This window comes from Argiope bruennichi, chromosome 8 (assembly GCF_947563725.1).
Source record: "Argiope bruennichi chromosome 8, qqArgBrue1.1, whole genome shotgun sequence".
Classification (NCBI taxonomy): Eukaryota; Metazoa; Arthropoda; class Arachnida; order Araneae; family Araneidae; genus Argiope; species Argiope bruennichi.
The window spans coordinates 15,465,348-15,601,891 of record NC_079158.1 but is presented as its reverse complement, the minus strand read 5'-3'; the positions used below and the strand labels follow the sequence as shown (position 1 = coordinate 15,601,891).

Sequence of the window (136,544 nt, the reverse complement as noted above, 5' to 3'; positions counted from 1 at the left end):
TTACGAAATCATTTCCTTACCAGAACTTAGTTCGGATCATAATCCTGTACTTTTAAACTTTTTTATTAAATATGCACTACTTAATACTACTGGAAAAATTTTAATTGATTTTAATTTAACTAATTTTAGCCTATTTAAATACAAACTTAAAAACACACCGAACTAAATTTAACCAATATGGATTCACCTGAACAATTAGATGATGCCATTTTAAAATTTGAACAAATACATAATTAACCAAATCAAGATCTCTGCTTCTATTTCCACCCCTATCAACCAAATTTATGTTGGTCCATCGATTCAAAAATTAAATAAGGAGCGTAAATGTGGCAGAAAGGTAATCTAAAGAACCAGAAAATATCGAATACTTGACAAAGAAATAGTTAATTTAAATAACAAAATTGAACAAAACAGTTGCATTGACAAAATTACTAACGTTCACACATAGAACAGCACCTTATGGGAATTAGACCATTTAAAAAGAAATTTAAAAATACTCTTCTACTTTTAGGCCAACGGATAATGAAAAAGCCGAATGTATAGCTAACAGTCTAAAATCCCAATTCCAACCAGACCAAAATAATAAAATAATCACCAATAAAATTGCTGCTAAACTTAAAAATTCCTTTAAATCGCCTAATGAAACTAAGGATTCCTAATGAAATCATAAAACCTAATAAAGCCCCTGGAATAGACGTTATAAATAATAAGATGCTTAAAAATTTACAATAGAATGTTATTTTTATCTAAATGTACTAATTTATAAAATATTGATTTTATGCCTATTTCTTACACGATGGAAAATAGCAACAATAGTTTACATATTAAAATCGGGCAAAGATCCATCAGACTCAACTACTTATAGACCCATATCCTTATTCCCTTCTATCAATAAAACAGCTGAACATGTAATTTTTAAAAGATTAAATAATCACCTCGAAATTTACAATATACTTATATCCAAACAATTTGAGTACCTTTCAACAACACACCAACTTTATAGAGTAAAAGAATTCGTCGAAGATGTTTTCCAAAATAAACAAAAAGCTGTCGTAGTACTTTTATATATTCAAGAAGCCTTTGATAGAGTCTCGCAAGATTGTTACAAATTAATAAAATACGATACTCCTATTTATTTAGCTCAATTAATTATATCTTATATGAATAATCGTAACTTTTAAGTTAAAAAGGAATTTTCCATCCATAAAAATATATCGGCTGATATAGCCCAAGGATAAAAAATCGGGCCCATACTGTTTTCCATCTTCATTAATGATATCTCCAAATAATTCAACCCTTCTCTGTCTATTCACTGATGATGCAACAATTTTATCAGAAATAAATATCCTAAATATATTCAAATTGCTCTGCATCAGCAGTTAAAATCGCTTGAAGGCTGGTTCGAAAAATGGAAAATTTCAATTAGTGTAACTAAAGCCGAAGCTATTAATTTTCTTAAATCACCCATAAGCCTCAACTCCCCCAGATTTAAAATTAATGATCTCCCCTAAAATCCAACATTGCTGCCTTATTGCGACAGGGGAATGTTCCTGGGTGGAATGGACGAAGTACGTCGGGTGAGTATTCTCCTGGTAGGGTCACCCAAAGCGTGAAGGCCATTCCATTATACTCAGCTAAATGCAATGTAGGCATGAGGCAAAATCAGACTTCAGCCTTTGGTGCCTCTAGGTCCTTGACCTCTTGAAGCTGCATTTTAAGCCCTTTTATCATGACTCATCGATTAGGAGACAATGAGCACACTGCCAGGCTGTGCTACATTGTTTGAAGGCGTTCGGGCTCATGGACTTAGTTTGATGTTATTGTCGACCAGGTGGAATAAACCACAACACAACAAAATTAATGATAAAATTATCTCGTAGTCTCAGAATTGTAAATATTTTGGCGTAATTTTAAACAGAAGATTCGCCTGGAAACCCCACTTCAATTACACCAAAAACAAGTTCTATGATCTAACTCGAAAATTCTTCCCCCTAATGCCGAGGAGCTCAAAAATGAATAAGCGAAACAAATTATTCATACAGCTTATTTGTGTCCATTACTTACATATGCTTGCCTTATGTGAGGCTAAGCTACCAAAAGTAACCTTAAAATAACTGAAAAACAAAATTCAAGCATCAAAAATATCTGTAATGCTTCTTCCAACTTTTCTAATCCTGAAATATATATAAAGTAATTGAATTCCTTCTGATAAAAAGTTCATCAAAAAATAACTGCTAACTTTTATAATATTTTAGATACACGCGAAAACAAAGCTATAAATCTTATCCCAAAACACGACCCCAATTTTCACTTTAAAAGACCTCTAACCCTTTCATCTTTATGTGTCAACCCTTATAATTAACTTAATATTAAAACTTGCCATTAACGCCATCTAGTGCTCAATAAATTCCTTAAAAGCTATTTAATAGCAAACATCCTTGAAAACTTAGCTGGCTTTCCTACATGGCAGTTCGCCACCACATCCTCTCCACTGACAACTTCCAATTAGAAAGCTACTTATAATTGTTAATGTGAAACCAGCCAATCGTGCCTCTGCCTATCTTGACAACTTGGAAGAATTTTTACTCCTTCAGGATTCCCATTCAGAACATGGTACTCTAATAACAACAATAGTACCGTAGTCCCCTGATACAGGAACGGAAGCTCCGACAAACTTACTATGAACCTGAATATAAACGAATTGAATCTAATTTTCAGTTTTGATCATGTTAAATATTAATAAATATATTTTATAACATTTTATCTTTGTTTAAACAACAGCATTACCAAACCTCCTTTTATACATTTAAAAAAAATGAGCAAAATGTGAGCAGTATTAAAAAGAAAAGAAAAAAAAGAACAGGAATGAATTGCCTTCCCCAAACTTTCTCGCATACTGTATAGTAAAGATGTTATCCTCTTTAGAGCTCGTTCTGCCTTTCAGATTTTGATGACGATATATATGTAATATGGAACAAGGGAAAAAGATTTTTGCAATCAAAAATAGTTGAAATTTTGACCAGGGGGAATTGTAGCACCTAAAAAAGAACAAGAAATGTGTTAAAATCATTACAATTTATTCAGTTACAGAATGTGCTCAACGTGTGTTCCATTGCCATCAATTACGTATTGAAAGCGCATCATAGTGTGTTCAATGGTAGCGCGAAGAAACTCTCGAGGGATTTCAGCAACATGGCTGTAATGCATGTTTTCAACTCAGGTAAAGTTTTAATTCCTCCTGCATAAATACGGTTTTTTAGGAATCCCACAACCAGAAATCAGAGCAATTTAAGTCGGGTGAATGAGGAGGTCAGGTAACCCGAAAAATTCTGGGTATTACACGATTCTCGCCATAGTTAGCACGAAGCAATTTTTTGACTTGGCGATGTAGGGCATTGCTCCATTTTGCATGAAGACAATGGTCTGGAAACATTGTTGTTAATATAAAGCAGGAATGACATGTTGCCAAAGAAGTTCACTGTACCGTGCACTCGTGGCAGAGCACGTTTTAAGACTTTGAAGAGTAAGGGTTTCATAGAAAAACGGTCTGAGGATAAAATCAGCAGTAAATCTACACCATGCAGTTACGTAATCAAAACGCAATGGTTGTTGGTTCTGGACATTAGGAGGTGCAGACATATGCGACAATTTTGATATTCACTGCTCCATCTAAAGAAAAGTGCATTTCATCTGACATTTGATTGTGCCAAGGCCACGCGTCATCAACTTCCATTCTCGCCAAAAAGCAGCAAGCAAATTCATAGTGAGTTTGAAAGTCTTGAGGTTGCAGCATCTACACCACGCAGATGCTGATACCATTTTAAAATGGTATCAGCATTTAAATGTGTGCATCCACGCATGTGCTGATACCATTTTACAATATGTCGCAGAATTTTTCGTACTGTCGATCACAGAATTGCCAACTCACATGCTCTTGCTGAAGAATAGCTGTAACTGGAGGCTCTTTCAATCACCTTCTTCTACAGTTTCATTCGCAACCGGTTTCCGTTCTCTTCCAAGCAGCACATCCTATACTCCAGTCTCTCCACATTTCATAATCATCTTCTTTAAACCATTCTTCGACATGGGTCCTTTTCACAATTCCTCTAAACGATGATATTCATGCTGTGCAGCTAAGCTATTGCTGCCGTTTTGATCAAACTGTTTTACCAGAAAAACTCGATTTTTTCTTCTGTAAGGGCATATTTAACAATGAAAAATGCACTCAGAATTATTTTTGGGTGCTGATGTTAGATCAGAATTAGATGTTAAATCTGTGTATCGAATTTTATTTATCTAGCTCTCTTTGTTAGATCAAAGCGTTTTTGAGTTATCTTGTTACAGATATATGAGCATTTTTCAAAAATGTGTTTTTTGAACTCAGGAAGGTGAAAAACACGGGGTTTTTGTCAAAATCTCGAATTCGAATTTTTTGACAATTTACTACACTTTCTCTATACTCTGTATACGAGAAAGTAGAGATGCATAATCCACGATTTTTTGAATAACAAATAATATTGCTATTGTTATTTTTAAATATGCGTTCCAAATATCTGTTATTTCAATCATATTATTAATTAAAAATTATTACTTAATATTAAATATAAAATATATTAATTGTAATTAATACTTAATTTACTAATTTAAGTAACGTGTGATTCAATTAATTTATCTGTTTCAGCTTACTTCTTAAATTTTATTTTTTTTCTCAAAACTATTTATTTAATTTATTTATTAGAGTGAACCATTTTCTGGAAAAGGTGAGTTAAAAATAAGTTATTTCTTTAAAATGTTTATTTTAGTCCTATATTCTACCAATAGATGGCGCCAGCAGTAAACAGAATACATGTAATCAAAGTCATGTATTCTGTTATGTCACGAGCAATTAAAAATGATCTGTATGGAATAGTGCATCATCAAATACGAATATCGGTCACTCCCGTAAAGTGGAGCGGTGACTTCGCACTTTCCTATGAAATCACGGCTCCGATAAATTTCAGTGATATGCAATTCAATGATACGATACGATAATTCCAATAACCGGTCCGTTCACTTTTCAATCCAATCACAGATTTCTTTCGAGAGCTTCCATTGGACAGATCGTATCGATTGTTACTTTCCAGTGAAGTCACCGCTCCGGCAAATTTCAGTGATATCGTATCGATTGTTACTTTCTATCATGATCCAAAATCTGTAATCGAAATATCATCAGTAAGATCGTATCAAGAATTTGAATCACACCCCTCTTTGAAAAGTATTGATCACTTGTATTTGTGACTTTTTGATATTGGTTACGTAATAACCGCTCTGAAAATATTCGTCATCCCTACCAGAAAGTAAAAAAATGCAAAGTGTCGACTGATAGATGCATTTACATTATTTTATGCAGATCATTATCCAATCTCTTAGTTAGATGACATGGAAGGTTTTTTTTATGTGGCAGTTATGTCATTTAAATTAATTTCAAAATCTTTCTCTTTAAATCTCTCTTTCTCTCAAAATCTTTCTTTCTAATTTAGTGTTACTTGAAAAATGAATAGTGTTGTGAGCCATGAGACCCGAAACATGTATCTTTGAAAGTTTAGCATAGTTCTGATCACTAATTACACTTGGTTTTTGAAAATTTTGACATATTTCCAAAAAATAAGCGTACATTATTATCATTTAAATTTCCAGGATTAACATCCTTCGTGTTATCTAAGATACCTACGCTTATTATTTTCGTTTTGAATAGAAATTTTTAATTGAATTCGATGCTTCTTCTACTGTTTGATTTACCAACAATTCAATAATTTCAATTACGCAATTTCCAGTTGAAAAATTTCTTTTGAATGTACCTGTAACAATTCAATTTTTATCTTTATAAGTATCGGGAAAAACCTTTTCAAGTTTGAGTTCTTTTATCTCGAATGTGAAAAAAGTCTTACAATCCTTGTTGTATTCATAAATGTGAAAAAATTAGCTTAAATTGCTTAAAACCAAAATACGATTGGAAATATTTAATATTTAGAAATTCAATTTGAAGGATCAAGTCTGTTAATTTGTTTGCTAAAGAGATATAGACATCAATAGATATTGTTATGGAATTTCACTGGGTTTGCCTTGTAGTGGGTGTATGGTGTGAAGACACAACCAGCAGGCCTCAGTAGAAAAGAACAACGACGTTTATTAAACACAAAGACACATACGACGAATACAAAGACGACAACCATATACTTCCGAAAAGTACACACAGGACAGCATTCTGCAACAGACAGTAGCCCACAAGTAGTAATCGACCACAGCACACAAAGCGGCCAGACAGAATCCAGCAGGAGAGGGGATCCTCGGAGCTTCGCACTCTCCAACGGCTGAACTTCTTACTGTCTCCTTGCCTTAGCTGCCGACTCACTATTTATCACAACTGGCTACTACACACGACACGACGCTGCTTCCACAGTAGATAATAGGATTTGGCACGCAGCAATTCAGCACTCGCTCCATACTTCGTTATCATCTCGAAGACTCGTTACTTATCTACAATCCCAACTACGCTTCAATTTACCACACCTTACAGCTTCATACTGTCTTCTTTATAGTTCCGGGGAGTCGGGCCGAGAGCCTTCTGGGCCAATCAGGAGTATCTGGGCGTATCTCAGTTCCTTTTGGATGGATCGTGAAAATTCTCGAAGTTTCCAGCATTATCCATTTTGTCGCTAAAGTCGCCAAGTTTGTCGCCAAACTCTGAGGTCACTGACACGGTACCCTATCAGCACCTACAGTGCTGATAGTACGATGGTCTTTCTTACGATGACATTATTCGTGTTGGGAAGCAAAATTACAGATTTGTAACAGTATTTTGCTGTTTTAGTTCAAATTTCTTGAGACTTAATTACATTTACATGCTTGTAAAACAATTCATTATCAGCAAATATTGTTACAAATTTGTAATACTGCTTTCCTAAGCAGTTAGTTTCTTAGCAAGGAGGAAAGTTTTACAGAGAGTTCCAACAGATGTTGAATGAACACTAGGTCAGTGACTTCAGACTTTGCGACAAAGATGGAAAAACCCAAATATTAAATAATTTTGATGATTGCTCCATTTGGTGTTCCAGTGTTTGTTCTTGAACATTTGATGCTCTGCCATTGAAACTAAAAAACACGACAATTTTAGAGAGAGTTAATCGGCCACAATTTGTCGATACTGCTTCGTTCAGTGGTGGCAGGGTGGTCGTCCGTACACAAAAAGAAGTTGGAGAGAGAATAGTTGAATGAAGTTTCTCTTTAGAGTATTGATTCTCAACTAGTTTTCTCTAAGCACTTTGTGCCGTTACGACTGTTTAATAAGATTAACTGTTTGTTATTATTTTGCGTGCACTTCATCTGTATTTTGTTAACGGTGTTTCAAGTTGACATGCAGAATAAAGTATCGTTTTCTTTTACCGAGCCCGTTGGACTTTTTATTGTACCTCAGTTTCCGAAATAACGTGAGTGACAAAATACGGTGAATCATTTTTTTATAAATTGATAAGAATGTACAGCTAATTTTCAAAAAAGTATATATATTTTTTTGAATTTCTCGACTTATTTAGATGCCTGATACATAACGTCTCCAAACGTTTTGTCTGTGTTTCTGAGATTTATAATAATAATTCGGTCTACTTTTTGTTAAATATTTATGGTTAACCTAATTTCGTTTTGTACATATCAATGCCTATAAAACAATTTTTGGTCCATTTATTTAGCAATTATAGTAAGCTAAACTTTAGGAGTGATACATTTCCAAAGCAAAATCAAAGCATCAGCATGACAACCGTCACGGTGATATGGACACCTCAGCTTTTAAGCTTTCGTTTTTTGCCCATTTAATTAGGGCAGGGCGCTTCTGCTAAATTATTCTGATTTTTTTTCCTTCATGAATATTATATCCGGCACGTAATTCATGCGAGCACGACCTGGTTTTGTTTCCGCGATAAATTAACGATATTTAATGAAACGAGTATTAAGTAACTGTTGAGCAAAAATTCATCAGAAAACGTGACAAAGCGTTTTTAGTGATTCAGCAGATCACTTTTCATTTTCTATTTTTGTTTCTAGAAATATTAGAAAACACCACACTTGAAATCGTTTGAAATTGCATTGCTTGCATTTCTCAACTATGAATCAATCATAGATCTTTACTAGTTTCCTTTTAATCTAGATTCTCGAAACTGAAATATTTCTTACATTTTTTTCGCGAGTTCTGTAATTTTATTATACTTCAAAATAATCAAATGCTACTCGAAGAAAATTATTTGTAACTAAACTTTGGCTAAAGCAGTTGGCCAATCGTCATTATATTCGTCAATTACTTTGCAGTCTCAATGGAGATTGCTCTCCAGCGAAAAAATTAAATCAAGAGTTTCGATATGGGATGAAAACCTGGGACTGGAATTGGATTGAAGAGTAGGAAGGGAATATTGAGCACATATTGGATGCATGGGAAGTCCGCGCGCCAGAAATAATTTGTCCCTCAATCTGTTTAAACACTTGGCTGAACAACAGATATATCAAGCTTTGAATGCTCAAGCTTAAAATAAAAATAAATATAATCTATTATTACTTGAGGGAAAACAATAGTTTAAAAGAAATAGCAACTAAAATTAATAATCATATCTTAGTTAAATTCAAAAAGTTATTAGCAGGCATTATAAAATAGTGAAAAATATAAACTGTTTTCTAACTGTCATGTATACTGCACGTTTAAAAATGTACTTTCTTTGGAGCCAAATTCGTCAATGGTTGACCTTCTGTCGATCTATATTTTCATAAGCATGTAAAAGCGATCATTCTAAAACGCAGTGACTTAAATATTTGGAATTTGGTACGTGTTTTTGTAATTATAATTGTAAATCTGTAGCAAATTTTGATTTCAGTTGATTGGAAAAAAATTTCTAAGACAGAAATTCAATTTTCGAGTACTATTAACCACATGCCAGATATTAATCGTCAAAAAAGTTGACACGGATGACACGAAAGCTTCAGTCCAAATGCTAGATCACCAGTATTTCGAAACTAGTATTCGTAAACTATCTTACTCAAGATCCACTACAGGGAAATTACTGTCACTGGTTTATTGGATTTCGTGTTCAATGCATAAATGGCATATAAATGTAGTGTTTTCAAAACTTCTACTAAGACATCTTCTGCGGAAGCTCATCTTCAGTTTTTCTTTTTATGTATCATCTACTTGATTTAATTCAAAAGTTTCCTTAAGGAAGTTTATTCTCAAAACTTCTCGCTATATACGCTGATTAGAAATCAACAAAGATCACTGTCATATTATCTTTTTCCACAAATCTTAGCAGTATATATAAAAGTCTCTTTTCCCCAGGGTTTCTATAGGAAGAAAGGGAAGATTTTACACCTCTAGAAGAAATTTCGTGCTACTGGATCATTAAATCATCATCATCTCACGGTACAGCACTCACCTTATAATGCAATAATTAATTTTGAAAAAAATCCAAAAGTAAAATTTTGTGGTTATTTTTCAAGCAATTTTAAAAATTACTTGAACTTGGAGATGGATTTTCATAGCATAATTGCTACCAATTGAACATAACATAATTTTCAATGTATGCAACAATAACATAATTTCTTTAAGAATTCGGTTTTATTTTCAGCAAAGAAAGAGAGTACTTAATGTTTTCCTTTTGAAAGATTAACTATGCAGTTGCAATAATGAAGTAGCTGTCGTTTTTGTTGTTTTACCAATGCTTAAAAGATTGTCGTTGTTAACATTCAAGCCTTAAAATATTAAATCGGTTTTAATTTAAATAAATAAAGTGAGTACTTAATGTTTTCCTTTTGAAAAATTAACTGTGCAGTTGCATTAATGAAGTAAGACTATCGATTATGTAGTTTTTCCAATGCTTAAACGATTGTTGTTGTTGACATTCAAGCACTTAAAATATTGTTTCATTAAAATGTCAGAATTTCGAGACTAGTTTATAGAATGTAAATGACAACTATCGAATATTCCAGCAAAAATTCGCTATACGTTTTGCAGTATAAATCTTTCTAAATTACTTCAACGTTCTTGATTGCGTGTATGAAAAATGTGCGCGCCATTGACCCAACTTTAATTTCTGAGTTAGAAAATTCCCCAAAAGAATCAAATGCATACATTGTTACTTTCAAAGCCATCGATCACCTAAAGCAAACACGAGAACAAAAGATGTTCTCAAAAGTTTTGAGTGGAATTTAACTTAAAGCATCACGAGAATGAAAGGCAAATCGGCTATCGTACTGTCAATAATAAACTGTAGAGAATTTTCAATTGAAAACGCGTGAGACGAAATAGCTGAATGTTTTTCAGTAGGAAACAATAAACAAAAAAGAGCCAAGAAAAGATTCATTTCGTGTATTTTTAGTATTAGTAAGTCAAAAAATAATTCATATTAGGAATAAAAGCTATAAACTAGCTAGCATTAGTTTGATGACAAAATATTTTAGCGGTTAAAAAAAATTTCGCGCATCTTCATTAGATTATAAGCTAAATCGATTTCCATTGAGTTCCATTTTAAATAACCCGTTCTGATGTAGGCATGGCTGACCCAAAAGACTGCCAGCTGAGAGATCACAACGAGTAGGAAGATAAGAGGCCAAATGAATAACAATATTTTCAACTACCGTGCATACAATTGCATTTTTCGGGCAGAGGGACTAGTTAATAGCCCATTGATTATTATAATATTGTTGCGAAATTTCCGGGGTTCGTTTGGATAGTGGGAGTTATATAGTGGTGGAGAACACTCAATCAGCAGGTGGCAGTAAAAAATGAAACAACGACGTTTATTTACACGAAGACACACAGGACAACACAAAGACGACAACTATATACAGCACACAATTATCTTCAGCTGAGACGTGCAGACAACAGCACACAACAGACTCTAATGCAGACCGTAGCGCACAACTTAATTCAGCACTCACTTGACTCCGTCGCTGCTCCGCTAATATCTGGAAGGCCAGTTCTTTCTGTCGATTCCGACTACTCTGCCCTAGAAGCTGCGGCCGCTTCTTTTTATAGCTCTCAGGAGGCGGGGCTAGACGCCTCTCAACCAATCAGGAACGTTCGAGGCGTATCTCCGTTCCTACTGGACGGATCGGGAAAATTCTCAATGTTTCGGGTATAATCTACTTTGGTGCCAAAGTCTCCAAATTCATCGCTAAGTCGCCAAATGGTCGCCAAGTTTGTAGCCAAACTCCGGGACCCTCCGACGCGACACCGGACTCCGTCCAGTACCGATGACTGTAAAACATTCTTTCCGATGGTGGAACCAACTATGCTGGGAAGCAGCATTACAGATTCGTAACAATATCCTTATCATTGTGGAGGTTAGTCGAGATGCTCTTAACGCGGGTCTATTATGCATGATTCGAATTATTATCCATGGTGGGCCGTTCACCACATGACTAATTAAGTGTGTAAAATGTTTCTTTATGGTTGACCAAGGAAATCTGCATCTCACTCAAAAGAAAATTTCATCTATAGTATGTGACGATTCAAGTTGAGGGTACGGTGAAAGTAACGAGGTAAGTCATTCCTTTTATTTAAATGAAATAAATGTTTATATTTAAAGATTAGAGGGAACGGTAATCCTAAACTTTTCTTGCCTAGTTTCTAATAAAAGTGTCATTTCTTTCCCCTAGGACCTTGGACATGGACATGAACACCATGTGCTCAAAGTTTTATTTTCAGATATCCATGAATGAGTGTTTTATGGTTCGCAATATAGTAATAACAAACTGACAATTTTGACCCCCGGAAGGCACATGGAAAAACTTGAATGACCGGACGGCCGCGACAGCAAAACTGGCGGGAACTGTGGTTAAATCCTAAGAACCATCACTGGCCACGGTATAACTCTTCCCTTAGGAAGTACGTCCCGTCATCGATGGGAGGAGCCAGATCCCCCATCTATTTGTGTACCAGTGTGGCGAGATCCAACCACCATACCAAAAGCATCTCATCCTCATTTCGAGGTGCCCCCTCGGCACCCACTCCTGTTGTTGTTTCTTATGGCACTTACCATGGACAAGCCCGCTGTTATGAAGACAGTGATTTAAACCGGCGGGGAAACGACTCTTGCTTTTTTTCAGTAGCGCCAACTAGGGCTAAGAGTACGACTTTGCTACTCACATATCACTCATTCGTTTGCACAACCCCTTTTTACAGGAGGGTACATTCACACATCTCACAGATAGAACAACCATGCCCAAACCGGGACTCGAACCCAGGACGCCCAGATCACGGGGAAGACGCGCTACCCCTATGCCAGGACGCCGGCACCCACTTCATTATCGCATTATAGTAAAGAAAACGAGTAAGAGTTTTGGACACCTTTCTTTTGAAAGATTTATACGAAAATTTGGTACAAAATTTTAATAATAAAATCACTTACAAAATATCATTTGTCTAAGCATTTTCGGTTTCAAAATACAGTTTTACATGCATTCAAATGCACAGAATGAAGACGGTCAAACCTGCTAATTTAAAAATCGATATGGTCTAAGTTTTACATTTTAAAATTAACTGAGTACCAGATTTTATCATCTATTTAGTTGTTTATATTTTGAAGTTATCGTGCTTGGCAGACAAACAAATTTCCTGTGATTAGATGTTATCGAAAATTTCTCATAAATCTACAAATTTGGTCTACAAAGACCACATATCAAACATCTAAATCTACAAAGACCACATATCAAATTCCATTAATCTAGCTCAAACAGCTTTTGAGTTATCTTGTTCACAAACAGACTAACAGACAAAGCAACAGACAAACATAATTCCAAGAACATATTTTCCTGTCTCAGGAAGATCTGGAACAGGAAAATGCGTGAAATTCTCGAATTCGATTTTTTTTCTCATTGCAAAAAACTAATAATTGCCCAGAATTAAGTTTTAAACATCAGATATTTAGTGCTACGAAACAATATTCAAAATGAAAGCTGTTTGTATTTATGGAACTTTTCCCCTAATTTGAGACAGACAAAAACGCCATTCACCTACGAGTTGATTGCTCATAGTTTTGTATATATTATGAACTTGAATTGCCATTGACTACAACGAAACAATTTCAACTGATATTCGATTCTGAATAAAGACTTGGTACCCAAACTACACAAAATATACTTTATTTTTACGATGTTGAATGCTATTCGTTGTTTTGGAATATCAGACTTTTCAAAATTCTAAGTGATTAAACATTCTAAATTTTTTTGAAAAATTATTCAGATTTTTTAATAAAAATTATTTGCAAAAGCAAAAATAACTAAGCTTTTTGTTCCGCAAAAAGAAATTTTTTTGAAATTTGTTTACCACAATAATACTTATAAGTAAATCACTAACTTTCTTCTAATGGTTTAATTTAAATTTAATTTAAATCAGCTCGCAAATATTTTTTTGAACATGAATTTTTTTTAAAAAAAATTTGGTTAAGTCTTGAAAAGACAAATTCGGCAATCAAATGAAACAAGGAAGAAATTTATGAAACGAAAAAATATTAAATGAGAGTTTTGAGATTTATTAAGAGAATCCTAATAACAAATGATTTAGAATTATGAAGAAATTATGGTGCGACAACTTAGAAGAATTATCATCTCCTTCCCAATTTTAAAGATTTATAAAATCTTAAATTGATTTTTTTTTGACGATTTCATCTTGACTCAGGAAAGAATAACATTTTTGGGCTTAAGAAAGTCTTTTTTTTTTTTTTAATCTAATGAAGTTATTTATGAAAACAAATTCATCAGGAAAATGAATCCAAGAAAATAGCGAAAGAGTTATTTATATTAGAAGAATGATAAATGCAGCATTTGAACATGAACAATAGTCTTGAAGTAATAATGCATAGTTATCTCTGAGTATTCTCTAAAACAATAGATATTTATTACAAAAATTATCACATACATATGTGAAAATGTACACGTACTGAGCTATCTTAAAAAGTATACTCAAGCTCGCAATATCTCTTTGTAAGCATGCTGAGATTTTGAAACAATTTTTTTTTTTCTTTCTGAAAATGCAAGCTGAATTCGTTTTTTATCTTTTTTTCGATAACTTTAACGTTTCGAAAGAACATTCATGCAAATCTTTCTCCCTTTTTAATGTTTGGAAACCGAATTCACGTGATGCATCCGTTATTGTTAAGGTTGCCAAATCATATACCAAAATATTTAAAGACAAATGACTTATCTTTGAGTTAGATAGATGAAATTTGGTGTAGAAACTGAAGGCCAAATTTGTTGGTTTCTATCAAATTTTGGATCATGACCATTTCTTTTTGTATCGTATACCATCAGATATTTTGATATTTCATAATCTTTGTAATCATAACCTTTATTAACCGTTTTATTTAAACCTTTGTTAAATATTTGCAAAAAGAAATAATGTAGATATAAAAAAAACACAATAAATACAAAATTATTGAGTTTTTTTAAAAATATCTTTATTATATTAAGGGAAAAAAATTAGCATCTGCTTTTTTCTATCTAAGATTCCAAAACCATTTTAAAGTAATAAAATTCCAACGCTTCCTTTTTTGATACCATATTTTAAATGATATTAAAGATTAAAAGATAACAATCCTGAGTTTTGTTTATACTTTATCTATTTCTCTACAATATATAACATAAAAAAAAACATTGAAAAACTATCCTAAAAAAGACGATTCCTTAGGAAAAAAGTATCCTGGTACTATGAACATTTGCTAAAAATTTTTTAAAAAAAATCGACATAAAAAAAATTGTTTTATTTCTCTAATATTCTTCTAATAAGATGGATTCACGATTGGTTTAATAAATTTCGCCCAATATTTCTTTGTTTATGGTTTTTATTATATTTTGTGAATCGTCCCTCAAACTTAGTTTATTCGGTTGGCGAGTAATTCTCTACCGACCTACACTTAGTGCAATTGAACAGACGGTATTCACCGTAAGAGGTCGCGGATTACCTGTCGTTCTTTTGTTGCACGTTTTCCGACCGGCGTGTTTCATTTCGGACTAGACATGCGAGCGTATCAGTATGGAACTCTTCGATCTGTAATGCACAGCTTTCTCCGCTGCTTTGATATACTCTTTAACGTTCAAATGTAATTGAATGAAGACAAGAGAAACAAGTTTCTTTTTTAAAAAAACAAAATAAGAAGAAGAAGTGAATTAAAGCGAATTTTTTAAAAATAATAATAACAAAGAAAAAAAGGGGCGAAAGGGGAAAAAAGCGAGAGGCAGTCTGTTAATGAGTTTCACAATTGTTCGAGATGTCATTCTTTTTCACAAACATTTTAAGTAGACAAACGATAAATTTACTGGTGCCATCTTTCACATTCGTTTTAAATTTAAAAACCAGAAGCAATCAATTCAAAACTGCATTCGTACTTGATCTCAGAATTGAAAGTTAATGAGAAGAAACAGTAACATTCCAAAACTATTTCATTAGCGAACTTGACTTTGTTTAAGAACTGGATTTTCCTTAAATAATTAAGAATGCTGATTCCAAAAGATCAACAAATGCTGTGCCTTCGAGGGAGGCCAGTGACAGCAGACGATTTTCCTCCCAACCATTCCAATACGGTGCAAAGTAAGTAAAAATTACGTCATTGTTTTGATTATTTTTCCTTAATTTGTGTTTTCTGCTGCAAGTTTAATTTTATTTTCGTTTTCAAATTAAAAACAGAAATAAATCATGATTTTCAATTATTGTTAAATTATAGAAACATTCTAACTTTCCATGGTAGGTTATAGATATTCCGCCTAATGTTTGTTTTGGTATATAATAGTTTGTATACATAACCATTTTCAGAGAAATTACAAATATATTTTTTCTAAAGTAATATAAATTAGTTTATTACTTCTTTTTTTTTTCGTTCGGAACGTTGGTTGATTATAATTGATATTAATTAGGTACTTAGAAGAAAAAGCAGAATTAAAGCATTGCAAAAACCGTTGATTGTTAAAATGTGATTTGTTAACGAGTTTATCTGTACTGTCATCAGAATTTAATGAAACAAATCTTGATTTCTGTTTTAATAAGCCGAACACATTCTTCTAGAAAAGAATTTAAAACTTTCTTACAAAAATAATATTAATAAAGCAGATTTATGAAAAATGAAAGTTTAAAAATACATCTTTATTGCTAATTATTTCATAATTTTTCCGAAGTTGGATTCAGCATAAATTTTTCTAAAAAGGCTGCCTTTTTTGAATTTCTGTAAAATAAGATTATCTTAATAAAAACTTTAAAATTTAAATTAAAGTCGCCATATTTGGACATTGTCAACAGAATTTTTTCAATTTTTATAAAATTAGTTCTTGAGCAAAATATCCACATGATGTTTTCTACCTTAAATTAAAATACCATAAAATGTGAATGCACGTGGCATTATTTGTAGAAAAATTAAATAAAAGAAAATTTAATACATAATAATAAACTTTTCCTGAAAATATTTATAAAAATATTAATATAGTCATATGTCTGAATGACACTAATATATAATAAACTTCTTTAAAGAGGTATAAATTAATTGTATGTGGACTTGTACATTTTATTATTGCAAATTAGTACATAAAAGTCATTTTCCGGCTTTAATCTTGAATTGTCAATTGTTTCTCATTCAAACTCAAAAAATATTCATAATATTTTATTTAAAAAAAATTTAAATATTTTTTAGTCATATTTAATTTTCTCTAAAAAGTTGTAACTTTATAAACATATATTTAATTAGCCTTTATGAAGATAAATCTATACGAGCGAAGATAGCTGTCATTAAACTCATAGAAATAGAAAAAAGCGTTAATGAAGGTAGCAATTTTTTTTATTATTTTGAAAATATACAATGCATAGTGCTTGCTCCTCGACGAAAAAAAGCAAAGCATGCATTTTATAATTTTTCCACCTGCGCGCTAAATGTCATCGAGTGTGAAGGCCAGCAGAACGCTGCTTTTCAGTTCATTTACATTATGGTAAGATTAATTTTTTAAGTGACCGAACAAATCTTTACAAAAAGGGAAAAAATATTTCTTGATAGTAATGTAATTGGAAGCACTTGATTTACATATGATTGAATTATCAAAACAACCGTTGCAATTATACGGGAAAACAAATGATGATTTTCATTTAATATCTCTATTTATGTTTTTTACATTTTTACAAGACATTACTTTATCGTGTGTATTTTTATACGCGTGAAATACTGCGTGGATTTCAAAATCAAATTGGAAAGGTGCATTTATGTGTAGCAAATAATTAATATACATTATTATTATTAATTATCAATTAGGTGTATTTTTATTATTAATTTGTAAAAAAATGTCAGTTGAGAACCAGTGGGTGTGTTTTTCGCAAAACTTACTTACATACTTTCGAATAAATATGTTATTTCCTTTTATCTCTGAACCATAATTAAGGCCGTAAACCCCACGGATGCTCGGTTTTTTATTTTCAGAGTACGGTACGCAAGCTTTTAGTACATAAGAAGTACAGTGAAAGAAACCGCGTGTGCATTTTGGGGTCTTTTTTTCTTCAAAAGACTTAAATCAAAATTTGATAATGAACTACATTTTTAGAAAAACGATCATATATCAAACTTTACTTATTCCTTGCGTTTTTTTTTTTTTTTTTTTTAGCTATTTCGTTTACATGGATGTGAATATACAAACTGATAGATAGTCAACCTATTGACTCATTCGCTACAAAATTTGATGCAAATCTGTACATTAACTGCGTATAAAATTCCATCCTTTTTTTCTTTTTTTTTTTGAGATTTTTGTGTTCACTTGTATTCGGACATTCAGACGGTCAAACTTCCTTCGCATGGATTCTGTTCAAAAATTGCTAGAAACCTATAAATTTGATGTAAAAACCACATAACAAATTTCAATTTTTAGCTCAAATGAGATGTTTAGCTCTTGAGATATCTTTTCACATACAGATAAACATAATTCCAGAACTGTGTTTTTCTAAATGAGAGATCTCAGGAATTTCGAAATTTGTCAAATTCCCGAGTTCAAACTTTTTGGAAATTACAATACTTTCTCTTTGTATACTTCGTATTAAGAACAGTTGTGCTGCATCCAAATGTATGATTTTATAAATTCCTTTCATGGCTATGTGATGCGCATAAAATGTACGGCATCGATTTCATTTTTGAATAAATTATTCAAATTGCATGTCTTCTTATATAGCATTGCACAGCAAGGTGAGACAGTATTGGCTAAATTCCATACGATACCAGCTATTATTTTCGCTTTGCAATTGTGACGTCAACCGAATAATTCTATTCTCTCATTTATGATTTCAATGGCATAATTTTTTTTATTGTAAAGATAATCTCACTAAAATGAATCATGGCCTATAATTCAAATATTGGAAATACTGGTTCTCTAAATAGGATTCAAAAGGCTAAAAGAAAATTTATTGCTTTCATTAAAATTTATGAAACGTTTAATTTTAGGATAGTTTATTTCATTAATAAAGGCAAATTTTCACTAAGAGTTTCTAACTTATGGCTACGTATTTTTGGATATTTATCAGTGTCGAATTTTTATTAAAGTAAGTTCATTATGTGCTGACCATCTGAATATTTCACTGAGTAACTGCAATTATACTATTATTGAAATATTAACTATCCTACGTTTGTAGACAATGAAGCGAATGATTTACGGAGATATGATTTAATTTTAATTTTCTAATTTCTAAATTAAAACGTTCGTTAAAAATATCTGTTTAAATCGTCGATTTTTTAAAGCTTTTTGAATGAGTGTGACGGAAGTATTCTAAAAAAAATACATGCTTTGGAATTTGGTTGATTCGAAGCTGACAAGCTACAATAAAATTTCGATTTACCGAAAAATTTGAATCGAGGAAAACTAGAACTAAAAATGAACGCAACAAGAGAAAATGAAAATTTTTAGATTAAAAATGGGGGTAAATATTTAATTTTGATGTTAAACAGTTATTATGAATAGTTTATGATTAATAAATACACAGAAAATAATGTTAGTGAAAGAAATCATAATAATATTAAGAAATGAGATCATGAGAATATTAACATTAAATCATAATATAATTGAAATAATTTAATGATTTAAAAGGTAGTTTTAATAAAAAAAATTATTTTTATTTAAGAGAAACTATGCAAAATTTTGAATGCTTCAATTTTTTATTAAAATATTAAAATAAGCAATAATATTTTATGAGTTAAAAGTTTTATTAAAATTAAGAATTTTTTTTTGGGGGGGGGTCTATATAATGCTTTGAAATAAGAAATACTGGTGAAATCTTCAAGAAAGTAATAGTCTTAAAAATCGTTCTTACACAAGATAGGGACATGTATAACAAAAATAAATAAACAAAAAAATTATTAATAAAGCAGCTTTTAAGTTAGTTTTAATTTCGAATGAAATGAAATAAATCCGAATTATAGACGATGCTTTAACATCATTTAAAAGAAAATTCAAGGGATCAAAGAAAATTCTTTACTTTAGAAAGAGTAATCAGAGTTCATTGCACAGATAAATATTTAAAATAAAGTGAAATAGTTCAGAAACAAAAATAAAAAATAATTAAATTTTTTTTCAAAATGCAAGTGCAGTAAAAGATGGCATTGTTAGAATCTATTATATTTTTGTTCTGATGAATAACAATTTAGTTAAATTAGTAAATTAACTGTTAATTAAGAATTAAAAAAATCTTAATGCAGTAATGAATGAAAATTTGGCTAAAAAGTTTATCTTTAAATTAATCAAATTAAGAAAAGTATATTAAAAAAACAGCAAAAGATAAGGAAGCAGAAATTATATATTTTGCTTTTACTTTTAATATTTTCCCTCTGAAATTAATTTCATCACTTATTAGAGTCACTCTACATAGGTCATATTCTGAATATGGTAAAGGCTAAAATGAATTCTGTAGAAACTTCCTGTTCAAATTTGGTATGATCCCGGATAATCCGAGAAATCTGCTTTCTTCAATATCCCTTATTCAATGTGTAATGTGATGTATTTTCTGATATAATAATAATAAAAAAATAATTAAATTCAAATTCGGTACTATCTCAGATAATCTAGAAATTCTGCACATTTTAATATCGCGTATTTAGTAAATAACATCATGTTTAACAAAAATATGATATTACATACTAAATATAAAAAACAGGAAAATTCGTGCATTTGATGCAAATGTGGTACTATTCCAGATAATTTGTTCTCATTAGTATCTGGTGTCTGGTATGTAACATAATATAGTTTCCTGATATAATGAAAGACGAGGGCAACTGAATCATTTGATTCAAATCTGATTCTATCCCGGATAATCTACGAAGTCTTTCCTCTTTAACATCTTGCATTTAGTGTGGCAATAAAATAAGACTCTAAGCACACACGCATTTTTCTGTTCCCATAAGGTTAAAGTACGTTTTATCACATTCTATTTTTACAAGCAGGCGATGAAGTCATTCATTTCACCAAGTCGAAAAAGTGTTAATTTACACTCTACAAAAAAAAATATAGGGATAAGCGAGTGTTTGTATCGTTTTTTTCCATCATTCGCATTCAAATCGCAAAGCCTAAAAAATAGCGCTTTCGCGTGATAAAAAAGATTCCAAAAAACGTCAATCGCCCATTACTTAAATTGTTATGATGCCGAATAAGAGTGAGACTTTTTAACGGAAAAGAAATGGACAACCTCATAAAATCTTAATGGAATTGTTAGCTCAAATTCGTGTTGGTTATTTGAGAGGCGCGATTTTGACAACAGGTTTTATTTATTTATTTGCTTTTTGAAGATTATTTGAAAGATTCTTTACTTAATTGCAAATAGAATGTTTTTACTTAGTCGTATTCAAATATAAAGAAAATGTTATAATCATCAAAAATTGTGAATATCAAATTCATCAAAAATTATTATAATCATCAAAAATCATCATTCTACAATTTTGTTAGTTTGTTTGGTTTTAGACCAGATTTATGCATCTTGGGCTAACTTTCATTTCATGCATGTTTAACTTATTTTTTTAATTTAATCTGGAGAAATGACGCTTTCTAATATTTCTTTTGTATTTTTTATTACCCGCCTTAGAATTTATGTTTTTTACTATCTTATTTATTTCACAACCCGGAATATATTTTTTAATTGATCTATTTTCAGTCAAAGGCAGCTGCGTAGTCTGCTTAATTAAAAATTTGCTTCTGGTAAAATTATATCATTTTAACTGTATCATAAAATTAATTACTTCGCAATTAGAATAACAATTTTTTGCTTGGATTAGATATTATACTAATTTGCTTGGATTAGATGTTTCTTGGATCCACCTCGCAATTAGTGTAGCATCTAAATTGCGTAGATTTCCCATCTTTTAGTATATAATAACTGTAACTTTAACTTAAGTTGTTGTCAGAGGAATTCTTTAGTTCAAATTTCATTCCCGAAATTCGGAACTCTTATCTGAGCTATTAAAAAGCCATCATTTCTTTTTTTTACTCTCTTATTTTTTGCGAGGAAAATGTGTCGTATTTCTTTTTGTCGATCATAACTTGGAATCGCTGATAATATTACCTGAATACTGCTTTTGATTTAAATTTATTCAAGTTAAAGATAGACGATAGTTTTGTCTTTTATGAATGAATGCAATTTATTATAAGATTCTACATTATAATATCTCTTTATGTTATATTATACTATTTAAATATATTTACCTGTTAATTTTTTTTCCTTGTATGCATTTATGTGGTTAAAATTGGAAGCTATGACAATTATTAACATCTATTGCTTTCTAACACTTCCTGCATTTAACATATCTTACAGCTCTGACTAAATTATAATACGATGCTGATAGAATGATGCGCATACAAAGGACATTTCGCATATCTTTAATTGCCGCTCATTTTTACTTTCTTGTATACGTAATATAGAAAAAGTGTAGTAATCGTCAAAAAATTCGAACTCGATATTTTGTCGAATCTCCAAGTTTCAAACCTCCTTGAATTCAAAACACATATTTTTGGAAAATGTCCGTCTGCCCGCTTGTCTGTTTTAGACAAAGATAATTCAAAAACTCTTTGATCTTGACGGTTGAAATTTGGCACACACTCTTTACACCACATTTGCAGATTTCTATCAAATTTTTAATGAAATCGGTTCAGAGGAAGTCCGTCTGACCGACTGTTCGAATATAAGTAAACACGATAATTACAAAACAAAGAATGTTAGATAAGATTCGGTACACAAATTCAACATCTATTGTGTAGACACTTCCTAAATTTTGTGGCAAATCCAAAGGCGGATTGAGTGTCTGTACTTTCAGAAACATGTAAATGAAATAACTCAAAAGCGCAAGAACTTAAACATATCAAATTTGGTATTTTGGTATGGGATTTTTGTGAATATAAGTGTAATTTTGGTCAAATTTTTGTTTCAATCGGGTGAGAAAAACGCATCCAAAACATAAATCGGTTTTTTGGATGCTATTAACTACATGCCAGGGATTCATCGTGAAATAACTCGCCACGGCTGACATTACAGATTCAGTAAAAATGCTACATTCATGTCAAAGTTTTTAATATTTCATAACTATTGTACGCCAATGCTATGCAAGGAGTTCTCGGAACAATATTTTATTACACTTCCGCTGGTTAAATCTTTATTGCATCATTCGTTTATGCACATCGAGAAAACAGATACTATTGGAACTCCAATGGCAAATATTTTTTTTTTCTCCAATGCAGAAATTATGTTTTGTAGAAAATATCTTCTTATCTCGGTATGGTATATTTTTTATCTACAGTCTATTCAGTTTTGAATGCGTTCTGTTTCCTTTTCAATGAAGTTATTTGCAGTCGCTAAAACTATAAATTAGAAAAAAAAAGTTATTTTAGTTAAATTTGCAGAAGACTGAGCTCTTAACAATTAAAAGTGACTTCTTTCTCATATTACCGAAATGCTAGTTGTGAAAAAAAAAATTCCACGCAAGAGTGTAACAAAAGATTGTAGATTCCATTGCTTGGCAACTAAATATCGATCTTCGGAGTAGCCGAGTGTGAAATGGGGGCAAACACTTCCCTCTCTTTTTGATTCCTGTCGTCTGAAAAGGTTGGTCACCTGTAAAAGGGGAGGAGGAGAGAAAGATGAAACGGGTCAACTGTTTGGTTAGCATTCTTCGCACGAGGGCTTAAATTATGACATAAATTCCGCCGGGATGTCATTATCATTTGGACAGAACTTTTCTGTTGTCTTTAGTTGAATGAAAATGATGGGTTAATTTATATTTCACCTTTTTTTTTTTTTTTTTTGCTTGTTTTATTTATCAAGATTATTCATAGAACGGGAAATAAATAAGGGGTTTACTATTAAACGAATTTAAAAAGTACCAAAAAGTAAACATTTTACCCAATTTTTTAATGAAACTCCACCGTGGAAGATTTAGTATTTTGAGCCCAACACGAGATTCTTCTTTTTATAACCTGATCAATTTAATTTCGTATTTTAACACATTTTAAACTTAATTAATATACTGACGATTTATTTTAGTTTAACATTTTGTCAGCGATTTTATGAGAAGACATACATTTTATTTATTTATTCACTTTCAATACAGACGTGGATGCTATATCGCATGCATGTTTGATGCAATGTTATTTAAACCGACACTCAGTATTTATGAATTTTAATAACTAAATCAATATAATAAAACAAATAGGAACCTGATTATTTATTCTTATTAAAGTTTTAATATTATTCTAATCTTTTATAATTTACAGAATTTTTGTTTTTTACAAGCGTATTTATTTTACTGCTAGCCTATTAAGATATTTTTAATCAATCTACTGCAGCTCCCCCTCCCCTTCTTCCATGTCGGTCGAAAATCCGTCATTAGTTTTCAATGATATTGTAAAAATGCATTACACCAATAGGTGAAAAGCATTCCCATCATAGAGTTTAGTTGAATTAATTTTAGCTTTCACTGGTTTTGAATTTGAACTTAATATTGAATAAGTTTCGAAAAGTGTTATCTAAGGAATTGTTATGCATTAAAAGATGCTGATTAAATAGTAAAATTATTATTATATATGCATACATTATTTGCTAATTTATATTTGTATTTCTTTTAAAAAATATGTAATTTCTTATTTCTATGTATTTTATGCATTAAATGCATACAACATATATTTTATTTTAAATTAAACTATTTTTTTATGTTTAATACTTTATCTCTTTGATGATTGAAATTTTTTTTCAGAATGATTTTGGTGCATTTCTGGCATACTGTTTTTGAATTTCATCTGGTTTGAATATAGCATTATGCTATTCCCATAAATTTCAGAATCGGAAATATAAACTGAAAGTTAAAAAAAAATTATTAATAAATATAAATTTAGCTTTACTTTCTTTGAAGAACTGAATTATTTTTTAATAAAATGTTCTTTAAATTATACATATTAAATTTCCTTTGTCTTTTAGTGTGTTAATATTAATTTTGTTTTAATATAAATTTATCATTACTAGAAATTAGTATTAACAATGCCTATTTGTTTTTACGATGGCTTCTAACAATTTTGAATCGAATTTGATTTATGAATGTTACTTTTTTCTGTTTATTTATACGTTATTGTGTATGGAATAGTGGTGGATCTCCAACCAGGCAAGCTAGGTAAATGCCTATGTTTGCTAAGCAGAGAGGGAACTGCAAAGTCGTATAAAATGCTATTTTCCTAGTTCCTAAATTAATATAACAACAGATAAAAATAAGTTTCAAATAAGTAAACAAATGAGTTCCTTATTTGTCATACAAAAAACATATACAAATTCTATGAGTTGTGTTGTTGTAGCGTGACAAGGGCAATAAAAAATAAGGGGGAAAGGGAGAGAGATGGACAATTAGATTGGGCCAAAAGCATGCAGAACAGTCCTGGCCACATCTTCAGCTTTCTCGGAATAAAGAATATCCCTGGTGCAGTCAATGTCTATTTTGAAGAGGGCTGAAATAATAGAAAGACAGCTAAACATATGCTCCGGATCCAGCTGCACGTCTGGACAGTGTCTGCATCTTCCATAGAGTCTGGAGCCATTGAGCATGCTCCTCATGCCCCTTAGGTGTCCTGTTCTGAGTCTTGCAATTGTGGTTGTGATGTCTCTTTTATAATTTAGATTTGTCATGGGAAATTTCTTGCGATTGGTACAGAGCCTCTGTCTTGTCACGACATTTGCATCCAGAGCAGTAGTAGATAGAAGGGTGGGATCCAAAATTCTGTGAGTAATAAAACATAATCATAATATTGATACTTTATCAAATATAATTAGTGAAATTCTTGTATGTTTCATTACATTATTTTAAAATAAAACTGAATAATGTGAATATTATTAATAACAGTGTAAATATTTTTATTAATTAATAATATTGTAGAATAACATTCCGGGCAATATGAAGACATAATAGGTAAATAAATTATTATAAAATTAATAAAATAAAAATTATCAATGTAAAAGAAATCATTAAAGTGTTAAAAATGCGCTAAAATAGGAAATTAATTTGACTAGTTATTAAAAGAGAAGCTTTATCATGTAAATTGCCTAGAATCGGGAAATACTTAAACTTGCCACTGCCATGGGATGCTGTAACTCTAAAACAGAACATGGCGGTAAATCAAATATGGAATGAGCTCTTGAAATTTATTTTCTTAATATAAAACTCGTCTATTGTGTAAGTGCATCAGAAAGTCGAAAAAATAATTCTTATTTTGATATTGACGTGGAGCGTTCATAAATAGCTAAACTGAATTGTATCATAATATTTATGTGTGTGTTCTTTGAATTTTCTTTCAGTTTACACATTCGGATATTAAGTGATATGAATAGTTTTTAAAATCTTTGTCGAGATGTAGAGGTGTTTTCATTAAACATCTAAAATGTAATTTTTATTTTAAAGCATAATTTTTATTATCTCGTATATGAAGCATACAAAGATGAAGTTCAGTAATGGACAACAAAATTCGAATTTGCGATTTTGTCGAATCCTATGACTCAAAAAATACTTTGAATTGGACGGATGAAATTTAGTATGTGGTCTCAATCACCAGGTTTCTTCAAATTTTGAACAAAATGCAGGCAGAGGAAGTTTGTCGATCTATCTGTCCATCCGAGTGCTCAAAAACAAGATAATTTTAAATTGCAAAGAGCTACATGACAGTTAGTATCTAAACATAATAGTTAGCATCAGTATAGACCTGTGTGGCGAATTGAATTGAGCGAGGATAGAACCTGGGACCTTGTGGTTCGCAGCCCAGTAACATGAACCACAATACAAAAGCAATTGCTCGGGTAGCGTAGCTGTTAACTGGTTTATAAGCTATTCACTACAGATTCTCCCTCCAGTGAGTCGGAGGTGAGACGAAAGATATACTGGTGAGTGGTGATGTATTTATTAGCTGTTGTGTCTAATGCACATGCACCCATTTGAGCATTTGAAAAGCGCCAAGCGTTATGGCGAGCGCGTGTGTGTGGGTGAGTGGTTGCTCTTGCTGCGTCAAGTGAGTCTGACGATTTTGGGTTGTTGTGGGTAGATGGCGCCACAACAGCTGTACGAAGGTTGAAGGATCACGTCCGGGTCACTAATGTGGCGGTTTGTAATGAGCGAGGATAGAACCTGGGACCTTGTGGTTCACAGCCCAGTAACATGACTACAATACAAAACAATTGCTCGTGTAGCGTACCTGTTAACTGGCTTATAAGCTATTCACCACACCTGTATGATATTTTGAGCTCCTTTTTTTAAGAAGTTGACTGACCTTTACATTCGCTTACATGTAAACCTATAATTTAAAAATGCAAAGACTTAGATAAATAAAATTTGGTATGTAATCTCATTGTTAATTTTCAGTTCTGTGTCAAATTTCGGCTTCAATCGATTTTAGAAAAGGCACCCATAATACCTTTTCGTTTGTTTGTTTGTTTTACTGTACAAAGCACTGTAACTTTTTCTCAAGTACAAAATCCTCATGTGAGGGACTCTAAAAATAAAAATCGGAGAGCTCACTTTATTCAAATTCTACTCTTTATGCGACAGAGGGAAAAACGCTTTTTTTTAAAAAGAATATGCGAGAAAATTTCAGAGAAATAACCGCATTATCTTAGCATGCTCGATATAATTAAATTCTATTTAAAGTTCCTGCTCTTTATAATCTATTTTAAACCATAAAATCAAATATTGAAACATTACAGGCCTTTACTTTTGATGCATTATATTATAACTATTGGCTTTCAGTTATTCTCAAAAATCTGTTTTAAAATGTTCCCTTTTTATGCTTAGGGTATCGCATCCTTGGTAAAAAAGGAGAGGGAAGTTTTGCCGAAGTGATGGCCTGCCAGAATCTGACAGACGGACAACTATACGCTTGCAAAACTCTCAAAAGGCACTTTGTAAGGTATGTATGCATAATTATATATTTCTGTTAAAAGGATTACATTCTATTTTAATTTTCCGAAGACATATTGCAATATCAAGAATATTATCTAGAATTGATAAAATTTAAAGTTTTTAACCAACTTTATATTTCGAATTCAACGAAAGAATTTAAATTCTTCGTTACTTATAAAAAGAAGTTTTTTTAAAAAAAATCCGTCTGGGATGTCCAGACGAATTTAGAGCAACTACAACTCAGAAACACAAGTTGCAAGAGGAGCTTATGCACCTTAAGGCCCGAATGTTAAAATATATGGTATAAATTTTTAAAATTTAATATTGGTGACATTTTGGAGATTTTTCATACATATTTGTTTATGATGTCCTTTCTAAATATCATAGGAAAAAAATCGATGAAGTATCAAATAAAATAAGCAATTCCCACTCTTTTTAAATATTTTATGAACAACTAACAAGATTTACAGAATTTTGGGATTTTTTTTTCTATATTTTTCCAGAATTTGGGAATATTTTTTCTATATTTTTCCAGAAAATAATATTAATTAAATCTAAATTTTTGACATCCGAATTCTACTTTCGTTATCTTTCTCAATTTTTTCCGAGGTAACAACTAGAATATTTCTCCTTAATCCCAAAAAAGAGCGGTTAAAATACCTTATTTTATTAACATTCAATCAATTATCTTCCAAATGAATTTAGAGGTTTCCTTCCCCAATTTGCTGTAAAAAGCAGGGGGAACTATTGATGGATTTCGATAGGTTTAGCATTTCACACATCCTGACTTGGCAAGGAGCCAAATGAGAATTGATGCTCTAAAAATCAAGTCATGGGCATCGTCATGCGAGTGCTGATAATAAATTTATATTTCTGACCTACTCATTTGCAATAAATTATTCAGATTTATTTTACTCTGTTCCTGCTGATATGACCGCTCTATAATTTATAACTTAAAGCTGTGCTTCTGTCTTATCTGTGTTTTTTCTTATCGTTTAAAAAAATATTGAGTGGCATTATTAAAGCAAATTACTGTATAAATCTCCTCTGCGTAAACGCTATGTTGTTTTCAAATTTTCTCAAATTCAGATTTTACGGAGATAATCTGTTCACGTCTTTGGAAAAGGAGTCGTCTTCAAGTTACAGTTGTAACGGTTTGGTATGAGCGAGGATAGAACCTGGGACCTTGTGGTTCGCAGCCGAGTAACATGTCCACAATACAAAAGCAATTGCTCGTGAAGCGTAGCTGTTAACTGGCTTATAAGCTATTCACCACAGACTCTCCCACCAGTGAGTCGAACGATATGGCTGTTGAGTGGTGATGTATTCATTAGCTGTTGATTCTAATGCACCTGTACCCATTTGAGTAGCGCCAAGCTTATGGCTAGCGTGCGTGGTTGCTGCTGCTGTTGCGTCTAGTGAGTCTGACGGCTTTGTGTTGCTGTGAGTAGATAGAACCACAACAGCTATACGAAGGTTAAAGGTTCATTGTCCGAGGTCAACAATGTGGCGAATTGAAATGGGCGAAAATAAAACCTGGGACCTTGTGGTTCGCAGCCCAGTAACATGACTACAATACAAAAGTAGTTGCTCGTGTCGCTTAGCTGTTAACTGGCTTATAAGCTCTTCACCTCATAGTATTAGTATAAGATAGATAAGTACGAGTTTTTATTCCAATAGTCGTTATCCGATATACAACAGATAAAGCAACTTCCTGCAGTTCAAGTTTATATTGTCAAAATTTCTCAATCATAGTGGTATATTTATATTTTTGAAACCTTAGTTTAGTGAACAAATTTAATGAGAAATCAAAATTGATATAACTGAGCAAGATCTAATGCTATTAAATTTGCCAATCTTTTTTACTAAGTAAAGAATTGAAAAGTGGTTTACTTCGTTTACCTATAAAACTCGTTTTCTAACAAATATTTTTTGGTGGTCCGGAAAATATAAGTAGTTTTGTGATTTCAAATAGTAATGAAGAATATTTCAAGAGCCATTAAAAACTGAATATTTCGAGGGTTCTCAAGCTTTTAAATATTGCGATCCGCTTTTTAGAAACTGAATCTGCAAAGACTCAGTTCACCGTCGGAGCAGTGAATTTTTCAGGGACGAATAATACACGCTTTTTTCGAAAAGTGTCTTATAGGTCAAAAAACAATTTTTTGAAGGGGAAAAAAAGTCCTTTATTATTTAATATATTTTTCCAAAAACTATTTCTAATAAGGTCTGTGTGAAGAATTCATTTGCTGTTGAAGATAAGGAATAAAATTCAAGTCAGTTCGAGTTATTTTCAGACAAGGATTTACTACTGCAGTGTGTTAGTGCACAGCTAATACTATAAATTGTATATACACAGCTAATACTAGATTGGAGCAACAAGTGATATATCATCTGTATGTTAGAAAGACATATTGGTTCTTCTTGTGTTTCGACACGAGTGGCTTATTTGCGCATTGCATTATTTTTTTCTTATGATGCTATGTGACTTGATGCAAAATAAAAGCCCAATTCACATTGTTACAAATTGTGCAAAGACATATAAATTCAAGATCTTGTCCGATACATCAAAAATTGATGCATAACCATTGATTTGGGAAGTTTTGAAATTTCTAGTTTAAAATAGATATAATATTGAATATAAATGAAAGAAAGTACTCAGAAATGTATCTAAAATTATTTTATGAGATTACATTTTCCAGAAAAATGTACGCATCTGATTAATACTCGAGTAAAACAACAGCAACCTTTAGAATATTTCATCTATGTAATCTAAAATAACATCCAAGGGGAATTGTATCCTAATGATAGACGCGGAAATCACAACTCTGCTAAGAGTTCTTTTATTTTTAGTAGTTTCGGGGCTTTTCTTTTACGATACTGTTTTGTTCTGTGCTACCCCATTACTCTAATGGATTTCATCTCCCAAAAGAATAACACGTGCTTTTGGTTTCAAAGTAAGGCAGTAGGAGTATATTTTATCTCGGGAAAATTTACGCCATTGTTTCGTTAAGTCCGCCTTCGGCTCGTTAGTTTTTTCTGTGAAAATAACTCAAAGAGTTGAACTTCTGTATTATTTAGATTAGCTTTTTCATTTTGATTTAGAGCACTTATCTATTTCTGAGAGAAGTTGTTTCCCTTTGTGTTAACGCATTATGGCATATATATTTTGAGATAAAGGCTTTAGGAATAAAGATGAAACTGTTTAGTTTATTTTTCGAAAAATCGTTTTGGATAAAGGTCTCGCAAAGCCATCTGACGAATTGAAAGATAAAATTACTCAGATAAGAACTCAGAATATGAACTTCGTATTGTTAAAAATGAAAGTTTTGCGCGAGAATAAAGTAAAATAAAATCTCAAAAATGTTGTCTCTTGAATTATAATATTTTTATTTTATTTTTAAACCCTATTTCTGTTTATGTTTTGATAATGTTTAAGCCGTTCACAATGCGTTGTGCCATTGACAGAGGAGTATAAGGAATTTCACATTTTATGCTTTTTACTTTTTTATATACGAAATATACAAAAAGAAAGTATAACTGTCAAAGAACTCTACTCTGAGATTTTGCCATGCCTACATGATTCAGACTTCTCCAAATTCGAAAACACACTTTTTTTTAAAAAATTACGTTTCCGCCTGTGATCACGATGACTAAAAAACATTTTGAACTAGAAAGATGATTTTGACTTTGCAATAAATTTTTAAATTTCTATCAAATTTTGAACAAAAGTTTGTCTGCCTGTACGAAAACAAGTAAACACGATAACAACAGAACGTAAAGATCCAGATAGACAAAATTCGGTACACAGTGCTATCATCTGAAGTGTACATTGGTTTTAAATTTTGAATCGTCGAGAGTTTGACCATTTGTTGGCTACATACTCGCGTGGATGTAAACACGACAACTCATAAAATGCAACAATTTAGATAAATGGAATTTGGTATAGGATCTTGTTACTAAAATTTAACTCTGCATCGAATTTTGTTTCCCACAATGCATACTCAGCTTAATTCCCGGTAATACGAAGGACAAAACTCTTGACTCGGAAATCTGAAAATAAAAATCTGAACATTTGGGAGTTCCTGAACTTGCTGAATGTTCAGAATTTTTATGTTGGGAGAAGGGGGGGGGGGCATCTACATTAAGGAGTGTGCGTGAAAACTTTAGGGATTTAGGGAGATCACGTACTTCATTATACTAATAAGACCTTTTTTGGGAGGGGGGGGGAGGGAGATAGCCTGATCTTTAAAAAGCACCTTGGTAGAAAGTGTTGTAACAAATTTTCAAATTATGATAAAAATATTATGTTTCTTCGGTCACTACAATCGTGTAAACGAAATATTGCTGTATAGTGCTTTATCCTAATAAGAAAGATATATTTCTTCTTGAGAAAGTTTCAAAGCAAGTATATGTAATGACATCTATCAATTTAAATCCTAATTAATTTCATAATTTTTACCTTAAATTTATCTATTTTGACTTCATTCTAAACTATTCTTTTATTTCCTGATCCGACTCCCACTTTTTATTTAATTATAGCTAACACGCGCTTAACAAAATTGCTTATTCCGTCGTTTCCACGCCAGGAACGAAGCTATAAAAATCCTTGCCATCTTTTTAAAAAAGATTTCTAAGATTCCTCTAACTAAATCGACATGTGACAAAGAAATCCCTATCAGAATCTCATAGTAAAATCTTTGAAGGGAAAATTTTAATGTCTTTGCTTGTATACCGCGATGTAAACAGACGTCCATTTATCATCATCACTTTCTGTATAAATTATGACCCCCGTGGTGAAATAAATCGAAGTTAAAATTCCAATAGTTTCTTCTTTTCGGAAAGTGTGAAATTATGCTTATATGTAAGTTCATTTGATAGCTAAAAAGAAAAACCTTTGCGGTAGAATTATAAATTCTTAAAATTTTATAGAAAACCATTTGAAGAGAAATAGACAGCAAATCCAAATTCTAGTTTTACGCTGGTTTGTTATCTGGAGTACGAGAAGGGGTGATTAAAATACTAATAAAACATTTATGTTTTTAATTACATTGCATTCACAAAATCTTGTTTAATTCCTGTTTAAATTATCACACAGTTGGTGAAAGGTAACGTGAAGATAGTTTATTTGACATATCTTAAGGAATTGAATTTTTCGTGGAATTCAGCATCGGATTGTACTTTATTCGGTTGATTGTGGTGCATAGATAGACCTATAAGAGGGATGCATTTCATTAAGTTTTGAGAATGCAGCAATGGATATAAGAATTTTGAGCGATTCAATTTATTGATATAAATTACCAGATCTTCTTAAAAATACTCAGAGCAATTCCCGTTAATTTTATTACTACATCGTTGTGAAAAATGAGGGCGTTAATAATTGAGAGTTCATTAAATCGCACTAGAAGATTTTATGAAAAATAAAGGCAGAGGGTGAAAAGAATGAGATGTTTAGTTATAATATTAGTTATAAAGGGGAGATAGACCTAATTCTCCAAATCTTTTATTATCATACTGATATTAGATATTGTATATGAGAATATTGTATATAAGAATAAATGAAATATACATTCCAAATTTCGTCTACAATTTTGAAAGATTTTTGCATGAATTTATTTTTAGAAATATGCTTACAATAAATTTTCGGGTGGTATAAAGTGAAAAAAAATTTGCTTCTGAATTTAAATGAGAATCAATTTGCCCATATGGTCACGGCAACCAAAGAAATATATAAACAAATACAAGTTCACTAACATCACTAGAAAACACGTGTCCTGTAATCGGAAAGAGAATTAACTTAGAAATTCGCTTTTTTCCTTTGAAAATAGCTGATTTAATATGCAACACCATGATTCCTTACTATGCATTAGCAAAATATTCTATTTTTTTTCCTAACCTTAACCTTCCGCTGTAAAGTTTTAGTGCTTTATTTTAGACTGAGCTTACAAACGTGACTTTCATGTTTACAACAATCCACATCATTATTGGCAAGCAGTGGTGTTATCAGCATTATGTACTACCAAGAAAAGACTTCATAAAATTGAAAAATGCTTTTAACGAAACTGAGCAATTCGTGTTTTTGGACAAAGAATTTAAATTTCTGCGATCATTTTCAAAGTTCAATTCTTTTACACTTAATTGTAAGTATTGATAGTAATGAAATTGGAGTTTCTTTAGATTCAAATTATGCTTAGGTAATGGAGCAAAAATGTTTAATACCTGAAATTTTTTGAAAAATTAAATAAAAAAATTCACGCAATCAACCTCTCCGAATAGAGATTGGATACAGGAGGGGCTTTTCACATACCTTTCAGTCTAGTTACATTAATGTTCGTTCTGAAAGAACATAGGAGTTATTTTGGGACGGATTTCATAATTTTGAACTAAGGACAGACTACGAGGACGACATCCAGAACTGATACCTCCTTCTTAAATTTCTGCAAAGGAACTCCGGCTATGATGGATGAATGAAAGGACACTCTGTCTGTAACGTTAAATACAACGTACAGCAAGCCGATAGATCTGTCAGTGGAATCAGGTCTCAAATCTGGTATCCTCTAGCCCCGAATCCGATATTTTACAACTAAGCCATCAGTCATTTAATTATTTAGACAAAACACGAAAAGTCTTTTTAAAATTATTACAAAAAAATCTTGCATCTTTTACATTCTATCTGAAGGTGTTAGTGCCATTGTTTTGCTATTTTACCTTCTTGGAGATGCTTTTGAAAGATGAAATTATGTATCGTTACTTCTATAATACTGGATATTTCATAAATGTCTGTAAAATTCGGAGGCTGATTTCAAAGAAGTAATAACATTACTGCACTGAAATAACTCTTTTTGGCAATTCAAAAACATCATTTTAAGAACCAGCCCATTTTAAATGAAGCAAATTAAAAAAATCATTAGTTGTAAATTTTATCATAAGCTGCACAAATAAAACAGAATATTTTTCAAAATTTAATTATATATTTAAGAAATATCAGAAGAAAATTGATTTAAAAAAAACATTGAAGAATTTTTGTTTCGTATTGGTGGTTGAGATAGTAGCTAAATATATTTACTCGCTGATTATATCGGGAAATTAATACCGAAAGTAAAACTCAGGAGATATATGAAAATGCGGCATGTTAATTCTAGCTTGGTATCTATTGCTTTTTCATATATGAGATATTTCAGCTAAGTGGAAATTCAGCGCATGAATATCTCAGTATAGTTGAAAAAATTTGACCCCATTCGTAAAGATTCACAACGACACACACGAATTTTAATCAGTTACCTTTAGGACTTATTTCGTAGATTGAGCATTTGCAGTCGGTTTATCTAATTTTGATACCAGAATCTATGGAAGAAGAAAAATGTTATTCTTTCAGTTTCTTAATCATGTACCTTGATAATCAGATTTTTTTTAATTGAATGATGCTTACTTTCAATAATAAACCCTTCTTATAAAGGTTTTGAAACAATTAAAGAGGCGAAGTAAAATATGGATGAATATTTTCTTAAAAATTAATTAAAAAACTTTTTAACATTAAAAATTTTTGTATATAATAAAAAAAATCAGGTGAAAATTTAAAAAAAAAAAATGATAAACGATGTAAGTTCCAACCAAATAGAAACTCCCTTTTTAAATATTAGAATACCATATGAGCGATGCTTTTTATTGCGATAAACTTAAAAAAGGTTTGGTAGTCTAAATAATTTAAAAGAACAAATTTAAAAAATCGCAAATGTGCATAGTTTTTTTTTTTTTTTTTTTTTTTTTTCAATTTTCTAACATTATCGATTTTTTCACTTGAAATGTGATTTTATCAATTTTAGACATTAACGTACACTTGCTTTTGCAAATTTTCTCATTTTTTCATAAATATAATTTAGGCAATAGTAATGATAAAATTTCTTATCTTAAATATGCATTTCATCTAATTATTACTGAGTTACTTTCGTCGCAATTATAGATTTTGTTTTGATATATTAATTTTATTAAAACAAAATTTTTAATACATGAGTTAAAAGTCTAAAAGCATTCTAAAAAATTATTATGAAAGTTTTTCTTATTTTAACAATTTTGCTTTCGATTTTCTAGAATTGACTGAACTTCATGAAAGCACAGATTAGTTCATAAAGTTTATGTGACATCACATGCAGATAGGAAAAACAACTGCTCGTACCATAAAATGGCGTAGCAAAGTTAATTGGTCTTCGTGAGATAATATAATTTTTATTTTGTCCCGGTGGTCATCAGTGGTTAAACAAGTGTAAATGTTGCCAGGGACATGGCATTATTCTTTCTTCTTTTCATGATGTTTTATGTTGCAAAGAAACAAAACATTGTTTTATCACCATGGAGCTCTTTAAGACTTATCCCTAGGGCATCTTTTCCCTTCTGTTGGCTATCCCACTGGTGCCATCTAAAATTTTAAGCATACTGTCTAATGATGTGATGCAAAATCGCGTCTATTCTCTCTGCATTTTCAAGAATTCAGAGCTGAATTGTCGAAACACGTTTGATATATATCACATGAACGTTGAACTTTGGTACTTTGTAAGAATCCTAGTTGGTGTCACCGTCTGAATATCTCTAGAAAACAGCAAACAGCTCTCTCTCGTTTTTTGAGTGGACACACCTAATCCCTCACCTTCCAACACGGACAGAGGATCTTTGCTGAATGTCCTTGGTGCAAGGCAGATCTGGCCTTCCCCAATCATATTCTTAAATTTTACAATTTTTGGTATTTTAAGGGATCCGTTATTGTTTTTGGACTTTTTTAGATCTTTGGTTTCATTGAGATGATATAGCGCAGCTATACCACCTGGGATCAGAAACAACAATAACATGAACGTTAATTGACTTCATTAAATGTTAAGATGTTTTATTTTTTTCCCCTCTGAAAGAAACTTTATTTTCATGATCTTTCTAAATGAATTTCAGTATTAACATCTTTGAAATGAGGCTGCAAAAATTTATTTATCAATAATGTTTACATCAATCTACATCATTATTGGCATTAAAAATAATTTAACAGTAATTGGAGGAAGGAGACATCAGAAAATAATTTATAAAAGATTTGCAGTAAAAGACAGTAAAAACAATTTATCAATAATTGGAGGAAGAAGATATCAGGAAATAATTTATAAAAGATTGGCGATTTATAAAAGATTTATAAAGATTTCATAATAATATTGACTGCTATAATATAATATTATTACAGTTTCAATATATATTTTTTTGCCTTAAAATTTATTTCTATCCGAAATGCATTGCTTTTGTTTTAAAAATAAATTGTATTTGGAATTTCATTTATGTTCTATATACATTCTCTGTTCCTTTTTTTAGTGTTGAGCAGGCTCTTGGGCTCACCGAAGTCAGGGCTCTGAGAAGACTGCGTCCTCACGTGAATGTGGTCCAATTACATGATATCATATTGTGAGTTTTATGCCTTTTTTATCCTTTTAACTGGAATTTTTACGCTTAAAAATAATTACAATCAATTGTTTTGTAATTCTGTATTTGTAACTATTGCTTCTTACATATCCAAAATGACTGAACGATCTCTTTTGTAAGAAATGCAGATCGATTTTTTCGCATTAAAATTATTTTGATAGTTAACGTTGAGGTGAATGAGATGATGTATAATGCGAACCACTTTAAAATTCACAACAAATGTATTTATTTCATGTCAACATGAGGAATTATATTGAAGGTTGTTGCCAATATTTGCATTTATATATGCATAGATACAAATTACGGTTACAACTAAGATATAGGGTTATAGCTAATATATGAGTATGAAAAAAATACAGTTGGAAGGCTGGTGAATGATCAGTGATATTCGAATCCGAGATTTTCCACGTGAGGTTCGAATCCATATATCCCCTAATTAATAGATATTCGGATTCAAAATCATCGAAGAATACTTAAAATATGTGTCCACATTTTTCACATAACCAAAGTTTTGAAAAGTTAAGCACTGAAATAAAGTTACCTTTGAAATGCTCTGTATAACAAAAAGTTGAAAGTAAAAAATAGCAAATACATTTTTAAAAAGAATTGATACTTTTGCAATCACATAATATCTAAACACTCCAAATGAATTGAAGTGAGATGTCACAGATATTATTACCGATGTTACTTCAAGCCATTGCAATAGTTTGATTGTTGAGAAAATTCAAATTATTTTATTGAATAAGGACTTGCAGACGGAGCGAAATCGATATGATTTCGAAAGGTCAGGATTGCCGACACTGTTGGAAATATCGACAGTTTGAAAGACTCATTTAAAGATAAAAAACGCAAAGTAAGATTCTATGCATGCAATATTTTTTTAACAGGAACCAATATGGATAAACAAATATTCTAGCAAGTTTGTTTTATACATCTAAGGAAAAAAAGTAATAGAGTGGCAATAAATTTTTTAAAGAATAAACAGACAAAATGCAAGAACTTTAAAATGCGAAAATTTTCTTAAGTAATTTCTATTGTTAAGAAACTTCAGTAGGTTGGCATTTATTTGTTTACGAACCGCATTTTCATTTGGCTGTACGCTATACGTTTTGTACTAAACTCGAAATAATTTCTTTAATAAAGAAGCTTTAAAAAATTAACTGAATCTCAACACACTATGATAAAAAAAAGTGTAAACTTTCTTAAAGCAAAGCGTAAGAGTTTTGAACACACTGGTGTGGTCTGGAAGTTTTAGGAGGAGGTGCCACCTCAGGGGTCATCCTTGTCGTCTGACAGCAGCTCAAAATTACGAGGTCCGTCCTAAAATAGCCCTAGTGTTGCTTTAAAACGGAACGTTAATATAACTACATTGAATGCAGAAATGGTGAGATGCAAAAATATCCACAATATATGAAATCTTATATGTAGCAATAAATATCTTTTTAATATGATAATATTTTTGATCTGGCGTATTTTTCTCAAAGTGTATGATTCAAAAATTGTGCAGGATTCAACATAATAGATAATAAATAGAAAATATTTCTTCAAAACAGATCATTGGACCTCGAGCCACCGAGTCAACCACTTGACTGTTTAATTTTCTTTACTATCTAAAAAGATGACACCTTCTATTACGGGAATATTTTCTTATTTTCATTCAAATGGAAATCCATTGAATACTTGACTTATCTATGTATTCGAAGTAATTTTAATATTGAATTATAATCGTTATAAATGGTTTATTTTTTGCTTACAGCTATCAAAATACGATAAATCGATGCACATATGGCATTCGGGCAAAACAGTTAAGCGGTTAAGCGAGTAGTTACTTCTTGAAATTGTAGGCTTAATCCTGTTACTTACGTGTTATTGCTCAATAGAAATTTTTTCCAAATGTTAATTTGATTTGTAATTAATTATCAAACAAAATTTAAAGGCTTTTTTTAGTTCCTCGCATACGATGTAGGCAAGGAGAAAGTATTATAATCGTCACAATATTCAAATTTAAGATTTTGATAAACCTTCATGTTTCAGACCTTTTTTCAGTCACAAAAACACATTTTTTGAATTATGCCTATTTACCTGTGAATCCGATAATTCTAACCCACTTTGAAATAGACAGATGAAATTTGGTATATGATTTTTACTAAAAATTTATAGATTTTTATCAAATTTTCTGAAAAATCCACTCAAAGGAATCTGCCTGTCTGGCCGGTTGTCCAGATGTAAATTAACACTATAACTACAAAACTAACAGAGCTAGCTATATGAAATTTGGTTCACAGATTAAGTATCTAAATGAATATAAAATTTGGAACCAAATCCATTTAAAAAACGACCATCTGTCGATCTGTATTTTTACGAATACACAAACGTTGTAACCTAAACACCCAGTGACTTAAATGTATAAGATTTGGTATATGATTTTATGTCTACAATTGTAATTTTGTGTAAAATTTCAATTCTAATCGTCTAAAAAAAAGAGATCTTAAATACATACTTAGTTACTGGGATCTTATGTGTGATCCACATCCCAGTAATGAATCGTCAAAAAAATTAAACAATATAGCATTCTTGTGAGCTCTTTCGTAACTATTGTTCTCCAATGGCATAGTTTATTAATACACAAGTACATTTATTAGAGTGTCTGAGGAGAGGTGCCAGCTCAGGTGACGTCCTCGTCATCTGACTTCGGTTCAAAATTACGAGGTCCGTCCCAAAATAGCCCTAGTGTTGCTTTAAAACGGGACGTTAATGTAACTAAACTAAACTAATTTGTCAGATATTTACAATGCACCAAATGTGTGTAAATAAAATATATTGTAACTGTTATGCCATTATTAAAGTCGTAATACAAAAAAATAAACGCACTTTCTTTGGATATCAACTTCAACACAGAACTTTTTTCCCTGTAAATTATATGATATGAACATAAAACAGAATACCAAACCTTAAACCTTATCGCGATACAATTTTTCGGGTTAGCAGTTCGAAATGTCAAGAAATGTACTTATTTTTCACTTTTGAATAAACTATAAGATGTTGTAAGCTAATACTTATATTTCATTTTTTTTAATTCTCAGCACGATAGTTGTCGTATTTAACATAAACGGCTTTTAAATTCATGACTCAAATGACTGTAATGTCGTCTTTTTTATAATAATATTCTGAAAAAATTTATTCCATAAAATATGGAAAGTACCCTTTAAAAAAACATGATGTATCGGTCACGTTAAGTTCTGTCTCATACGCGTCAGCATAAGCAGGTCATATACTGGAATCTAAACCGGGCTGAAGTTCCATTTGTCATAGTATACTTTTCCACTAAATTAATAGTATGTCACAAAAAAATAAAATAAAACGTGTGCCTTACAAACTAGAATTATGCAACACTTAACTGTAATATTTTCAGCTAACTTTAAATACTAAAAAAAAAACAAGGCAAAAAAAAAGTTCAAGAATAATCAATTCCGATATTTTTTGGCGGCGGGAGGGGGGAGGATTTTTGTTCTAAAGAGGAAATTAAAGAATGGTCATGAATGATTTGTGAAAACGTTTCATTTTTAACTATATGCAGTGATAATTTTAAAAGCAATTTCCGTTACAATTGTGTTTTAGGGACTTGAAATGACTTAAGTATGGATGATTACAGTCCAAGTAGAAAATTAAATTTACCGAGAAATAAAAATCCTATAATTTCAAATGATACAGAAAGTTAATGAAATTTACTTGTATACATATGTGTTTGTATATTTCTTTACAATTATTTTTATACTTCACTTGATAGTTCCAAAAATTCAGCACTTTGCTTTACAAATAATTGTTTTTCAAGAGAATTATTGATTTGCTAAAGTAATTTCCCATTTAGAAACTATGTAAAGACTAACTTCGAACAAACCGCGGTGAAGTTGATGCGCCTTTTATGAGTTTCTGTGAATATTTCTTTCTTCAACAGGATTTCTCAGTTGATGTACCTCAAATTCACAATACACCCTCAAAGGTAGATTTAACGTGCATTTGGCTCCAGACGCACTGCGCCTTCAATACTTGAATCAGAAATATTGCTCCAAGATCACCACGACACTTCTTTAATTTTTAAAACCTCGCATTTTTCTTTTCCTCGCATTTTCATATCTAATTAGCTAATGTGATGTCCATAGTGATTTTCCATTTAATTCTTCAAGTATTCTTCTAAATTAGTATCTAAAGTATTCATACTCATAAATGCTGAAGGTGAGGAACTAGAAACAGGTTAGTTTAATTTAATAGAAGTAATGCGAATAGAATTTTTGGTTTTAATTAGAAATCGAACACTATTTTGAGATGAATGCTATTTTTGGATGCAATCTTGAGAACGGTCAAATGACGAAATCTATTCCTGTAATGATATTTCCCCGTCCAAACATCACGTGAGCTGAAATTGCAAGCAAAAAGAGAATGATTATCTTTTGTCTTAAATATATAAAGAAAATTTGCTCAATAAAAAATTGAGAATGATCATGAATTTAGCTATGATAAATCTGAAAATTTAGTATTTCAGAAATTTAGGAAATTGGAAATCCAATTATATTCGGAAAATAACAATTCCTAATGTAAATTATTTGTAAAATTACCATGAAATCAGCATAATTTAAGTTATTGTAATTTAGAAAATTCTAATTAAGTTTACTGCTGAATTTTTTGTTGTTCATTGGATGAGTCTTCTAAATTGAAAATAAAATATAGTGCATTGAATATTAACGAAATTTTATTGTAGGAAAAAGCTGCCTTTTTTAAGCAGAATTTACGAAGCTAGTTAATGTTTCGATAAAAATTTATGATTTTAAAAAACGAAACATTTTTTAATAAACAAATCTGTGCAAATACACATATTAATACTTTTGTGGATTGAATTTTTGTGGCCTAATACATGAAAATTCCAATAATAATAATTATAATACTTTTTATTTCTCTCTACATATTCACAATTGGCGGGTGTTGTATCCCTAAAAGTTTCTCGTTTACTCTCAATAAAGATGTTATCCTCTCCTCTCCTCGCGTAAAATTATAGATCTTGGGTATAAAGCCGTGAATGCGAAAAGCGCATAAATTTTTATTTTCAGAGTCCCACACATGAGAACGGTGTGCTTCATAGAAAAGAAAACCGGTAATTGTCTTACTTTTATGGCACTGGCGTTAAATGGTTAAAAAGTATCGATTTTTGGCGTTAATATATTCTTAGCTGAATTTTTGGCGATTAATCCTTAGTATGCGGTTAATACACTACTACCAAAAAATCGGGTGTTTGAAACCAAAATAGAACTACAAATGTAATCTCGAGATCATATATCAAATTTCATTTATTTGAGTCTCTACATTTTAAAATAATCGCGTTTACATACTTGAGAAAACACAGACTGACAGAAGGTCAGTTCCTAAACGGATTTTTTCTAAATTTGATACATATCTATATTTTAGTTGATCAATCTGTGTACCAAATTTTATCTATTTAGCCTACTTACATTTTCTAATTATTGTGTTTATTTATACTTGGACAACTAGACAGGCAGATTTCTTTTAAATGAATTTTGTCCAAAATTTCATAAATTCACTGAGTTATTGTAAAATCAATATAACTAGTTTAATCAGCCCGGTTCAGATTGCTTTTCTGTTATCGCGTTTGCAGACAGATGAAAATAATTCCAAAAAGAATCAGAGAATCAGAGAAAAGAATCAGAAAAGAATTTACAGAATCAGAGAGCTATAAAACGCAGAGATTCGTCAAACCTCTCGAGTGATTTTTTTTAATACTTAGAATACTTTTTTTAATACATTTCTTGTATGAGAAAGGTAAAAAAAATTCACCATTAAACGTCGTTTCAAAATAGAAAAACGCCAGATATTTCCTTAGTGAAATTATTTTATAACTGCAATAAAAAATACTTTCAAAAAATATTTTTTACGTGTTTTTGAATGTTAGATTCTAGAAAAATAGAAAATTCGTTACAGAAGATTTAACCTCAAAGCACCGTTCTAATGTATTGGAATTTCATAAATTTAAGAAAACTGCGATATTATTCGCATGAATTTATTAAAAAACATTATAGATTTTATGTAATATTTTATTCCATATACAATCTATTCAAAAACGAATAAACTATTTTTTTTAATTCAGGATTTCCTTCTAAACTGGAAAATAATCTCCTTAATACGAAAGTAAAACTAAAAGATTAATTAAAACCCAATACTGACTTTTTGGGACAGATTTGTTCTTTCCATTTCCATCATTCTCCTTGCATTTCCCGCCATTTTTTTTTTTAATTTCACCATCAATATCTTTCTTAATTCAATTCTATACACGTGAATATAATTCCGGACTTTGAAGAGCTGTTTTTCTATTAGTTAGCGGTTTAGTTGATTTGAGAAAAGCCTCGAAATGTTTTGATCTATTAATAGCTAGCTCTTTTTGGAAACTAAAAATCCAAAATATAGTTATTGAAGAAGGGATGCTGGCAAATATCTGAATGTAATAAAAGTGTAAAAATTCATATACTCCTTTCGCATCGGATCTACTTCCATGGCTCCTATTCCTGTCAGGAAAAAGCAAAGGGAAAGATTTCACCAAGACAGTGGGAAAATGATATAAGGAATTGGAATATCAGCAAGATAATAGATCCCTACTGAATGTTTAAAAGAAATTATTCCCTTTAAGTTCGTCAGAAAAAAGACAGGAAAAAAGTTTTGAGAACGATAAAATTCTTGCAATTTTTTTTCACAAATTCATTTATCGCTTAAGTCATGACAAATTTAAGATAAGAATGTTAGCTATATATTTATGAGATGACAAAATAAATAAAAAAAATTTCAAAATATTTTGATTTATTTAATTAAATTGTGAAAATACATCATTATAAAAAAAAGCTAATTAATCTTTGGTATCCGTACGATAAAAAATTTCAGAAAGTATATTTTTTGTAAACCTGTGTAATTGATATGAGAATGTCTTTAAAAAATGGAGCCATAAATGTGTTTTAATTTATCGCGATAATTTTTGCGATAATGAAATAAAAATGATATGAATTCTAAATTTTTAAAATCTATTTTTAAATATTTCTTTGTCGGAGAGAATGAAATTTCAACATCCTTTTCATTTCTCCTCCTTCCGATTTCTGTGAACCGATAACGTTTAGGTTGAGAAGCTAACGATTCCAAGATATAAATCTCGCTTCTTATCTGTTTATGAATATTTTATGGCAAAGAGATGGATCAGACAAGTAAATAAAATATCACTCACTTTTCAACCATTTGTGCAAAGTTTTCTCTCGTTTTCTTGGAAAAGGGAGATTTATAGAAAATGGCAAGGCTGTGAATTGATCATGCATATTTTATGTGTAAGTAGCTGTTGCATTCCAAGAATATGCCAACATGTTTTATTAGTGTGTCCATCCATTCCAAGGAATTGTTAACCATTTTCTTCTCGTGATCTCCTTGACTTTGATTATTCACAGGTTTTAACTTTGAGATTATTAATATTTCACAAGTCATCAAATACAAAGAATAAATGTGTAAATCAACGGAGCATTTAAACTATATTCTTAATTTTCACTTTTAAGAAATCAGATTTAAAAAATCTGCTTGAAAAGATACTGATTAGAAGTGACATAAAAAGTTTAAATATTTGTTTTTCCAATTAATTAATAACATTAATAAATTTGAATTTTTAATCAGAAAAATGCTGACTTAGAAATATTTAAATACAAGCTTTAATAATGATGATAAGTGATGAATTCGTGATGAGAAACTTTGAATTTTAATCATCTTGATTTTGAATCCATGTTTTACGTAAGGTTCCTGGATTTAATTTAAAAATGATTCATTGATTAGATCAGCGTTCCGTTTCAAAAAGGTATTTAGCGAATTTTAAAATTTATTCAGATGACATGGACGATAACCACGTTGGTAAAATTTAAGGGAAGGAGGATAAGACAAGAGAAATAGTTTGCTACAACTGTTTTGAGAATTTTTATTTATGATATAATAACTGTTTAAGAACTTTTAAAACAACTTTTTAAGAGTTTTTTTTTTATCTAGACATATAAATACTTCTTTTAAGAAAGTGCCACCACAGATGGAGATTCACGGATTATGAATTCCTATTTTGTCTTTATTATTTTATCTATTTTAAATAAAGATTTTAAAAAAATATGAAAACATCTTTTAAATTATAATTTTTGTTACAATTGTTTTAATTTAATTATCTATAATATCTACTAATAATAAAGGAGTAGGCCGAATTGCTTCATTGAAGACTACCAAATTTGGGACAAATATACATTGAAATTTAAGAATGTGCGCTCAGATATATTTCCTACTTTATTTTAAAATTCAAAAAATTGCCTTTTTAATGAAACCAATTCAATTGTAGAATATTTAACAGAATTTTGAAATTTAAGGAAAATATATACATTTTAAATAAAATATATATATTGCATAATTTTTAAAATTACATTTCGTCATTAATATAAAATCCAAATATTTTTTTTTTTCATTGTTTCATCAAAAATTTAATCGTGTGATTTTCTTCTTTTGTAAAGATAGAAAGGAAGGATTTGTTTCTACATAGTTAACATGAAGAATAAGTAAGTGAAATTACAGTACAGCAAAAAACAAAGTACTATTAAAAGATAGAACATGCGGACATTTATACGCTTTTTTAGCAGCATTATGATGTCATATATTTAACTCTATTAGAAGTATTCATTTATGCAATAAATAGAACAAGTGAACGGTTATTAAGATAACATGATTTTAAAGTGTTCCGCAATTCAGTGTTTAAAATGCGTTTTGGGAGGAATCATACACATCAATTTACCCTTTATAGACTTAATTTAAGCACATCTAACATTTCTAGCGAACCAGCCATTTGATAAACAATTTAATGTTACAGTTATCAGTCAACAAATATTTCCTAACTTACTGTCAAATAATGAAAAAAATTCTGGATATCTGTAATATCTTGATCTAGACTAATCAAATAACGAAGCAGAATTTAGAGACAATTCTTTATTTTACAGCCCTATATATACAAAAGAACAACTTGTTCTAATCTTGGTTAAATAAGTAGTTATTTACACCTGTAGACCGACACAACAGTCGAAGTCGAAGCTTTATCTTGAAAACTCAGTTGCTCATCAATACGGAGAAACAACACCACAGGGAACTAACAGGCTGTTAGTCAACACGACCACTCCAGGGGTAGTTCTCGGACTCCGAACTCGTGGGCGTAGTCCAACAGTCCACCTGCAATTCGTTTCTTTTCCTCTCCCTAAAAAAAAAAAAAAATCTTTACATTTTATTTCGGTGACATTCTCCGCCTCTTTATTTACATTGGTCCTTTGAGCTCTCTTTCGGCCAATCGGGGTTCAGCAATATGCTCCCTCAGCGGCGCCAGTTGGTTGTGGGAAGGTCCTTTTAGTGATGCACCTTTCATAACTGACTACTCTGGAACACGGAGTTATCATAGTCCTTTCATAATGAGAAACATTTAACGTCCAGATGTTTGGATACCCCTTCCTCTTTGAAGGTACTATCAATATCTCTTGGACGAGGAATCCCCACATGTGGTCTTTCACTGTAGTCGCTAATGAACAAATGCGAGACCACCCAGGTGAAAAGATCCACCATCTGGCTATCTCGAGGAGTTAAGTAATTAACAGCGACGACACATCTGGCTGTAAATGTCTTATCAGTACTGCGAAACGGGGAATGTTACAATATCCCACTAAAATCAATTTGTATTATGTCACAGGTGCATTATAAAAATTGCCATATATGTAATCTATGACACTACACTTTATTTTATTATTAGTGATGGTATCAAGTTTGTTTTTCCTCAAGCAAGATGCGTATGGAATCCGTGAGGATTAAATCACGTGCTTCACATGAAAATCAATTTATTCAATTTCTCTGAAGTTCATCTTCAAATTGGAATCAAATTCGATTTTTCCTTTTTCATATGTGATTAATAATCAAGAGGAAATTGTAATTATATGTGCATGCTATTTTGTATCATGATTTAAGTACTAATGCAATAACTATTCATTTATGATGCAAATTTAATTTAAAAATCAAGAAATATACATAATTGTATGAGTAGGATAAATGTTCTTATTAACACAAGATACTGTACGATATCTCCACAATGTTTTTTTTTATATATATATTCAAAATACCGGCCAATATCTTGAAGATATTGTAAAAATGTGCACTTTGTGCTAACGCTCAAAATAGATAAGTGATTATCCTGTCTTCCATATGGATATCGTGGCAATCTTTTCAGCAATTTCATATCTTAAAAATGGTGTTTAAATAAAATAATCAAATTCCAGTGTAAATGATAAATAAATTTTTTAAATATCCCTAAATATGAAATTTTTAATCAATATGTTATGGCAGCAATAATAAAGGCCATTAAAATTTTTGATTCCTTAAAAAACCGTTTGGAGCAGCAGGGCCCGACTTAGCCTAATTGGGGCCTTGGGAAAAACTTCTTTGGGGGCCCCCCTCTGCTTCACTACTTTAGTAATGAAGAACCGAATTTTATGGGCATATTTAAATTTTTCACCTCATTATAGATATATAACAAAAAAATTGACTAGAACCTAAAATAGCTATAAATTGCCCCCCCCCCCACAAAGGGCCACACGAAATATCGTTAATAAATAAATAACGTAAGATAAACTTTCCATTCGATTTGGGGGGCCCTTCTGATGTGTATGCCCGGGGCAACTGCCCGTATGCCCCTGCCTTAGCATGGCTAAAACTCAATTAATGCTATTCTATGAATAAATAAAATATGGTTTCCGCTTGCTCATTAAATACAAATTTTCAAATTACCTATAGATGGGAAATGGTATCATCAAAGTCACACACACACACACAACTTGTCCTTAAAATTTACCATTTCTTTGTTAAAATGTTCGTTCAGTAAATTGCTTAATGTAGCATGGCTAAAACTCAGCCATCTCTGTATTCTATAATGCCAAGAGGATTATCTGAAGCTGAAAGAAGGTTATCAGAATGTTAGAGATAAATTTTCAAATGATGCATACATGCGAAACATTATGACCAAAATTTGACATACAAATGAGCCAATTCTTTGTTAAAATTTCGATTCTTCTAAATACCCATTTTTCGCACAAAATCACCCACCTAACTATTCTATGAATAAACAAGGCCGCTTTAAATAGCGAACTGAAGGATAAACTTGTCTAAAGCGTAATAGGACCTGTAGGGTTCTGTAAGTAATTCAAGTTCAGTGTACTTTCAGGGCTGAGTGGCTTCGTCACCTAGGTGATTTCATAGAATAAACACAGTGTCTGTCACCGGAAGTGTCTGTCCCTCGTTTAAGGCGACCTTGGCTAGAAGTGCTTCTATAAGTATCAATTGGAACATCCCATCGTCACGCGAAATAATAATAACTAACTTGCCTCTCTTTCTCGTTTTAAATTATTGGATAACCCGATGTCACGAAGAGCTCTCATGTCGGAGGAGCTTGAAAATAATTAGTGTTATCATTCGATTACCTGAAGAATTATTCAGTTGAATTTTTTTTGGTTGCTTTAAAGTGATGATATATATAGATTTAGTCCTGTCTAACGTAGATTTGAAGCAAACACTCGAAGCTAATCTCAGACATGTATATGTTGAAACGCTGAATAAATTTTGGATTAATATCTCTATATTATCTAAAGGCGGTTTTGTGTTCTAAATAGAAAATAAGTAGCATCAGAAAAGCAATCGATGGGTTTTTATATTTTTAAGAAAAAAATTTAAGTTTTGCAAACTGTATACAGTAAAAAAAAAAAAAAAAAAAAGAGTTTCAAACTTAAAATTTTGAGCAGATACCAAAATCTCATATATAATATTATATCGCATTCATTGCTTACTCGTATACTAAGCATAAAAGAAAAATAAAATATTATTCCCAAGAATCAAAACTAATGTGTAATATTACATCACATTTATTACTTGTTCCCACACAAGTATACAAAAAGGAAGTAAAAAAAAAAAATCGAAGATTTTGACAAATTTCCACGTTTTCTATCTCTCTGAATCCTACAAAGAAGTTTGCCTGCCTGTGAATACGATCATTCAAAAATAATTTGAGCTAGTCGAATGAAATTTGGTGTGTGTCTTTACACTAAATGTGCAGTTTTCTATCAAATTTTGAACGAAATGCATTCACAGGAAATCTGTTGGGCTGTATCAGTATAAATTAATATGCTAACTGTAAAGTGGAAAGAGTTAGTTACATAAAAGTTAATGCATAGATTTAAAACTTAAAGTGTAGAACTATATCAAATTTTGAATTAAGCCATTATAAGACTGAAAGCCTACCTGACTAATATGTGGCTTTGCATGCATGTAAGAGCTATAATTAAAAATCGCAAAGATTTAGATAAATGAAATTTGGTATTCAAATATTGTATTGGGATTTTTACGTACGGAACATTTTCTTAGTATTCATTGAAGCCCAGTATATCATCCGCAGATGGGTTAGGGAGAGATTGCTGCAGATTTGCTAAATGCTGCATCTGTTCCAAAGAATATTTGGCGAGCTGATACGAAGAGACAATATATTATTATATAAAATAAATTCTGTAGTTTAAAAATAAGAAAAAAATTTGAACTGTAGGTTTTGCATGTAATAAAATGCTACAAGTAAATTAAAAAGAAAATTTAATAAATAAGAATATTGGTAATTATAACACATAAATTAAAAAAAAGTAATTGCTGTAAAAGTTTTTATTCTAAAATAAGTAAAATTTCTTTCTTTTAAAGTACTAGCCTAAATATACACAGAAAATATACACTTTAATATCAATAAAACAGATTTTCATTGCATATCATTTGGGTGAAATCTTTAAATACTTGTATCTAATATCAGTAGACTCATTTTTTTTATGTTTGTACTTTCTAGTAAGCATATAATTAACAAATTAACAATCCAGGCCTATCTTACTGGCTGGATCTAAGCCATTTTCAGAGCTGAAACTGTATTTCTTTACGAGCAAATTATTAATTTAACTGCATTGTTATTTGTTTAACATATATGTAAATTCATATGTTGTATTATTTTATTTTGTCATTAAATTTTTAATTTTATCCATCTTTAACTACCCTTTCAGTTAGTTCAAATTTCATTTTTTGAAAATCATTGAACTTACAAAATAGTTTATAGAATGAAATATATATACTAATATATGTTAGATTTTAAAAATATTCTTTTTCAATGAAATATATGTATGAAAGTTTGAAAGTCGGAATAGTGAAATCCACATCTCTATTATTGAGAAATTTTAACAGAAACTCTACATTACGTGACTGTTACTCTTCCTCGATAGTTTCACAATAAAACGGTGATATTTTAGAAAATGAGTTATGTCGGTCAGAGACCTATTTGGACCAACGCCAGCAAAATGTAAAAAAATAATGTGAATTTATTTCATAATTTTTTGCAAGTTTTGTTCTATATATAGAGAGTAATTTTCGGAAAGTTTTATCGTAATAAATTCGTTCCTTTTGGAAACTTTTGACAAAAAAATATTTTTGTCAAAAACTGACAAGATTCTGAAATTATTATTTATCTCATTCCAAAAATATTCCTTCCATCTCATAGAAAATTTGACAATATACTACATAATGATAGCTTTTTGAATCAAAGATGGGTTAATCAATATTAATGTTATAAATATTAAAAAGTAATTAAAAATAATTTTTGATCATTTTTTAATTCACTAAAAAACAATGACTGCTTAAGTATAATTTTATAAAAATTTTCCTGGCTAAAAATTTAACTTGAAATTAGTTGGAAATAGTTTAATTTAATCACATTAAATTAAAAAAATAACAGTGTAAGTTACGGAAATATGCACAGCTGCGAATTGAAGAGTCAAATGATTTATTATAAAGTTTAAAGAATAAGGATTGTTTAATTCTTTTAATTAAACGGTTTTTCTTCCTATTTACAACATTATTAATAGTTAAATATATTTATAATCTAATAATGATTTTAGCATAGGATTTAAATATGGGTATTTTCTTTACAGTGATAAAAAATCCGGTCGTCTAGCTTTGATCTTTGAGCTTATGGACTTAAATATGTATGAGCTCTTAAAAGGTAAGCGATTTTCAATTTAGCCTTTTTATATATTTTATGCGACGCTAAACAATAAGTGTTTAACAAGTTTTCAGTTCTAGAATAAACAGAAAACACACTTTAAAAAGGATTTGATTTGTAAAACATATCCTTTATTTTTGAATGAGTTCATTAAGTAAATTACTAATTTTCATAAACATATTACTTACTTTGACAATTTAAAAATTTGTTATAGATAATAAAAATAATTTTGTGATATCATTTTTAGTTAATTTAGCTAAAATAATTCATGAATAAATACAAATGCATTCTTATGAAATTAATATAGTTATAACCTAGGTATAAGCTACATTAGGCTGTAAAATTATATTATATGCAATCTGCTTTAGATGGCAGGTCAGTAAAACATCCTTAAAAGGGTATGGATGCAACTGAAATGCAAGCATTTGTAATGTGTAAGCAATGTATAACCACATTGTTAATCAAGGTTAACTTATGAGATTTTTTTTTTATTTTTTCAATTCGTCATTTCAATATATAATAAATGATAAATAATAATAATAATTAAGAGAATCATTATTAAATTTTTATTGTATGTTTCTTTTATAAAGTTTAATCTTTAGAAATTTTTATTTTAGCTCGTAAAAAACCACTGCCAGAATTTCGAGTAAAGAGCTATATGTACCAGTTGCTTAGATCCCTCGATCATATACACAGGTGAGCAATGTTCAGTTTTTAGAAGCATTTTTATTATAAATTTTTAAGATGCATTATTTTCTTTCAATACTAATCAATCTATAACATTGCATCATCTGAAGAAAATCAAAGTTAACAATACATATTTAATACAAACTGTGCAATAAATGCATATTTGATATTAAATTTAACCAGGCAGTTTTTTATTAGTTATTTTTTATATTTTCAGGCATGGTATCTTCCATAGAGATGTCAAACCCGAAAATTTGCTCATTAGAGTAAGCATAACATTTATACAGGAATTATAAAATTTCTGAAGTTTATTTCCAATTATTAATTTTCTTGTTAAATTGTATTTTTCTTCAATTGTATTTCTCGGAATTGATAGAAGTATAACTATTATAAAGTGAACTTTAAAAAAACTTAACTTTTTCTTAACTTTTATCTAACATATAATAAATTGACGAAAATGATTCATTGCTGTATTGTAAGATATCTCATAACTGATGCTGTTGTAAATATAAATTTAAAATTTATCAGGTAAGAGAATTAGCTGCTAATTTTTCTTAGTGAAAAAAAAATATTATTCACTTTGGCAATTGAAATTTTCATTTAATAACTAAATACAACATACATATAAGGTATTATATTTTAATTTGAAACTAACAAACAAAATTTCGATATTGCGTTTTGCAAACATAAAAAGAGAAATTTCTGCAATATATATATATATATATATATATATATATATATATATATATATATATATATATATATATATATATATATATATATATATATATATATATATATATATATATATATATATATATATATATATATATATATATATAATATGTAAGCATTATTTTTTGGGAAGCAGAATGCAGTTTTGAAGACAGTGAAAAGACTTTCTATTTCGTGACGTCGTTTTATTTCATTTTGGAGAAGCAGGCATATGTACAAGCGATGAGCACACAGAACGATACAGAGAGGAAAATGTGGAAAAAGCTATTGGACATTTTATCCCTGGTCTTATATAACCAGAGAAATTGATAGGGAAAATATTTCTTCATAGTGCTAATATATAATGAGATTTCGACAGGGATTTTCGCTACACGCGCGGACAAGGCAGGGGAAATAGAGGGAGGTTTTAAAAAAGAATTGGTCTCGTCAGCGGTATTTGTCCCTTCACGCGGAGTGTGGGAAAGTTAGGCTTTTAGCCGATTCAGCAATTTTACAAAGCTACTCTTGAATTAATTAAGTAGAGAAAGTGGAATTGGATCACGAAATAAGAGAATATTTTTAGAATAAAATTACTATGGGCTAAATTAAAATAAAATCTTGGAAATTAATTAAATTGAAATTAAGAGTTTAAAATATCATTACATATATACATATATTCATTTGAAATTTAACACAGTCTTAAAATTTGATGAAACGATCCCTTTATAAATTCATTCGTATAGCTTGTCTTATTGTTGAGTTTTTCAATGATTCTCATGTTACTTGAGTACGCTTCAATATTCTCGCTATATTACTAAGGTAACTAACTCCCTAAGTTGTGAAAGTGAAATTTCCCTCACTATTACATGAATGAGAATCCAGTTAAGACAATCCAAATGGGTAAAGGAGCTGAAATTAGAAGCTATATCATACATTAAATCTTTTTTTCATATATGGAGATTGTAGAGGTTACATAACCCTACTACCTTCTCTTTTGATACAACAGATGACGTTACCTTATTAACATCAAGGTATATTTTCCATGCTCCCTTTTGAGGGCCATTATTAGACCGTATTCTAGTGAGTGTCATGTATTTTAGTTTTCGTGTTTGTTTTGTCTTGTGAAATGTTGAACTTAGAAAATAATTAAATAACTGTTCATGATTCTCGTCTATTATTTTCATCTATAGTTATAAAGAGTCTTGTCCCTCTACAAGATTGAATATCATTAGAATCCGGAGAACCAAATTATATCATCATGTCGACTAATTCTTAGTTTTTCGTTAGAAAATTGTTATATTCTATAGAATCCAAATTGCTTTAAATCATTAAAATTTTTTAAAAAATTAAACTGAGCTTTGAAAATAAAGAAATATTTTTAAAGGCTTTTAAGAGTTTTCTTTACTTTTTTCTCTGTGTTTAGTCACTTTATTCTTTCTCTCCACCCACTGTCGCCATATATATTTTTAACTCTCTTGTTAGGATTTATTTTACAACAGGATATGCAATAAAGAAAAACGGAAAATGAAATCACAAACAAAAAAGAATTAAGTACTGACATACATTTCTTTTCTTAAAAAGGGTCTGAAAACTAATGATTTACACTTTGTCTCCACTATTTAATCAGAGAGGCGATATACTTTTGACTGACTGCTTAACAGATTTATGTGTGATTACCTAGTATAAATTTATTAGATAATATTCAAATAAACCGGTAGGATTGGTTTTCCCAAAACTTTCTTGCATATTCAGTAATAAAGGTGTTATCCCTCCTCCCACATAAAAATGGTGGACACATAAAAATGCCACGAGTCCATGTTTTTATTCTTATACATGAGTGTTTTGTACTTCTTAATATAGTTAAGAAAACAGAGTATGTAATTTAGACAATTTTTCGTTAACTGATTAAAATTAAAATTTGATATAGAATTATAATTTTAGTAACAAGATCACATATTAAATTTTAAGCATCTGAGTTTTTGTGAATGTACAGACGGTCAGCGAGTTAATAAATTTAGTTTAAAATATGATATGCATCTATATTTTAGATGTTAAAACTGCTTATCATATTTTATCCATCTAGTTCTTTACGTTTTGTAATTGTGTTTACGTGCACCGGACAGATAGACAGACAAAGTTCCAGAGAATATATTTCATTCAAAATTTGATAGAAGCCTATAAGCAGATGTTAATACCACATGCCAAACTTCATCCATCTAGCTCAAAGTGCTTTCTAGATTCCGTGTTGAGACAAATATAATTCGGCAGACAGACAAATATATATATACATATATATTGGAGCAATAAAAATTTAATAGTGCAAAAGCATCCTTTGAGGCATAAGCATCATTTAGAATCTGTCCATCAACTCATAAAACGTATAAAGAAGCAATTATGAGCTTGAGTGCATTGTACTATTCGAAACGTGCATTTGAAAGGAAATGTGGGACTCCACCTCATCGACTAAGGGTTAAAGAGATATATGATAAAGCTAGTAAAAATTACATTGAGTGTCAACCTACATTTCTCTAAACGTGGGGTGAAAACCTATCGAAATGTGAATTAATATTTCAGAAGTAGCAATCTCAGAAAATCTGGACCACCATTTCCAAAAGTGCACACACAAACCGTAACCTCATTTTTTGTCTTCGTTCAGTGGCAGCACGCTAAATCCCGTGAGTGACTAATGGATTAGAGAGTTGGTGCTGCCCGGGAGCACTAATTTCCTTTTGGAAGGATAATTTTCCCTGCCCCACTTTCTGTGGGGTGTAACGAATAAACTCTAGAACAGCACTTTAGTCCTCTCCTGTTATTGATGGCAATTTTCTGGGTGAAACTCAATTGGAGGAGCATGTTGCCCGGGTAATCAGCCCTCTAACCCTAAACGGAATGGATTGATACCCGGAGCTTTATGTATTTTCAACAGATCGATTTTCCTCTGTTTCGATTGATACAGATTTTCCATTTGGTTGGTACACTCATATGTGCGTGCGGACTGGAATGTAACGAGAAGGAAATTTCATTTGTTGCTACAAATCAAGGTCATTGTATTTACCAATATCATTTTTGAACTTGACAACAAAAAAAATGCATCCAGTTAGCTATTTCAAGGATTTTAAATCATTATTCATTCTTACATAGATGATATTCAATTGAAGCATGAATAGAAAACATTTTATGAAGGATAATGTTTTTAATAATTACCTGTCCCAGTTTTGTTTCTGTTTCTTTTCATCTAACATTTTAAATAACAAAAATAATATGCTAAAACACTAAATGAAAGCTTTTTAATGCTCTTTTTTTTCATAAAGTTTTGTTTAAAAATATTTAATTTAAGGTTTAAATTCACAATATTTTAAGATTTTCAAGATTTTTTGCTTATTAAAATTTGGCTTTATGAAGTTGTAGTTCTCACATGACAGAGTCGCTCAATTTTTGAAGATATTAACCATTATGCATTTAATTTGTCAATACATTTGAGATTAACAAAATTTTGCATTTTTTAAAATTATTGAATAAAGCAAGATGTTTAACAGGTATAGTTTGCCCTTATACTAATGACCAATAATAACAGCAATAAGAAATGTAAAACTATCTCTACATGCAATAGCTACATTTTCATTAATTTACATGCAGATACTCGATACAACTACAAATCTATGTATTTCTGGGCTGTTTTAAAATGAAATGTTTTAATATTAATTTAATATTTCTAGAGTATTTTATAAATTTAGAAAATAGACCTTACTCTTATTTGATGTATTTTTAATTTTGACTATCATGAATTTGAGAAATAAGAAATAATCGTTGTTTTAAAAACATTGTTCTGTAAGAAACTATCTAATAGATTTTTCTCAAAAAAATCAAGAAATGACTTAGCGACCATTTAGCGATATGGTGACAAAAATGAAGGACCTAGAATATTCGAGAATCTTGGCGATAGCTCCATTAAGAGTTGCATTCCATAGTTTGTTCTAGGATAATCCATGTCTTCTTATAGAAGCTTTAAAAATCATAGTCGAATCGGTCAATAGTCAGTTAATGAGTTGAGATCAATCGAATAGTGAAACGAAATCTCATTTTAGAGTGTTGATAATTCAAATGAGTTTTCTCTGAACTCTTTGTACTGCTGCGAATATGTTTAATAGAGATAATAATAATAATTAATAATAGAGATGTGCAGGTGTTTGGCTAATTAGTGTAAGTGCTGTTCGTGTGCATATTCCGGCTGCGTTTTTGTTGTTATGCATTTGTGCTTTCCAAATAAATGATGCTGCTTTATGCCTCACTGGATCTTCTGCACCATAAGATTTTGGATATTTCCGTAATGATATCTGATTCAACTAACATTTTATATGAATTTTTTAGGCAAATTTTTTTTGAATTTATACTTTTTTGCTAAATATTATTTATTATTTGGTATTATTATTATTTTAAAGCCTTTTTTTGGAAAATATTTTGTACTATAATATCCCTAGCAGGAATTACACAATCCCGAAGTTACACATTTCCTAATTTCATTTCCTGTTCCAAATATTTTTCCTTTTCAAAAGATATTATATGTAAAATGTAAAATTGTAAAATTCATAAATAGCAAATGTAAAATTCATAAATAGCAAAAAACACTGGAGAAAAGTGGAAAATTTTTCAATTCTTTTTTTTAAATAAAGCAGAAAAGGGCAAAAACTAATCGATGATGTCCTGCAATTAGAAACTGTCAATATTGTTAGGCAATGATAATTGAAAACTGATGGTAAGATATCAATGAGCTGTTTGGTATCAATGATGGTTTGGTATCAATGAGCTGTTGGGCTGTCGTACCAAAGAGTTGTACTTAATTTAATGCATCGCATAGCTAATTCAAGTAGCTGCTAAATATTATTAAAAATGCTATGATAAAATTTCGCCGTGGCATCTAAACCTTTATTCAGTCAGAGGAAGCAAATTCAAATGAAATGAATATTATGGTGTCAAACAGAAAGTTTAATCTAGCGTAAAATGAGGCTTAACCGTTGACAGACAAATAATCGCAAAGAGTTGCATCGTTAAAGCATGAAATACGTTGTTTCATACTATATGATATTTCATAAAATAAACAGAAATTCTACGAAATAACAAATAAAGCATGATCAGTCATTTCAAGAAATAGCTATGAAATAACTCAATTATACATTTTAATAGTAATATATGCACATTTTAATTTGCTCGAACAACAATTTGTTGTCGACTGATTCCATTTAACTGATGTATCAGCCTTATTAAATAAAAATGTTAAAATTTTAACAAACGTATTTTGCATTAATAGTTTTACAGTCAGAAAAAAAATCAGTATTCTGGGGGAAGAAATTGGTCTCCAAAGGTGGTTAATTATTTATAATAACCGATTAACTACAACAATCATAACACATAGATGTACCTTTTTGGAATCGTTTTCCTGTAGGCACAATGAAATTCAGTATTTTATATCTGTGCACAGTTTTGAATAAATAAATCTGTTGCTTGATTGTCTATCGATTCTGTCAGACAATCTGTCTGTTCATGTATAATGGGTGCTATAACTTAAAAACACATCACTATGGTATGTAATCTTAGCATCCATACTGCAAATGTAGTTTTAAGAGATGGAAAGAGAAAATAAATAATATTTAAGTTTGCCCCTGAGTAATTGTATTGAGCCGCTATTGTTAGAAAGCTTTATTTATAGAATTTCCTTAAACCCTTTTTACGTAAAATCAAAACCATCGATAAATTTGTAACAGCTAATCAAAAACAACTGAAAATTTAGAAACTGAAAAAGTTTGCAAAGATTCCTAATCTAAGCGACAGGAAGGATTATTTCGCTTATATGGATTCCAATAAATTTTACAAACGTACATTTTAAAATATTTAAACAATCAATTCAATTCTAATTCTTTTTAAAAATTTCATTATAATGGTATTAATGCAACATTTTTGTATTCTAATGTATTGGGTTGGCAACTAAGTAATTGTGATCAAAGACAATTTTCAAATCAAAAGACAATTTTTTCATGGAACTAAATAACTTTATTCTGTAATGTATTGTCCATTTTGATCAATGACCTCTTGCCATCTTTCAGGCAGCATCATAATCCCACGTTCATAAAACTTCTGGTTTTTATTAGCAAAAAACTGAATCAGGTACAATTTGACATCATCATCATTATTGAAATTTTTATCATTCAAGGAGTTCTGTAAAGATCAAAACAAAAAGTAATCAGATGGTGCAAGGTCAGGACTATATGGTGGATGTGGCAAAATATCCCAACCAAGCTCCAATAATTTTTGCCGAGTGACCAAAGATATGTGTGGCCTTGCATTGTCATGATGGAATACAACACCTTTTCGATTTGTCAATTCGGGTCGCTTTTCTTCAACTGCATTGTTTAATTTCGTTAGTTGTTCAATGTAGACATCAGAATTGATCGTTCGGTTGGGTGGTAAGAGTTTAAAGTAGACAATTCCTTTGTAATACCACCAAACTGATAGCAAAAACTTCTTTTGATGAATATCAGCTTTTGATGTTGTTTGAGTTGGTTCACCTGGCCTGCCCCACGATCTTTTCCGCTTGATATTGTTGTAAACAACCCATTTTTCATCGCCAGTAATCAGTAATTTTAAAAATGGATAATTTTCATTACGTTTCTTTAGCAAATCGCAGCTGTTAATGCGTTGCGTTAAATGCGTTTCTTTCAGTTCGTGAGGAACCCATGTATCGAGTTTTTGAACATAGCCAAGTTGTTTTAAGTGATTTTCAATGCATGTATGTGATACATGAAGCTTCTCTGCAATCTCACGTGTTATACTGTGACGATCCGAATCGATTATTGCTTTGATTAGGTCGTCATCAACTTCAACTGGACGACCAGAGCTTTTTTCATCTTTGAGTGAAAAATCACCAGAACGAAATTTGGCAAACCAATTTTGACACTGCCGTTCTTTTAAGGCTTCGTCACCATAAACAGCACATAACTTTTTATGAGCTTGCGATGTGTTTTTCCCTTTGCGGAAATAAAAAAGCAAAATATGACGAAAATGTTCCTTTTGATTTTCCATTTTTCAACGAACGCCAAACGAAAACTACGCAACCGATCAAAAAACTTTTTTTACTGATTGACAGCTGAATTGCCAACTATCAAATAAGAAATTGTGTTTTACATTTGTACTACGTCTGCAAACCTAAAAATTCAACTGAAGCCATCTATGAGTGAAATCCGCAATTACTTAGTTGCCAACCCAATATATATTCAAATACGATGAAATTTAACGCTTTGACTCATTTTCATCATTTCTTAAATAATCAATTTTTTTTCTTTCTATACCATTTCGAATCCTCAAAGCTCATCGCGACGATTTTCATGAAGAATTTCAAAAGAAAACTTGATTAATATTTTAATTTTGCCATTTCATATAGCATTTTTTACATGTCTGCATCGGCATTCGTTTGAGATCTTTATGTGAAACTTTAAAAAATACTTCATTTTTGAGCTTCTATTTCAGCTTTTCAATCCACCCATACAGCATTTAAGTCTTACATAAGCATTGTTGAATTTATGTATTTTGCGGCCCTAGGTAGTACACGTTATGATGCCTTTTTTTCAATAAATCGGTCGTTTATTTTATTTATTTATTTATTATGATTCCATATTGCTTGCATCTATCTCTGTGAACAATATTATCGAAGCAAACGTTCGGTATTAATATAATAATTCATTTATTAACTTAATAATAACTGAATGAATTTAATAAACTATGCAAAAGCCTAATTATTATACTTGATAAAGTGTTGATATTATCCTAATATTTTATCATTGATCGAATTTTTTTACCAGTTTATTTTTTAAGAAACTAAAGTTTTTTAATTGAGCTATTAGCTGGCCCCTCTCAGCCTAGGTAGTTGTCTAGTCTTAAATCCGCCATTAAATATAAGAGCATTGCAGACGTTCTATGCAATACCTAACATTAACACATTGTACATGGGATGTACAAAAATATGTCTGACTGAAAATACCTCTTTTTCCAATTACTAGGAACACCGGCTTTGTCGTCCTAGTAAACCTTGCAGCAGTCAGCACGCGATTGCTGATAAAGCGACAGAATTGATTGCTTCATAAAAAAATTATGGTCAGATACCGTGACAATGTACGAAAATTACTTTTACCTTGAATTACAGCTTCATTTAGGCTTCGCTCAGTACTATTGACCTGCTGTCCTTAACACATTTCATCCCCCATTTTCCAATACACCCTTTTCGAACAGCTCCCTCTAGTATAAACTAACTGTTGCGCTGAAAGATCGTTAACTATTTTTGTCAAAGTATTGGAGCTGAAAATAAATTGGAGGAACAACGTGTTACTATAATACTAGAGGGAAAGTATTGGGTTTAGAAGGCGCTTGAATAATCTCACGCTCAGTTTGTGTGACACAAAATTTTATGAAATTATCTGATCACTAAAAATTTATATGAAAGGAGTTCTGCAGATAGTTTTCATATTTGTATATATGATGATGGGTAGTTGGACAAATGCGTACAACCATTTGCGTACGGATCATAAAAGGCCAATAAATCATGCGTAGCTCTTTGAAAAAAAGGGGGTAGGGAGTGATTAGTCTAGGTTTGCTAAAACATATGTTTTCTGTTGGCAAAAGTATTTGGCGAGAAAATGTATTGATATTTTAACTAAATTTTGATGCTTAAAACACAACGAAAAAACTTATGTCTCTATGTGTATATACTGGCTCTGTACACACCAGGTCGTCTGACTATCAAATTTGGCAAATATATACTTTGGAGGGTAGGAAAGTGATTTTTTTGAATTTTTAACTAGAATTTTAATTAATCAAAAATTAAGAGAAATATTGACTTTCTTCCGTGATAACTTTCTAAAAATTTACAGTAAAAAATAGTTTTTACTTGCAAATCATATCAATTCTCTGCATTATTCATTCACAGTCAAAGTATGCTAAATATAGTTCTCAAATGAAAATCAACGAGACAACTGATTGACAGTTTTATGATTCGTACGCAAAAGTCATACAACCATGATGATGTTTTCATATTTTTTCGGTAATTATAAAGATATTTCCGTTTTCGATTTCTGAATAACTATTGGGATTGATCGCGCCTATCCATAACGCATAAGAAATAAAGTGACGGATTACCGACTAGGCAGCTGCCTAGGACAGCTTAACTAAGAGGAAGCAGCAGATAGGTTGATTAAAAACTTTATTTTTCCTAATGGCCAAACAAATGAGTTTGCAAAAAATACATACACAATGAATGATAAAATGTTAGGATAACATTAATACTTAATCAAGAATAATTAGTCAAGTTCCCATACATTTCCTTATATTCGAAATTTTATAAGAAAGAACATATGTTTTAATAATATTGTATGCAAACTTGTATTCCGGCCAATTTGCAACATAATAAATGAATAAAAACGGATATACATTCGCTGGCATCCTGTTCTAAGGATAGCGCGTCTTCCCCGTGATCTGGGCGTCCCGGGTTCGAGTCCTAATTGTTCTTTACCCTGTGTTCTCTCTGTGAGGTGTGTGAAAGAGTCCCCTGTAAAAAGAGGATGTGCAAGCTACTGCACAAACTCGGCTTAAATCTCTGACTTTGTCAGTGGGCTTGTCTGTGACAAGTGCCTTAAGTAATAGCAGATACACATTCACGAAGTTAATGAAATAAAAATATATCATCTTAAAATAAATCATTAACATGCTTAAAATATCCTTAAATGATGATTAACTAAACTGACTATTTAATTAAAAAAAAGAAGACTCATAAAATGCTCTGCTTAGGGTCACAAAATATTTTAGTTTGCCTTTGAAAAACTGTAATTTAAATAATTATTATTAAGTAGTTACTTTTTATAGTAACTGGCACTATAAACAGTTAAAAAGGCAATAAAAAAGATAGAAAAGTTCCATTTCATTCTCTTTCCTTACTTTTAATTTTTAAAAATAAGAAAATATGAAAGCTTTCCATACCAGAAATGAGCAAGTAAGCCATCATTCTTGTTAGGAATGCTGAGACATAATGCAAACTATTCTAAAAGTATGCTGAGGTTTTCTTACGCTTAATATAGATAATTATCTTTTGAACCGTATGTTTAAATAGTATTGCATGCCATATATATTTTACTATCGCTTTTTATCTTTATTGCCTTTCATTGATGCGAAAAATTAATTAAAACAGTTATAACTTAAAATGTACTCAATGTATTTTTTTTTTCAAAGATAAAAGGCCCCAAATTATGTTTTACTTTAAAAAATGATGAATTAATTTAATATTAAATACAAAAGGGGACATGGTTAATTTGCAATTGATGGAAATATAGCTAAAATTCGATTTTTTCAGATATTCAAATTATGAAATTATGGGCGAGTACAGATAGTGAAAATGATAAATTTTTAACTAAGAATAATAGAAAAATTGTAGATTTTGAGTTACAATAGCAAAATAAAGTTTCAAAAAAAAAAGAATGTAATTCACATCTAATTTTTCAAAAAGTTTTTTTAGAGGGAGAAATTCTCACCCCCCCCCCCTTTCTTAGTTAAAAAATTATACAATACTAATATAAGAATCGCAGGTCTTCAAAACTAATCATTTATAATCATTCAATAAACAATGTATGGATATATTTAACGAAATTAATACAGAAATAAGAAAATGCATTCTAAAAATATTTAATTTCGACTCTCAATTAACGAAAATAAATTTGGATTATAGATATTGATATTATTGTGTTAAAATAGAGTCTAAAAAGAAATTTGAGTTATTGACAAATTCGAATTTAATATTTTCGATAGATTCGAATATAAAATGTTCGTCATGTTTCACTATATTCGGAAAGTATTTTTTTTTTGTTTTGTTTCGTCGAAAGGATGGAAAGTAAATATTATTTTTCAAATTATTATTATTTTCCTTTTAAATTGGAAATTGTAATAGATTCACAATATGTGAAAAAATATGAGATTATATGTACGTATTGTTGAAAACTGCATCGCAATTTTTCTTCGTCCTTTCTATGATGCTTATAGCCATTTTGGCCACTTATCAAACATATTTTGCATTATCAAAATTAGAATTATTCACTGCTTATTACTCATTATAATGAAAATACATCAATAACTTGCGAGTGAAATCTCACATCTATTACAGACAAATAATCCATAGACATATCTCGTACGTGAATCATGCAGATCAATCAATCTAAACACTGAAAAGATTGATTGTGCTATCGTGTATGAATACTTAATGGCACGTTCCCGGCCATGTATTATCTTCAATTAAGGAATGGAATGATTTATTCAATTAATATTCATCTCACAATATCTGTGCATTGTTCTGATGAATTATTAAATGACTCTTCCAATGTTCCGATGCATTTCCGCTTTTTATGAAATTACCATATTACCATCTGAATCCGGCAAGGTTTGATTATTGCAAGATGAAATATATATGCATACATGTATATAAATTAAATGAACAGAACTGAAATTTGATATCATTTTTTGTATTTAGTTAAAATTATATATTTATTATACATTATTATTTTTGCGCTTTGAATTACATAAATGTAATTACTGTTATATTCTAGTTAATTGCAGTGTTTTTTTTTTGTATATAATATGTAATGTTTTTGGTGATTCCATTGGTAAGTAACCAACATATCCCGTGCTTCTCTAACATAAGAGTATATAACGTGCAATTGTTAATGGGAATAATTGTTTGGAAAATTCAACCTGAATTTTCGGAAATCAATTCTCGCACTTGCAAAGATAGATTATGTGATTTGCTTATCGTTATTGCAGAAGCCAGTTTAAAATTACAATCACTTGAATTGGAATGGCATATCTATTGGTATCATTAATATAAGTGGAATTAGAACAATCTATCCATTGAATTTTCCAATTAAAATTGCAGCTTCGATGACACTGTTTAACAATCTTTTGATTGCCAATTTGATACCATTTCAAAGACAGGCTGGGTCAGTGTTTCTAATAAGCAGCACCGACCTTCAGATTAATGATGTTTTATGGCCATCCAGATAAATGAAGAATACTTCGCATCTTATTAAAAAAAATTTATTGCGTTACAGTAACAGCGACCAATTTGAAAAATGGTGCGTGTGTTAATGACGACAATTTAACTTTATCATTTAAACAACATTTTTTTTAAACTTTCAAAAATGTCATCAAAATTTACATTGAAGAAAGATGATACTAGAAGTTAACATACTATTGAGTTTATATTAAAAGGTTATATTATATAGTATATATAAAACTCCTCACATAGTAAAACACGAGAAATTTTGATGTAACAGTTGGAACCTGTAAACAATAAATAGCATTTTGTGACAACATGCAGCAATCACAAGCAACAACTTGAGAACAGATGCAATACTATGCAAGTGTTTTCATCATAAAATATTTTGACATTTTATAAAAGACATTTTGATAAAACATTGATAATATAGTTCATTCAATTTGTATGGTTATAGATCTGATCTTTAAATGTGAAGGAAAAAATGCAAGTAAATAATTACAAATTATCTATCTTTGTTTTTCAGTATCCATTAAGAAAACGTTTATATCAAAAATATCTAATAATATTTTACTTAATATATAGGACAATCTTCTAAAGTTGGCCGATTTCGGTAGCTGTAGAGGCATTAACACCAAGAGGCCTTACACTGAGTATATTTCCACTCGATGGTAAACTTCGTAATTTTATAAAAAAATATTTTTATAGTCCATCTTTTATTCTAAGATTATAAATATTTGCATAATTTCCTTTTGGTAGGTACAGACCACCCGAATGCTTACTGACCAGCGGCTATTATTCTCACAAAATGGACATGTGGGCTGCGGGATGTGTCTTCTTTGAAGCTTTAACGTACGTAAAATATTTTTGAATTTCTTCGATGGAATACCGAAAGCACATTTGGAGTATTTATTTAATCACGATTGTATTTTTCTTTCTTGGAGTATTTATTTAATGACGATTGTATTTTTCTTTCTTGGAGTATTTATTTAATCACGATTGTATTTTTCTTTCTTGGAGTATTTATTTAATCACGATTGTATTTTTCTTCCTTGGAGTATTTATTTAATGACGATTGTATTTTTCTTTCTTGGAGTATTTATTTAATGACGATTGTATTTTTCTTTCTTGGAGTATTTATTTAATGACGATTGTATTTTTCTATCTTGGAGTATTTATTTAATCACGATTGCATTTTTCTTTCTTACAGAAATCTTCCTTTGTTTCCTGGAAGCAGTGAAATCGATCAATTGTCAAAAATTCACAATGTTCTGGGAACGCCAAAATCTTCCATAATAGCCAAACTCCGTCGCCAGTAAGTTTCAATTAATTATTATAGCTAAATTGATCTGATGTTCTCCATAAAAACATAAAACTTTAAAAAAACGATGCAAATATTTTAACAATTTATTATTTTCATTGGCGAATACTTTAAAATAAATTGAGTTTTTAATCTACCAATGTTTGATTGCACTTCTTTAATTAAGTCCGGACATATTTCGATTCTTAATTTTAGTGACTTGAGGATTCGAGAAAATTTTACACGCAGCATTTCATGAACAGCTGAGCACTCAAGGTGAATTCTTGCATTGTTAGAAACTTATTTTTGAGATCTGTTAATAAAAATCTCAAACGTCAGCTAAAGTAAAAAATTAACTCATTTTCTGGATATTTTAGCATGATTTTGAGTAAATTCATCTTAAATCTTACTCTTTGTTACTTGTTAAAAATGCACAGACCAGACAATGTCTTTGAATCTTTCGTATAGTCAGTTGAATTCCACTAAGAGAAAGTTCGAGTTCTGATTTCTAATTAGTAATTTTTAAGTACTTTTAAGCTAAAGAATTACTTTCGATTCCTTTATATTAACTTGATAAGAACAGTGAATAGAAATTTTATTCTTTTCAATCAATATTTTGAGTGAAGATAATCTTTCTATCCTTCGAGTTTGCGCAAAAACTTTAGCTTATCTTTCTAATTCATTCAATGCAGTTTGGCAAATTCCTCTAGTAGAATTGTGGGAAGGGTATTTAAAGGTAGTAGCAGGTGTTTCAGTTCCGATCGCCAAGCACTACTAAGTGACATTAAATATTCTTGCGAAAATATTCATTTTCATCACTGTGTTTACAAAAGCCCGCATGTTTTGTTCTTGTTTGGCATTCACTTCATTTTCAGCCATGTTTATTAATTCCTTTTGAATAGCATTGCTCAATTGGGCTTTTATTTTTCAGGCGAATATTATTGTGGCCTTGGAATATATTTCTAGGATGCAGGTAGTTTTTACTTCATTTTTGGAAAACACAGGTGATAAAAAATGAGCGTATATTTATGAAAACCAGAATCAGTTATGAATCAGTAGATTCAGTTTTCCTTGTTGTAAACGATAATGAACCAGCGAAAATGATCCCTGTGAAACAATTTCGCATATTCTCTGATAAAGGTGTAACCCCCCCCCCCTTTTCTCTTGCACATAAAAGTGTGGACCATGGGCAAGACCAAGAAAGCTATTTTTGCTCATAATTTTAATGTGAAATTCTTTCAAGTGAGAATTTGCGCTTCGTAAAATAGTAAAAATGTAGGGGAGTGAATATAGATTTGACAATCTTATTTTCCACTGTTTAAACCAAAATTTGAACCAAACATCATAATTTTAGCCTTCGTTTCTTTTTCGTTTTATTACAGATATTATATACAGATTGATTGAAGGTCAACCCCTTGTCGGATATGATTCAAAATCCGAGACCAATGCACATTTTAATTATTAAATATGTGTACCAGATCTTAACAATCTTAAAATTCTTTGATTACTTACAATCTGTGGTTTAACAATCTTGGATTCATTGATCTTTATGCATTTTAGTAGGTGTTTGGTTCCCTGTATTTGGTCAACCACCTGAGCAGACCTCCTGTGAATGGATTTCGTTCAAAATTCGACAGAAACTCACAAATTTCATGTAAAGATCACACACTAAATTTCCTTCGCCTAGCTCAATTCGTTTGTGAGTAGTCATCTTGATAGTTAGATATTTATATAAGTATTTTATAAGGCATAGAGAAGTCTAGTACGTGGAGATTCGACAAAACATGAGTTCGAATTTTTTTTGATAATTACAGTTCTTTCTTTGTATGCTAAAAAACGAAAAAATTATTATTTTTACACAAAATTGAAGCAATTCACGCCTATTGTATCATTCACTTACTCGCGTAACATAATAGTCAATTTTGAGACAAACATGTATCTATATCTTTTTCCTGTAACTTTTTACGAAAACAGCTACATTTCAAATTTAACATTTTTGGATTTTGTTCCTAATTGTATAATTATGTCAATTTTTTTCATTAAGAAAAGAAGAAATTGAGTCAATACATGATTCTATTTTTACAGAGATCACGTGGAGGTCTCTGATTTTGTAATCCATTACATTCATTTACGAGCAAACATCAGCTGAAGTGGTTTCCCCGAAACTTTTTCGCATATTCTCTAATTAAAGTGCTATTCCCTTTCCAACACTTAAAAATTGTCCCCGAAAATTGTGAATTTTAATTAAAATCGTGAACGATACAAATGCTCAGATTTTTATTTTTATGCTCCCTTACATGAGTACTTCGTATTTCTTAGTATAATGAAGAAAATCGAATCTGTATTTTAGATTGTTTTTTTATCGTTTAAAACCAAAATATGACACATAGCTACAATTGCACTAATCAGAATACATACCAGATTTTATTAATTTAGATTATTTTAATTTTAGTGTTATCGCATTTATTGTCACAGACTGCAAATACCTTGACGAATTTGGCTTGAAATCTGATACAGATTTACACATTAGAGGCTAAAACTATGCAATAAATTGTATCCATCTAGCTCCTTATGTTTAATAGTTATCAATTACATTACTCTCTGACAGGCAGATATTCTCATGTCGTTCGTTCGAAATCTGACAGAAATCTACATCATACCGAACAAATATGGTATAAAGACAACATACCGAATTTCATCTGTCTAGCTCAAAGCGTTTTGGAGTTATCATGTTCATAGACAAACAAGCATAATTCGAAAAATATTATTTTCGGAGTCGAATAAACCTGAAGACTAGATTTCCATCAAAATCTAGCTTTCGACATTTTTGATCATTAAAATACTTTCTTTTCAGAGACTTTGTAGAATTCAAATTAGAAAATATTTAGTGTTTAATTTGAGCTGAATTTATAACTGAACATCAATTTCAGTTGCAGTTTAGCGAAACATTCCATTATAATCAAGTAATTTGGTCTTCTTTCTTTAGCAAGCGACTGACCGGAGTGGACTTTAATTTTCAACCTTACCAAGGAATTGGAATCGCCATCTTAGCACCTGGGGCATCACCCGAAGCTCTTGAACTTCTGGTCAGCCTTTGTTCGTACGACGAAGATGACAGACCGTCTGCTCGACAAGCCCTCAAGAACGCTTATTTCTTAGATTTCAGGTAATGATTATTTTTGGAAAGTATTTTACTTTCTTTTACTGTAGAATTATTTTAACAATGGCGAAAGTCTAAAATATTTATTAGAAATATTGGATAAAACTGAAACACAAAATTTATGGAAAGAAATCAAATTTAATTATGGAAAGAAATCAAATTTAATTATGGAAAGAAATCAAATTTAATTATGGAATGAAATGAAAATTTAGCCAAAAAAAAAGTGACACTGAAAACTAATATTGATATGCAAAATATACAAAATAAATCTTATTCAATTAATGAGGGTTAAGATAAGGTATCGGTAAATAAAAAAATAATATTTAGATCAAACTTTAATGAAAACACAAAATATACAAATCGAAATCTTAGTCAATTTCATTCAAAAACAACGCTGCAATTGGAAGAAATCTCAGAAAACATAGAAGGAATAATCTAGGCCCGTGTCCAAATAGTTGTCTTCTTACTCTAATGACACTAATATAGCTGTTCTAGAATGTTTTATATAGATATGTTTGATAATTCATTTACTAGTTCTCTTAAGTAATATTATTTTTTCATGAGAATAAGATATTTTTTTCTTTTAAAAGTCTACCTTATTAATACAACACACAATATTTTCCAATATTATTTAATACTCTGAATTCTGAGTTTTATTTTAGTTGACAAAAAATAATATTGGGGAAATATTGTTACTTATTGAGCATTTTGTGCTTGTAGGGTACATAGAAAAAGTGATATCATTAAAAATATTTCATATTGAAATTTCGATGAATGCCATCTATTTCAATTTTAAACCACCCTATATAATTTCCACCCCAGTATAATTAATAATAAATTCTTGAAAGGTTGAATAAATCCAAGGATTACGATCAAAGAAACATTATCAAGAGTTGAAAATGAGGCAAAATTAGTTTTCCTGGGATTACACAGAGCATGTATTCTAATTGAGGCACAATATCTAATTTTTAAAATTTAAAAATGGGCATATATTTTGTAATGATTCTCTTTCAATTATCTTCAATTATAAAAATATGTTTTAAATGAAGAAAAGGATTATATTTTATGATGCTTGTAATATAATACTGAAAAAAATTATGAAATTTAAATTTATCATGCATACATTATAAAAAAAAAACTCATATTTTCTAACAGATAAAAAAAACTGTTCCACAATTTTATGATTAAAATCGATGCAGTCAATAACCGTTTAAAAGAAATGAGCATCATATACATATTTATATGAGGGAAAAAAGCTATCAACTTCTAAAAAAAAGTAAAATATTTGGATGAAAGTAAAGAAAGGTCACCGTGATTTTTTTATGTTTAAATATTAAACATTAAAGTGTAAAATAGATATTTAGCTCGTATGTAAAAAATATAGAACAATAGAATAGCTTGCACAGTAAAAAAATTTAAAAAATTTAAGCATTTCATTACAGAAATATTACTTAAAATATCGCTTTGAGAAATAATGTTAAAACTTAATCTAGAAATCACCTTATCATAAAATTGAAATGAAATGGCTTTTTCGGCTGAAATTCAGAAATATATTCAAAAAAAAATAAATTCTTGCATGTTCCGAGACAAATTTGGTGTAACAGATTAAATACTATAATAATATGTGTTGTCAAATCTGGTGTATTCGCATTTATGTGGTGTAATTTTCTTTTTTCAATAACCTTAAAGGAAGTAATCTAATAGAATTAAGATTGGCAATCATGAAGGTCATTTACAAGAACCTCTGCATCCGATGTTGGTATTTAAAAATGTATAAGTCAGGAAAGGATATAACGGAAAATATTTGTGAGTTGTGGATCAAAATTCCGAGACCACATTCTTTGTATATTCTATAGCGAAAATATGCTTCTCAAAATAATCAGTTAAAATAACTATATCTTTGAAAAGTATTAATTCATCATCAAAAAATAACTGCTCAATTAAAGTATTGTTTTGTCTCCCATTCCAAATATTCACAGACCAATGCACTTGGTATCTATTTGGACGTATGTTGTAAAGATTTTTCCAAAAAAAAAAAATAATAATAGTAATACAAACAAAATTAAGAATTAATTTTTTTCAAAACAACTATTTTTTTTTTTTGTCTTTATGCTTCATCTAATAAAGATTTTTCTCATTAAAAATTATTTTATTTCTTTATATATCTGAAATATTCTCAATTTAATTTTCACTATTTTGAATGAACTATATTTGTTTTTATTCAGTTTTAATTTGAGATCTTGCTATTAACATTGTAACGCATATTTCGATTTCATTTTAAATGTATTGATATTACTTAAGGATTATAGCTCTTGATTTTTTAAAAATTTGTTTCTCTATAAAACAATGGGATAATATTTTCTTTATTAGATTAGTGTCTTTTTCTTTGTAAGGCAACATTTCTCACGGAGGTTTAATGGATGATCATCCCTGTAGCCAACCATTAAATGCAAAATAGTTGTCAAATTTGAGTTTCATTAAACACTTATTTTTAATCCCTAAGAACTCCAATGTTTTATTCTAAAAAGGCCCATCATTCGATTTATTTTGCCAAAATTAAATGACAAGTATACATATCAGTGAACATTTCCAGATTTTTACCTTTAATGGTGCATACTTACTACTTACTACTTTCACTAGAAAGGTAGCTGGTAAGTATATTTTCCACCCTTAATTTCATAAAAAAAAATCGGATAACTATAAAAATTGCGATGTTTATTGAATTTTATAAGATCAGTTTATCATAATGAATCTACAAAATAATTAAGAGATGTTCCTGAGTTGTGCAGAGTTATAATTCTACATTTTCGCTTTTTCTTAATCTTTTCAACTTCTGTAAGCAAATCCTTATCTATCAAAGATCAATCTCTTTACTTCACGGAGAACATTTTTTTCTAAACGATCCTCCTTCATTGAAACTTTTTTTTATCATGTTTTCATAAACTTTACAGATTTGCTTGCGAATTTAATTCATTTTTTTTTGTTAATAACATTAATATGTTGGTATATTTAAGTTAAAACATTTTAAACGTTCAACATGCTGCCGAAATAATATTCAGATTTCTAATGAATCAGCAAAGTCATATAAAGAGTCAATAAAGTCAATATAATGAGTCAGAAAAGTGAACACCAATGCTAAAATCACAAACGCAGCATTTTGCGGCAAAAATTGAAAATGGTACTTTGAATACCTTTTATAATTCGGTCAATTTTGGTCGTAAGAGAGTGAAACTTTTCTTTGTTTAAACAGAACTGAAAAATATTTTTGAACATGACTAATAGACCTGAGAAAGTGTACAAAAATTGAGATTACGTGATTTTAATAATATTAAATTCATTGATTCAAATAACATAAAATATAACTCATTACGTCAGAAGTTCTTAAACTGTAGGTCGTAAATCAATTTTTGGTAGATTGCAATAAGATCTTCAAAGTTTATGTATTAGAATTTGTAAAAATGTGACATGGGCTTAAAATCTTCAGCAAGACACATATTAGAAATATTGATTCTAAAATTATGTTTAATAATAAACATTTTTTTTTCTGCATTAAAAATTACTTTTGGCCAATAAAACATCTTTCGGAAGGAACGTGGAAAACCAATGCGCCGCGGACAAAGTGTATAGTTGTAGATTCAGTTTCCAAAAAGTGAAATGTTTAAAAGTTTGGGAACTTGTTTAAAGCATTTTTTCTATTGGATATCTCTGATAGTTCGAAAATTAGCTATTGAGCCACGATTAATGTTAGCACATGAATATGTCAAAGTTATTATCTGGAAATATCAGAGAAGCTCACGCTTAGATTAGGAATTTTTATTAATGAGTAAGCGAGAAATTTTAAATGAGAACTTTCCCAATTTGTAAGAAAAAATTAAATCCAAATTTGTTCTTTGCACATTCCAATAAGAATAAATTTTGAGGGTTCATTTCAGGCTTGCCGAGAAGTATCAGCATTCTGGTCGTCTCTCTTCTCGAAATACGGGCAAGAGAACGTCTTCCGCCTCCAAACAGTCCTCACCCCTCTCCCCAAGGAGTGGACCCGTCTCCAGAGTGGATGATGATGTGTCAAATCCCGCAACCAGAGAAACAAAGGTACCGTATATTACATGGTTGAATAAAATGCAAATTAAGGTATCCGAACAGTTGAAAACGTCGATTTTCGCTAAAAATTGCATTAAAAAAATTCTTATATTGGATAGACCAATCTTTGAGCTATCCAAAACAGGTTTACTTTTGTCTTAATGTTGATTAGAAGTCAAGATATTAATATTTTCGTATTGATCGGTAAACTGGAAATGGGCATTTAAGTAACCGGAAGCACTGATTTAAAGGGCCAAAAACATGCTAAAAATTATTAAATACAAATTTAGTTTTAAATACGAAAAAAAATTTTCACGGAAAAACCCAAAGAGAGAAACCCAGTGAGAGTTTCAACAGTGTTTTGTGGAAATTTATACTTAAAGATGTCTTTGTTGATCTCTGAACCCTCAGATTAGGGGTATTTATATCTATAAAACATTTTAACGAAGGTTTTATTGGATTACTGAATATCCTTATGGTTATTGGAGTGTATCCTAGTGCAAATGCAGTTAGAGCATTTGCTGAGCTCGACAAAGACAGAATAAATGACTCTAGGCGGCATTCACTGCCCAATGCAAAAATTGCAGAAAAAAAATAAAATGATTAAAAAAGGAAAAATTATTAAAATCTAAAAAGGAAGAAGGTATAACCTATAAATGTGGTGAATTTTAAGTATGTCCACACACATAATTTATTATCAAAACATGTTACTGTATACTTTAAATGCATTTTTCTCAAAATTGATTTTTACTTATTTTTTGCTCACTTCAAATCAAATAACTCAAAATATAATTATAATATTACTATGAAATTTGATGATTTTTTTCTTTATACTATTTTCTAGAGAATGAATTAAAAGAATTTAGATTGAGGGAATATTTTTTAATTTACAGACTATTGTTTGAATAAATAACGTCATAAATTAACTAAAAAATTTCATGATGAATCTTCGACTGGTTCTAAAATTTTTATTTATTATTATAACCATCCGCTTGTAGTTCATTCCCTAGAGAAAACTATGTAGTTTATTTTAGTAAAAGTTTTGTTCGGATGAGAGTAATAGGTTTTGGAGCAGCCAATTGAGGTTTTTTAAGAATTTGCTTAAATTTGTTATTAAACACCAATTTTCAAGAATTATTAATGGTTATTTTCAAGAATTATTTCAAATATTGACATTCTACTGCTAATCTTTAATAGTATTAAATCCAGCAATATAGTTAAAGTATGTCTACACTATGTTTTTCTAAAAAATTGTTCCAAACATGTTCGGATACTTTAAAAAGGATATTGTCAGTCACGCACTCATTACAGATATAGTCAACAGGAATAATATGAATGAGTACTTAATACTACGACTGGCTTGAACGTAGAAAGTCTCAATGAGTCATTTCTATAACGGCTCGAATATAGAGAGTCATATTTAGAGTATTATCCGAAAATCGGGTGAACCGTAATAAATCGTTTTCTGAAAATCGTCCTAAGATCGTCTCTGATGTAAAAAATCACAACTGCTTTCTACTTTTATGATAATGGCTGTTTTAGGAAAATTCAAATGCTGGATAGTTGACGGTCAGTGGGTTAAAATGATGATATTTATAGGGTGGATACTATATGCAAATTACGAAATGCGATATGTTTGATAAAAAAAATCATTCAACATTCTCTACAAGCTGGACCATTAGATAAAGAGTTACCACATTCTTCACCTAGTTAATTCTTGAGTAATAAGTACTCAAGATATGGGGATGTTCCAAAATTTAATAAGAATTTTAATTAAAATTAACCAAAATTTTAAAGTTTCATTAATGACTTTCGATTACGGTGCATATTGTACCGGGCTTCGGGGTGCGTGTGGATTGAGAGTCGATAAAACAGTCCCATGAATATCAGAAAACTTTTATTCTCAAAAATTTCTAGAAATTACAGGAAATTTCACAGACACGAGTCACAATTATGTCGCTCCAATTCAGCTAATATACAGCAACAGCTTCCAAGTGCAGAGGTCTCAAATACCTCAGACAGATAACAGCTTCTATGCTCTGAACTCGCTTCAAACCTGAACGTTTTCACTACTACTCACACTAATGTGTTAATGATATGTTTAATGGAGCGCCTAGCCCCTAGGATTGGGGCTTAATCTCCTCTAGATGAAAGGACTTGTCAGAAACCTTGCGTTCAGTATTTGCCGTGATCTTCTTCGAAAAAAGTCCAATGAAGTCGCTTAAGTAGTATTAGCAGGAGGTGAGGTGAGAAGTGCTTGATGAAGCTCAAGTTTCTATTGGCTTTCAGGATTCGATAGGAGGTGCAACAATTATTGGGAAAACACTGCCGGGCAATTTATTAAAGATATGAAAAAATTAAAGTTGAATTAAATAAAACAGAAAAATTAAAAGGAGGGTTAAAGCAGAATATTACGGAGCCTTTAATACGTAAATTAGGAGTGTATTTAGGAATAGCAAGAACTGCTTCATTATCGTGAAAATCAAGATTCTTAAAAATTCTGTGGGAAGTTTTTTAATAAATTTCTTAAGTGGTGGGTAATCAATAGCTCTGTACATGTTTGTGTTAGGCATGTACCAGTGACAATTACAGAATCTTCTAATAAGATTGTTTTGTTGAATTTCAATAATTCTTAAGTTTGACTTGACAGCGTATCCCCAAACCGAACATCCGTACGTTAGAACTGGAAGCAGATAGGCGGTGTAAATAAGTATTTTGTTGACCCTATTCATTTTACAGTTCAGAGAAATTAGGTTAATAAATTTACGAGTTAGGTCTCGAAACTTGTTTTTAACATAAATAAAGTGGGGTTTCCAAGTAAGTTTATTGTCTAAAATAACACCTAAATATTTACATTCATTAGATCACAGGATAGTTTGATTTTTAATTTTAACTGGGAAGAAATCATTGTAAACCAGATTTTTGGTGAACATAATTGCTTCAGTTTTACTCTGATTGATTTCTATTTTCCATTTAGTGAACCAGTCTTCAAGGGTTTTAAGATATCTTGTAAGAGCTATTGAGATGAAATTTGGATTTTTATTTCTGGCTAGTATTGCAGTGTCGTTGGCATACATGCAAAGCATAGTATTGAATTATTTTGGAATATCGTTAATGTAGATTGAAAAAAGGATAGGACCAATTTTGGAGCCTTGGGCAACACCTGCTTTAATATGTTTGATGTCTGAAAGATTATTGTTAACGCGACTACAAAAGAATCTGTTGTTTAAATAGGAGATAATAATTTTGATAATATAATGAGGGATATTATCAGTAATAAGCTTGTAAAAAAGGCATTCTTGCCAAATTCTTTCTGAATATCTAGGAAAACAGAGGCAGACTTTTGATTATTAGCTAAACTCTCTTCGACATATTCAACTACCCTGACAAGTTGATGAGTCGTCGAGAGGTTATTCCTAAACCCAAATTGTTCCGGACGAAGGATGTTGCTGTCATCAAGAAATTTATTGAGCCTGTTTAAAATGATGTGCTCAGCGATTTTCCTAATGGAGGGAAGTAGCGAAATGGGTCTATAACTGGCCGGTTCTGTGGGATCTTTGCCCGGTTTGAGAATAGGTGCAGCAACAGCTGTTTTCCATTTTGTAGGAAAGTGACCAATGACCATGATTTTAAAAATGATAAGTTGAACTATAGAAATTAAATTTGGGGGGAGATTACGAATAACTTTGTTATTAATGCCATCAAGACTAGGGGCTTTATTGATTTTAAGATTCTTAATGCAGTCAGAAATTTCAGTGATAGATGGTGGGATAACATCATGAAAGTAATTAGGAACAGTATTCTGAAAGTCTTTGACTCGGTTATTTACAAGCTGCTCTGTTTCGACATGCTTAAGATTATTAAGTTGGAATTGAGACTGAAGGCTATTAGCCAAGCAGTTTGCTTTATCAAAATCAGTGTAAACAATACTAGCCGGGCCTTTAAAGGCGGATATTTTTTCCGTTTTCTTTTTAAAAGATGAAACAAAATTCCAGAAAGTGCCGTCAAAGGTATTAGCATTAACAAGTATATTAATAAATTCATTTTGCTCAGCTTTTTCGTTAAATATTTGGATAGTTTTATTGAGTTTATTCATAATTCTCTTGAAGACTGGGTTTCTAGTGTTTTGAAAGACCTTTCTGGCATAATTTCTTTCTTTTCGGAGATTACGAATTTTTGGGTCTATATTAGTGGAAATTAAGACAGAGAGTGTTTTCCATTTACTAGGAAAGTGACCAATGGACATAATTTTAAAAATGATAATTTGCAGCATAGAAATTAAGTTTGGGGAGAGATTGCGAATGATGACGATGATGCCGTGTCCACGTTACCACGGAAAAAAGGTGCAGCAGCTTCTGAGGGTAAAGACCCCTGAGCATCCGAGGGCAGAAGTCTGACTTCTAGCTCATATGAAGACGAAACTCACACATTCGTTTGCACAAAGTCTTTTTACAGGGGGGGGGGGGGCACATTCACACACCTCACAGATAGAACATAGATGAACAGCAATACCCGAACCGGGATTCGAAAGCCTAGATGCCTAGATCATGAGGAAGATGCGCTACCCCTATGCCAGGGCACCGGCAGAGATTACGAATAACATTATTATTAATGCCATCAAGACTAGGGGCTTTGTTAATTTTAAGATTTTTGATGCAATCATTAATTTCAATGACAGAAGGAGGGATAACTTCATGAAAAATTTAGGAAGAGTATTCAAAAAGTCATTGACTCGGTTATTTACAAGCTGCTCTGTTTCGACATGCTTAAGATTATTAAGTTGGAATTGAGACTGAAGACTATTAGCCAAGCAGTTTGCTTTATCAAAATCAGTGTAAACAATACTAGCCGGGCTTTTAAGGGCGGATATTTTTTCCGTTTTCTTTTTAAAAGATGAAACAAAATTCCAGAAAGTGCCGTCAAAGGTATTAGCATTAACAAGTATATTAATAAATTCATTTTGCTCAGCTTTTTCGTTAAATATTTGGATAGTTTTATTGAGTTTATTCATAATTCTCTTGAAGACTGGGTTTCTAGTGTTTTGAAAGACCTTTCTGGCATAATTTCTTTCTTTTCGGAGATTACGAATTTTTGGGTCTATATTAGTGGAAATTAAGACAGAGAGTGTTTTCCATTTACTAGGAAAGTGACCAATGGACATAATTTTAAATAAGATAATTTGCAGCATAGAAATTAAGTTTGGGGAGAGATTGCGAATGATGACGATGATGCCGTGTCCACGTTACCACGGAAAAAGGGGTGCAGCAGCTTCTGAGGGTAAAGACCCCTGAGCATCCGAGGGCAGAAGTCTGACTTCTAGCTCATGTGAAGACGAAACTCACACATTCGTTTGCACAAAGTCTTTTTACAGGGGGGGGGGGGGGCACATTCACACACCTCACAGATAGAACATAGATGAACAGCAATACCCGAACCGGGATTCGAAAGCCTAGATGCCTAGATCATGAGGAAGATGCGCTACCCCTATGCCAGGGCACCGGCAGAGATTACGAATAACATTATTATTAATGCCATCAAGACTAGGGGCTTTGTTAATTTTAAGATTTTTGATGCAATCATTAATTTCAATGACAGAAGGAGGGATAACTTCATGAAAAATTTTAGGAAGAGTATTCAAAAAGTCATTGACTTGGTTATTTACAAGCTGCTCTGTTTCGACATGCTTAAGATTATTAAGTTGGAATTGAGACTGAAGACTATTAGCCAAGCAGTTTGCTTTATCAAAATCAGTGTAAACAATACTAGCCGGGCTTTTAAGGGCGGATATTTTTTCCGTTTTCTTTTTAAAAGATGAAACAAAATTCCAGAAAGTGCCGTCAAAGGTATTAGCATTAACAAGTATATTAATAAATTCATTTTGCTCAGTTTTTTCGTGAAGTATTTGAATAGATTTGTAGAGTTTATTCATGATTCTCTTAAAGACTGGGTTTCTAGTATTTTGAAAGACCTTTCTGTCATAATTTCTTTCTTTTCGGAAATAACGAATTTTTGGGTCTATATAATTTTGATTAAATTTCCGTAGTTTCAGGCAGCAACTTTGGCATCAATAATTATTTTCTCAAAGTAGTCAACAAGTTCATAAAGCTGCTCAAGAGTTTGTGGGTCTAAATTATGATCGAAATTAGCAGTAGACAGTATTTGTTTAAAATTGGTCGAATTAGTAGCAACTTTTCTATTGCTGTCTGGCAGTGAGTATTTAAGAAAAAAAGCTAAGAAGAGCTGGGTTATAATCTGAGCTGAGTTCGGGGATAGAAACAATTCGTATGGGAAAAGAAAGCCTTTAACAATTGCAAGATTTATTGTACTGGCAGAATAGACACCATATCTAGTGGGAGAGTAAGGAGCTAAAATATCTAAACATGCATGCAGTGCAAAATAATATAACGAGTTGACACGTGCATTATTATTTTGACAATCCCAACTGGTATTATGGGCATTAAAATCGCCACAAATAACGTGGTTAGAACTTATTTGTAACAAGTTTTCAATATCAAAAGTAAAGAGAGAATTACCAGAACTAGGGGGGGGGGATGTAAATAGAAGTAAGAGTAATTGGATAGTTTTAATATCCAGGGCAACCACCGTGGCTTCAACGTAGTGTGAAGTAGGAGATATTATCTCATGATGGGGGATACCATTTTTAATCAGAGTTGCAGTACCACCACCAGTATTTCAATCCTCTAAGTATAGTACGAGTGGTAATTAGCCAGAAAAATCTTTCATTGCGGTCTAAGGTGAGTTTCTTGAATAAGAATTACATGGGGGATATACTTATTTACAAAGGACCGAAAATCATTAATTTTGTTTGAAATGCCATTTGCATTCCAGAAAACAATACGCAGGCTGTTACACTTATTTGATATGCTACTTATCAGAGGGATTGACTAGACTATCAAAAATTTCAGAAAGAATTAAGACTTTGTCGACTGATGTTTTTGGCGTTTTTAAGTTTTCTAATTTGAATTAAAATGTTAGGAAACACATTCAGAAACTTTTTAATTTCCTTCATGCCCTCAATGAGTTCCTTAAAATCATTAGAATTCGTGAAATTGAGGGTAGAAAAATTATCCTTATAAACTTTTTGCGTTTCTCGTGGTGCCATCTGCTGTGCTTCAATTGGTTTAAAAAGAACAGGGGAAAATGTATTTTCACGAATACTGGCCTGGTTATTAAGTTATGTCTGAGCTGTTTAGTCATGTTGTTGCGATTTTGTTGGGGGGTATTCGTCTTGAGGAATGCCTCGCATCCTCTGTAAGAAGCAACATGCCCACTTTTGCCACAATTGATACATTTCGGGATTTTAATGCGCTCCTTGATTTCGCAAGCATTGGTCTCATGAGTATCACCGCATTTAAGACAACGTGGCTTGATCTTACAGCAATCTGCGCGGTGGTGGAAATAATTGCATTTAAAACATTGCCTTGTAATATAGCGAGCACGATATGGCTCAATGGTAACACGTAGATAATTAATGCTTTTGATGTTATATATACTATTGATTTCACCTTTACGTTTCAGTTCGACTAAAAAAAATGGTAGCGCTCTCTTTGTTCTCGTTTGTGTTTGCTGAACAACTTTGGTGACTGGATAACCGAGTTCGTTTCTAATATCTGCAAAAAAAATTTCAGATTCATGATCAGTCGGCAGACCTTTGATAACTACCATAACTGGGCGTTTGCTTTTTGGTTTTATAATACAGTAGTCATAGCCCTGAGTGGTTGCTTGCGATTGAATTTTTTGATGTTCGATAGTGGTAGGAAAAATTTTGAAAAAACCATTCTTAAATTTATTTTCTGTAGGGCACAAACTCAGCTAATATCAGCTAACATAGCTTGATATTGGTCAGCATATCTAAGCATGACGGGTGAGACTTTAGTGGGCGGGACTTCGGTTTCGGGCTCTTTAGTGTTTTCGATCGGTGAAAAGCGATTTTTAATGACAATTTCTTGGTTAGAAGTTTGAATAGGATTGTTCCGAGCCGTTTTAAGTTTGGTAGGGGATTGGAATTGTTCATTAACTTCCGCTTTTTGGAAAGTTGGAGGATTCAGAACTTTTTTCCTTTTTGCATCCTAACATGCTGGGTGGCTGTATTTATACCCGACTAGGAGTGAAGATCTCGGAGTTTCGCCAAGGTTCTGGAAGCTTCTAAGCTATCTCGCTTAATAATGGTCCTAGGAGCTTCGAACTCTGATGAAACATTCCAGAAATATCCATTTCTTGCCAAATGGTCGCCAAGTCGCCAAGAATCTCGCCAAAAAGTCGCCAAATCGCCAGATTATTGGAAATGCCATTTTTAACGTAAATACGCTTAAGTTGCTCGATTCTTCGCCACAATCCGAGTACTTCAGATCTGACTGAGATATTTCAAGACAAATACAAGCAATATTTACAGATTTGTAACAATATTATTACGAGGAGAAATATATTCGACAAAACCGTTAACTATAAAGTATTCATATTAACCGAACGCATTCATAAGCAAACAAAATTCAGAAAATAGAAAGGATAGTCTGTTTTTGCCTAAAATTTAGCAATGAAAGAGTAAAACTTTTTTTATCACAATGCTTCAAGCACATGGCTACAAAATAGTTAAAAGAACAGAATATTGATTTCTGAGGGATTGATGTTTAAATATTACAGACATTTCGAGTTATTATATTCAATCAGAATTAAAATTCATGATCCTGAGATAATCGAGTTGTAAAAGAAGTCATTCGATCATGATAAACATTTCAGCTAGCAAAATTTATTAGCAGCGCGTGCAGTTAGGTTCAATTTTCAGTTAAGCCTATTTATTCTGACAGGTCGTTGTGTCTATCACTTTTGATCATCTGAAATTGAATGGCTCTGCCCTGACTTTTGGTAAGGTCTCGGAGCACGAGTGTTCTAAGTTCGAGACCTGATTTTACCAAAGGTCCGCTGTATATGCTGACCTGGTATACTCAAAATCCATCATTTATGATCAAACATCCTCCCGCTGGTGTAGTGCGGATGTTTGATAAGGGGAGTGCCATCTCAGATGTCGTTCCCATCTTCTGATCGGGGTTCAAACTTACGAGTTGTTTTAAATTGGGACTTTAATATAACTAATTGAATATCTAAAAATCATATTATAATAAATCTTTGCATATTTTGTACCCAAAAGATGTCAACTATTTATTGTTGATTGTTTCAATAATTTTGCAAATATTCCAGAAACACCGCTCCGAGCAGCTATTGCTTTTGCCAACTGTAGAAATCAATGGCCATGGATTACGCCAAGAAATCCGAGGCAGCCGAAGTCTAGGGCTGGAAGTCGTCAAATGCAAGACAAACAGATCTGTGAACTTACCTCCCATACCAGGAAAATCAAGAAAGAAAAAGGTGAAGCACTATAATCATGTATGCAAAATTTTTTGAAACTATAGAAAAAAATATATATTTACAAAAATTTCTATAATTTTGGAAGTATTATTGTCAGTAACCATTCAAGATGGGGGGGGGAATTAAGAGAGGGAGAAAGAAAGGTTTGAAAATTACGTCATTTCATCTTTGATAAATGATGTAATTTGCATCTCTAAGTTTCTTAAAGTTACAAAAATATTTTAAAGAAACTAAATAGCTCTAATTTTAATCCAACTTATGCAAAAGTAATATGCGGTATTTAAACATTTTAGAGTTCGCAGTTCCTTTTTAAAACGAGCACACCATTTCAATATACATAATATTGATTATAAATGTTTAAAATTAAATAAATTATACTTTAGTACATTAGGAATCAATTCAATATTATTTTAATGGGTTTTCAGTCACCTCATCCTAAAGTCTCAGCTTCGTGATCCAAGGTCTTGGGTTTCTGATCTAATTTATAACAAGATCCGCGATTTGATGCAAGTTAAATCCATTGAGAGGCAAATAGTCTAGCGTGAGATTAGAGCTTAGATTTCTGGCTGAGGTATCGCCCTCGTTATTTGATTACACTCCAAAAGGATGTTCAACCTGAAACAGCATTCGAGTCGTTTTAAAAGGAACCCAAAATACAATATACAAAATGATCGACAATATTGCCTTCTTTCATTCTGTTGTACGATATTCAGAATATCGGAGGACGTCATGGAGGTTTCATGAAGGACATACATCAAATAAATCAATGAATAGTTATTGGAAATCTGTTAAATTCGAGAACTATTTTGAGATATTCTATTAGTACAAAATGACCAGCAACATCGTTATAATACCTTCACGATGTTATCTGGCATTCCGAATATCGAACAATATTTTGAAATTATTCCTGAAAATTGTGAAGCTAACAGGGTAAGGTTCATCTCAGAATATCCTTCGAGTAGTTTGAAAACAGAACATTAATATAATGTCAAATGAAAGCTAAATAATATTATTTAACTATATCTAATAATAGATCCTTAGTGTCTAATAATATAATAGCTTATCCTTCCCCATATAAAGTCTGTTTTCAGACACGGAAGCTTTCTGTACTTTTGCGTGTGCGCCAAGCGGCTTTGATTTCATCAAAATAAAGATGAAATGACAAATAGTGTAAAAGATGCCTATTTTTAAATGAACAACATGCAGGGTGACCAGAAAAAGTGCCCCAAAAGTAAAATAAAACGACAAAAGAAAAAAAAATCAATGGGTTTATAAATATGCTTTATCTTAATTACTGAAAAAAAAGATATATAGTCTAAATTTGGTAGCTAGTCTTATTTAATCTCAAAGTTTGAATGATTTATGTACAGCGGTTTTCTAAATACTACAGTTTCTTATTGTGGTGTTTAATTCTGGCCATTTTGTATTAAAGCATTGTCTGTTAGTATGACTATAAAAAAAGAAAAGAAATGAGAAATCAGCGTCGGAAAAACATTTTTAAAAAAATATGCCGAACAAAGAACTTTTGAGAAGTTTCCTTTTTATTCACTACTGCTACCCTTTTGAGGAGTCAAATCATCCAAAAGAGGTTGGTACGAGTTTCAGAAACAAACAGTATTCAACTTAAAGTAAGATTTATATTCAATCCGAACGAGTCAATCCATTAAGATCACGGATGTGTAGAAACTGTACAGAAACCTGCCCAACACCTTCCAAATGCATAAAAGAGGTGTAGACTTGTCCCATCGAGATAAGCACATGCTACTGTCCTCACCTTCAGAGCATGAGCAATCTTCTTTCTGGGCATGCGTGATCTTAGTAGAATCGCATAGCTAGAACCTTGAGTTGTTACTGACTAACAATTCGATCATTCAAGAAATGATCGAAAAATGGCGATTCGCAGCCATATACAGAGCAAGTCAAAATGAATATCTTAATTTCCCAGGTGCATTAAAAAAAATGCAATAAATGTATTATATATATATATTGTTACGAAATTTCCGGGATTCGTTTGGATAGTGGGAGTTATAAGGTGTGGAGAACACTCAATCACCAGAACGACGTTTATTTACATTAAGACACACAGGACAGCACAAAGACAACTATAGCACAGAAGACGATTATCTTCAGCCGAGACGTGCAGCATACAACAGAATACACAGCAGCTGTACTCCGTCGCTGCTCCGCTAATCCCTGGAAGACGAGTTCTTCTCCGTCGCTTCCGACTACTCTTCGACTCCACTCGTCCACGACTCAATTCACCGTCCGTTCACAACTACGACGACTCTACTGGTCCACGACCACTCTTCTCTGTCACTTCCGACTACTCAATTCACCACTGGCTCACCACTACTCTGCTCTGTCGCTTCCGACTTCTCCTCAATTCACCACCCCCCGGCAGCTGCGGGTGCTTTCTTTTATAGGTCTCAGGAGGCGGGGCTAGAAGCCTCTCAACCAATCAGGAACGTTCGAGGCGTATCTCCGTTCCTATTGGACAGATCGGGAAAATTCTCGATGTTTCGGGTATAATCTATTTTGGCGCCAAAGTCGCCAAGCTCTGGGACCTCCTATGGAACCAACTATGCTGGGAAGCAGCATCGCAGGTTCGTAACGATATATATATAAATGCAGAGGTAATATAAGCAAATTTTTAATGAATTCTTCACAAATGTTCGATATACCCTCCTTTTGTTATACAGCTTACAGCAAATCTAAAATGTACTTCTTGCCAAACTTTATGCAGCATGTTTCTATCAAAGCTGTAATATGGGCTTTCAAATCAATCATGGTCGTTGGACTTGGAGTCGCTTATGCCCGCTATTTTAAGAACTACTAAAAGAAAAGAAAAATCGCTTGTGGTGAAAAAATGGCTTACAGACATGTTGCACAAAGTTTGTTAAGAATTCCATTTCAGACTTGGTGTATGCCGGGTAACAAAAGTGAAGAATGCATTCAAAATTGTTTATATTTCTTCTGCATGCATGTACTTTTTAAAAGAATACATTTATTACATTTTGCTTAATACACCTATGAAATTCGGACATTCATTTTGACTTACCCTCTATTAAAGATTTAAATACCCTACTACAAGTGACTTTTTACTCTCTAAGATTATTATAGATCTTCAATACGCTACTAATAGTTAAGTAAAACAAAAGCACACGGTACAGATTTTTTGCCATCCTCTGCCAAACAGTAGAAAACTCGCCAAATATTTAGTTAGATTAACAGATTTGGCAATTCATCGCCTTTAAAACATTATAATTTGGCGATTGTATTGTACTCTTTAGTTTAATTAGTAGAAATGCTAATCCATTTATGTAAAAATTTATTTTTAAAAAAATGTAATTGCTTAATTTTAGGACCACAGGAATCCTCACCAAGGTAGCAACGTTTCTCAACTGCCACCTATAAACCACCCTTGGAGACCTTGAGGATGAATTTTTTAAAGAAGAATACTTACTCAAAGCAACTGAGAACTCTAAAGAAAGCAGTGCCATATTGCTCGGGGAATGACAAACTCCTTCACAAGTGTAGAGCTGAATGCAATGCACTTTTTTTCACCAATAGAAAATCACTTTGTTGGACATTAAACATGTACAGACACTGAGCAGATCCAGTACAAGTAAACGAATGAGTTGGAAAGAATTCCTGATAGGTGTGTAAAGGTAAAAATATAGCTAAAGAAACGTTTTCTATTGATCCAAATGTTTTCATTTCGAAATACACAATGATTGTAAAGTGCTTGATTATATATAAATATTTAAAGAAAAATGCCTTTGCTTCAAGTAATTTCTACTTATTTATTATCTTACTTCATTTTCATTTCACTTACTATGCTAAAGTTTTTTAATTTATTAATCATATTCTTTGAATAGAAGAAACATTTTTTCAATATTCATTAAGAAAAATAATTAACAACTTAAAAGCAGTTTGTTAAGTTTAAAAAAAATTATAACTCCTTTTTTCTTGCAATTAAGGCACTCTTAAAAATAAACAGTAGGATTAGTCTCTTCAAAACTTTTTTTACTCCCTAATAGATATTTACCCTCTCTCTTCCTTAAAAGTTGTGTGTAGCCGTAAGCACTAAAAGTACTCATTTTTTTTTTTTTTTAATTTCAGGGTCCCACACATGAGACTATATTATAGACTATAGATAACCAGCTATAAACTCTTATTTTAACACAATGCCCGGATTTTAACTCCTCTTTTTTATACTTTTTTTAAAACTACCACTTTAAATCCTGAAAACTTAGTGGATGAGAGATCATACCCAAATTTGTTCCTTTTCCTTAAAATTGTTCTTTTAAGAAAAAAAATGAAAAATCCATATATGAAAACATACAAAAAGGAAAATATGTCTAACAAAAAACTCTGGTAAAGCACTCTTCCTACTGAGTAAACTTGTTCAAAAGTGGTTGGCACAGGGTTCTGAAACGAACAGTATTTATTCTAAAGTAGGATTTACATTCAACCAGTACCAATCAATTCAATAAAACTATACTTGAGCAGAAACTGCATAGCAAATGTTTTTTTTAATCTTGAATTTAGATTTTAACTAGTTTTTTTTTGCTAATTTTTGAGATTCGATTTCTTTTCACCCTGGTTATAATATTTATTTTTCCTTTTAATTTTAAATTATGCCTCAAACTTATTTTTTTAGTAAAAAACCTCGTTGTAATGTCAAACTGACTCATGTCAGTACAAGTAGGTGTATAATTAACAGCCAAAAAATCTAGTGCATTTTGCTGTCAGATAACTGAAAAGAAAATATAAACTATAAGTATTAAATTCCTGTATAAATTCATTTAAAATAAGTAATTCTGAACAACTAGTTGTCTCTTAAAATAGACCCAAAAGCTTTCGGAAGATTGGGAAATCAAATTTATTAGTCTAAGGTATGCAAACCTTTTTGACAAAGAGTTAAAAAATTAATAAGTTCCGAAAATTTATCATAAATTTCAATAGACTCAAAAATATTATTTTAAAAATTCTTTTAAATATTGCAATGAAGTAATCAAAGCACTTCGAAAAATCTTGATCCTTAAAAAGCTATCCAAAAAATAGTTTGAATCGAGGTGTACTGGTTTTTATTTTAAATGATTATATAATTATTTTAGAATCTGGCCAGTAATATTTGACAATCTGTATCTCTGTGCGTCGAGTACGAATCACTAGACTAATCCATTTTTATATCTCCATCTTCAAGGCATGATAAGATCAGATATAAGATCAAATATAATATGAAGCCCCATAATACTATTTTAAGATAAAGGAACTTGTCATTTTGTTTTTCATCTGTTTTTTGTTTTTCATTTCAATGAAATTCCTATGTGTGACACATGAAAATCAGGATAACATTCAGAGAAATTCAAAACTAAATCAAGACATCCCTTTCTTTACAACTATACATTTTCATAACGTAAAACTAAAATCATTTGTATTTCTTTCTCACTTTAACGAAACTTGATTAGAATATCTCTTTAAAGTAAAACTAGGATTGTCGGTCACGTATATAGACCTCCTTTGCTATATTGTCTCGGTAATACTTTCATTTTCCCATTGCAATAGAGAAAGAATCGTCAGTGTTACTTCAAATGTTGACCCTCTTAGTATGTTACGAGTTTGGTACTAGAAATGAATCAAGAACCTTGATTCAATTAAAAATCAATTCATCCTTTTATTTATACAATCATACCATTTTTTGTAGCAAGAATTAACAAACAATTTGTATAAACATGTTCATAATTCGGAACTTTTGCAAAAGAGATATTGCAATGTAATAGTTCGAAAATTATAATTATTTAATATTAGTATTATGTTATATATGATAGTTGGCATAGGTAATTTCGAAAAGTAGATATAAACTGTCAATTGTGCCAAAAGTACAATGCTCACAGGGAAATATATTAAATTTAGATTTTACAATTTATATTTATTGCTTTAAATAACATAGGAAATAATACTTTATTTCATTTAAGGCATTTTTCCAATCAGAAGCACAAACCTAATTCTAATGGTTTAAAAATTAGCTATTCAGCCACAATTAAACAATATTTCACTAACAACATAATATTATCCCTAAGAAATACATCCAATACAAAAGATTAGTGGGATTTAGAATTGATATATTAACTTATAATTTGATGTACAAGTTATGTGCGATGTGTCTGAATATTATTGGTACCAAATAAATTATTTGTAATAAAAAATCCAATTTTGTTCAAAATAAGAATTTTAATAATATATTAAACATATTATGTACTTCCTTTCAGAAATCTGGTTTCAGAAGAATGCTGAAAAAAAAAATCATTCTTTACAATTCAATTGTATATAGATAGCTTGGTTTTAATTTTTTTTATGAATGTCCCATTATTTATTTATTTTTTTTTTTTCATTCACCAACATTAATTGCAGAAAACAAGTTTGAAATAATACAGTAAGTGAATTGAACCTTCCAATAGAAACATCAATGAACCTAAAATGGAAATTTGTAACTCTTCTTAATCCATTTTAAAATAATTGTCATATTCTTAGAATGAAGAAACTAAACAGAAACAATTTTTATATATAAAATTACCATTTTATGCTATTTTTAAAAATAAATAAGATGTAATAATAAATATTATATAATTTGCATTCTACATCTTGAGAGGAATACTTGTAAACCAATGGTCAAATGAAACATTCCTATTTGACTATTTATTTTGGTCAAACCATTGATTATTCTGTTAGTTATTCTTGGAGTACTACATCTTTCCTGCAATTCAGCTTTTACTTTTCTGCCTTTGAAAAAATTAACGAATGAACTACAGGCAGAAGATTTTATATGGATAGCATGTGCTTCTCAGCTACTTTAAACTCTATAGAAAGAAGATCCAAGAGTAAGAAGGTGTTACCTCCCCTTGAAGTAGGGTGAGGTGTCATCATAACTCCACATCTAATTTCCAGAGTCAAATAACAATAAATGAAAAATGAAGCTAGAAGTATTGCAATGAATAGAAGTCAAAAAATTCTGCAAAACCATAAAAAAATATTTTTTTATTCTCATTCACTGCATAGCAGATAATATTTAAAGTTTCTAAAGATCAATATTTCCATCCTACAAATTTGCAGAATTTTTTTAAAGGAAATTAATATTTTATTTTATTACCTGAATTAGCAAATACTAGGTTGCTTTTATAAAGAGAAAATGGAAAAAACAAATAGGAAAGCGAGCTTTAATGCAACAGTATTTATTGTTCAAGGAAATACAGAAAAAGAACTCGTCATTATACATGTATAAATCCTCCCTGCACAAAAAAAATTTTACAATAATAAAATTGAGAATTTGAAATATCTAATATTTTACCAAAATATACATACATTTATAATTTTTATAATCCTGAATCATTAAAAATTATTTTACAATTTCTGTTGTATTTATTGTCATTTTTAATAATAGACATGGCAAGCATTATCACAGATGAGATTGTAGAAACATTCCAATATTTCACTTTTCATTCATAACAAAATTCCATTGAGTTCAAAACAAATTCCAAGAAAGAAAATATTATAGTAGAAATAAAAAACATAACTGTAAAATTTGACTTCAGTAAGCTCTCTGAAACTTCTTTTGAAATGGCAACAGATATTAAAAAATATTATTTTATTAAAAAAAAAAAAGATGTGACCAGAAACAGAACTTTAGTAAATTTAATAAAAATACTATTTAAATAATTAGATTGCTTTATAATAAACAAATTTTTAAATATAAATGACTATTACTCTCTCTTTACAATTTAATAAAACTATGCATAATAATCTCTATTCATGTTCAGTTTTATTTTTACAGACATTTCATTTTCTACTCCATTTAATACAAAAGAAAAATCACACTTTCAGAAATTAGCTTTATGTAAAAAAATATATACTTAAAATTATAAACTGGTTATTTAAAATACCTCATGAATAAGTTCAATAATTGGAATGAAAAACATTGCATAGACATAGAATAGTAGAATTAAAGCATGATTACACCTATGCAAAAGTACACAAACACAAAAGATTTATTCTCAGTTAATGTTCTCCAACTTGAAAGACATGCCACGTTTTTCTAATCTTTCAACCAATGCAGTGTTCTCAAATGCCACACCAGGTGTTAAGACACCACCTCTGAAAAATAAAGGTAAAAAATTATTAAAAGTATCTAGATCCAATTTAAAAAGCTATACACTGAGAATAAAATTGATATCTAATTAATTTTTAGATTTCATTTAGTAATAAATCTTTTGCATTCAAATGAAAACATTGTTTAATACATATCTTAATAATAATATACATTTTTCTTAATGAACATATGTCTTCATTTGCATTTAAAAGTGAATTAAAAATCTGCCTAAGACTGGATGTTTAATAATAATTTTGAATCATTATTTATCCTGGATATTTAATAGTATATATGATATATAATACTGAAATATAGAACGCTTAAGCTTTGAACAGAACATTTATATTTGTTATTATTTAAAGAGGAAGACAATGAAAAAAAATGCATCAAATTTTCCTCAATGCTTCTAGACATTAAAAAAATTTTAATCAGATTTGATACAATATGAATTCATGTATCTTCTATAATCGATATTAATTTTCTCAAAATAAAAAAAAAAGACTTAAGTATTTTTCTTATTATTTTAATCAGAATGAATAACTACAAAAAATAATAAATGTTAAGAATGAAATTTAGTGAAACTAAGAGTATTAATGAAAATCTTAATCATTATAAACATAACTCTTTTGTATTTTACACGTACTTCAAAATACACATCTAATACTGCAAAAAAAAAAAAAAAAAAAAAAAACATACTCCAAAGGTAGTTTATCAGTCTCTTCAATAACTGTCAGTCCAGCCTGAACCATACACATTGCAGTGAATGGATAAGCAGGTTCTGAAATGAAATGATAGTATTAGACTTTCAAAAAAAAATCTTAACATACTAATAATATTAAATTTGCAAGCATAAATACAATAAGACATAGGTGACATTTGAGAAGAACTAAAATAAATTTATTTTCTATTATTTTAGCAAAATAAACCTGAAATTGTCACTAAGCTTTCGGATTTAAAAAGGAATTAATTAGGAAACAAAACTGAAAAGAAAAAAGTGCAAATGTGACATTTAGGAGTTCTTCCCCCCTCCCTTTTTCAATCTTCAAAAAGTAAAATAAAACCATTTTTTTTATAACACTAAAGAATCAAATATTACTAGACATTTAGAAAATGTCCTTATTTAGCCAACCAATTCAAATTTTAATTTTTTAATGATGATAATAGCATAATGTTGAAAAATATATCTCAATCTAAAATTCTTTTTCAAATATATAGCATTAAATCAGACCAAAATTATACAGTTCAATAATCAAATAAAAATAAATAAGATAATGACTGTGCTTAAAAAAAATCATTTTAAATACAAAGTATGTAAAAAAAAAATCATAATAAATAAATGCTTTCATTGAATAAGAAATTCTTAATTTATTTAATATTTTTTCAAACCTGGTCCACTAATTGTTAGTTTCATTTGAGTGTCCGGTTCGGTTGTATGCTGGTCTGTAGGCTCTGATAACTTGTCTTTCCATCCTTTTCCATACAAAGTTATTTTTGTTGTACCTTCCATTACCTACAGTTTATGGCAATCATTAAAGAAACAAACATTTTACATTAAAGAAACAAAGCAAATCAAAGAAAGAAACTGTAATATACAGTTTTAATATCATGATTTTGAATTCAGATTTAATATGCAAATTTTGAGCATTTGGATTGACATTTTGGATTTTCATCTATGCACATGCATCAAAGTTATTCACATGATGATAACCATTTCAAAACAGCCTGTTTAATGTTTAAATCAAATCAAATTTATTTCTTTGTTTTCTTTATTCTACATGGATATCCTAGAAAATATTTCTCTAGAAATTATTCTAGAAAATAAAAATATTTCTGAATCTTTTAAGAATCAAAATGCTGAAGGAACTGAAAATGGAACTGTGCAGTTCAAAAATATAGTGTTCGCTCAAATTGTTTATTGGTGGTATAGCTGCCCTGAGCAACCATTTAGTTTGTTCAGAATATTGTATTTTTTCTGTCTTTTAAACTAACTTGGATGAAAATTATCCTAGTTTTCTTTAAATGAGAAAGTATTTTACTTTTGATGTGATCAGAGAAAATATGTCATGGTGGTCAAAGGCACATCATGGTAAACTTTCACAGCTCATTCTTAGTTTGGAATAGAAAAACATGAATTTGCACAAAATAAGAATATTACCATGTCTATAGATTGCATACACTAATATAGTTCCTTAGTTGTATCAAAAATGTTCTGAGGCAAAATGTTATGTTTGTAATAATTACTTTTTAGAGGTGAAATCAGATAAATATTTTTATTCACCAAAGCATTTTTTTTTTTTTTTTTTTTTTTTTTACAATAGCAACAAGCTAAATTAAATAATCAGTAGTTAATCTACATATTAAACACAAAACTGACTTCAAATTTTGTCACTTATTGCCACCACAAACAGAAGTGGTCAAAAACATAATCTTTTAAAAGTACAACATTATCCCTATATATAAAATTTTAAAAATCTTCATCCTTTTGGCCTAATAACTATGATATTCCATTCATATAACTCATTTGTCTTAAGTATAATCAGAAACTTTAAAATTTCAATTTTTTCATAGATTCCATCAATTTCTTAGTGATTTTTCTATTATCTAGTTTACCTATGGTTTAACATGAAACAAAATTGTTTTTTTAATTTCTTATGAAAGAAGATGAAGTTAGTAGATCACTGTGATTTCCATTTTTTACCTTTATCTAAGTAAGTACTTGAAGGACTAAGAAATTCCTTGCTTCTTTATTTTCAATTAATTCTTCTAAAAAGTTACACATATTTTCTTTAAGATTTTCATATTTATTCATCAAAGGAAATTAAGCTTAACTGCTTGTAAAATGGACAGCCTTTTTTTTAAAAAAAATCACCTTAACTAAAGTTTAGAAAAGCCTAATAAAAATAAAATATTATGACAGTTTGTTTTAAAATTTGCCAGAATTTATGTAACTGAGAAGATACAGCCAAAAATCATGAGAAATTTAAAACAAATTTTGAATTTAAAATCCATGAAAAGAGTTAATAGTTAATGTAACAACTAAGTTTTTCTTGTGGCAAAAGGAAAGCATAATTGCTTTGTTACTATTATTAAATGTATATATTTTGTTAAAAAAAAAAAAACTAAAATTTTTACAAAAATATATTGGTTTTTTTTGTTGTTGTTTTTTTTAAATCCACAATAGAGAAAAATACCAATATTGATAGCCAAATTCATCTTAAAATTCATATGAAAATAAAGAAAAAAAAAATCTTGTTAGTAATTTTACTGAACTACCAAAATAAAACTAAATCTTTCATTACTTGTTGTCTAGTTGGTCCTTTCGTTGAAAAAGCCCCAGCAGTAAAAAAGGATGGATACTGAAAAATAATAAATAGTTTCATACAAGATTTCATATATAAAGGTATTTTAAAAGTTTTTTTATTGATATAAAATATTCGTATAATCAAATATGACATTTTAAATCCAGATAAAATACCACTTTAAAAACACAGCAACAATATATATACATAAAGATTTTAATTCAAATAATTTGTAAGAAAAGATTTTTATTTCATTACTTTTAAATTATAAGTATGTATAAAGTCAAAATCATCAATTACTTTCACAAGTAGATATCTTCCAAGGGAAAATAAAGACAGAAATCCAAAGAGACCAAAAAAAAATGCATAAGAAAGAGCAATAAAGAATGAATGCATTCGAATATATCCCTTTGTTTGAACCTAAAAATAAAACAGAATACAATTTTCTTTTATTATCAATATATACAAAGTAAATATTTTATAGCATATTTAAAATTTCACAAAGACAATAAAGCAAAAAAAAAAAAATCTGTTCAGTGCAGTCTATTACTAATTAGTCAAAAGATATTTTTTTATTAAAATTAAGAAACTGAATAAGGACTGAAAGCTTTATTAATGAAATCATTTAAGATTGTCTATGTAAAGTATAAAAAAGGATGCAACTTTAAACATCAGTGACAAATTATTTTAGAAAACCAGATTATATTTTATATATATATATATATATATATATATATATAATGTAAACAAACAATGTTCATTTTTAAAGTAATGCATGTTTAACAGAAGCATTTGTGACGATTTTGCGATGAGCAAGGATAGAACCTGGGACCTTGTAGTTCTCAGCCCAGTAACATGACCATGATACAAAAGCAATCACTCGGGTAGCGTAGCTGTTAACTGGCTTATAAGCCATTCACTGCAGACTCTCCTTCCAGTAAGTCGGAGGTGATACGAACGATATCAGTGTCGAGTGGGGATGTATTAGCTGTTGATTCTAATGTGCCTGTACCCATTTGAGTAGCGCCAAGTGTTATGGCGAACGTGTATGGGTGAGTGGTTGCTGATGCTGTTGTGAGTCTGACAACTTCCCCTTTTTGCTGCAGCCTTTTTGTGTTTCTGCATCAAGTGAATCTGGCGACTTTGGTTTTGCTGCAGGTAGATGGCGCCACAACAGCTGTACGATGGTTGAAGGTTCATTGTCCGAGTCACCAATGTTGCGGATTGAGATGAGTGAGGATAGAGCCTGGGACCTTGTGGTTCGCAGCCCAGTAACATGACTACGATACAAAAGCAATTGCTCAGGTAGTGTAGCTGTTAACTGGCTTATAAGCTATTCACTGCACATTCATCAGAACTGGAATCTCTAATTTCGCTTTGCTTTTCAAATGAATAGTTTAAAGTGTTCATTCAAAATACATGAAATGGAATTATGTGTTTAGCAGTTCCATGAAGCAAAGAGATTCAAAATAGTTTGTATTTTAATATTGTAAATATAGAGTTTTTTATATAGAAATATTAATATCGTTGACAATAATTAAATTTTCCCCAAATAGCATAGGAAAATTCAAGTAATAGCATATATGAAGTGCATGAAAGAGTTTAGAAATCAAATTAAATCATGCTTTAGAAGATGCTATTTAATGTTATAGAAATAAGTAAAGTACACAATTCAGAGGATAGTGATATAGAATAGAAATAGAAAATATCCAAAGTTAGTTGATGAAATATTCTGAAAATAGAGGGCTACTTACAGATGTTCAGGTCCTAAAATAATGGATTTTATATCCTAAATTACTTTGTGCAGAATAAATACATAAACTGAAAATAAAAAAAGATTAAAGTCAAAGGATATACTAACAGGTCTATCATTTAAATATTCATAACGGAATTTTTGACTCCTTTTTAAAACTCGTTCATCAGGTCCAAGAAACCAAAAACACCATCCTTTCATTTCACCACTATAAAACAAAGGTGGACACCTAAAAACATAACAATTGTCTTATATAAATAGAATACAGCGTTTGAAAACAAAAGAATAATACTAAAAACATTTTAGAAAAAATTTCAACAATTTTGAGAAAATTAATTTCATTGATTATATGGAAAAATTTCAATGTTATTTTTAATCAAAAGAATATATGCATTTAAAATAATGTGCTGGACATAGATACTTTATTTGTGAAATTTTGTAAGAGATATTAAAAAAAATTAAAGTTAGTTCAATAAAAATTTGATAATTATGCATTAATCATAAATACTCAAAATAACTCTACATTTTATCTATCCAGATCCAAACAAAATTTTTGTTTAACAGCAAAAAAAAGTCTGCATGATGTTTTTCTGATTTCATTTTAAGTGGGTAAATTTTATTCACATTAAAAGATTATTTCTCATTTTTGAAAGTTATTACGTCAAAAGAATTAACAGCTTGGAAAATTATGCAATTACTAGCATACACTTTTTGAGTTGAACTTTATGAATTTCAATTTTTAACAAACAATCATGCAGACCAAGTATTGATGCAAAGATTCAGATGCAAGATAATTATAAATATTAATAAAATGATACATTATAAAACTTCATAAAAAAAACAGATTTTCAATTTCAGTACAGTTAATATTTACTTTATAATCTAAATAGGAATGCTTGTTAAACAACATGGAAATTATTAGAAATATATTTGATGAAAACAAATAACTGTAAGCATTTTTTAATAAAATGAGTTGAAAAAGAACATATTTTCAATTCCGTGTAAAAACACTTAAAACAATAAACTTAATAATAATTCGTTATTTAAAAATAAATATATATTGTTAGTCTTTAAAAAATCTTAATTACATTACAAGTCCAAAAATCAGAAATTTCTATGGAGTAAAGACAAGTTTTAAACCACACCTCCTAGATAATGGATAATTGCTTCTGACCAAATCTTTTTTGAAAACATCTTTCTTCAGAGCTTCATCAAGTTCTTTGGTATTAAACATATCTCTAACAGAATAAACAGCTGACATGAATGTTCCGATATTTGTTTTTCTTCCCTAAAATCACAAAAAGAAAATATTATTGTTTACTTGAGAAAAGAATCTTAAGTAATACGGATGAAAAACTATTAATACATAAAATAAATTAATATTTAATATATCAATTTAACCTTGCTCTTATAAATAATAAAGGTTATACCAAAATATGACAGAAAAACAAAACAGAAAAGGGCAAGATTTATGCTTATTTCACAAACATGACTGAATTTTTAATAATATTTTTTTAACAAACAATATTTTTAAATAATATTTTTTTTTTTAAGTTAGGAGAGTTAAAATTATAAACACTATAAATTCATATAATATAGTGTCAATTCTGAAAAAACGAATGTAAATAAATTTTTTGGATATTTTATTTAGGGAAAAAGCCTGTTATATTTGGTATTTATCTTTTTACAATTAATGCAAAACAAAAGTAATAACACGTACAGACTATCAAATTGAAAATAATAAAAGATGTAATTATATTCAAAAGTAAAGGAGGCTGAGAAAGGTAGTACTAATTACTGTCATTAACAATCTATAATGGTGATGTCATCTTCATGTAAAATAATTTATTTACTTAAATGGAAATGAATTTAGAAAAAAAAAAAAATGAAAATTGTTTAGGTTGAAATTATGTTTGTATTCAAGTATATATTTTTGTATTTAGGTATATATTTAGACTTGAAAAAAGAAACATATTTAGGTGCAAACTGCACTTAAATATATACATTTTAGTAATAAGGGAAAGATAAGCTAATTACAAACTTTATATTAATGATATTTAATTTAAAAGTATATCATGAATAATATATAATTTAATAATATATAATAATATAAAATATATAATTTAAAATAAAATTAGATAATCTCTTTATAATAATATACTTCATAAAATAATCACTTTACAATTTTGAAGAATATTTTATTTTGGAATGAAACTATATAATTATAAAGAGAGATTTGTTTTTCCTCAAAGATTTCATTATCATTGTTGCCATTTCACATTAATAGGCATTTAATGCCTACCCCATTCGTACAAATTAAAAATATAAGAAGTGAATGAAAGGAATCAACATATATGAAAAATGTGTATTTTTATAGGGATTACCAATGTAAAATTATTTAAAAAATTAAAAGCAAAACAAATTTCAATGACTCTTTAATAGTATTTAGTGATTGTATCATATTGATATTCAGATAATACAGTAAAGCACATCGTAACTAAAAGAAGATTAATCCCTATAGCAATGATCAACTTTTATTCAAAATAAAACTGATTATCTGTTCCAATAAAGTACAATTTCATTTCATGTTGGTGTAAAATAGCTTTCTATTACAAAAATATGTACTTACAACATAGAGTTCATTTTATTTCTTAGCAATATTCAACAAATATTCAATAAATTTTGGATGATATTCTTTAAAGGATTCAATTAAAAATATAATAGATAAGTTTAGGTAAACCAGAAGGGTCCAGATCAATATCAAAATGGGTTAATTCACAAATTGAGCTGAATATTGTGGAAGTAGCATGACTGAGATGTAGAATTTCTATTATACACTTTATTGAAAAAATGAAATTAACTCAAGTAAAAGTATGTGCAATATGCTGTCAATGGTATAGTTAATTCTCATCTCTCAGAAAATCGATTTAAACAACTTACAGATTGCTGAATTGAATATAAGTAAATAATTGTCTATTTTATTAAATTTTTTAATACTTTATACAAAACCAAAGTCAAACTTTCGGAAAAATTTGCCTAGATTTGTTAGCATGAACATTTGCATAAGAATCATTCAAGAATGAAATTCTTTGATTGTGTCATCATTTTCCAGCTTCTAAAATATACAACAGAGTATATAGGAGATTTTAAATACTTCTAATATTATATCCAATTAAAATGGTGTTCACCTATCCAATTAAAACTTGATATCCATACAATAAAAAACACACTACAAATGATAACTGTAAAAATTAAAATATCTTCCAGTTTAAGTTATTTAAAGTTAGGGTCCCCCCCCCCCCAGTTTAAGGCATTTAATGAGAATAGGATAAGTATCCACAAACATTTTCTATGAGTAGCATATACTTACTACAAGTCACTAGAATTAAATTAATATTGCATTTTTCAGATATGAGTATAATCCAAAATAAAATCAAAATATAATTAATATAACTACATATTAAATAAATAATTACAGAACTTAGCAACTGATGCCAGCTAATAAAAAGAGCAAGAGAACTAAAGAAAATAATCAACTCTACATTCAAACATCTATAAGTTATTAAAGAAGTTTGAATGGAAAACTTTTTATTCTTAGCAGATGAAAATAGATTATCAGAAGATGACAAACTCTCATTCACCACAGAAAAATATCATTTATCCATTTTGAAAATAATAATTAATCTACTAAGTAGAATAATAAAACTATATTTTAAAAATTAACATCTCTCAAATAAATAGATGACATGAAAACAAGATTTTTTAAATAATGTTCAATATATTTTTTTAACAACATATATATAAGATGAGAATACACTTACACTAGGACCCTGCCCAACTTCAATAAAGTATTCAACTGAATTTAAATCTCCTATAGAGAAAAATAAATATTAAGATTTCATATACTGTCAAAAATATAACAGATTCTTTTTTAATGTATTTTAATTGTAATTAGCACACGAGATATTTCAAAGTATGAAATTTAAACTAAATTGCTTTGATGCAATCTAAGTAACTTCATTACATAATGTAATTCATGTATTTTTTAAAAATTGTGAATAATAAATTCAACAATACTTTAAAAATATTTTAATAAATGAAAAATATATATATCAAATGTTTGTAATATATTAAAATGATAGTATATAATATTAAAGAATCTGTTAAAATTTTTCATAGTTAACAGAGATGGTAAATAAAAATTCTATGTATTCTAAATCTTTAAAATATAATCTTGCAACTTGAAACAGATAAGGTATCAGTAATATTTTTAAGACAAATTTCCATCTACACAAAATTTTTTTGAAAAATAAAAGGCCTTTACCCTCTTATAACAAAAATCAAATAAAAATATTACTAACCAGGGAATTTTTTCTTTAAATAAGAAATACCACAATCAGCTGGAATGCTATCAAATCCACAAGCTTCTACAACATAAATACCTTTTTCTCTTGCTACATTGAAATAATTTGCTTGGGTGCTTTCTAAGAACTAAAAGAATAGAAAAATTAAAAACATTTCTTTTAAATTCATTTTAAAATCGTGACTTAATTTAATTAAAACAAATAACTTATTTAGAAATAAAAATTTTGAAGCAAAAACAAAATTAAAGCAGTCAATTAAGAGTGAAATATAATATTATTGATTCATACAGTTAAATATAATTTAATTCTATTATCATAATTTCATTCTATTCTTTATTATTTTTATGGTAAATATCATTTGCACATCACATAAATGCATGCATCTACACATATACAGAAAAGACAATACAACTCTAAGGGGTTTTGTGATATGTAGTTGGAATCAAGAATTTATTGTTTATATATAAGGAAGGAAAAAAATTCAAATACTTCTATTTTTCATAACAATCCTAATATTGTTTCCATGCCGCCTTTACAATTCAAAATCAAATTAATACAAATAGCAATCATGTCAAGTAATAATTCTAAAAGGATCTTATTCTTTAAATTTTATTAACCAAAATTTAAGAAATGTTGAAAATTAAGGAAAATGTTGATGCTTTTCTGCAATTTTTTAAAATATAATGGCTCAAAAATGAATTTACACAGTGTTTATTAAAACATTTAAATAAAGATACTAAAAGATGAAAATACCTGAAATTCTCCACTGATATCCACATGGTGAGTTCCATTTTCTATGCATGCTTTAACTACAACTTCTCCATAAAACTTATACTGAAACAATAATTAAATATGTCATTCAGATACATCTTTCTTATCAATCAGAGAGTATTATTTAAAAAGAAAGAAATATAAATCATTTTACATTTGAATGCATTCAAAATTTTGCCAAATATGAAGTATAATTTGGAAATGCATTAAATGCCAAATATTTTGTTAAGAGTTAGATAAATTTGTAATAATATATGCAACAATTAATATACCTATATAAAAATACAGTAATATAGATATACAGTGATATCTTTATTGTATATGTTATACTTCATTTCAGGAATTCAAAACAATAAATACTAAATTATTTCATTATTAAAATAAACTATTAACTTTTAGACAATGGAATATACATATACATTTGTGAGTGAGTGTGTATGTGCTGATCTCTTAATCTAATTAAAACCCTAATTAATTTTCTTTTTTCCATATTAAATTAGTCTAAGCTACTTCATTCTAAAATTTTCTCTTATTACATGAACCAAATGCCATTTATTATTTAATTATTTCTAACACACATTCTAAAAATTGATGAACATTTAATGTTCACATTCCAAGTGAAGGAATATAAAATCCTTAATGTCTATGGCATTTCTTTTAAAGATATCCAAGACACCCTTTCCTGAATTGACACATGACCCTATGAGAATCTCTCAGTAAAAACACTAAAAGAAAAATTCACAGTTTTCTCTCGATGCAAACAGACATATTTCATCGCCTTCCCATGTACGAATCATATCCTCAAGTGGAAAAATAAATTGAAATTCATTCCAAATCTTTTTTTTTTTTTCTTTCTTTTTTGAGCACTCATCTATAAAACTGTAATGTGCACATACACACACATGTGCTTGTATATATGTCTATATATATAGATTATTCCCATTTTGGCAGTTAGTGGCAGAAAGGAAAAAAAACTTTTGAGATTAACTTCGAAGTGACACAATTTTCACTTTTGTAATTTTATTACAAAATTCTGACAGGGATTTCTTTGACATGTGTCGACTTAGGAAATTGAATCTAAAATCTTTGAAACTAGATAAACCAGGGATTTTTATTTCTTCATTCATGGTAGGGATACAAAGAAAAGGAATTTTTAGATGTGTGTTGGCTATAATTAAATAAGAAAAGTGGCATTTAGATCAGGAAAATAAGGGAATATTTTAGAATAAAGTAACAAGAACTAATTTAAAAAAGAAATAGGAGATTAGGATTAAATTTTATTAAAAATATCCTTACACACATGCTATAAATTTATGTATACCCACACAAATGCTTTAACAATTACTGCTTCCAAAAATGGAAAAAAGGATCACTAAATTTTAATTTCCATTTTTTTTTCTATTAAAAACATACCTTATATGAAATATAACATTTTAAAACATTAATAATGTAAGTAGCTTAGGTGTTTTCTCCAAATTTGAAGACAAAGAAAATCAATTTAAATAACATCAAAATACTATTACTTAAAAATTTATTCTTTTACATTTATATTTAAATCATGATAAGAGTTTCCATATTTTAATAAGTACTCAATACAATGAGCAATGATTTATATAGTCATATATTTTACAAAATAATATTACCGGCCCAACTACATTCAGTATCAGACGTGCTCTCTTGCACATATCAGATATTGATGAAGCATCATTAACATCAGCTTTGATGATTGTTGTCTTGCTGATGTCAATTTCTGAGAAAACATGAAAAAACCAGATTTAAAAATTTTTTAATTATCTCTTTTAAGATTATCCTTATATAAGAAATGCATATATATAATGGTCATCAATTCAATGTTCAATACATCCTGAAAATTTATATTAAAAAGAAAATATATAGTTTATACACCAAATAGACAATTAATATATATTTTAATAATGAAACGGTTACATTTAATTCAATGAAGTAAAGTTTGAACCACAAAAATAATTTTCAAGATTTATCATACATCACTTATAGAGAAAAATACACAAAACTCTAAATTATAAACAGAATTAATAACTAACCTTAAAGCATAGCAGTTAAAATAATAACATTTCAAATCATATCCATGTTGAAGCAACCTTATGATTATAATAATCAATAATTTGGCAGATTGTAACAAGGTATTTAAGAATAACCAACTTATAACTCAAAATATTTAAAACTGATTAAGTACACAGAAAGTATCTTAGAATTAAACTCTTCATTTTTATATATTTTCATTTAAAAGTTGAAAAGAAAAAAAAGATCAATTTATTCTTGACAGATGCATTGGAATATAATACACGCAAAACAAGCAATTGCCTAGGAACCTTAAGATTTTGATATATTTTCTAGGTATATTAATTTGATGCTCTCATTAAATTTAAAGCAGCCATGCAATAAAAAAATTAGAATTAATACCAAGTATTGTTTTAATATTAATACATTATTCAAATATTCATAACTAATCTTTTATAAATTTTATATTATGCTCTTTAAAAGTTCTAAAAGAATATATTGTTTTATAATTAAAAATATTCAATTTTAAAATTAAATGATATTTAAAATGTATTCAAAATTTCTTTTTAATTGCTTTTAAATTTGAATCTTCACTTTTTTTTAAAATACGAAAGACTGGTGCTAACTTCCTAGAAAGGAACCCTTAATTAAATGCTTTGTTAGTTTATTAGAATTTACAAAAAAATATAGAAAAATAAAATCAATAAAGTAATACCTGATATACTAAGTTGGAGAAGTGATAAGAGAGTTTTTGTGACTTTCATTTCCTAAGAACTCCAAAAGGACTTAATCCACCCCTGACATATTATTAATACTGATCATAGTAAAAGTTTGTATCATTATAAATATTTCAAGTTCATAATGAAATGCATTATAATTACAATTTATAATGAACCATTAAGATGATCTTATTTCATAAAAAAATAAAATAAAGAAATAAAACCAAGATAATCTTAATAGTCAGCAAATAACAATTCTCTAGTCAGTCTTGATTTTACTTAAAATGTTTTAGAATGGTATCTTTCATTTTTAGAAGTAATTAGAAGAGAAGAAATTCAGAAAATCAAATATTTATTACTAATAATTTTTTACTAATAATTCATGTCTGCTAACAAAAAATCCTTTTGAAAATTTAAAAGGTGTTTTAGAAATGCTATAAAATAATCTAAATGAAAAGAACAAGGAATAAACATCATTAAAAATAAAAGAAACGAAACTAGGAAATGTACACAAAAAGTGTGTTGTGGTGAAAGATGATTTAGATACAACAACCAACTGTTAGCCTCATAACTGTCATTTTTTAAGTTGGAATGAATATCTTCTGAGGTAAGTTTTGCATTATAGAACAATGACAACAAAAATCTTGATAGTTTTTTTTATCTATTTTCATAAAAAAAAATTTCAGATTTGCATTTGAAAATTTTGCTGAAAATATAACTGTCTTACAAACTAGTTTTATTTGTTTAATTAATTAATTAAGCTAAATTATCTATTAAACTAGAATGATTTATCATTTAATTATTGCATAATATTTGGCAATAAATAATTAATCAAAAAAACTTCATAAGTTCACTGAGCTTATGAAGTTATAAGGGAAAGAAACAATATTTTTTCTGCATACTGTAGTGCCACATTCTTAGTTTTATAGTTAAAAAACTCAGCATTATAATTTTAAATTCTGCTTTTAAATTATTAAAAAATAATTTAAGAAATTTCTTTATTATTCATCATTAAGAATAAAGACTTTTATCAGTATTCTATTCTCACGTTTTGTTTTTACAATGAATGTTACATCAATCATTTAATATTTTCATGGATTTGATTTAATGGAAACAAATATTTAGAAAAATATATTTCAAGAATTTGAAGTATATTTTGCTAAAAATCTTAATTCAAATAACAGCTGTTTAGAAAGATCTGTTATTGCACTAAGATGTTCATCATCAAATTCTTGAAGTATATTTTACTAAGCATCCTGAAAGCTCCTGCAAAAAACTGATTTAAGTAAAAATCTTCCAGTGCAATTTTAGAGTAAAAAGAATTTAAAATCCTTAATCAGTTTAAACTATCAACTACAGACTCTGATAAAAAAAAATTTAAAAAATGTGCTTTTGAACTACATTTCTACATTACTCAATTCCATATAATAGTAATTTTAAAATTATATTTTGTTTAATTAAAAAGATTTTCTAAAAAAACACATAACAATATATCTCTATTTAAATTTATTTCTGGAAATACAATGATATATTTTTATTTATAAAATTCCTATTAAAATGACATTGTAATTATTTTAATGGTCTTTAATTTTTTTTATTTTAAATTATATATCAGACATTGTTTAGTAATTATCTTTTACTGTACTGAATATTATTCATCAAAAATTTAAGAAAAAAATCTAGGAAAATAAAAAAAAGGCATATATAAGTTTTTTTATTAAAAAACATACATAACAATAAAAATCCACTACACACAATAAATATATATAATCAAAAATAAATATAATCACAATTTATATTACAAGTCAAATATATATAACAATTCTTAGACATTAATACTAAATATTATATAATAATACTTGTAAATATAAATTGCATCTACACATTTAATATTACTACATTTAATTGCATTTTAATTATTAAAATATATTAAAACCAATAATACAAAAATAAACATATAGATTATATAAATTACAAGTATTATTAATAAAAAATATAGTCAAAATGTGCTATTTCAAATTATATTTTATAATATCTAACAAATTATAATGTATGTATGATGACTTCAGATAGGAACTCATAGAACACCAGTGCTAGGAGCCCCTAACAAGCTTAACTTATGCGATTACCACTACAGACTTTTCCCTTCCATTTTTATTATTATGAGCATATGATAATTTATATTTTAGCATTATTAGGTTTGCAATTTATTATTTTTTTAACATAGGAAATTAGATGGTAGTCATCACATTTTAATTTTTCTAATCATTATTATATTTTTTTCTAGATGTATGTAGATGTGCTTTTCATAAAATAGTCACTTTGCTTGATTTCAAAATGAATTTAGTATATGCAGCAATTAATTTGTTATCAAATTGCATGTTATAATTTGCTTAGTAATGCACTTTACAATTAACTAGTAATGTAAAAATATAATTTATATTAAATTCATGCCTATTGTAAATCATTTAACTAAATCTCATATTCATTCCTCAGAAAGTCATTTTGCCATTAGCATTTTAAGAGTGGAATGTGAAGACCTAAATCATCAACATCATTAGGATTAAAAAATGTAGTAGATTTTAATTTAGTTAATGTATGAAGATTTGGTTACTTGATAGTTGTACACTGTAGTTTTTTTTTTCTTCATATCTTTTAATGCATATTAACGTTCTCTTTTTCATAAATACAAAATTTAAAGAAGTAAAAAAAATTAAAGTTGATTTATTTTACAAAATTAATACAGATAATTTCATGGATAAACTGGTAGTCATTAAAGAAGGTAGTCATACCAGACAAAAATGTTATATACAAACATATAAATATATCAATATTATCACTCCTTGCAATTAAATTTAGATAAGAGATACTATTTTGATATTTGCTCTGGCCGCTATTTTATATAGCTACGCCTCTGACACAAATTATATACAGATTTACTTTTTAATTTTTTTTATCTCACATGGATATATAAACGATGACCAATTATGAAAATTAGATGTATAAGGATTGTGGAAGAAGTTCCTTAAATAAGAATTTTGAATAAAGAAACAAATTATTCTAAATACCGAAAATTATAAATAAGGCAAATAATTTCCACAATTATGAACAGTTTATAGTAATCATTAACCATTCATAAGTAAATACAAAAATCAAATAGGACTTTCATCTGTTGATTAAAGATCCTTACCATCACCTAGGTAGCCTTGAACAATGTTCAAAGATTCTTTTAATTTCTCCACATTCCGACCGGCTACAGCCCATTTTACATTTGATGATTTAGTACTATAAGCTAATTCTTCTATAACATACCGCCCAGTGTAACCTGTCGCTCCAAAAATAATTATATCAAATTCTCTTGAAGTCATGATGAAATGACAAAATTGGACAATAACTGCAGAATACAACAAATTAAGGAAACTTATATGTCATTATTTATCTTCCGCGTATTGTTTACAATTTTCTTACGAAATCAGATGGTAACTGCTTAGTTGATTGATTGATTCGTGACATTGCCTTAATTTCTTTTTATTCTAAAATATGCCTCTCATAATTCGCTTAATTTATTACTTGGATTTATTTACTTAATTTATTAATCAGTTAATGATGAATTTATTTAGGCTAAGTATAGATGTATTTTCTGATTTGTTAATTCTAGGTATTGAGGAAACTTCAGAGATCTTGCTCCAAATCTCCAACTATTTAAACAAGAGGACAAGCCGTGATATTGCTCAAGTTCGTTTATCACTTCGTGGTAATACTTTTGAAAGTTATTAAAAGAATGATAAAATCAAAGTTAAAAAAAATATCGTTTAAAATTAAAGCTGGTTTATTATTACAAAGCAAATAAACTTATTAAAATTTATTTATTTATTTTTTATGAATTAGGTCATAGTGGTTGTGTTATCACTCTTCGGTTTCGCAGATGCGCGAGAACACAGAAGATTTAATTTTACCGGAAAACACATTCAAAAATTGCCCAGTGTTTATATTTCTTTCTCCCGCATTTTTTTTATTAGTTAGAGTACAAAGATTAAAAATAGCGCTTTATAAGGAGAAAATATAACATACCATACTCAGAAATATTTGGAAAAAAAAAGTATGCATATAAATTTTGAAAATTAACTAACCAATATTGTCATTGAATATTCAAAATTTCTTTCTCTTAAGAAACTTTACAGAAAAAGCAGTTCTGTACAGTATGTACAGTATTTATACAATATTTATTAATAAACGTAGATTATTATCAATATAGCACTAAAAGGAGGAAACGTTAATCACTATTTTTAAATGTTAATCAGAACAAAGATTGGAGGTTAAGTCATAATTAACTGTGCTTAGATAGTTTGGTTTAGATTTAGTTATATTAACGTCCCGTTTGAAACAACACTTGGGCTACTTTGGGACAGACCTCGTAATTTTGAGCCGCGGTCAGATGACGAGGACGACACCTGAGCTGAGAAAATATTACATTTCTTTTACAAATTTTGTGATACTAGCGACACCATGGGGAGAAAAGATAAAATTATTATAATGGAAAATATCCTCCTATATAACTTTTAAAGAATAAAAAAAAAATCTAATTTGAAGTAATCTCAATTACCATAGCAATTTCGAACGAGCTAAAATATTGGATGATACGGAAAAGAAAGAGAGGAATTAATATTTTTTTATATAAAATATCATGTATCATGTATTAATATCTTTGGTGGTATAGTACGGATATCACCGGGCAAGTTGCTGGCCAAACTTATTCCGTAGTTTTATGCGAGCATTTTCAGAAAGGTAAATTTTAATTAACCAATAAACTTCAATAGATATCACATCTCCAAGTCCCACTTCATGACCCTATGAATGTGTGAAATAAAAGAGGTCATAAAGAAAAAATAACGTTAAATTACAATTTTTCCCAAACTATTTTTCAAATCATCATATTCAACCAAATTTCCTGTTTTTAATATTAACAACTAGTATTTAAACCTAGAAATGCAAGAAGAAATGAGTTTTCAGTAAAGCAGTTTCATATTAAAAACCAAGTTTAGCCATTTATAATGAATTTTTAATCCAAATTATTGATTAAAAATAAACAAATCGTTATTGTGAATTGGATCAGCCAAATATTAATCCATATAATTTCTACTTCAGAGGCATACGAAAGATTTAGTTTGCACAAAGGAAACTTAATTTGAAAAACTTTATGACAGACTCATTTTAGATCGTAAAATAACACTAAAATATGAATTTAATATATTTATTTTCTATTCTACGAAGTCGTAATTGGTAAAAATACACTCGAGATTTTGACAAATCCTCTTGTTTCTGCTTCTCCGAGTCTGAAAAACATATTTGAAATTATATCCGCCTGTTAACACCATAACTCAGAAAAGCTTTAAGCTGGATAAATAAAATTTGGTTTGTGGTCTCTACATCAAATTTGTAGATGTTTGTCAGATTTTGAATAAAATACATTCGCAGAAAATTTGCCTGTAAGAGTGCACCTGACGGCAATGAGAAAAAGTAAAAATCTAAAATAAAATTTGGAATAGAATTTTAACATCTAAAGTGCAAATTATCAAATTTCGAAACAAATCCATCAAAGGATTAAATGTTTGTCGGTCTGTATATTCGCATATATGTAAACATAATAATTCAGAAACGCAAGAATTTAGCAAAATTAAAGTTGGTATACGATGGTATATGGTATATGAAAATTGTCATTTTATGTCAAATTTTAGTTTCAATTGGATGACAATGAAAGAGTAAAATGTACACCAAGTTTTCTTTCTTATACTACGAAGGACAAAATTCTCATTTGCGGGATTCTTCAAGTAAAAATTTGAGTCCTTGTTGCGTGTATTGCCTTACCCACGCTTCGTGCGGATGCGAAATGGCTGATAATTTTATTAAGAAATATGCGAAAAAGTTTCGGAGAGACCATGCTCGCTTTTTTTAAACCAAATTTCGCTGATTTTTTGAAGGTTCTCATTCTTAAGGCCTTATCCATAAGATTTTTTAAAGAATATGAAAAAACAAAGTTTTGAGTCATTTCAGATAGTATCAAAGCTATTTCATTTCGAAAATGAAATAACTTTTCCTCTATTTTCTGTGTGTAGTTTCTTTGGACATATTAAGATTCCTAATTATACAAACATTTATAATAGTGGAGACAAAATGATTTTTTAATTGTACTATTTTTAACTATTATATATATATATATATATATATATATATATATATATATATATATATATATATATATATATATATATATATATATATGTGTGTGTGTGTGTGTAACATTATTTGTTGTGAAGCATGATGCAGTTTGAAGACAGTGAAGATACTTTTAATTTTTGTGACGTCGTTTTATTTCATTTTGAAGAAGCAAGCATAAGTACAAGCGATGAGCACACAGAGCGACACAGAGAGGAATGAGGAAAAAGATCTTGGACATTTTATCCCTGGTCTTATATAACCTATGATTTTGATAGGGAAAATACTTCTTTACAGTGCTAATGCATTATGAGATTTTGATAGGGATTTTCGTTATACGGGTGGACAAGGTAGGGGAAACAAAGGGAGATTTAAAAAAAGAATTTGCTTGATCAGCGGTATGTTATCTCTTCACGCGTAGTGTGGGAAAGTTAGATTTTAACTGATTCAACAATTTAACAAAGCTTCTCTTGAATTAATTAAGTAGAGACAGTGGAATTGGATCACGAAATAAGAGAATATTTTAGAATGAAGTTACTATGGGCTAAATTAAGATAAAATCTTGAAATTTAATTAAATTGAAATTAGAGTTAAAATATCATTACAATTTTTCCCCCACTGCAAGACGCGGAAGTATGTCGGGGCCCTCGACATACAGCCTTACCTTACAGTGGTGGTTAAGTAAGAAACTAAAATTTAAAAGCATATTAAAAGTGATACCAGAGTTTCCCTTACCTTTACATACACACACACACACACACACACACACACACACACACACACACACACACACACACACACACACACACATATATATATATATATATATATATATATATATATATATATATATATATATATATATATATATATATATACATATACATATACATATACATATACATATATATATATATATATATATATACATATACATATACATATATATATATATATATATACATATACATATACATATACATATATATATATATATATATATATATATATATATATATATATATATATATATATATATATATATATATATATATATATATATATATATACAGAGACTAAAACAGTTTACAAGATTATTAAGCATTATTAAACTATATACATGCATTTTGCATTTGGAACAAGAATGTAATGGCAATAGTAATTAGAGTATTAAAAGCCGATTTTCTTTAATTAGGTTAAGAATTCAATCTGTTATTCAATGTAAACAATTTAATTAAATCAGCATGTTACTTTAAATTCTATAAGACTTACAAATGAATTAATATAAATTAATGATGAATTAGCAATGAATTAATATAATAAATTTTTCGAATGGATTTAGTTTATTTGCTTCAGTTTTAAGTTTTACAATAATGAATTCTGTTAAATATCTTTGTGAAGTTTTCTATTCAGTTACAGATAAAAAAAACTTCCAATAAAGCACATCTTTTGAATAATTTATTGAACTTGGCTTGTTAAATGGGCGCTATCTAATTTTAAAACATCAAGAACTGATAAGACATCCCCTCAAATATACTTTCGCTTATAAAATAATTTTCTGCCAAGAATTACAAAAAAGTCAACTTTCGTCAAACAAGCAATGCAGAAGTTTCTTAACTCGATTAGTGGCATAATCACACCTGAAAAATACTAATACTCTGCTATTCCAGAAAGATTTGAACCGTAGATGTTTCTCACAATCTTCGGTTCGAATTGTATGGCTTATGAGAAAACAGAAATGAAGTAGGGCGAAATAAGTTTTGTGCTGATAAAGCAGACGTTATATTTGTAAAGAAATAAATGGCATTTAAGAAAATTCATTTCACTTCGTTACATTTAAAAATTAATCCCTTAATTAAAAATTGTTAGTCGTGGTTTAGATTAAGAAGACAGACGAAGATAATCATAAAATGTATCTCAAAATATTCAATTGTAACAAAACATTAAAATTTTATGATGCAAATATAGGATTAGGATACCTTTCTTATTTTATTCCCTCGATTCTTAATATTTCCATAAAATATGGAGATATTGAAAATGAATCTATGGTATTTCGAGTCAGATTAAAGAATTTGGGGAGAAGAATTCAAGTTCAGGTCGGAGATGGATATATGTTTTAACAGATTGGTTTGGTTTGGTTATATTAACGTACCGTTTGAAGCAACACTAGGGCTATTTTGGGACGGACCTCGTAAATAGGAACCGCGGTCAGATGACGAGGACGACATCTGAGCTGGCACCCCCCTCTCCACACCACACCACACCAGCGATGTTTTAACAGAGTCAATAACTTAATTTAGATACATTAAATTATAAATTCTTTTTAACGTCATATCTGTGCGTCATTTTTTGAAGTGATATTGTAAAACACTTATTCTACAAATGAACAAATTAGTCGCCAAACACTGATAGTGAATAAAATGAAATTGAAAAAAAAAAAAAAAAAAAACACCAGTTGTTCTATAAAATTGCTCTCTTATTCCTAGAGAGTTAAAATTTCACTCAAACATTAATTTTTAATATTTCCTTGAATTTATATCTTGAAAGTCAATTGAAAACAAAAAATTCGATTATATATTCTTTCAGGAAAAATCTATAATTTTCTACACACTTAAAAAAAAAACAAAAAAAACTGAAGTTAAAATAATTCAGAAATGCAAGTAATCTTTTGTTGCTTAAATTGATGATCATTAATATAATTGTCAGAGAAGAAAAATCTTATGATTTCTATTAAATTGTTTGAGGATACGAATAAGCATCAAAATAAACTTTCAATTATTATGGATAAAAGATGCTTTGAAAGCAGGATGCAGGAAAAATTTTATTTTCGTTTTCTGTCAATTATTCTAAAAGCTCAAAAAAAAAAAAAAATCAAGGTTTTACTTTATGAAATAATTGCAGTCGCTTTTTATAGTAAATCAGCAATCCTCATCAAAGATTAAAATATTTTGATTATAAATTCTTAAAGCCTTTAATGCTAAATGAGTTTTTATTTTGCTGTTGCTTTCGTAATTTTGTGAATGTTTTAGAACAATATGTAGTGTTTCTTTTAATTATATTTTCAGAATAATTAATTTTTTTTCTCAAACATTTGGAAAGGCAGGTAATTTTTTATTCTAATTTAAGAATTTAATCTAATGTATTGAGATAGATTAATAAATTAGATTAGATTCTTCTTAAATCATACTTTAACTGAGAACTATTTAAACTAATTTTTAAAGGTTATTGAGAATATACTTTCATTTACGTACTAAAAAGTTGATTTTTTTAAATTCTACTTTGGAAATATTATTTTATAATTCATTATTATAAATCTATAAACCAGTAAAAAACCCAATGCTAAACAACTGCTTATTATTTGCTTTTCGCGACCAGCAGATTCCCCGGAATTAATGTTTTCTAAAATTTTCAATTAAATATTTTATATCACTTGATCCTTTACTAAATTCTACAGAATATTTTTAAGCTTAAAACTTTGATAATGAAATAACTCATACATACTGTTATTAAAGTCTTTCGCCATTCTGTTCATTTCACTACGTATCCTTCTCTAATTTTCTGACAGATATCATAAAATGTGAGCTTTAAATAGAAGTTTAAAGCTCACATTACTTCAATTAATACAAAAAAATTCTTGGTAAAAAACAAAAAAAGATTTTTTTTTTTTTTCTTGAAAATATGAGTACAGAAAACAAAATCGTTTAGCAATGAACTCTTATGTGCACAACAAAATAATTTTTTTATGATTCAGGCAATATTTGAAAGAATTATTCAATAAAAATTTTCTCTGCTTCATCATAAAATTCAGCTTTAGTTTTACTTTCAAAAGGATTTAAGTAATTTAAATAAAAAATTTTGTTTTAGCCAATAATATTTCTGAACAACTCCTTCTTTTCTAAATTTTAATCAAATCATAAAGAATCGTATTGTGAAATGTTCTTGACATTCCAAATTTAAATAAATACATAAACGTTTCTATCTTCTGTGACCAAATTATGGAGTTATGAATATCACTATTTTAGGACAGTCAATAATATCAAAAGTTTAGACTAATCAGCTTTGAGGAAGCTCCAGGCACTGTTTGGTGAATCTTCTTTGAGATAGTCAATGGAGTGATCTAAAGGCATGCATTTTTATAAGATAAACTAATCAAGTTTTCATAAATTAATCATTTTTAGTCACTATAGAATAGACCTTTCATTTTATTTAAAATGTTAGGGTCACATTTGATTAAATATGACTCATGGGGCCGTGGATCTGTATAAAAATATAAAATCCGCAATTTATAATAACAATCATTGATTCAAATTGCATAAAATAGTATTCTTTACTTCAATTAGACCGTTTTTCCCATTAGATGTATATACGTAATATTGTTTAGAAATTAGATTTGGGACCCAGTTAGAGTAGACATCTAGTATATACATTTAAACCATGTTTGCCTTAACTATTACAAAATTGATCTTTTAAATACAGATAATGATATGCATTAATAATATGGACATTTTAAAAGTGCACAAAATATTTTTTTATATTTATCTTTCTAGAAAATGTTGTATTTCTTATTTATAGATTCCTGCTGAAAATTACACTCTTCTAGGCATAGTTTGCAATAGGAATTAACTTAATCTTTTAATGAAAGCTTTTATTGACATGATGGCGATCGCTGGTAAGAATTAATTTCTCCCAATGTATGCATAACATGCTCATGCATGTTAAATTTTTGTTTTTTTTATTACAAAGAAAGATAATTGCCAAAGATTAGTATTTTATAACTATTGGTTGGCATTGCTATGCAATTAATGTGCAAGCATAGGTTTGCTTTACTATAGTATGAGACACATAATTCTCATGGCCTTGCCGAAAGTCCATAACTTTATATGCATTGTGGGGGGGGGGTAAAACGAATAACAATTTTATTAAAGAGTATGCGTGAAAGTTTTTGGAACACCATTTCAACTTAGTTTTTCTTTAATCATTGAATAATTTGCACAGTTAATCCATCCGAAAATGAACGACATTTTAAAGAAAAAGAGTTGAGGGAAAAAGCACAAGGCTTCTTGTGATTTCTGGAAATGAAATTAACCATTTCTGCTCAAAATGTCTCGATATTGTTACGAATGTTTCTCAGATTATTGAAGGCTTAAACAATGAATGCTGTGTCTAGTATTACATAACAAAATTTGGACAACCTATAATGAGAATAAAAATATTGGCTTGACATTTTTTGGGCTACTAAGAAGACATAGGATATTTGAAAACTCAAATTCTGGTTCAGAGTAACAAGAAGATAATGTCTGCAATTTTCCTCGACTACCTCTTAAGTTAATATGTTGTCTGCCCATAGAAACAATCAATTGATTCATTACATATATGGTGAAAAGAATGAGATATATTGCCTAGCCAAATGATTATAACATACACATATAAATTAAATTAAGGGTTAGGCGGGGTAAATCTTAGTCATTTACAGGTACGACGAACAATTTTTCTCTAACACCATTTATACCATCTTTAATGAAAATTTTGAGATCATACTCCATTAGCCATATCATACATATACACATAAGATATCTGTTAATAGCAAAAGGCCAAGTAAAGTAAACTTAAGAAATTTTCTTTTAAATTGAATGAACAAAGGAATTTTATTGACCTTTTCAAAATATAAAAACTGTAAACAGGGCATTTTCTATATGAATAAAATATTTGTTTGTACTGAATGTTAACTGCGAAACACTGAAGTTTCTTCAAACAGCTGGCTTTAGATCACTGGTCTTTAGTCCATTAAAATGGCAGAATTTGTTTTAAATTGATGTATCAAATGGATTTGTAATTAATTTGCATCATTATATGTTTGATTTACTTATTTTTTGGCACAAAATTTTAGTGAAATGCACTGCTTAATTTATAGTGCTAGTTTAAATCTGAAAAACTTCATTACAATTTTATAAAACTAGAAACACATAAAATAAAAAAGCAAGACATTTGAAATAGTAATAGTATTTATTTTCAATATAAACATAAAAAGAGTAAGATTGAATATATATATAACAATATAAAAATAATACAGGTTTAAAATTCAAGAAATTTCACAACATGCTTGCTGTTAGAGAAAGTTAAAACAACTTTTTTTAAAATCTGAAATACACACACATATTATATACATATATAAGCTTTATCATATTTTATCACAGCTGATATATTGTCATTAGTTTAAAAGTCACCATTCAAATTTTAATAATAAATACAATGTCTCTGTCCTAATACAAAATCTCAAGATTTCATTAAAATACAATATTATGATATATAAAATTTCAACACAAGTGATCTTTATTAAGCTCCATGTAATAACTTTTAAACAGAACTTTTAATATCTTCAAGAGCTGATTAATTCAATTTTAGGTTGAGGCGTTTATTTATTTGCTTTTATTAAAAAAAAAAAATACAGACTTGTCATTTACTTACAAAATTAAAAATGGTTTTCAAAACACTTTCACTGTATTATTGAAATCAATTGCATATCTTTTTAAACCTCAACCATTAATCTAGCAGATAAATTTTTAAACACAACTGTGGTCAATTTCATTTTTATAGAGGGGAGGGAGAGAATAAGACTTTTATTTTTACCTGCATGAAAATCAGCAATAAATTATAATTAGTAATCACTTATCTAAAAAAAAAAAAATGCTTTATTAAAGATATCACAGGATCATTTTAAATTTTATGTCACATAGATCTTATTAAAATTTGATTTTATTAAAATAGTTAACATTTTCTTATATATTATCAAAACAGATTTTAAAAAAAGCTCAATAACTGGAATGTAGAAAATTAAGTACATAAAGGAAATCACAAAATGATGCATAATCATATTTAAATGAAAGTGAGCAGTAGGTTATCTTCAGTTGATGTTTTCAAACTTGAAAATCACACCACTTTTCTCTAATCTATCAATCAAATTAGTGTTTTCAAAGGCAATACCAGGAGAAAGGACACCACCTCTGGAAAAAAAAATTATTCATTAGTATAAATAATAATGATATATTTGTTGAAAATCAGAGCAAAATGCTGTTAGTGACACAGTTATTTTAATTTCATATAAAAAATGTATTCTAGAAACAATTAAATGAGCATTACATAGTAAATAAGCATTTATAAGGTTTATGTATACACCATTTATATGACATTCACATTTATATCTTCTTTCATCATATTTCCGATTCATATGAAACCATTATAATAAAACTGAGTTCGTTCTTAAGATGCAAAGATTATTACATGTTGTTTCCCTGCTTATTTCAAGAAAATTTTTGAAGAATATGTAAACAATAATACTTTGAAATTCTCCATAATTGATAAATTAATCAAACTGTTTTATTTTAATGTAAACAGTAATGAGGAACATGAAGAATTTATTTAACCTTTCTCTGAATACACAATGGACTCCTTTAAAAACCTTCAAATTTATTTGTTTCTCAAGACATGAGTGAATGAAAAAAAAAAAAAAAATCATCCCATAAACATTATTTGGTTCATAGTACTTACTGCACCTAATATTAACAAATAAACCACAATATTAAGTGAAAATTCAATCCTTTAAAGAGGCATAAATGGTGCTTTATTATATTTCTGCAAAAGTAAATGAATAAATGAAAAAAGATTATTTTTTCAAACTAACACAAATATATTTATAAATTTTTTTGTTAATTGGGATAAAATAAAATCTATCTGTATTAAAATTGAAATGACATAGAAATATTTTTAAAGGTATATTTTTTTATTTCCAGAAGTATAATATTATGTTCATATACAATACAATTATTTAGAAAAATCTGGATGTTCTTTTCAACAGTATAAAAATAATGATATCTGAAAACACTTCACATTATGAATGCAAATGCCTTTTTTAACTACTGTTAAACTTACATCTTATCTAAAAACTCATTTTCAGCTTTATTACATTTCTTAAAAAATAATTTGAATATTTAAAATTATGAAATTTTAATATTTTTACTTAAGAAGTTTCCATCTAATTTTTAATATTCAAAAACAGTGATTATATATACAATTTTTTAGGATAAACCATATTGAAAATTACCAATATTCTGGCAAAACTCTTAATTTGAGCATTTAGAAATTCCTTTTCTGATTTTCTATATTTATTCTTTTTTAAGATTCACATATTGTTGAGTATTTTGAATAAGTAAATAAAAAATAAATCAAGCAAAAAAAAAAAAAAAAAAAAAAAATATTATTAAAAGTTAAAAATACAAGTACACTTACTCTTGCCTATTAAAGGTTCTACACAATTTGCATCCATAAATGGCATAAGGACAACATTTGTTACAAATTATGTCACACATTTGCACAAGAAATAAAACAGCAAAAACTCCAATCATATTCAATTTATATGCTAATTTACGTTTTTTACATTTTAAAAATGAATATGATAAGATATCTGTTATTTTAAAATAGAATAAAATGAAACAAAAGCATAATTACAGTGACAAGTAGGAACACATTTAATGTTTAAAATGCTATATAATGATAATGCTCATTTTACTTATTTTGTCGTGTGCAATATTAATTTTGTCATTAAATGTATTGTATTTTTGGCAAATTCCCATTTTGTCATTGACTGTATGAAACTCTGTGATAAACTAAGCTTCGATGATTAATTATAAATATTCCCCCAATAATTTCTAAAAAGAAATTGCAAGATATAACAAGTAATCCAATTAAAAAATTTCTGTAAACTTGTCTTTCCAGCAATGAGACTAACACTGCAGGAAATTTATATTATTTATTTTATTATATTAAATTTATATTATTTATTTAAAATAATATATTACAAAACATGTAACATCTTAGTATACATCCAAAGCCCAGAAAACACTTACTCCAGAGGCAATTTATTAGTCTCTTCAATAACTGTCAGTCCAGCATGAACCAAGCATTTTGAAGTTAGAGCGTAAGCAGGTTCTAAAATGAAGCAATCACCTTAATAACTCACAAATTTTAACTTTTATATCTTGTGAAATAAATATATGATTAAAAAACATATTAAAAAAATGAGATAAATCAATATGCATAAACAAAGGCAGATGATTCTTATTTTGCTGTTGCAAACCATGGAATCATTTAAAAATTCATTTTGAAACTATAACAATAATAACAGTTTTACTATTACCAACTATAGTAACCAGCCGATTTGCCAGAAATATTAGTTGAGGTCTTTCAATTAAATTTCTTATGCATAATTTAATATTCATGATTATTCAAAAAATAGCTTTAGCATCATCAAACTGCAACAGATATTAAGCCTTACAAAGAAATTATTTAAAGCCGTACATCTGTTCTGCTCATAGGGTATATAAATCATATAAATAAGAGTCAAGCCCCAAAATATTAGAGAGTTATAAAAATGTTATTGCCTAGATAATCTATATCCTGCCTTTCATAAAACTTCACTTTTTTATTCTTCATACAAATTACATAGACCTTAAACAGAATCCTTTTTACTTAGAATAGCTTTCAACAATGGAAGGAAATGATGGAGTTAAATAAATATTTGAAAGAATGATGAAAACGGTTTGAATTTCAATTATATATACACAGAAAGAGAGAGAGAGAACTTCAAATTTTTCAAAAAATGATAATCTGAGATTTTTGTATTTTCAAATTCTCTATACTTTTATATTTCTACACAAAACTTGTTTTAAACTCTAATAGAATTAGAAGAGCCAAAAGCAAGTATAAAACTTATCAAAAGCAGTGAAAAAAATTTGATGATCATCAAATACAGACAAACTTTTAATTTTTAAGAAGGTAATTGCTTAAGCAAATTTATCTTTATAAAAATAAATTGTCTGTTGCTGTTATGAAATACATGCAAGCAGAATTTAGGATACTATGCACTTAAGAGTAAATGAAGAATTATTTGCACAATAATAAGCAAAATAACATGAGCAAATAATGTGATAAGAAATTATATTCCAAAGAATGCATTTGTTCAAGTAGTAGTTCTTTTTTTTTTTTATGTATAAGTAATATTTCATTTGCTATTTAATCAGATCAATGATGACATTAAAAAGATATTGATTATTTATAATATGTGGCCTAAAGTATGGTGAGTATAAGTGTTATAAGTTTTTTTTTTTTAATTAAAATCCTTTTCCTTAAAATGCAAATTTTTATCAGAAACTACTCTTTAAATGACAGCAATTTTGTTGTGGCATATTCAAAATGTTCCCTAATATATAATGAAATGAGTTATTTTTTTAAAAAAACTAAAAATTATATTTAATTATTTTTGTGCCAAAAAATAGTGAAAAAAAATGCATGGCCAATACAATATTTGAAAAAAAAAATCAATAAAAAAAAGAGCTTTAAGTATAATAAGAAAGGAGTACCTTTCTTACATAAAAAAATTTCAAATTCCTATCAATAATAAGTTTTGAGAAAAATTACATCGTACATGTCCAATTTAACATTGCCAATATAGGAGGCTCCGTACTTCTTTTTAAAAATTATCAAAATTCAGGAAAAATTTGCAAATAGTGTGAAAGTCAGTTTCGAGCAATAATATAACTAGAAGTTATGATAGAAAAATGCTAAATTTTTGCTCAGTTTTTAAACAATTAAAATTTCAAAATAATCACTCCGAGGTGCATATCCTCCTCATTAAAGCTTATGTGTGCCAAATTTAATAGCGAGGTCAAACAGTTTACCTACAGAATACAACAGTTCACCTAATAAACACATTCACTTTTATTACTAGAATGACTATATTTGTTTATTGACTTTACCCATTAAATAAAATAAATCTTTACATCCTGAATAAAGTAATTCTTATATATTTATTTTTTTAAATTTATTCAAGATTATATTATTTTAATGAGCTAATTTTTATTGATTTAGCAAGTTAATAAATTTAAAAGCAGAGTAACTAAGTTTAAAGAAATTAATTTAACAGATTTGACTAAAGCAAAATTTGCAAAAATATATTTAAAAAAAACAAAAAAAAAACAAGCAAACTTTTCTCTACATAATTGTAAAATAGCACAAACAACAGATTTTTTTTAGCTTAGTTTTGCATTAAAATGAATCAAAACTTAAAACAAATGCATTATTTATAAAAGTCTTGAACAAACAATAATTAATTTAAGTTAAAAAAATACATTCAAATGATTTACCTAATTTATCCTCATAAAAATTCCTTTAAATGCATAAAGCTGCAAGTATAATTCCTGAAAACCGTTTTAAATGTGAAATAAGTTTTTATACCTGGCCCTTTTATAGTTAATTTCATCTTAGTATCAGGACTAGTTGTGTGTTTATCAGTAGGTTCTGATAACTTGTCTCTCCAGCCTTTTCCTATGAGTGTTACTGTAGTCGAGCCTTCCATTACCTAAAATAGTAGAAATGTTTATAGTGAATTGAGAACAGAATAAATGAAAAAATAGAAAACAATTTTTAATTATAATTCAGCATGGTAATATATATATATTTAAATATTTAAACAATACAAATTGAACCATATTTCTGATATGTCATTTCAGTTAAATCCAATGCTTTTTACTAATAGTTAACACTAGGTAAGAAATACCATTTGAGAAATCAGCCCATTGAAGGAACAATTTTAGGTTTAACATATTCATTCTTTACTTCATTTTAATTCTTTCAAATCTAGCTCTTCCTGTATACATATACTTAAGAAATAGTTACGTTTAAAGGAAATATTTTAAATGATTTGCATCATTTTATTCTGCTTTTTTTTTTCTTTTTTTCTGTACAAAAGGCATTTCTTTTTCATCCTTAAGTAACCATATTAATAATAACCAGATTTAAATAGATGCAATGGAAGTGAAAATAAGGAAATGTAATATATTTTAAACTCAGAATTAACATATTTTAGAACTAATTAAATGATCTATGAAAATCTTAAAATAGCAATAAAACAGATTGTTTTCAATTAAAGTATGCAAAGTTGACAGATTACATGACAAAATTACTCAATAAATATATAAATAATAAAGCTTTCTTTTTAAAGTTTTTCCTGAAGTCATATCTAAAAAGAATTTTTAAACATTAAAAGTTGCCATAAATATACTCCAACATTATTTTACTGAAATACAGAGAGCAATTTTGACCTAATGTACCAAATGTGAAAATATGGCCAAAGAGTTAATACCGAACAAAAAATATCACATCAATATTGCTCTATCTACAAGCATTTATGAGTTATAGTAAAAGAACATTAAAGTTCATAAGTTTCTGAAACACACACAAGAAATAATTCCATATTAAAAAAAAAGAATCTCATACAGTAATACGATTTCCAGCAGGATAACTGGATTTAATGATAAGATATAAGTGCTGAAACTCTGAAGAAATACAAAATCTAATTGTTACCAAAATCTTTAACTAATAACATCTGATTTAATTAGATTTTTGGGGATTTCCGACAACAGGAGTTTCCAATTTCCAAAACTTAGCAGCAGATATAGTGTGGTAATATTTAAACCTTTCTTAATGGGCATATAAATGATATATCAAATATTTCTTCCTTTGCCTTCAAGATTGCTCAATTGCTGTATTAAAATATGATTAGGATTTCATCTTCCAATTGAACTAACCTGTTTCTGATCTAATCACTTAATCGATTGTTTCATAATAAATAGGTATTTGATTGTTAATAAGATATAACAAGAATCAAGTAATAGCAAGTTAAAGAACAGATGCTATTTTCTAATCATTTGAAAAAAGGGGAGAGCAAATTCCTGCTTCATTGTAAAATTTCTGTAATAAGAGTTTTTTGAGTTTTTCTATGGAATGGTAATTTAAAAGTTAAATTAAGATATTAGTTTTTGCTTAAAGCTGTATGGTTCTATGTCAGTTTCAGCAATACCTGTAAATTTTACACATCTTTCAGGTACATAAGGCTGTTAATAATAGATGTAGCGAATATGTCACTTCCTAGTTTATTTTCGCATATTCATTTGTGGAGGAAATGTTACATGCTTACTCATATTTCTATAGAGTTACACAAATATTTCTCTTCTTATTGGACTTTTAAAATTTCATTCTTGCATTCTTTAATGAAAAGTTTGGCTAAAAGAAGAATAAAATGGATCATAGCATTACAGTAATTTCATTTTTCAAGATGGCGATTTCGATAATATTTCACAAATTTAAACTTCACCTTATCTAGGGAATCAATATAATTCAATGCAAATTAAATCAAAAATTGATGGAATAATGTTTTTGATAAATTTGTTCATCAGTAGCATTGGTGTTTGGAATATTAATGATTAAAGAAATTGGAGCTAATTTGATTTTGCACTTTGGCAATGTTTCAGTGCTTTGATTCCCATTTAAATCCAGAAATCTAGATGAAAATAGAAAAAGTTTTTTTTTTTCTTCTTTCTTTTAAAAATGAATGAATTATTTTTGTCTCAGAAACTTCAGATTTTTCTTGTTTTAGATTTAACTCATTTTTTTGCCAACTCATTACATCTCATATACAGTTAACCAACTGAAAATAGGACAATATTGCTATAGTTATTATGTTTTTCATGGGCTCTGCTATCACCCCGTTTTCACTAGGCAAATTAAGTCAAAATCAAATGTGGAAATAAATTTGTAAAAAGATGAATTCTTCCAATTTATAACCAATTTTCCAATTTGTAAAATAACAAAATCATTATTTTAGATGAAAAAATAATATAGGGGGGGGGGAAGAAAACTTGTTCTGGTAACTTAAATTATTTTGATATAAATAACAATGACTTAATTACCTGTTGTCTAGTTGGACCTTCCTCTGAAAACATACCACCAGTGAAAAAAGATGGATACTGAAATAAAATAAATATACTTTTTTTAAAAAAAAAAATTGAATTATTTATTTTCTTTTCATATTTTAAATAAAAGGTTTACCTGTGAAATTTAAGCAACAGATTCACAAATCAAAACATTATATAAAATATGCATGCAACTGTAGTTAAAAATTCAAATTAAATATAACTATAAAATATACTAGCAAATGTAATGTATAAAACTAATTTATTAACGTAAAATTTTAATCTAATGAAGAAAATTAGCAAAACAAGGTATAAAATTACCTTAGCAAGCAAATATCTACCAAAAGAAAACAAAGAAAAGAATCCAAATATACTAAATAGAAATATCATAGAAAGAGCACTGAAAAATGAAGACATTCGAACATAACCATTTGACTGAATCTAAAATAAGAACAAAAAATGTTAGTTTCATTCATTTTTATATCATAAGAAATAAACATAACATGATGAAAGAGAATGATTATGTAGTAAGTTTTGAGCTTTATGGCTTAACATAAATATTGATTTAAATACTGGTTCAGAATTATTTTATTGCATTTCCATGTTAAAACACATTGAAGTTCAGCTCAAAATCTATTCTAACCTTTTTTTTAATATAAAATTTAAATTAACCATTATTATTAATTTATCTTATCATGTAAGATGCTTTTATGACATAGATATTTCTTATTATAAAATCATTGAAAAAATATTTCATAAAGTCATATACATTCATAAAAAAAATTGGGTAAAGTTTCATGAAAAAAACATGTTGTTGATTTTACTTTTTTTTATTTATACAAATAAATATTTAAATATATAAATTTATTTCTTTTATTTTTCATTTTTTCATTCTACATTTGGGAGGATGGTTTCATCACAAGATGGATTCTAATTCAGAAAATTTTATTTTGGAAAGAATACGATTTTCATAGCTATTATTAAATAGGAAATTCAGAGCAAATCAAATGGAAACAAAGCAGTATCTATTCAAGCACAAAAAGATACTGTATATAAAAGCTGCAAAATAAGAAATGAGTTGAAATATGCATATATTTACTCACTGGCCGCTCATTTAAATATTCATAACGAAACTTTTGACTTCTTTCTATGACGCGCTCATCAGCACCCATAAACCAAAGGCACCAACCTTTCACTTCACCACTGTAAAATAGAGGTGGAAGTCTGAAAGAAAAATATTTCTTTTACACACAAAACCAATAGAAATTGATGATGGTAAAGTTTGAAATGATGGTAAAAAAGTAATTAATTGTATTCTGACTAATTCAAAATAAAAGTTGGTTTAAAATAAAATATTTTATCTTAAATAGTTAATGCTTCTATTCAAAGACGTAAAATTCAGTTCTTTTGAAATCATGCTATCAAAAATCTTTCAGAGTCAAATTCAGGAGTCTTTCAATGTATACTTTTGTAAATTAATGTATCTTGTTTCTTATCTTCATGAAATCTAGCACTGATAGCAATAAAAATTATAAGCATAGCAAGTTAATAGGACTTCATTATATAAATTTCTCCAAGACTTTTTCATAGATTAAAGAGTAAAAAAAAAAATAATAATATGAACTTTTGCATTTTATTAAAACTTACTGTAAACTTAAATTATTCAGCAATAAACACACAAGGAAAAAATAACAGTACACACTAGTAATACTATAAAACAATCTTCTTATTCTAATATATCAGGTTATTACAACAACTAATTATAATAACATTTAATTCAAAATCTATACAAATTTAACCAGTAAAAGTACAATTACAGCTAGAATAAAATACTTATTAATTCAACTTTATCACACTTATTTTTATTTTAGTATATTCTTGAGTATTTCTCACATAATTTTTATTTTTAAAATAATACCATTATTTTTTCCCAACAATATCATTTACCAAAAGTCCCTCAATTTTACTCTAATAAGATTATGAATAAAATAAATTTAGCATTAATAATATAAAATAATTATTAAATTTCTCAAAGGAATTATATCTTTCACCAGAAAAGCCTTCACATCTTGCAAAGAATTTTCGAGGGAGTAATATGATGAAAATTACAAAAACAAAGAAAAACTTACACATATGTCTCAATATCAAAACTAAAAATTTTTAAAAATTTCAAACTAAAAAATATTCAGTTTCAAGCAATTTAGAAATTCTTGGGAATTTTCAATTCCTAAAAGTTCATAAATTTAATAATTTGAAAGTTTTTTTGAAAACAGACAGTAAGAAAAATTAATTTAAATTTTACATTTGAAAGTGTTGAATATGCACATATATGACATTTTTAAACATGAAACAATAACTTTAAAAAAGATATGTGCATAATATAGAACATACATAATAATTATATAATAAACAAAGAATTTTTTTTTATCAGAGATTATTTTAAAAAAAGAAAGAAGCAATATACTACATCATTCTTTAAAATGATTACTTTGCAAAAAGTATAGTCAAAATATGTAATAAATAAAAAAATTATAATATGGAAACCAAATTTTGATTTGAGAAAACATCTCACCATACCTTTTGTACAATGGATAGTCACTTTTTATTAAATCTTTTTTGAAGACTTCTTTTTTAAGAGCAGCATCAAATTGACTGATTCTAAAAAAATCTGTTACAGAATGAACAGCTGATAAGAATGTTCCAATATTTGTGCTTCTTCCCTAAATTTATAATATAAAAAAAAAAAAAAATTCAAATGCATTCATTATGAAATTATCAACTCATATAATAATAATAATAAAAAATTAAATTAAGAAATTATCATATGGAATAACCTAGGAATGTTTAAAAAATAATATTTCATTCAAATTTTGCAAAACTATTTCAAATTTTTTTTTCTACCTATAAACAGGAAAGCAAAGTAAAAAATTATTTAAAATATTTGTTATTACAAGCAAATAAAATTATGTTCATAAATTGAATGAAAGTGAATTTCAAATACTAAAAAAATTGTGGAATGAATTATATAAAAAAGTTATTTCAAAAACTTAAAACTGTCAAAGTTCCAAGCAAGCAATTATGAGAATTCAACATAAATTATAGCTATCTGGCTGAATTTCAATAAAAATTTAAGTTATTGTGGATTGGGATTTTAATTTACCTATTTTCTCTTAAGAAGAGAATTACAAAATTTCACATCTTGTATGACAACCAATTGTAAATCTTATGAAGACTAAATGATGGGAAGAAGGGAGTTTTTATTTTGAAATTTACAAGTAATACATCAAATAAATTCTATTTAATAATAATATTATTCTTAACACACACACACACACACAAAAAAAAAAAAAAAAAAAAAACTAATTCACCAATAAGTAAAAGAACTTAATTTTTTAAATATCATTTCGAAGTATCATATTAAAGAGTTAAAAAAAGCATGTACATAAGGAAATTTTGTACAAAATTCCTTTATTTGAATGACAAATTATCTAAAAGAGAACAAAAGCACAAAAATACTTACACTAGGTCCCTGTCCTATTTGAACAAAATATTCAACGGAATTTAAGTCACCTGCAAACAATATTGTACTTTAGATTGCAATATACATTCAATGCAAAGTGAAATAAATTCTTCTTATTAAATATATTTAATAATAACCATTTGAGAAGTTTTTCAAATAAGAAGAGACTAATTTCATATTGATTCTAGATTTAAGTTGATAATATATTGGACAAGGCAATGACTAGATTTGAACAATATAATATATAATTTGTAAATATTTTAAAATCAATAACAATTTTAAATACTTACTACATTTTAAAACATTTGATTACAGGACATAAAAACATTGTTTGGCTACAATTTATCTTATTTAGTTTTTTATTTCTTTAAACAGTATTTATTTCATATGTATTTGTTATGAAATAATTATAGTAAGCAAATTTAAACATTGAAATACAATTTTAAGAGAATTAAATAAATAATGATGTGTTATATTCTCAAAAAAATTAATATTTCATTAAATATCTCAAAGAAAAATTGAACAAAGGCCCAATTTTTATTTATTAAACCTTTCTTTTAAATATTTAAATGTGCTTAAAATCAAAATATAAATAACATTTTTGCACTTTTGATTTAAAAGTATATTCAAATTAAAAAATTATAAACCAACCAACAATGTCAAGAAAAATCTTTTAATCTGAAAGCTTTTATTTTTAATACAGAAAATAATAATAAAAAAATGCTTAAATTAAATAATAAATGTAATTAGAATTTACAAACAGATAAAAGTGAAAAATAATTTTATCAACAGTCTAAGATATCAGCTATGGCAATAATAATAATAAATAGTTGCTTGAAAATTAACCAAACAGTAGTACTAGAGTTAAAACAAACAAAAAAAAAAGCATTAACCAAAATTTAATTAAAATAAAAGTATAAATTCTTAAAAATATTGCAATGCATTACAGAATTTAAACTGAAAATTTTCAATCTAAAAATAACTGAATATGCCTTATATAAATAACTTATTTGAATGAATAAAATCACTAAGATTATATATTTCAGAATTGTGCAAAAAAAAAAAAAAATAAACAATGAGGAGAGAAATATAGTAGCAATAATAATATCATATAGTTATTGCTTCATAATGTCTCCAAAACAACTCCCCCCCCCCACTTGAGTTCATTCTATCTATTACAAAATAACAAAAAAATTCAGAATACTATTGCCTATTACATAAGAAAAATAAAAATATACTACAGCAAAAAATATTATATGAAAAATGCATATAATAATTCTTAAATTAGATCTGACAACACAGTTATGCATTTCTAGATCAAACTGGGAGCTAATAAAAAGTCAATTTAGTAATGATCTGGTCATGTTAAAATCACTTTCTTTCTATCATGATATTATTGTCATCAAACTGAGCCTCCTCCAGTTACTTTTATTTTGAAGATTAAGACATAAAATATTACTTCAAAAGATTGTCAAGTCTAATAATCTTTATAAATATTGAACTAAGGATTTCGGCTTAGTATTGGTGCTCATTCAGCCAAAATAATCAAAGAAATTTTAAAATTTCTAATTTAAATTAATTACAAAGATTTTTTCAGAGATGTTAGGTAATTAAACCTTAGAACAATCAAACTTAGAATGATTATGTTGAGTGATTATCTTTAATCAGTGTAACAATAAGCAAATTCTTTTGCCTACTAAGTATGAATTAATATTTTCTTGCTAGTATTTTTAAAAACTTTTAAATCTTCAGCTAAAAAAATTATTTATTTGTTAGAAAGCAAAATTATTATAATTCCTAGTTCAATGGAGCATTTTTCTTTCCCTTTTTTTTTTTTACTCATGAAATATAAGAGTAGTAGCCTATTTTTATTGATAATCTATAAATAAAAGCAGTGCTAAGAACTGATTGTTTTGGTGACTTAAAACAAATGAATTGAAAAATTTGAGCCAACAAATTATAAAACAAAGAAATAAAACAATGAGACTTTCTTTCTCATACAATGGCAAAGAAAATTATTAATTCATTATAAAATGTATTTTTGAAATCACAGGTAAATCACAATGTATGATGTCACAATTTTTATTTTAACTATTCTAAAAGATTTCTATTCAATGTTACTTCTATAATAAATTATAAATTTTTTTTTATCTTTATTAAATTTTTAAACAATTCTAATATATGATCCAAACTAGATACATTTGACAATATATTTTTAAAAACACATCACATTGAAGGGAAACAAATATTACAAAGCCTGAAAAATATATATAAGTTATTAGCAATTTGATCAAAATAGCATAATAGATTAATAACAAGTTAGATGAATTATATTTTTTGAGTACTATTTTCATAAATAATATTTAAATTTTTGGATAACAAGATATGAAAATTTGGAGTTTTTTTATTGTTAAAGGAACAATAATGAAAATAGATTTTCCAAATTATAAGTTCAGAATAAATTAATGTTTTTTTTTTTTTTTTTTTTTTTTTGAGTTTATAAACAATTACACTTGAATCACTAAACAAATTTGATTTTTACCCAATATAATTATTTCAAAGAGATTTATTATCTGCTGCTACAGTGCAAAAAATAAAAATAAAATTTTTCTTCAGAGTAAAATCATAATACTTAGAAATATAAATTCACTAACCAGGAAATCTCTTCTTTAATAAAGAAATGCCATAGTCTCCTGGTATGCTATCAAATCCACATGCTCCCACGATATAAACACCCTTTTCACGTGCTGCTTTGAAGTAGTTTGCTTGTGTCATATCTAAGAACTAAAGGGATAATAATAAATAAAGACAATGTAATACTTTATTTATTTGTTTCAAACTTGTTTCTATTACACATTTTGCTTACAATTAATGCACAGTAAACAGAAAGAAAAAAAAAAGAATTAAGCAGAAATTAAAGTTTAGGAATATGTACATAAAGCATAAGTATAATGTAGTGAAATTATGTAAAGTTTTTTCATCAGAAAAAATTAACCAAATTAAATGAATCTAAATTTTTAAATTATGATTTTGTCATTAAAGTTCAACAGATAATGAATTAAAAATAAATGAGTATATATTGCAATTATAAATGAAAAGTTAGATGTAGCTACATTTATAATCAGGCTAAAGAGGAATACTAAAAGACGAAATAAAAATAAATTTACCTGCATTTCTCCACTTAGATCCACATGATGTGTTCCATTTTCAATACATGCTTTAACAACAACTTCTCCAAAAAATTTGTACTATAAGCAGATATTAATTAAATAACTAATTAAGGTTTGCATCTATAAAAATCAAATATGAATTATTATAAATTTTATCGCTCTAGATTTTAATCAAAATGAAATACATGTTTCTATGGTAATTAAAAATTATTGTACACTTATCAATATGCATATTTATTGTATGTATAAAGTATAAAAAAATTATAATAGGTTATTTTTTAATACAGTGCACATATTTTATTATTAATGAAAATATGCATCTCTTTTCAATAATTCTTAACTTATTTCAGCAATGGCTTTATTCATTTATTTGTAATCAGAAAATAATAAATAGTGGCTCATTTATACAAAATATGGTAAAATGCCAATAACTAAAATTTTTAAATTGTTTAATGTCTGAAATGCTATTTTATTAAAACAAACATTACTAAAACAAACTTAACATTACTTAACAAACATTACTAAAAAAAAACAAAAAAAACTAAAGTATATTTTATTATATGTGTCAATTAAAAATTTATTCTCTTAAAATTTAAGTAACAAATCTTAAACTTAAATGTAAAGATAAAAAAAAAATCATTCGTTATTCAGTTAGAATACAATCAATATGTACAATTGTAACTGACTACATCAAATAGAAAAACAAATGCTAAAGTACATTTTATTATATGTGTCAAAAATTTATTCTTTTAAAATTTAAGTAAAAAAATCTTAAATATATAAAAAAAAAAACCAAAAAAAATTATTATTCAATTAGAATATAATCAATATGTACAATTCTAACTGACTACATCAAATAAAGTTGCATATATTGAGAAAATTGTTTTTGTTTAGATAAACCAAAACATGATTTTCATAATATGTACAGTTTTAAAACAAGTAATCTTAGAATTTTACACTGGAATATTACCGGTCCAACACAATTCAGGATAATACGTGCTCTCTTGCACATATCAGATATTGATGAAGCATCTTTAACATCAGCTTTGATGATTGTAATCTTACTGATGTCAATTTCTGAAAATAAATTCTCATGTAAAGATATAGTTTAAATATCATAATCTCTAATGCACTCTAAGTAACTTCTTATTTAATAGAAACATATGAAATTCTCTTTCAGGAATTTTTAGCAAATAATAGGAATCGATTTTTAAGGGAAATTAACAGTTGATATGTTACAAGCTACATAAAAATTGTTCCTTTAGGCATACATAAATAACAATCTTATAAACACAATTTAAAATTTTCTTCAATGCAAGCCAACTTCAAGGATGCTTGAATAAAACATAATTCAAATATGTTACTTCTTCTGTTTTGTGGTTTGCAATTAGCTAACACAATTATAATTTTTTTTTTTTTTTTTTTTTGCTATGAAATTATCTAAAATGAAATAATATAATAGTTATATAAAAGTTAAGAAAATTCCAATTCTATATTATAATCCAAAAGCGGGAGCAAAATACGTAAGTAGCTTTTCCAAATTGATTTATGATTAATAACTGACTTCTATCTATAAATAATAATATACGGAACATAGATATAATTTCATTAAAGTATTGACTAAATATTCTTACCATCACTCAGATACTCTTGGACAATATCAATAGATTCTTTGACTTTTTCTATATTTCGGCCAGCCACTGCCCATTTTATATTAGTTGATTTCGAAGTTAGAGCTAATTCTTCTACAACATATCGCCCAGTGTAACCCGTAGCTCCGAAAATAATAACATCAAATTCGCGTGAAGTCATGATGAAGTAAAAAAATAACTCAACTACAACAGTAAAATATTTCTAACTATATGAATTCATATTATATGCAGAGGTTAAAGATCACACAGCTCTATCTGCACTTCCTTCTATCTATTGTTTACCTTTGCTAGCATGCAAATTACAAAAGTCGGATGTAACAAACCGGTCTCTGCTGTGAATTACTGTTGCCAAGTGTTTTGGAATAAAAATAAATGGTGTATTTGTATTAATAGTTAAGTTCTGTATTTTGTCAATAGCTCCATATTTTTTCCCTCTATAGCTTAAGATTTTTTGCCATTCTAAAACTTTTTTTTTTTGTTTTTGGAATAAGGAAATGTTAGTTCTTGTCTTTGTTATAATCATCCGTTTAGCAATACTGGATACAGCATAATTGTTTTATTTTATATCTAGATACTGACTATAACTGCAATTGTTCTGAAGTTAAAAAGAGAGGGGGATTTAAGTAGTCACTTTGCATAAGAAAATGAATACTAATTTATATATTTTTTGTACGATTTTATAGTATTCTTTTTTTTTTTTTTTTCGATTTTGATCAAATTTGACACATGTATTCTTTAATACAAGAGCAAAGTCAATGCTACTTTTTCAATGTACAAAATTTAATCAAAATATTAAAAAAGTCTATGCAAATTTCCCCGCCTTTCAGTTATATCGGCAGAAAATATTGCACCATAAAAAAGATTTTAACACTATCTTTGAGCTAAAAAAAGTTACCGTTTTAATATGATACCACTCATACAATTATTTTCTTTAATTTCTCTCTTTTATTTTTTACTATAATTATTTAATTTATTTTATTTAGCGTTATATACGCTTCTTAATTTTCAAGCGCAGTAGAGGGCAATGGACCAATTTCATTAACTTCATATATTTATTTATTTATTGCATTATCAAATAACGTTGAATTTTAAATAAATTCGGGAAAAATCAATATTCTGGGCGAACAATGTATTCGTCAAAGGTGGCTAGTTAAAAATATATTTTAATATAATCTCTCGAGATAACAAATGACCAATGATTTTAAAATATTTTTAATGCAAAAGATTATCTCTCCTCTATCTCGGTTTTGACAGCGAAAAGAATTTCTGTCTGTGTGTGTATGCGTACATTGGCTCTCGACAGGCCAGGCCATTTGATTAAGAATTATCTATTTTGGCACTTATATAGTTTGTAATGTGGGAAGAGTTTTTTGGACTTTAATTAATTAACAATCAGTCGAAATTTCGACACTTTGCATCATAACTTGTGAAAATATAACAGACAAAAATAATATTTACATCACCTTAAAATAAAAAATAAAAAATGTCTCTTCACTAATATGAATTTTTTTTTTTTGCTGTATAATTTTTTCCTGTTTTTAATTAATTTTTAAAAAATATTTTAAGCATATTTTATTGTACTATATTTCATTATTTGAATGAAACTTAAATAATTTTCATTGTTTTTTCTAATATTTCATGCAGTCTTTTTTCCATTATTGATGATCAAGATATGAAAATTTGATTTGTTTTTCCATGTTGAATGAATTTCATTATAAGGCATTCTTTAATTAAAATATAATCGTTGTGTTTGCAATTAAGAATTAACATCAAAATTGAGCAATAATGAGAGCTTTTATTCTTTACAGTTTTAAACATGCCAATTACTTTTTTCTTCTGATACGATCGGATATATCCCGATACAGAATAAAAATTAGAGAGATGTGGCTAATCTTAAATAAAACTTTGTAATACACAAAAATTTTTCTATTAGCTACACCTTCTTTTCAAAATGCGACGGTTCATTTCACAAAATTGTTTTAATATAATCATGGTTTTTTTAAAAAAAATATAAATAAATAGAAATTCATTCTTCTCAAAAGCTTCTTATAATTTTTAAAGAGTAATATGAAATTTAATATTTAAATATAGAAATGAAGATAACTGTTTTCAACTGTGAATTTAAATCTCCATTGATTGCTTAAAAACAAGTAAACTTTTGAACCAATTTTTAATTAATTGGAAAACTCGAATCTTCCTTTCAAGTTATAGAAACCTTTTTTTAGTATTAATGAGGTAAAATCATTTTTATCTAAAATGTTATTTACTTTTATGTTGGCTATTTTAAAATCTAATCTACTAATAAATCTTCAGCATCATCATACTGTCCAACTGTACATAAGTTCAAAAGAAAATCTATTTTTTAATTTTTAAACATTTTATTTTTTTAACTTATTATCATAAAATTTTACTGAAACTGTCCTTATGTTTAATATTTTTGGTAAGAAATCTTTGAAGAAAAGTTATTTTTTATAGAAAACATAAAAATAGCCGCTTTGATTTCATTTATGCTTATTAAAAGTATTGTTTTTATTTTCTTCCTTCCTGTTAGGTAAAGCAAAAGTTTTGCTATTGTAAAAAAGTTCAATTTTTCCAAGATTTTGACGAATCAATACATTTCAGACCACCATAAATATGAAAAAAAGAAGAAAAATGTGTGTGTGAAAGAGAGAGAAATTATTATAGAGCTGATATATATCAGTATCATATATATAGCTGATATATATCAGTATCTCAGCTCTATGGAAATTATGCTTGTTTACCTGATACCTCAAGTACCCAAATAGTTAGGAGCATGAAATTTGTTATGCGAACGTTGCAATTAATTTATGGATTTCTATAAAATTTTGAGCAAATAATAGCAACAAGTATGGTTCTTTCATTACATAGGACAGCAAATATTTTATCAGTGAATATTTTATGTTGTATTAAAGAATTCGTATTAATATTATACGTTGCAAAGTATGATTATTGTAAATGCAATATTGCTGATTAAGCAAGACGTCGCTATATCAATGGATAATCTATGTTCCATTAAATAATTCATTTAAATATATATTGCAAAGTGTGATCACTGCAAGTGAAATATTGCTGATTACTCAAGACATTGCTATATTAATAGATATTTTATATTGTATTAAAGAATTTATATTAATATATGTTGCAAAATATAATTATTGCAAATGCAATAAATAGTGGAATTTATTTAATAAATGTATATAACTTTCAGAATTATTTTGAAGTGAATATTTATACACAGTTAAATAATCTACACTTCGAATGTGTTATACATAAAAGTATTAACTATTTATTTTATTTCTTAAGGAAAGCAATAGTAGAGGCTCTGGAGCTCGAATTTCTAGTTACTATTTCAGTGTGACTCTAAAGGTGCTAAAATTTGTAAAAAAGGCTCACAATTCAGTTTCTACTTTTAGTATGAGAGATTTAATATACCAGAAAATTAATTACTCTGTAAATTCGTAAGAATGAATATGAAACAATTGCTTTTTCTTAATATTACATCAGTAGATAATGGTTTCAGAAAATTCACACAAACAATTTTATTAAAATGTGATGACTGTTTCTCGAATTCCATCTTTTCCTACTATTTATCTTTTATTTACTCTGATGACAATGATTTCTATAAAAATTCATTTTTAAGCCTGTTCATTTATACTAGTTATTTCGGCGTTTTCTTATCTTGCACTAAGATAACAAATGAAAAGTATTTTCTCTTTATCATTTGAGGCGTTTCATGATTGATTTGTATGAACTATTGTATTTTATCATCTAGTAAATTTTGTTTCACACTTAAAGTCTATCAAATAAAGATTTTTTAGAAATAGTAACAAAACAATGGAAATCATAAAAGATAAGAAATTCATTGCTATTTCCAAAAAACCGCTAAATTCTTTTCTTTCTCAACTTTTTTTTCTTTCTTTTTTAACAGACGAGCAAGAGGTGAAAGGGGAATAAGTGCTCTATTTTTTAAGAGAAGAGACGGGGAATCAGAGAATATGTTTCAGTGTTTATTTAATTTTGTTTAAAAATAAAATATGAAGTGGGGGGGGGTACCTGTATGTCGACTAAATAGATTATTCAAAATCGAACCCCGATAGATCGGGAGTTGCGATCTGACACATGCATCGAATTATTGAATTTTTAAATCTGAAATTTACGTTGTGTCAAAATGCAATAGCCAGTAAAAAAGCGTCACTATCTGAAATGTCTTTCATGTTATTATAGAGATTGGAATAGCAATAGATGCCCCAACTAGGATATATGACCAAATATTAAATAAATTATGTTAAGATGTTAAATAAATTCGTAGGTGAAGATGTTAACCGTGGGTACGATCGTGAAAGTCTTGAGTGCTCAGATCTTTATTTTGATAGTACCACATAAGAGAATTATGTGCTACGTAATGTAGTAGAAAAGATCTGTAAATGTGAATTTTTGACTGCATGCATTGGCGATAATAGTTGCAAAAAGACGCAATTGTGTCGTTTTTTTGGGGGGAGAGAAATTAATTTTTTGAGATGCGGTTAATACACAAGTACTAAAAACCAGAATAAGAATTTTGGGTTATTTTTTCTGATTGATTGAAATCAAAACTGGACACGGAACTATAATTGTAATCATAAGATCTCAGATCA

At 28.7% G+C, this 136,544-nt stretch overlaps 3 protein-coding genes across 5 annotated transcripts; 1 reads left to right on the top strand and 2 right to left on the bottom strand.

Annotated features, from left to right (window-relative positions):
- Nucleotides 1–15,000: 15,000 nt before the first annotated feature.
- LOC129981348 (MAPK/MAK/MRK overlapping kinase-like) lies at nucleotides 15,001–86,173 on the top strand. Of its 3 annotated transcripts, none has more exons than XM_056092164.1 (13): nucleotides 15,001–15,601; nucleotides 27,321–27,435; nucleotides 36,768–36,857; nucleotides 50,966–51,036; nucleotides 51,654–51,732; nucleotides 51,941–51,989; nucleotides 65,099–65,184; nucleotides 65,273–65,365; nucleotides 65,724–65,828; nucleotides 68,800–68,979; nucleotides 72,906–73,065; nucleotides 82,270–82,437; nucleotides 85,800–86,173. In XM_056092164.1, the coding sequence occupies exons 1-13, from the start codon at nucleotides 15,508–15,510 to the stop codon at nucleotides 85,869–85,871; spliced, it is 1,362 nt and encodes a 453-aa protein (XP_055948139.1). In that variant the 5' UTR covers nucleotides 15,001–15,507; the 3' UTR covers nucleotides 85,872–86,173. The 3 variants fall into 3 exon arrangements, with proteins under 3 accessions (XP_055948139.1, XP_055948138.1, XP_055948140.1); XM_056092163.1 differs by having other exon boundaries at nucleotides 82,270–82,455; XM_056092165.1 differs by lacking the exon at nucleotides 15,001–15,601 and adding an exon at nucleotides 25,145–25,264 and having other exon boundaries at nucleotides 82,270–82,455.
- Nucleotides 86,174–89,693: 3,520 nt separating this feature from the next.
- LOC129981250 (saccharopine dehydrogenase-like oxidoreductase) lies at nucleotides 89,694–107,019 on the bottom strand. Its single transcript, XM_056092013.1, has 12 exons — nucleotides 106,723–107,019; nucleotides 102,417–102,523; nucleotides 100,756–100,836; nucleotides 100,000–100,129; nucleotides 99,460–99,509; nucleotides 96,784–96,926; nucleotides 95,747–95,867; nucleotides 94,186–94,305; nucleotides 93,886–93,942; nucleotides 91,973–92,096; nucleotides 91,283–91,364; nucleotides 89,694–90,591 (listed from the first exon to the last, which is right to left on the bottom strand). Exons 1-12 carry the CDS (start codon nucleotides 106,898–106,900, stop codon nucleotides 90,492–90,494), a joined length of 1,293 nt encoding a protein of 430 aa, XP_055947988.1. The 5' UTR covers nucleotides 106,901–107,019; the 3' UTR covers nucleotides 89,694–90,491.
- An 8,806-nt stretch (nucleotides 107,020–115,825) lies between these two features.
- LOC129981251 (saccharopine dehydrogenase-like oxidoreductase) lies at nucleotides 115,826–132,207 on the bottom strand. The gene is made up of 12 exons (XM_056092014.1): nucleotides 131,872–132,207; nucleotides 131,208–131,314; nucleotides 130,235–130,315; nucleotides 129,722–129,851; nucleotides 127,068–127,117; nucleotides 126,125–126,267; nucleotides 124,651–124,771; nucleotides 123,869–123,988; nucleotides 123,545–123,601; nucleotides 121,032–121,155; nucleotides 118,646–118,727; nucleotides 115,826–116,746 (listed from the first exon to the last, which is right to left on the bottom strand). The coding sequence occupies exons 1-12, from the start codon at nucleotides 132,047–132,049 to the stop codon at nucleotides 116,647–116,649; spliced, it is 1,293 nt and encodes a 430-aa protein (XP_055947989.1). The 5' UTR covers nucleotides 132,050–132,207; the 3' UTR covers nucleotides 115,826–116,646.
- Nucleotides 132,208–136,544: the final 4,337 nt, after the last annotated feature.

What these genes read in the sequence shown, in the direction of transcription:
- LOC129981250 (XM_056092013.1), bottom strand. Translation starts at nt 106,900, where the DNA reads ATGACTTCAAGAGAATTTGATATAATTATTTTTGGAGCGACAGGTTAC. An exon ending in AAGGACCAACTAGACAACAA is followed by an intron (nt 92,097 to 93,885) that starts GTAATGAAAGAT and finishes CATAAACTGTAG; the next exon opens with GTAATGGAAGGTACAACAAA. An exon ending in ACTGATAAACTACCTTTGGA is followed by an intron (nt 90,592 to 91,282) that starts GTATGTTTTTTT and finishes TTTATTTTTCAG; the next exon opens with AGGTGGTGTCTTAACACCTG.
- LOC129981251 (XM_056092014.1), bottom strand. Translation starts at nt 132,049, where the DNA reads ATGACTTCACGCGAATTTGATGTTATTATTTTCGGAGCTACGGGTTAC. An exon ending in CCAAGAGTATCTGAGTGATG is followed by an intron (nt 131,315 to 131,871) that starts GTAAGAATATTT and finishes ATTTATTTTCAG; the next exon opens with AAATTGACATCAGTAAGATT. An exon ending in ATTAACTATAAAAGGGCCAG is followed by an intron (nt 118,728 to 121,031) that starts GTATAAAAACTT and finishes GCTTCATTTTAG; the next exon opens with AACCTGCTTACGCTCTAACT.
- LOC129981348 (XM_056092163.1), top strand. Translation starts at nt 15,508, where the DNA reads ATGCTGATTCCAAAAGATCAACAAATGCTGTGCCTTCGAGGGAGGCCA. An exon ending in CAATTACATGATATCATATT is followed by an intron (nt 36,858 to 50,965) that starts GTGAGTTTTATG and finishes TTTTCTTTACAG; the next exon opens with TGATAAAAAATCCGGTCGTC. An exon ending in GTCTTCTTTGAAGCTTTAAC is followed by an intron (nt 65,366 to 65,723) that starts GTACGTAAAATA and finishes TCTTTCTTACAG; the next exon opens with AAATCTTCCTTTGTTTCCTG.